General features: G+C 42.3%; 5 protein-coding genes and 1 long non-coding RNA gene across 10 annotated transcripts; 1 reads left to right on the top strand and 5 right to left on the bottom strand.

Annotated features, from left to right (window-relative positions):
* Positions 1 to 6428: 6428 nt before the first annotated feature.
* On the bottom strand, positions 6429 to 8675 carry LOC145428446 (uncharacterized). The gene is made up of 3 exons (XR_013908743.1): positions 8544 to 8675; positions 8380 to 8414; positions 6429 to 6618 (listed from the first exon to the last, which is right to left on the bottom strand). It is a non-coding gene; the product is annotated as an uncharacterized LOC145428446 (long non-coding RNA).
* Positions 8676 to 25248: 16573 nt separating this feature from the next.
* vps13c (vacuolar protein sorting 13 homolog C) lies at positions 25249 to 77758 on the bottom strand. Of its 5 annotated transcripts, XM_080300659.1 has the most exons (89): positions 77505 to 77758; positions 76104 to 76147; positions 75667 to 75709; positions 75068 to 75163; positions 74720 to 74752; positions 73614 to 73715; positions 73045 to 73107; positions 72495 to 72569; positions 71014 to 71123; positions 70879 to 70938; positions 70738 to 70797; positions 70486 to 70566; positions 70051 to 70108; positions 69783 to 69910; positions 69601 to 69707; positions 69335 to 69509; positions 68905 to 68967; positions 68685 to 68823; positions 68506 to 68606; positions 67992 to 68134; positions 67669 to 67861; positions 67343 to 67457; positions 66759 to 66895; positions 66254 to 66386; positions 65927 to 66044; positions 65700 to 65832; positions 65363 to 65435; positions 65145 to 65245; positions 64874 to 65027; positions 64673 to 64749; positions 63925 to 63984; positions 63506 to 63656; positions 63312 to 63428; positions 63114 to 63217; positions 62144 to 62311; positions 60509 to 60544; positions 58677 to 58981; positions 58255 to 58399; positions 58068 to 58176; positions 57385 to 57518; positions 57035 to 57191; positions 56834 to 56913; positions 56661 to 56720; positions 56066 to 56222; positions 55868 to 55987; positions 55684 to 55787; positions 55360 to 55527; positions 54758 to 55062; positions 54018 to 54165; positions 53793 to 53813; positions 53434 to 53572; positions 53011 to 53129; positions 52723 to 52889; positions 52229 to 52482; positions 51810 to 52036; positions 51410 to 51502; positions 51053 to 51286; positions 50837 to 50968; positions 50474 to 50563; positions 49962 to 50117; positions 49575 to 49839; positions 49323 to 49483; positions 49109 to 49230; positions 48495 to 48792; positions 47943 to 48335; positions 47559 to 47663; positions 47239 to 47388; positions 46999 to 47124; positions 46780 to 46913; positions 46369 to 46495; positions 44941 to 45176; positions 43531 to 43672; positions 43276 to 43416; positions 43113 to 43194; positions 42940 to 43009; positions 42651 to 42762; positions 42453 to 42566; positions 42166 to 42296; positions 41953 to 42034; positions 35627 to 35740; positions 35399 to 35474; positions 35127 to 35290; positions 35001 to 35046; positions 34409 to 34532; positions 31347 to 31461; positions 29154 to 29245; positions 28941 to 29064; positions 28719 to 28802; positions 25249 to 26326 (listed from the first exon to the last, which is right to left on the bottom strand). In XM_080300659.1, exons 1-89 carry the CDS (start codon positions 77602 to 77604, stop codon positions 26225 to 26227), a joined length of 11307 nt encoding a protein of 3768 aa, XP_080156785.1. In that variant the 5' UTR covers positions 77605 to 77758; the 3' UTR covers positions 25249 to 26224. The 5 variants fall into 5 exon arrangements, with proteins under 5 accessions (XP_080156785.1, XP_080156790.1, XP_080156795.1 ...); XM_080300664.1 differs by lacking the exon at positions 74720 to 74752; XM_080300669.1 differs by lacking the exons at positions 53793 to 53813; positions 74720 to 74752.
* A 6571-nt stretch (positions 77759 to 84329) lies between these two features.
* On the top strand, positions 84330 to 85369 carry agrp (agouti related neuropeptide). The gene is made up of 3 exons (XM_026172871.2): positions 84330 to 84543; positions 84862 to 84959; positions 85064 to 85369. Exons 1-3 carry the CDS (start codon positions 84405 to 84407, stop codon positions 85253 to 85255), a joined length of 429 nt encoding a protein of 142 aa, XP_026028656.1. The 5' UTR covers positions 84330 to 84404; the 3' UTR covers positions 85256 to 85369.
* A 2198-nt stretch (positions 85370 to 87567) lies between these two features.
* Positions 87568 to 89618, bottom strand: LOC113019389 (chymotrypsinogen A-like). The gene is made up of 7 exons (XM_026163427.2): positions 89510 to 89618; positions 88938 to 89041; positions 88771 to 88850; positions 88509 to 88587; positions 88243 to 88423; positions 87880 to 88013; positions 87568 to 87797 (listed from the first exon to the last, which is right to left on the bottom strand). Exons 1-7 carry the CDS (start codon positions 89559 to 89561, stop codon positions 87636 to 87638), a joined length of 792 nt encoding a protein of 263 aa, XP_026019212.2. The 5' UTR covers positions 89562 to 89618; the 3' UTR covers positions 87568 to 87635.
* Positions 89619 to 95445: 5827 nt separating this feature from the next.
* On the bottom strand, positions 95446 to 97370 carry LOC145428461 (chymotrypsinogen A-like). Its single transcript, XM_080300682.1, has 7 exons — positions 97222 to 97370; positions 96985 to 97088; positions 96818 to 96897; positions 96556 to 96634; positions 96290 to 96470; positions 95927 to 96060; positions 95446 to 95679 (listed from the first exon to the last, which is right to left on the bottom strand). The coding sequence occupies exons 1-7, from the start codon at positions 97271 to 97273 to the stop codon at positions 95518 to 95520; spliced, it is 792 nt and encodes a 263-aa protein (XP_080156808.1). The 5' UTR covers positions 97274 to 97370; the 3' UTR covers positions 95446 to 95517.
* A 5227-nt stretch (positions 97371 to 102597) lies between these two features.
* On the bottom strand, positions 102598 to 104866 carry LOC113025333 (chymotrypsin B-like). Its single transcript, XM_026172995.2, is given in 7 exon segments — positions 102598 to 102876; positions 103004 to 103137; positions 103378 to 103558; positions 103640 to 103721; positions 104121 to 104200; positions 104287 to 104390; positions 104676 to 104866. Coding segments are annotated over 7 exon segments (804 nt in total). The 5' UTR covers positions 104737 to 104866; the 3' UTR covers positions 102598 to 102714.
* Between the last annotated feature and the right edge of the window lie 14566 nt (positions 104867 to 119432).

Below are 119432 nucleotides of genomic sequence, written 5' to 3' on the forward strand. Positions count from 1 at the left end.
TGATTTACAACCTGAATAGGTGATAAAGCGATAGATCTTTCAGCCCAATTCTACGTTTTACCTAATCCATCATATAAAATGTAATCAAATGATAAAAGTCTCTTTTTAAAATTTGTTTTATTAGTTTTAATCTTTTAACTTTATGCATCAAGCAAAAATGACATTATATGCAACATTCTGACTGGAAGAAATTTGTTTAACATTTAAACCTATTTTCTGCACATTCCAGCACATAAAATAAAATATTTTTTTGTGTTTACACTCAGTCTTTCAAATAGATGCAAGTAAAACACAGCAGAAAATAAAGTCAAAGACTCAGCGGTCCTGTTGCTCTATTTTCACCTGTTTACCCTGGTGCAGGTGTGCCGCAGCGGTCAGTGGAAGAATCCACGAGTTTCTCTGTGAGTTTCCCATTACGTGGTAGCGCACTCGGTGCTTGCTCGGAAGTTTAGGGGTTTTTTCTTTGTAAAGAGAAGTTTTCTTCCCACACAGTGAGCAGCGGACACTAATGTTTTTATCACTTTTTACGGAATCAAACTCAAAGTAAGGTCAGTACTTCCACGCTTTAAACGCTGCACGCTCATACTCTCTCCTGCACTCGATATATGATCCATTGTTGATCTGCACACAGCTGTTGTCACGAACGTCGCACTCGCTTCTGTCACTGTCATGAGACATTCACAAAAGAATCACGGTTTTAGTAACGCAGTAACGCAACCTGCTTTCGGGAAAGTAACGGTAATCTGATTACCTTTTTGCAATAGTAATCCCTTACTTTACTCGTTACCTGAAAAAAGTAATCGGATTACGCGTTACTGCCCATCTCTGGTGCCAATACAGAGGGTGAAACTGATGTGCTGCTCAGAGAGAGTTTATGGTGCCATCCATTCAATCATCCATCTTCCTCTGATCATCGGGGCTTTGGTACGATTGGAGCCTATGCCAGCTGTCCTTAGCTGAGAAGCTGGGTCCACACTGGTTTCCATTGCAAACTGGTTCCATAAACTATACAGGTACAACAGACAGGTTCCAGATAATTAGTGGGAAGTAAGTCTAACTGTCAATGAAATGAGGTTTATTGTTGTTTGCGTTTAAGTTTTTCATTGAAATGTTCTGATCAGCAGTTCCAGCTTCAGCTCCATTGTAGGTGCAAACAACATCAACATCTGCAGAAGGTTTGGCATAAGTTAAATGTACTTTAACAAACGTAAAAAATAAAACATGTAAATGTGACTTTTTTTACCTGTTCAACTTATGTCTGTCCACTAATTAAGGTGGGCTAATTATTCTTATTGTTGTATGTCCGTAAGCTTAAATGGGATTCACAGGATGCTCTGAGCAATTGTTTTCCAGGTCAATACCATAGCTTTCTTTGGGTATCTTCCAGTTACCCAGTACCTGAAATGAATTAAATGGAGCAGGACAAATAACCAGTTATTGTACTGGACCCCCAGTAATTCATTCCTCTCACGCTACTATATGTAATTACTTGTTTTTCGTGATAAAAGTAGGAGGAAACTGCCCTCAGACTTGCACATAAGCAGCTCCACTGTTCTCTCTGTGGCACCACACAAATAGCAAATAGAGTTATAGTGTGAGAATAGCACAGCATGAATTAAGGGCAACATTAAATTGTACCAAATCTGTCATCCCATCTTCCTGGCAGAAGCTCTGCATTTATTTATATATTTAGTGTGATGTATGATTAGAGCTGCAGTTAATAGACCTGCTCTTAGCATCTATTCTGAGCTTTTACTTTGTTTTCCACTTAACTCCATCTTCAGTCAGAACACAGCCGGACAACATCCAGATCCGCTGGACCTGCTTTAACAGTCTTTAATGCGATTGGTTTCGCAGCTTCTTTGTAACTGAACGGAGAACAGAGAGGTGTGTTTGTGTTGGTATGCAGCAGATGTGAGCAGAGATGGAAAACAGAAAAAAACTTGACAAACCACAGAATGGAAAACTAAACAAGAACACGTGGACACACACACACACACACACACACACACACACACTTGGATCGTGTGTTTTAGGTGAGAAACACAGTCACTGTTTTGCAGGATAGGTGTCAGCGCCTGTTGGTTTCTCAACTGAAGAAACAAAACACTTAAAAGCAAAGAGACCAAAGACCACAATAACTAGCAGACCAACAACAAAGCAACCACACCAAAAATTTTTAATTAAATTTAAAAAAAAGCCACAATATAAGAGCAACAAAGCAGTGCCAACCACCACGGCCACTGCAGACCTCTTCCCCTTTCTCTCTTGCACAGATCTAAACTCTGATATATTTGTTTATTCAATGGATGCACAAATAAAACTCAAGCTGAAGTTCATCTGCAGACTGAACAGCCCAGCGTGCTGCTCCTCAACCTGCACGGGAATCAAACCAGCACCTTAACGCCACAAGGACAACTCGGCATCTGAAATGTGCACTTTACATTTCAGCTCCTCATTTAGCTGTCAGCAGGCTGAATGTGTTGCTGTAGGGCACTGTGGCAGTAAATACAAGCGTTTACAGCTGTTTGCATAAGATGGACTAAGTGTGTTTGTCTTCAAAGAGAATAAAATTGGAAATGGATGAGAGCACTGTTAACATTCTTGAAGTTTCTGTAAACACCTGACCCTGAAGGCAGCACCATGTCAGCTTCATTTTTTCAAAACTCACTTCGAGAGTCTCAAAGCTGGAAAAGTGTAGTCGCTGTTTCTTGACTGTTTGCTGTGTTTGTGAGGACCCAGCAGATACTTGTGAGTCCAAGTTGAGGGAAGACAGTGAAACAGTTAGGCAGTGAAATTATTTCCAGATAAGCCCTTTAATACTTTCAGAAAGCTGCTCATACAATCATCTGTCAATTCACTTTGTATACGACACGAAAAGTGCCTTAATCCTGCATTCTATGTTGTGGCCAGCAGGGGGCGAGTACTCAAATTCAAATTTTATTTGTCACGTACACAGTCATACACAGTACGATATGTAGTGAAATGCTTGGACAACTGCTCGTGACCTAAAGAAAACAAAAAAAGGAAAAGGCTATGAATAAGATAGGAAATAAATATGAAAAATTAAAAAGGGTAAATTTAACTAGGAAGGAATAAAATATAAATTAAGGTTAAAAATGAAATAACTGTACAACACAAATTAGAATGAAGGGTAAATTTAACTGGGAAGAATAAGATAAAATATATAAATTAAAGTTGAAAATAAAATAACTGTACAACAAAATACACAATACACAATATAGAACTATATAAGAATGTATGAAGAAATCTAAATCTAAATAAATATATACACAATAACAGCAGCTGTACAAGTATTAACTGGAAATGAAGAATATAGTGACCAGTGTTGTGCAAAACCAAAGTCCAGAAAGTCCAGTGTGTGTGTAAGAACCATATGTGTGGGTCAGTACTGTGTGGTGGTGTGATTGAGAGACCGTATCGCCTGCGGGAAGAAGCTCCTCCTCAGTCTCTCTGTGTTGGTCTTCAGGGAGCGGAATCGCTTTCCTGACCTCAACAGAGAGAACAGTCTGTTGTTGGGATGGCTGAGGTCCTTCACGATCTTCCTGGCCTTGGTCCAGCACCGCCTGCTGTAGATTGAGTGCAGGTCAGGGAGCTCGGAGCGGATGGTGCGCTCAGCTGACCGCACAACCCTCTGTAGAGCTCGTCTGTCCTGCATGGTGCTGTTCCCGAACCAGGTTGAGATGTTTCCCGTCAGGATGCTCTCTATGGTGCACGAGTAAAAGTTCCTGAGCACCTTGGAGGGCAGTTGGAAGTCTCTCAAGCGTCTGAGGTGGTAGAGACGCTGTCGGGCCTTTTTCACCACGGTGTTGATGTGACAGGACCATGACAGGTCCTGCGTGATGTGAACTCCGAGGTATTTGAAGCTGTCCACTCTCTCCACTGGGCACTTGTTGATGACGGGGGTCTGGTAGTTCCTCTCCTGCTTAGTGCTGAAGTCCACTATCAGCTCCTTTGTCTTACTGACGTTTAGAAGGAGGTTGTTCCTCTGGCACCAGTTCTCCAGATTCCTAATCTCCTTCAGGTAGGCCGTCTCGTTGTTATCAGAGATCAGGCCCACCACGACGGTGTCGTCAGCAAACTTGATGATGGTGGTGGAGCTGGTAGTGGCCACACAGTCATATGTGTACAAAGAGTACAGCAGGGGGCTCAGAACACACCCCTGGGGGGCTCCAGTGCTGAGAGTGGTGGAGGCTGAGACATGTCCGCCCATCCTTACTGCCTGTGGTCTGCCAGTTAGGAAGTTGGAGATCCACTGACACATAGATGAGCTGAGTCCCAGATGCTCCAGCTTGGTGGTGAGTGTGGAGGGAATTATGGTGTTAAATGCAGAGCTGTAGTCTATGAAGAGCATTTTAACATAATTCCCCCTTCTAGTGTCCAAGTGAGTGAGTGATGTGTGGAGGAGATGAGAGATGGCATCGTCTGTGGAACGATTTGGACGGTAAGCGAACTGTAGTGGGTCCAGTGTGTCTGGTAGTGAAGAAATGATGAAGTCTCTGACCAGGCGTTCAAAGCACTTCATCACTACTGAGGTGAGGGCTACAGGGCGATAGTCATTGAGAGAAGCAGGGTGGGGTTTCTTCGGGACAGGAACAATGATGGACTCTTTGAAGCATGTGGGGATCACCGACTGAGATAAAGAGATGTTGAATATCTCAGTGAACACAGGAGCTCTGAATGCAAAACGAGGTCCCGTTATCAAAAGTTTATGAGAAAATGACCCTGCATTGGTTTAATTTATGACCTCAGGAAACACTGCCCTGCTGAGTTTATGGTCTCAGTCACTAGTTTTATGTCTTATTTAATGCCACTTAAATTTCTTTTGCTAAATTATGACCTTATTTTGCATAAAAATCATCAGTAACGGTCAGGACAAGCGTTCAGTGTGCTCCGCTTCTCAGTCAGAGCCAATTGAAAAGTGGATCTGAGCAGTATAACAAAAGAAGAGCAGAAGAAGATCCCAGTATCGTGTTTCTCTGCGTTCTAATGCCCGGGAAAACCAACATGTTGACAAGGCGATGCATCAGTGTCTACTTAAAATTATGTTACACTGAGACAGACACTTTGGTATTTAGTTAATGGTTTGAGAAATCTCTGTGGCTATGAAAAAATGAAACTAATGTTGGTTATACTTAAATAAACCCAATGTTTCTCTTGCTGTGCTGACACAGAGACACATCGTTATCAAACCTCATTAATGCCTCAGCAATCACTGAAAGAAACTGAACTTTAAATGTCAGAAAACATGCTGCTCTGCTTGGTGAAGCTTGTTTTAGACCGAGTGAAGAAAGCAGAGTTTGACCGAGAAATACATTCATTAGGATTTGAAAAGATTCTTGAGCTGTACCATCTTGTTTTCCGGGGGTCCTGGAATGAAAAGCATTCAAGCTGCTTTTAAAATAAAGAGAACTTTCTTTCTGTGTCTGCAGCCTCAGCGTGACTCATTTTGTTAACCTCCTGGCTTTCAGACAGACTGGATGATGATCCTGCGCTCTCTCACCTATCACCTGTCCTGCAGGCAATCACCTGGCAGTCAGTGCTTGGGGTCAAGCCATAAACCAGCCAGTTATCAGCCGTCATCATCTTCACTGTGGCCACAATAAAGAAATAAACAAAGAAGAAAATGCCTACAGACAAAACCCTGGGCAGTGGCGACTCCATTGCCTGGAACAATAAAGTTTCCTGTAATAGTGCAGTTGTAAAACCAGAAAACCTCCTGAGGTGTTCTACTATTGACCTCTATGAGTCAGGTCAAAGGTCATAGAAAAAAAGAGTGTAAGACATGCTTTAGCGAGACGTCTGCCGGTGATAAATCTTTTTTTCTTCTCACTGTTTGTCTTAAAAAAAGAAGAAATGAAGGAAATGTCATTACATTAATTTCCACCCTTCACAGTGCAAACATCTACAGTGTGTTTGATCTGACCTTTCACAGTGTTTCTTCTTCACATGTGTTTACATTGTTGACTGTATATAATAACTAATGGTCTGGCTAAACAACAGGACCATTAGTGTTTGGCTTTTTTTTGTGAAATGTCAGCTTTAGCATGTTGTTTCAATATTTGGGTGAGAAGCTCGCTAAACAAACTGTACAAATGCCTGATAATCAATGCTGAGTAACAAACTACTGGCTATTTGTTGGTCCAGCTGTCAGTCAAAGAATCATCACAATATAACTCAAAGCTTTAATAACATTTACATGAGAGCATTATATTAAAATGACGCTGTGCAGCTATTATGAACTGGTAAATTACCTCTACCAGGCTGTAAAGTCAGACATTTTAACATGGGAGTCTACGGGGACTGACTCACTGGAAACAGCCTAAAGTGGCCGCTCAACAAACTGCACTTTTTTTTGCACCACTTTGTTGCCTTCAGCCGGCTTATTGGAACGCAAACAACAATCGTTATCATTTCATGAAATACGTTTTATTTTTATTTTTTAAATTGAGAATAGACGGTGGAGAGAAGGCAGGAAAGCTGAGCGTGAGAGAGAGGGGGAGGAAAGGATCCAGTAACTGGCCTCGGGGTGGATCTGAACCTCTGCAATGTCCTTACTGCTCGACTCGAGCTATACCGGCGCCACAGATGTTGTTACTGAGAAATCAGGAGAAAAGAGGTTTTCAGCTTATCAAAATAAAAGCATCAGAAACCAATTCAGCTCAAAGTCCCATTAACAATGAGTTGGTTATGATGTGTAGAGCAACACTGTGACTACTATAAATGAACTTTAACACGTGAAGCAGGGCTTCCTGTGGATCCAGAATCACTAAAAGTGACATACACGGATCCATCTTCCACCCGTGTAGACGACCGATGTGCTTTTAGCTGTGCGAGAGTGAATTATCAGAACTGATTTTCTTTACATGAGGACAGTTTCTGAATTGATTTTTCAGCTCAGCGTGTATCATCTAAACACCTTTGGTATGCAGCGCGAATCCAGCTCTCCGTCCTCTGCTTCAGATTGATCGTTGACTGATATCAATCATGGCTTTCTGGAATGCTTGGGAATGTTGGGGAATGTGCGGCAGTGGAAAGTGGGTCAGGAATTCCAAGCTTCGCTGCTTTGCCAGAAACACGACCACCACAAATTAACCAAATTTCAACAGCGGAGGTGGAAACATTTGTGTGTGACTGACAGATTTCAGCAGGAGGAGGAGTGAAGTGGGGGGCACTGACAAAGAGGAACGTGAACATACTCAGCTGCAGTGAGGACAGAAACCACCAAACAGCTGTTGGCACATACATACTGTACATACACAATGTACATACTCTTTCTCATGTGTGCTCTTCTCCAAAAACATTCCTTAGCTGACAAAGAGCTCTTTCTAAAGTCATGTTTTAGGATTTGGTGTGCAGGAATTTCACTGTCATATAAAAAAACCCAAACATTTTCACAGGACTCTATGCAGTCGTGTGAAAAATTAACAACATCCTTTTTGCTTCCAGAGGTATTAAGTGGAATTAAGAGGCAGATGCTGCTGGTCAGATGCACTTGTTTAACTGATGATCGGCAGGTGAGCATCTCTATAAATGCAGAAGTGGATGTACCAGAAATTCACCCCGAGGTCAGACGAGGCAGCTCAGAGAAACTGCATATCAGACTCTACAGGCGTCAGTTCGCATTTTAAACGTTAAAGTTAATGTCAGCGCGGTTGGAGAAAGACTTGTTCAGAGTGGTTGCCACGACAAAACCTCTTCTGTCTAAAAAGAAGTGCAGCGTTGCATCTGAAAAAAACTCTTCTGGAACAACATCCTTTGGATAGACGAAACTAACTTAGAGATGCGCAGCACCATGCTTGGATGATATCTGCACTAATGCCACATACCAACTGTCAGCACGGTGGTGGAAGGGTGAAGAGTTGGGGTTGTTTCACAGCCACAGGACCTGAACACCCTGCAGTCACTGAGTGAACCATGGACTCCTTTGTATACCAAAGTGTTTAACTTGAATAAAAAGCTCTGGCAGGATCCTAACAGGACTATGTATAAGTCAATGCCTGCACACCTCAATGACCTGAAGCTACATGTTAAAGAACAGTGGGCCAAAATCCCTCCACAACGATGTAAAAGACTGACAAAGTCATACAGTAAACCATTACTTGAAATTACTGTTGCTAAAGGCGGTTTTACAAACTACTCAATCATGGGGTTTACTTTTTCATATGACTGTAAGTATTCTACTTGTGTTATGAGCAGTAATTTCCTAGTACTAATTAAACTAAATAATTTTCTGTCGTCCTGCAAGTATATTTATCCATCAAAATTAAGTCTGTTGACCAGTTTTGGAGATATTCAAAGAGACGGCCTAACTCTGGATATGTGATGGGCTGGTAACCTGTCCAGGGTCTAACTCACCTTTTACATGACAGCTGGAATCGACTGCAGTCCCCCTGCAAGCACAAATTGGACAAGCTGTTAGAAAAGCGGATGGAGGCATGTCTATATAATAGAACTACATGGCTTTGACTTGCAGTGCTCAAAGTGCTAAAAGATTAACAAATTAAAGAAATAATACTTACTGAGCAGTAAGATTTCTTCCCAGAAATTATTACTCAATTCCTAAAAAGAAATGCCTGATGGACAACGTTAGCCAGCTGCACACTTCTTTTTGTTGGCGGATGTAGTCAGTAAGATCTCTGCGTTTCAAAAACTCACACCAAGCAACTGACACAGAACTCATCGAAGTAGATAAACAGCTCTGCAGACCAGAGCACATATCTGATTTTAGGGTGAACTGTTCAGTAAAACAGATGATCTGCTTTGAATTTAAGCACAATGACCTTGAAAGCTGAGATGAAACTTGAGCTCTTGTTTATCTGTCTCTTTGTACGTCTCCTTCTGGTTTCTAAGGCTGGTTTCCGCAGTTTAAACTGAATTTTCTAAGACTGTCATCATCCTGCTTTCTGCCCTATTTCAGTTTTTTTTCTTTCTGTTATTTGACTTATTAGCTATGCAGTGAAAAGTGAATCAGTCAGCTTGTTTCCTGTTTAATTAAGAATCAGACGTGTGTTTGTCTTCATCAGTATCAGGATCAGCGAGCGTGTTAATCTGACACCAGAAACAGGCACCAGTCCGTCCAGGAGAACAGCTGACTACCTGATGAGGCAAACACCAATCAGAAGCTCTTTGTTGTTTTTAACTGAAGTGTTCAGCAAACCGACGAGTCTCCGCTCTGTCTGATCTCCCTTAAATTCGGTGCCAATGTTTGGAGGTGTTTATGAAGTTTGCTGTGAGCTGCAGGTTTCTGTGAATGTGCAGGATGTTTCTAAGAGGCTGATTCAGTTCAAGCTGAATCAACCTCTTAACCGAAATAGCTGCATATTTAGTCTGAGTCTGCTGCAGGGCTGCTAATCTAAACTGAGCTAACAGTGCTGGGGGTGGAGAACATACCTGGGGCCCCAGTTAACCCTCACCCTGCTTTTTCCACTCAGCTCTGCACCTCCACCCCCACCCTCTGCTTTCCCTTTGTTTATTTTACTTCCTTCAGGATCTTTTCTTTTCAGCAGCTGCAGAGGTTAAGATGGAAGAATCAATGCAGAAACAGAGCAGCGGAGATTCTGAACCAAGCAGATGATTCTCCTCCTCCTCGTCATTAGCATCATATTCATCAGTCCAGAAAAGATCCAGGGAACATTAATCACCTTCAGTTTGTGGAAAAGAAACTATGTAGGCTTCATGTTCTGGTTATTGCATCCAGATCAGACCTCAACCACAAACCAAACCACAAAACCAAACCACCACATCACCAAACTAAACTTTTCAGACCTCATCACACATTGTGTTTGTCATTTAGAAAGAAGAAGCCCTAAAACCCATAGAGTCCCAGCAGAAAGCTTTCTCTTCTGTGGCAGACTTTGAAATACAGAAATGTCACAGACTTGGTTCACCCAGCAGCCCAGAGTCTAGAAAAACACTTTCTGTGCTGGCTGTGAAAGATCACAACCTCCTCACTCCAACGTATGATTGAACATCACGTTTTCTGATGTGTTGTAACAGCTTTAACTAACTTAATACTTTTATTAACTCTCTAGTAAGGAATGAAGCCATGGGCAACAAATATTCTCTCATAATTCACACAGATGTGACAAACTGTGTGACTTTAAAAACATTATTTATATTGAATAAAATTAGGAAAAGAATGTAAAGAAATAGCAGCGTTACAGTTATGTCAGTAATTGGAGGCCATGTGCTAGCTTATCAGCCCCTCACCCAGGCCTGGCTTCAGAGCGGGACCAAAGTGTCCCTATTCTGACGTTTCTAGGTAGATATTTTCATCAAAGGCTTTTTTGCCTTGGGAGACCCGACCAGGATTGAAAACAAACTATCTCGTGGGATCACTCAGGCCCACAAACCGCTCCACTGATAAGATCATGGATGCAAACAGTACTGAGCTTCCTTTGACGGGTGCCTGGGTTCTCTTGATAACATTCAATCAAGAAGAGGCACTGGGGAAGATCCTGGAGAGGGTCGGATAGTTGGAAGCATTGGCATCTTAACTTAGAATGCTGCCCCAGTGGTGGGTGGACAGATCTATGTTCCTTACGTTACTTCTAGTCAGTATCCGGTCGTTCAGTCTGACGTCACTAGCCGTGTCTGGGTCTAAACTCCGCTGCAGGTCCATATATCAAACGATCACTGTGGCATTACTGAGAGTTGAAAAACTGTCTAAAGTCTTTTATCTTTAATAAAATGATCAGCGTTCTGCTCTACCAGGTGTAACAATTGAGTTTAACATCCAGGCATCCATGAAAACGGAATTTATGACATTTAACGGAGTTAGAAGTTAGCAGGGAGTTAGCTCGCTAGCTTCTATCTAAATACAATATAGCATGTCCTGACTGCGGGGTTTTGGAAACAAATTAAAATGTACAGCTCTGTTATCACTTCCAGCATAAATGAAGACAGAAAACTAAACAGCAGTGACGTTTGTAGGGTTACTGAAGTTGGGCTAGCTGGTATATAATGATGTGCTACGTAACCGCTAGCGACACAGCTATGTTAGCATAATATAAACAAGCTAACTTTTTTTCCACTCGATAAAAGTTAACGTGAGTGTTCTCGGTGGTCAGGAACAAATGTAATCGCATGGCAGGATGCTGTAAAAGGACCAAACTTCAGCCAGGAGAACAACTGAGATAATCCATCCACAGTACGAGGTTAGTCATTCATATACTGCTGCATGGGATGGGCTGTAGTTACATCCTAAGGTTTTAAAAACTGAGCTTAAATAAATGATTAGCGGTAATAAAAGCCGAGGGAGGTCAACAGGGATCACTGACTGTTTTAGGAGCTTTTTGAGATTAAATAGAAGGAAATACAAAACATTAAACATGTTAACAACACAAAAGCCATATTAAACGCAGACTACTTTAGACCCGGAAGTAGGATTCGTCGCGTCATCACTGAACAACCGGATAGCACAGAATATTATAATAGAAGTGGCTTCAGCGCCTGAAGGTTATTCAACAGAAACAAGCGACAGTGGAGCATACGGCAACCTTTTTACTAGACGTCAGTAGAGTGCAGATTGCAGGCAACTGAATTTGGTTTTCTTGTCCCTCCATATTCAAGTGCATAATCCTAGCTACGGTGGCCGCTGTAGGACAAACAACTTTGGCTGCCGTTCATCTGTTGCCTCTGTTTACCTCAGCTGTGAAAGGAGTCAAAGATGAGTCAAAGATGACGACAATACTCAAGCGAGTTGTTGAGGATATCAGCTTTTCTGTTGGTAAGTGCTGCTGTTATTGCCGCAGTGTTGGGGAAACTGTCTTTGAAGTGGATCTAACATTGTTGGACTGACACTGAGCGAATAAATGATGTGATGTGAGAATGTATTCAAACTTCATCGGAGGCAAAGTGTGATTTTTAGGACGTTCAAGCCTAACATTAGCTGGAATAATATTAGCTTATAACCAGCAGTCATTGTTTAAAGATGGGAGGGTCACATGTGTAATCTGCTGACAACAAGTAATTGGGATACAATCAGGAATAAATAAGAATGTTTATGCACGCTTTCATGTGTTAGAGCCTTGACTTTGGTTCAGGAGATAAGGCTGAGGTGTGGAGGAAGAAGATGACATTTTATCCTGATACCAGTGGCGCTGTCTCTTTCCTATGTGTTTCTGGTTCTTTAGTAAGTGCGACCCCTTCTCTTCTCATATCTATAGTCTGAAGGTGCAGACACACGGCACATGAATGCCTACGAGTTCTGTTCTCCTCTGGCTTTGGTGTACGACCATTGCAGCTGATCTTGCAGAATGGCAACGTCCAGCTCAACCATCTGAAGATGGCAGCTTCCAGAAACTGGGAGTCTGTCCAATTTATTTTTAATGAATTAATTATAAACTAATGAGATTGCATCCGTTGGTCTCAAAAAATGACTGACTGTTCCTTTAGAGAATTAACTGTGACATCATGGCTACACTTACGTGCAAGAAGTAAAAATACATTTCCTGTAGGAAGCACAAATTGGAAGTGAGGAGGTGTTTTCATGGTGAGCATCAATCAAACTGCAACATTATACCAGACAATATCGTGTTTCCTGCAAACGCCAAACAAAGCATGGAGGAAAAGATCAGAATCCATTAATATTGTTATCAGCCTTGTTCTAATATTACTTCTCCGCTTGTACATACAGGAACTCGCTCAAGCTGATAAATCTGCCTTTGAGCACGTTCAGTCCAACTAATTAAGACATCTGAGTTATGCAAACAAAAGCAGAGAAAACTGAGCAGAAGAAATTGGGCTGCAGGGACCCCCCTAATATATTTTATGCAAACAGTTATTAACAATATTATTAACACTGACTAAACTAATTCAGTCCAGCTCGAACATGCTGGGCTCAGCAGGCCACAGTTTCTGATGGCGTAGAAATCGAACATCCTCCTCTGCTCAGCCTCAGGCAGCTGGAAGTCATTACCTCCCCCAACCCACCCTCCCTTCCTCATGCTCCCTCCCACCACCCTCACCCTCACGCAGCCAACAGTGTTTTTACCACATTATAAATCCATTCAGGACTCTGCCAGCGGACTCTGAGCCAACTGTGCCGACCCTCACAACAACAGTTTGCGGTCATTTCGAACAACGCAGACATGAGCAGCCAACCTGCTCTGCCATCTGCATGCGGATAACACGGACGCACATGATTAGACAATTTTTACATGTGCGATTTAAGCCTGCAACATGTTTAGCTGCTGACAACAAACAATGTCACTGACCAATCAGGAGCACTGCTGGGAGCCTGAATGTTTAAACTCCAGTGTGAGGAGGACAGAGGAGGCAAACATTTCGAAATGATGATTCACCAGAATTATGATTTAATTCACAGAATTCTGGGAGGCTGTGACTTCCTGCCAAATGCTCACAGTTTTACTGTGTTATTACAGTAATTACATGTATTTTTACCTGCTGCTATAAACACAGAGGAAGGTGGAAAATTATAGGCAGAAAAACTAAAGAACAGAGAGAGAATCTGAAAACCTGAGCTTTTGTTTTTAATGCAGCCAGGTATCACTATCATTTGCATCCAGAGTTTTTCACGGCCTGTAGAGCACACGACCCCCTCCGTCCTCCAGGTCTGTGAGACGTCAGCAGTTTGTGGAGCAAACCAGCGTACAAAATCATTTCCAGGCTTGTTTGTGATCCTGAATGTGTGTCAGGATCTGATTTAATGAGTCAAACCTCCAGCAGAGAACAAACACCGTGACTCACTGGTGTTCAAACTGGCTCCTGTTAGAAGTTTATACACCAGTAAATCCAGTAACACATTAAAGAAAGCTGCAGTCAGACCATCTGCAGGATGAACGGCTGCTGTTACACAGGCATTAAAACGGGTTAAGACCAGTTTGTACATCAAATGAAAGCACGCTGACAGACCTGAAACAAGTGAAGAGCTTCAAAAGAAAATCATCAGTTTCTGCAGCAAGCGCAAAGCCTGGAATTAAATCCTGATATTTCCTCCAGCTATCATCAAACCTCAGTTCCTGTTTCAGGAAAAATGCACGCAGGAAGTTTGGCAAATCAAAATGGCCTTTGTGCCTTGGCCTTGACTGTCTGATGGGAATGCTTTTTTTCAAGGAGATACATTTTTTAAAAGAATTTATCATCACTGGAACAGTCGGGTAAAGCTGAGGCTTTACAGCAAAGAGGTTAAAAAGGGGCAGGAACTGAACTTGCATATGTAGAAATAGTATTTCCCAATGCATTTACACAATTATGTGCAAAATATTATTCTCCTATCGCCTCCAAAGTCTGATACAAGAATGACTGAACGAACTGTGGATGCATTTGATCAGCAGCAGAAAATTCCTCTGATCCTTTTTTGTATTAAACAGCAGCTGTGAGGCTGTAAATGTTCTCAATAAAACTGAAAATTACCTGAAATATCAGAATACTTTATTGATCCCTGGGGGATAAAACAGCAAGCTGCTGTTCAGCAAGAAAACCCTGCAAACATGTTGTGTTTGACAAGTTTCCTTCTTCAGTCTCAACACTTTATGATAAAAATTGGCAACAAACGGTAAATTCATTGTTAGTGAAACAAACACAGACTCTTTATGTTGTTATTAAACACTGAAATGCAAAAAAATATATAATTCTAATAAAACCACTAAGTAAGACATGAACACATGGAGAATATCCAAAATAAAAGACCCTCTCCAGAGTACATGTGTAAGTTGGAAAAGACAGAACAAAAGTGCACTGAAGACACAACGTGAAAGACACGCGTCATCATCATCATCATCGCTGCTCGTTCCGTGATGCTGAGGTCCAGCCAATCGGGAGGCAGTACTCGCTCATAAGTTGTTGTATTTTAATCCAAACTATTTTAGTGCCTAAAGGTGGTAAAAGTAAACGAGGACACCAACGTCCACAGTGTTGAACTCCATCTGCCAACCTCTACGTGCTTTAAAACAGATATTATAAACATCACGTGGACATTATGTGGATATTACTCTAAAGTTGGATCTGGTTTACACAATTAATGATCACTTCATTATTTAATTACAGTACATAACCAGTAACTAAAGGTTAATTAACTATCAATTTACCATTTATTAATTATATTTTAGTGTTACCGCCATGTATTCTCAAGCTACTAATTGTGTTACCTTCACGGACGCAACAAAAAATCTGAATTCTAGAAGTGCCGAAGTTTAAACGCCTGATGGGAAACTGTGAGTCAGCCTCAGACCTGAACAGTTGAAGAAGGAAAAACAAACCCCTGCAGATGTTTGAGTTAAAGGAAGGTTAAAGTAAACAGGAAGCTCTTCATTTCTAAAGTTTGATTACAGTGAACGCAGTGCTGCTGTAAACACAGCCAGGATGCACCTAGTCAAGTGAACGTCTGTCTGTCTGTCTGTCACTGATGCATTTAAAGAAAACGTTTCAGCATCCAGCACATTTTTTTAATATCTGGAAATCAGTTTTACTGACTGGAAACAGCAGCTTGTGTGCTAATCTAAATTTATCTAGTCTGATGAGGGCAAACCTTCAGCAACACTTGTAATATTTTAAACAACTTTGTTTCAACAGTGCATGTTGGCTTCTGTACTTTATCTCAGATTATAACCCAGGAATTTGAATTTTTGTTCTGGACTTATTTTTGAAAGTTTAAGAGAATGATGTGAGGTTCCCAAATATGTTATTGTCTATGTTATCATGAGCTTTGGGTTTGAGCTTCTGTTCTTTATGTTCTAGTTTCTGAACATGCCATTTCCAGTGCCTCTGAGCTTGTATTAATAATTCTTGATTTCTGCTCTGTTCATTGTCTGTCATAGTCTCATGTCCATGTCTGTTTCCTGTTCTAGTGGCTAGCCCATGTGTCACTGCCTGGGTCTCTGCGTTTGTTACTTCCTGTTTTATTTTGATAGTCTTCCATCCTGTTCAGTTTTGCTTCCCCTGTCTCATTAGTCAGTTTCAGCTGTGTATGTAGTCTATTCCCTCGTTATCCTCTGTGTATGGTGATGGTTGCATGTGATCACACAACTGAATTACTCTGGTACCTGGTTGGTGCTCCAGTCCTTCCTGACTTAAGTAAAAGGATGCTAAGGATGGAGCTGGTTTAAGCGCAGAGGCCAACAAAATGGACTTAACCACACAGGGGGAACGGGGTTTCTTCTTGTGTCATGTTTAGTTACTGTCTCTGTGCTTTTTGTCTTTAAATAGTTCGTTCAGTTACTATATAAGCTGAGCTGTCTCTTATTGTGGAGGTCAGTTTGTTGAGTTATGATATCTTGTAAAATATTGTTGTTTTTGGAGTAGAATTATGTCTGGTTGCCCACTTAGTTCTTAAAATAGCTTGCTTCCATTATTTTGAGGTTTTGTAGTAACTTCTTCTTTTCGGGGGTTTAATAAAACCCATTTTTAGAAGATGACACCTGTGCTTGTATGTTTTTGGCTGCTTGGTCCCTGATAGTATTTATTTCCTCAGTCTCCCTCTCGTCGTTGTCATGTCAACCAATCATGCTCTGTGGTTTCCCTGTTAAATCCAGAATTCAAAATCCTGCTCCTCACATACAAGGTCTTAAATAATCAGGCCCCATCTTATCTTAATGACCTTGTAGTACCATATCACCCTATTAGAGCACTTCGCTCTCACTCTGCAGGCCTACTTGTTGTTCCTAGAGTATTTGAAAGTAGAATGGGAGGCAGAGCCTTCAGTTTTCAGGCCCCTCTTCTGTGGAACCAGCTTCCAGTTTGGATTCGGGAGACAGACACTATCTCTACTTTCAAGATCAGGCTTCAAACTTTCCTCTTTGCTAAAGCATATAGTTAGCCCATATGGAAAAGATATATATAAATCTTATAAAGTTTGTATCTGTCTTGTGTGAAACTTGTATGAAAAGCATACAAGAGTGAAAACAGACATAAGATCCCTTGAAGAATTATATAATGAAACTTGTATGTTTTGGATACTTACTAAAACAATATATTAAAGTAATGAGAAAGTGGCCACTTTCATGAGTAAAATCATATAAGTTTTTACTATTTCTTTTCCATATAGTTAGTGCTGGACCAGCTGACCCTGAATCCTCCCTTAGTTATGCTGCAATAGGTGTAGGCTGCTGGGGGATTCCCATGATGCACTGGGTGTTTCTTCTTCACTCACTATGTGTTAATAGACCTCTCTGCATTGAATCATACTAGTTATTAATCTCTGGGTCTTTTCCACAGCATGCCTTTTATTCTGTCTTCCTTCTCTCTCCCCAGCCTATGTTGGCAGATGCCTCCCCCCCCGATCCAGCAGAAAAAAAGACTCTTTAATGATTCTGATGGTGTAACTCGGTCCCGTCTTCCAAAGCTGGTTATGCAGAGCAGGCCCAGCCTCCAGTGTCTCTTGGCTTCCTTACACCACTGCTGGCTGAGCCAGCTGTCTGCCATGTGCAGCACCCAACACAGAGTTCACCGCTCCATTGTCTGATCCTGCTCCACCCAATCCAGCAGGCCCCTGTCTCCGTTACCGGCCACCTGCAAAGCCGCCCTCGGTTGTCTGTCTGCTCATCTGGCCACGTCATAGGCCTCCAAAGCTCCACCGTCTCCGTCGGCTGGCCTCCAGAACTGCTCCTTCTGCGCCGCTGGCCACGTAGCCGGCCTCCAGAACGTCTCTGTCTTTGCCGCCAGCCTCTGAGTTTTGCCCTGAGGCCCGGTCGACCTCCTGAACTGTTGTTTTTTGGTTTCGGGCTCTGTTTTTTCCCTCCACTCCTCTGTATTCTGAGCAGCTGTTTTTGGTCTGTTCCCCATGAACTCATTTCTCCTTCACGTGTTCATATTTATAGCAGCTGGATAAAAACGGGTTCCACCTGACCTTCACTCACAGCAAACTCTTTGTGTAAAACAAAAAAAGCAAACTCGATAAAACCACAAGAGTCGTCACGCGATGATAACCTGCAGAGACGCAATGACTCTTCACTTCCTTTCTCAGCTGTTGTGGGAACAGGAAGTTGTCAAACTGTTGTCATAGAAACCATAAATCAGAGCATTTTTCTATAGAGACAGGATGAATGAGGAGATATTGGCCGACCGAGGTCCCGAAGTCACATTTGTCGGTCAGAGTTATTCTGAGAGGAGAGGCGCGCTTTTGTCCATCGCTAATAAATGATCAATAATAAATAGCTGAGTGTGACTCTGTGAACTTCACTCATCACAAACAATTTTAATGCTTTATCCTGTCACCTCGGATTGGACATTGGATTGGATGTCACCTGATGATCCTGAGATTGCACTGATGTACATTTATGAAGGCTTCATGAAAATTAATCGTCATGCTAAAAAATGAAGCCATTGCCAGTCAGACTCTTTCCAGACTGTATTTTATGGTGAATCCAAATCTGACTGTCCTTTCTTACATTCATAATTCCATACATTGTGAAAAAGTCCCAGACATCACAGGTTGTAATGCAGCCCTAAACCATTACAGTTGGCTGTAGACACTCACTGTCGTACCTGACCTGCTCTGTGCAGCTCTGACACTCATCTACCTTCACTACCTCTGCTCTTTGCATCCTCACTGTTACTCCAGTCTTTCATACTATACAACAGTAGGCATTCTCAACATTCAAACACCCATCCCAAATTAGCCTGATTAGCACACGTCATGGAGTACTATGTTTATTTTCATTTTCTTTGGTTAATTAACCAGAGGCAGTTGTTGTTAAGCCGGGCAGGATCGATCCAATATGGAAATCTCTTTCTTTGTCATCTGCATGTTTCATTTGGCAAAGTGTACCTCAGGCTTTTCCTGTTTCTCTTCATTAAGAATGGATGCCTGACAGTCACTTTTCCACTGAGACATTTCTGTATCAGATCTTTGCTTTCTTACAGACACAACTTTTAGTTATTGTTCATCAGGGGTGATCGTGGCTCAAGAGTTGGCAGTTCGTCTTGTAACCGGAAGGTTGCTGGTTCGAGCCCCGGCTCGGACAGTCTCGGTCGCTGTGTCCTTGGGCAAGACACTTCACCTCCTGCCTACTGGTGTTGGCCAGAGGGGCCGATGGCGCGATATGGCAGCCTCGCTTCTGTCAGTCTACCCCAGGGCAGCTGTGGCTACAACTATAGCTTGCCTCCACCGGAGTGTGAGAGTGAATGAATAGTGGAATTGTAAAGCGCTATATAAATGCAATCCATTATTATTAGCTGCAGACATTTTTTTAGGCCTGCCACTTCGTTTGTCGTCCACCTGTCCAATGTCCTCAAATGTTTTAAAGATATGGCACACATGATGGTGAGATTTTGGCTAATAGCTCTTTGGGAATACTCTTACTGAAGGATCCCGTCCATTTTTGACATCACACACATCCAAGGCTAGAAAAAAACTGTCTGAAACTGAGCATTTAGAGCAGTGTGGTCTGAGTCATGTCTAACATGAACATCCACCAATGCAACAGTAAAGATATGACAAAAAATAAGGACAAATATTATTGATCCCATTTAAAAGAGAACTACATATGAAAACACCCATAGAGGCAAAACCTGTGATTCTTCTCAGATTCAGTCAGAACTTAGACACGTGAAATGTGGCTGCTTACAACCAGTTTGACTTCCAGTTCCAGAGTGGGTAATCATCTCTGATGAACCCCCTGAGAAAGCAGAAACATCTGACTCAGAGTGGAGCGCAGTGGAGCCCCAGTGGTCTGCTTCAGTCTCCTTCAGCTGAGCTCAGGTCTGTTTCTGCTCTCTGATGAATAATTTCCAGATGTTTCCATTGTCTCAGCAGCAGATCTCAGATCAGATTACTGAGAGGAACCTACCCATGATGCACCGGGAACTCCTCCTACGCTGTCTGTCTTCAGGTTTTCAGTTTGATGTAAACTGACTCTGGGTCAGTTTAAGGTGCAGACCCATGACTCACACTTCAGCTTAAAAATGGACCAATCAGCTCACAGCTCTGTTTTAAAAATATAAACGAGTCAGCAGAAACATCAGCATCTGGAAATCATCTTCAGCCATTTTTTTAGCCTACTGCCATGACAACAACCTGCAGCGACAACCTTACGCAGTGTGTGTGTGGTTGTGTGTGTGTGTGTCTGTAAACAGCTGTTGCACACATCAGTCAAAATGTTTCTTTTTCTCCTCTCTGTGTCGTAGCCGGAGATAAATCTTTAAAGTGGAACATTATTGTGGTGTAAACTCGACTGGACCTCCCTCAGTGCTCAAAGTGAAACTGATCCAGGTTCAGTCGTCAGAGAGAGAGATCAGTCTCTGCTGCCTCCTGCTGGTCTGAAAGAAAAGGTTTAAAAGATCATCTCAGTTCACCAAATGATTTTTTGACCCAATAAAAGGTTTTTCATATTTAAATTGTTGTTCAACTGAAAAATAATTAACGTAACCATGGAAATCCAGGAGTAACCTCGACACGCTAACCCTAAATCCTGCTTCACGATGCAGACCTGCAGCTTCTGTTCATTTACTCAGCGTTTTGTCTTTTTCTGTATCCATCAGTTTGAACTCAGTGTGTTAAGCTTTTCTAAGTTCAGCTACAATGGGACTAATCTCATGCTTGTAGCCTGCTGATGGTTAATCTCTTGAAAGGGTGCACACACACACACACACACACACACACACACACACACACACACACACACACACACACACACACACACACACACACACACACACACACACACACACACACACACACGTGCTGCTAAAGATTTGTCTGGAAACACAATATATGACCCTTGAAGAATAAACAACATTTTTAGGGATTTCTATGAAACTTTATATTCACCAAAAATAAACCCATCTAAAATGAAATTCATCAGTTTCTTGACAACATAACTCTTCCAAAATTACTAGACAGTCAAGCAATGGCACTGGATTCGCCACTGACGCCAGGTGAACTCCAGGAAGTGCTGATAAGTATGCCTAATAATAAGGCTCCTGGTCCAGACGGCTTCCCTGCAGAATTCTACAAAGAATTCTGGACAATTTTGGCACCAGTATTCCACAGCATGTTGCAGGAAATCGAGGAAAAGGGCAGACTACCACCAAATATGAATTCTGCCAACATTAGTCTCCTGCTAAAACCAGACAAAGACCCTTTATTTCCCTCAAGCTATCGTCCAATATCCCTTATAAATGCAGACCTCAAAATAATCTGCAAAGCTCTCTCAAAGAGACTGGAGAAAATGACCCCCCTCTTAATTCATCCTGACCGAACTGGTTTCATAAAAGGCAGGCACTCATCAACAAATACAGGTAGATTACTTAATTTAATAGACTACTCATACGATAAAAACATCGAAACCATAATATTATCTCTAGATGCAGAAAAAGCGTTTGACAGAGTTAACTGGAAATTTTTATTTGCAACTTTACACAAATTTGGTTTTGGAAACTCTTTCATAAACTGGATAAGAATATTATACAATTCCCCAACAGCTCGTATCAGAACAAATGACCAGACATCCTCCAGCTTCTGTCTCCTGAGGGGCACCAGACAGGGATGCCCACTCTCCCCCTCACTGTTTGCAATTTTTATCGAACCACTAGCAGCAGCATTTAGACAGGCTACAACAATTAAGGGCATCAAATGTAAGAACATAGAACATAAAATCAGTCTCTATGCGGATGATGTGTTACTTTTTCTCCAAAACTCACAAACCAACCTTTCTGAGGTAATTACTCTAATAAACTGGTTTTCAAGAGTTTCAGATTATTCAGTTAACTGGTCAATTTCTACATTTCTTCCAATTAACTGCTCCTTCCATAATTCCTCTTCTGCCCCACTGCAATCTGGAAATATTAAATATTTAGGTATTAATGTTTCTCCTAAGCTTTCAGACCTAACTAAATTAAACCACATCCCACTTCTAAAGAAAGTAGAAGGCGATCTGACTAGATGGAAATCTTTACCCATATCACTCATGGGAAGGGTCGCCACTATAAAAATGATGGTCTTACCAAAAATAAATTACTTATTTCTAATGATCCCGAACAAACCATCACAAGATTGGTTCAGATCTCTGAATTCATATATTTCTAAATTCCTTTGGAAAGATAAACCCAGCTTAAAAACGCTTCAAAGAACCAAGGATAAAGGAGGATTAGATCTGCCTAATTTTCAACAATACTTCTCAGGCTTCAGTACATCTCAGGATGGTTAAAACATACCTTCTTAGATAAGCCCTGGCTAGATGTTGAACAGGCACTATGCAAGGATCTAGAGATCTCAGACCTACCATTTATCAGCTCAAACATCAAAAGACATGAATGCTTTAAAAGTATCAACATCAGCTTTTCTCTAACAGCATGGTGGGAGTTTCTAAAAATAACGGAGTCTTCATTAATCCCATGCAAACGTACACCTATCTGGAATAACCCTGACATATTACAAAACAATAATATGATTAATTTTCCAGAATGGAGTGGTAAAGGAATTAAATACTTAGAACATATATTAGAAGGAACAGACTTTATTCCATTTGACAGACTAGTTACACAATATGGGATCAACAAGAAAAGATTTTTAGAATATCAACAAATTAAATCCATAGTAAAAAAGCAGTTTAACCTCAGTCAAGTTGAATTGCAAACACCACCAAGCGCGGTACATTGTCTTACTCTTGAATCCCCTAAATTATTGTCTAAAATATACAGAACACTTTCTAAAATAGATGAATCAATATCCCTTCCTATTGCAAAGTGGGAAGCAGATTTGTCAGTCAGCTTAGACCAAAACTTCTGGTCTCAGATTTGCTTAAAAACCTTTAAATTGATTAGAAATCCCAGTCTGCAATTAATACAATACAATACAATATAAAATACTACATAGAGATACAGGTCATCGGATGTTCCAGATGGGCTTTACATCTTCCAACAACTGCTCACACTGTCAAGGCAATACACCAGACAATTACATCCACGCTCTTTGGTTCTGTCCACCAGTGCAGAAGTTTTGGCCGAGATATGTAAAGACTAGGGGTGCAACGATACACAAAATTCACGGTTCGATATTTTTTCGATACAAAAAAAATTGTTCATGCCTTTTTAATTTGTCATTTATTAAAATTATAAATATATATTATAACTCAAAAGTACAGTTTTTAAATTTAATGTTGCTGAAACAACAAAGTAATAATAAAAAAAATCCATCTGCTCGAGAAATCACTCATCTTTGGAAAAGAGAGTTTATTACAGAGAAATGGCTCTTTCCAAAATAAAAGATACACTATACGCTTCTTCTGGGCTATATTCTCAGCAGCATATTAAACATATCAGGTCCCCATAAGGAGAATCCTGTGCTAACGGCTGTCTAAATGACTCGGGTAAAGTTTGTAGCATGCGTGCTTGTTGTTTTTGTCTGCTTCCACTTGTCTTTGCACTAGGATGATGTCTAAATGTGCAGTCATATTCGTTGTGTTCCCACTAGTGTTGTCAGCGTTAATCTGAAATGACGTTAATGCCACCACACGGCAAATCTACGTTAACGAGCTACCCCGGGACAACACGTTAACGAGCTAACTGTCTCGCTCCCTTGTCCTGTGCTCGGTGAATCTGCGTTTGACTACTCCGCCTAGGCTGCACTGACGAGCGCAGATCCACTGAGCGCTCAACACAGAGAGCATCGTCAGAAGAAAAGTTGATATAATAAATTAAAAACTTTGTATTGTTCGATACATATGTGTACCGAACCGAAAGCACTGTATTGAACGGTTCAATATCGATACAAGTATCGTTGCACCCCTAGTAAAGACTTATCAAAGTGTCTGAAATGTAAAATTCCAACCTCCCCTTTAGTGTGCTTGTTGGGCAAATTGGATGATGTCACTACAGAAACTAATACAGTCCACATGGTTTTTACTGCCCTATGCATCGCCAAGAAAACGGTCCTCATCAACTGGAAAAATAAAAATCTTAATTCTAGCCAATATAGAAACCTAATAATAGATCACATTAGTCTCAAGACAGCTTCTGCCACCACATTACATCAATCTCTCTGGGCTCCTTTGATCGGCTACATCACTTAGCGGGGGTGGGGGGTCGTGGTTTGGTCCCGCCTTCGCCATTGTGGTTGTTGTGGAGGTGTCCCACATCAACCTTGACGCTTAGGGCGTCTGGAGAATCCCTAGGGACGTTATCCCTGGAGGGCTTAACCCAGGGGTTGCGGTCATAACCTGGTTAGTGGCTCTGGTTGCTCTTAGAGAGTGTTCTCCTCGTGGCTGTGTGCAGCAGTGGCGTCGGGTGGGCTCCCCCAGGTCCTGTCGGGCTGGGTGGTCCTGCTGCTGTAGGCCCCGGTCTGGATGGGCCTGGGCTTCCTTGCCTTGGTGGGTGCCGAAGGACGGGGGTGCCTACTGGGGTCAGCGGGAGAGCTGGCCCCAGGGAGGGGCATCTCCTTCTTTTCCTCCCCATCCCCGGCTGCCTCCCTCTTCCCGCTCCAACACACCCACCCACACAAGTAGGGCCTTGGGGTGCGGGTGTGTCACCAGGGTGCAGGGGAGGCATTCCCCCTCTGGCTTCTGCTCCGTGGCTGCTGGGTGACCCCTCGTCTGGGGCTCTCCTCAGCTCTTCCCAGGCGGGTGGCACGGATGCCCCTCCGGTGGTCCTCCTTGAGCCATGCACTCCTCCATGCCTGCTTCATGACGACCCTGAACCCTGGATTGGCAAAAGAAAATTGACGGACCGCTAATCTCATTGGGAAGCTGAGTGCAGATTAGTTTTTGCTTTAGGATTAAATCTTGCTTTTGTTTGTAATTCTTTACAGGTCACAGACTAATATTTGAATCTCAGTCTGTGATGCACCAAGTTAGGACTCATTCTCTCAGATTTGATGAAATATTTTGATAATGAAAATAGTACTTCTCTTTTATGACCTCCTTGTAATTTTAACCAAAGCTTTCACCACCAGGGGGCAGCATGTAATCTGCAGGTGTGTCCAGATGATTTTGGATTGGTGCTGGTGTTATTTTAACTTTTAGTATCCTTTTACCTCTTGCCCCATTGTTACGACTGTTAATAAGAACACCAGGTTAAATAATGAAGAATGCAATTATCATATTTTTTCAGTGTTATTTATTGAGTTGATAAGTTAGATCTGAACTCTTGTAAAGCAATAGAAGGAGGTCAGTCTTTTACTCTGACAATAGTGAACTTAAAGTATATAGTGAACTTTAATCTGATGTCAAATAAAAGTTGAGGGCTGTCATTACATCCCAGAAGCTGCTGTGATATCGCTGATTTCTCACTCATAAAAATCCCCCCAAAAAACAACAATATCCACCAGAAGTAGTTCAATGTCATCTTTATAGAAAATTGTTCAGGTTACAGGTCAGTGTATTTTGTTTTCCTTTCCAATAGAAAAAAGAGCTCCTTCTGCCCAACATCAGCACAGAGACAAATACAGACTTTTGGTTACAGCAAAAAAAACCAATAAAAATAAAGTGAAACGATTTCCTCGTTTCACTCAGCAGGTCTGAAACGATGTAAACACATTCATCTGGTCTTTGAGGAAAAAACACGTTTCATTACGCTGTTTAAACAGACAAAGATCTGCAGGTCAAACTGGAATAGTTAACATTGACTGTATGTTTAAAACAGTGGGATTATTTCATGATAAACTGATGAGATCTTTGTGTTTATTTAACTGGACATGAACAACAGCATTCATATTAGCAATTAGATCAAATAGTCTTTTAGTGCAATGTGTTTTTATGGATTCATCATGGGCGTGAAGTGTTGCAGCTAGCCAATGACACCTCCCCCCAAACAAAACACAACTTAAACTAAAAACAATTAAATACAAATTAAGGTAATAAAACAAAATAACCAACCAGCATATATAGATATAGATATTTGGATGGAATTAAATATTTCTCATAATATTGTGACTTCATTTCTTCCTTCACTGTTCTCATTCAATAGTTTCACAGGTCAACTTTCTTACTCTTCAGAAACACAAAGCTGAGCTTCAAACCGGAACTACAGAAACCAACGTGTGACATCACAGCAGCTGTGTCCAGCTTTTTTGTGTCAAGCAACAAAAAAGAAAACTACAATCCCATAATTCTTTCATTTGATAAGTAAGAGCTTCCCACTGTTAGCATGTTAGCATGATGAAAAAAACCTAAATGTCTGACTGGACATTTTAACTGAACACATGTATGTGCCGGCATAAATCCGTTTACATTTCTTAAAGCAACAGAAACCTTCCTGCAAGCTTTCCAAATATTTACTGTGAATCAGCTGCAGACAGGAAGTGACCTCACTGCTTGTTGCCCAGTTTCAGGAAGCGCTGTGACTTCTGTCTTGCCATGCGATGCTGCCGCTGTGCCATCTGAGCATCAAATATGGCGGTGTGCAGCTTCTGCAGGGAACAAGAGGAACCAGGTTGGGGAGGGTTACATCACGAAACAACACACATCCACACCGAGGCTTTCATTCATACCCAGGTTTCCACCCATACAGACGCTTCACCCATACTGAGGCATCCATTCTGTGATTTTTATTTAAATGCACTAAATTCACCTCAGATTAACAAAAAAACAACTCAACAAATAATGTGAGTATACAGGCCCTTTCCAAAAAATTTGAATATCATGGAAAAGTTTATTTATTTCCATAATTCCTTTCATGACTTTCATAGATTATAGATTCAGGGCCCACAACTTAAATAATTTGAAGTACTGTTGTTTATTTGTACATAATAAACCCACGAACTCATCTACTAAACTCAAAGCACCTGCACAGGTTTTCCCAAGTGTCATTAAATTGTTTCACTTTGACCCAATTGCCTCAGTTAGGTTCAATATGGGGACGACTTCAGACTTGACAACAGGCCAGAAGAGCATCATTGGAACCCTCCATAGGATGGGTAAGCCACAAAGGTTCATAGCTAAGGAGCTGCTTGACTGGCCAGCCTACTCGCCGGACCTAAACCCCATTGAGAATCTGTGGGGTATCAAGAGGAAAATGAGGTCCACCAGAACAAAACAAAGAAGAGCCGTCAGCAAGCATCAAGAACACCTGGGCTTCCATAACTGCCAGGCAACACCACAGGCCGATTGCATCAAGGCCACGGCGCATCGAAGCAGTGATTCCGGCGACGGGATTCCCAACCAAGTATTGAAGATTAACATATCATTTTGAAAATACCACATTTTGACTGATTTGATCCTAATTTTTTCTTTTTTTCCTGCAAAAACTGAGAAGTAAATGGTGATGTCTTCACAGTATTCTAATTTTTTGAAATCCTGTTTTCGTGGGTTTATTATGTACAAATGAACAACTAAGTACTTGAAATCGTTTAAGTCGTGGGCCCTGAATCTATAATCTATGAAAGTTTAAAGTTTTGAATGAAATTATGGAAATAAATAAACTTTTCCATGATATTCAAATTTTTTGGACAGGGCCTGTACGTTAGCAACCCCCCACAGTGAGTGGGGTTAGTTGTCGAGAGGTTTGTGGTAACTTTGTAGCATGACAAAGTAAGCAGAACTTTTTGCAAAATGCAGAAGTGAGTTAGGATTATTATGTAGCACACAGACGAAAGCAGGGTTAATGTGCAACACAGAGGCGAGCGTGGTTAGTTTGTAGCACGTAAAGAGGAAGCAGTGTAATTTGCAATGCCTCAGGTTTGCTCACGCAGACATAAACAGTCTTTGTTTTGGTGATTATTACTGTTTGTTTCACGCTGTTATTGGGGCCAAACTGAGCTCATTAATACTGTTATGTGCTGCACACGTCACACCTGCCTTAGGTAAACACCATAACTGTCCTTATTTACTCCATTAAGTGCGAGTTCGTCAATAAATAGTTAAAACCTCCTCCTGTCTCCTGCTTTCTGTGCGTCTCTGATGGAATTTGGTTCCGTCCTCCTTACAATTTGAAATCCCACCAGAAGCTGTTCAAAAGTGGAGCGTTTAATCTGGACCTGGTCTTTTATTTTGAAAATTGACATGAATGCTAATGCTGCTCTTGTGCCGGACTTCTAGCTCTCACCTACTGTGTAGCTTGATGCAGCTTCGATAAATAATCGACCCAAGAGGTTTACAATGAACAGTGTTCAGGCTTTCCTTAGCCTGCTTTCAGTTCAAGTTAATAATGTTACGGCTGCGTGCGCTCTCCAAAATTATGACTGCACAGGAGAGCTCTGAAACTTTAAACCAGATACATTTAAATATTAAAGCTTGCTGTCCCACAGCCTGATACAGGAGATGAGGAAATCACTTTAGTTTGTCTGCAGATCAGAGTGAGACTAAATTGACTGATTTAGCAGGTATGTGTGTGTGTTGTGTTCTAAGAGCTGCATGTTAAACAGTGTGAAAGAGACTTAACAGCACATTAGAATTAAATGTAAAAAAAAAAAAAAGAATCTTCAAATGGATACATGAAAATTTCACTAACAATGTGCTGTTGCAGATAAATCTGCTGGTTTTACAGCTCTGCAGGGAACCAATGTGAAACATTTTCCTCCAGCAAACAGTCTGTAATGCACTTAAACCAGCTACGACAAAAGAACAACAGAAAGTGGACTCTGAATATAACCTCGTCCCAACCAGGTCATGTATTCAGCATGAGTTACCATGGTTACACTGACTTTAAACTTGACACAGCACACTTTGCCATTACTCTTGCTTTGTAGTCCTCCACATGCTACTGTAAACGAAGTTGAGCAGGAAGCTGCTATCAGCTTTGGTCCATATTGAAGTCAGAATGTGCTGCAGCCTCACAGACCCACACACACACACACACAGTACCTGAGCAGTGTTAGGGTCGTTGAGCTGAACGCTCCTCACAAACTCTTGACCATCTCTCTTTGAAAACGACAGCTTCTGCTGCTCCTGAGACACAAGACATTGAAATGTAACATGGTTACAGGATGTGACCTCACACCTAATCTTAATTGTTACCTTCCTGATTAAACAGCAGACAAATGTGGCCGATGAATTCGAGTTTTATTCAGAGGTTTATTTTGGTACCTTGCTGTAAATCTTCAGCTCACTTCCCACCACAGCCGGCGGTCGACAGATGTTCTCATACAAACATTCCCACTCTTTGTTGAAATGACCCACAAATTCTATCTCCTTAACACACAAAACCCTCCTGCAGAAAAACAACAATGACACCGTAAGCAACGACACATGCTGACAAGCAGCAACGAAAAAACACAATAAAATAACAACAGGTTTTACCTGTTGGTGACGATGATGTTGGTCTTTCTGTGTCCAGGATACAGACAGTGATCTCTGAACACTTCACCCTCCAGCTGTTTGATCTCTGATCGCTGGAAACACAAAGACTCCCAGGTTTTATTTACCGACCACCTGCGGTTTGAATCTGAACATTATACATGAACATAAGGTGACCCCGTCGTTCAGTAAAACCATACAGGGTCCACACTGATGCACCAAGAGGTGGATTTTACCATGCGGTGTAGCTCGTTGCTGGATGACTTCTAGTTGAAACAAGGACATTTAACAGTATGAAAGAATCGGCTATATATAAAAGGAGGAAGCAAGCTGACATGTTTGATTGTTTTGGAGATTCTGAAGGTTCAGGTTTGGCATTTTTGTTGCTGGCATCTATTTTTATTTGCGACAGGACTTCATAGCGAAGGGAAGGATCTGTCTCAGAAAAAAAAAAAAAAGATTAACCAAATCAAAGATAGACCTGTCCTAAAATATATCCTGCTTTTTCATAAAAGGAACATAATCTTGCATTAAGGACATCCTGAAACCAACAAACGAGACCTTAATCTCACAGGAAAGTATTTATTCAGACTTATATGAGGTGAGAAGTAGAGCATCTTTCTGAAACACTTGCAGTCCAACTATACGACTATTTGTAATAATCCTTTAAAAACACCGTTCTCCTTGGAGAACCCCAAACTTTTTGTGCAGATGCCAGATGGAGGAAATTCTGAAAGCATGACACCAATGCTTCGATTAACAGCAGAAATGTTAATAAGCGTGAAAAGTGATCCCGTTTTGTGGAATAAACCATAACTAATTAACCAGTGAAGCAAACCCACCACCAGAAGAAGAGAGAGGAAACTGTGGACGTATCAGAGGAGCTATACACACACTTCTATATGGCCGAGGATGCTAACATGTTGCCAAGCACACTAAAAGACGTATACGCAAACCAAACACGCCCTCTGAGAGAAATCTGACCTACTTCAAAAGAAGGATCGGAACCAGAGTGTGTGATAGCGTGATTCTGTGAAAGCACGTGTTAGTGAGTCGTTACTCTTCTAACCACATGCTGACAGTAAAGGCGACAGCCCCGCCCCCTCCCACCAAGCCCTGCATTTGGAAAAAGAAAGGTGTGAGTAAGAATTTTTATTAAACACAAATCTTACAGACAGCGACACGCTCTCAGCTGACAAACACTCAGAGGTGACGTTAGTGCAGACACAACAGAGGTCATGCAGACTGAGTCGTACAAAGAGTACATCATCACAAAGACACAAATATTAAACAGCAAGTGTTCATATACAAGTTCAGAATGAATTTAAAGCTGACGCTACAGAACGATACAAAAATATCGGTAAGCTCTACACGGACATGTATCTCAGCTTTATAGCAAAATAATTTCACCACCTGCTAGTCTTGTCTGAATAAACAATATGTAATAAATGGCTATAAACAAAAAGGGTCATTTAAAAACTATTGTTTATAAACAGAAATAAAAAACTAAAAGCAGAAATGTTTTGTGTAGAAAAAGTAATAAACTGAGAGCTGAGTGTAGAAATGTTTGAGGTATGAGAAGAGAGATTAGTTTTGGCATGCATAGAAACCTGAATCATCTCAATATCCAGAATCAATGTGGATATAACAATAATATAGACTATTATAGAATATTATAGGATGAGGAATTGAACCATAAACATTTTATTAGTCATAGACAGGATTATAGTCTTTCAAAGCACTTGATTGATAAGTTGATCCGCCCAAACGAACACGATTATTCCTCCTCAGGCTGCATGTGGCACCAACACAAGAAGAAAAACAAAAAAGAAAGAAAAAAAAGGGGTTAGAAGCACAGACACACAATATATTAGCAGCTCCAGAATAAAGTTTTTCTGGTGTGTTTTCCAGCAGCTGAGATCTGATTCCTCATATCTCGTTTCTCCTGCTTTCTGATGTCTGCCTGATTGCTGGGTGTAGACTGTGTTCACAGTGAATGTGTGTTTTGGCTCAGCTTGTTTTTAATTCATAAATATCCGGAGTGTGTGTTCAGAGCTGCTGCTGTTTTGGATTTTTATCTGCTGATTGGTTTTGGGGCAGAACTGTTTTTGTTTTTAACAGCAGAAGACCACACCTGCTTCCTCTCAGCAAGCAACATCGGGTCATTATGGAGCAAAACGGTCAAAGCGATCGAACCTGGAAAAGGTCGAATCCCTGCGACTCGGTCAGGTCATACGGCCTGATGATCCCATCCTCCCTGATCAGACGCACCGGCCGTAGCTTGGTCACTTCCTCTGTCGCCTCGGCCGCCCTGAAATCACAACACACGCGGGAAAACAGAGACGCACTTGAAAAATTATTCTAGTGCTACAGAAACTGAAACAGACTCATTTCTGTGCCTTCCTGCTGAAGCTTAATAACTTCATATGGTGGAAGTGAAGTTGAAGCATCATCAGTCGGCATGCTGACTAGTCGTTTCTACAAAATGAGCCCTGAGAGTTGGATCTGCTACAACCCCGTTTCCAAAAATGTTGGTGCACTGTGCAAAATGTACAGCAAAACAGAACAGTCATCTGCAAACCATTTAAAGTCTGTATTTAACTGAAAATATCTTAAAGGTAAGAGATCAAATATTGAAACAAACATTTTTCTCAGTTCTTGAAAGCTAAATGGACGCGTTTAATGTTAACTCTGTCCCCGTAGTGACGAATTATGTCACTATTAATAAAGCTAGGGCTTGTTTCCAGATTGTTCCAAGAGCTGCTGCACGGGCAGAGACCTCACCCTCGTCTGATGCACACCAGGTCAATTTGAAACCTGCCATAGACTTTGAGGCGGTAAAGAGTCACTCATTCTTCTACCAACACTTGCTGTGCTTTTGGAAGCCAAACAATTTTCTATTTCACTTATTCAGCAGAGCCTCCTGTGTGTATATTTCCAGTGGCTGTTTATGAACAGAGAATTATGGATTCTGTGGATCTTCTAATGTTGTTAAATTCATTCTTTAAGAAGTACTTTTTCTCTAAATTGTAGAAACTACTGCATCTATCTGTCATTTTGTACCACTGATTACACTCAGTGTTGTCTTTTTTGATCCATTTTCAGTCAAATAAAGATTTTAAATGTTTTCCTTTAACTTCATATTTGTCCTAACCTTTTTGGAAACGAGGTTGCAGTTCAACCCTGAAGCGCATTCAGAGTGAAGCAGGTTCATTTCTAATGCGCACGATGCTGCGAGAAGCTTCCGTCAGGTGCGATATCTCACCTTTGGTGACCTCTACAGTGACAGCGTGAAACGGTAACATTCAACAGGTTATCATGAACCGACTGACGTGTCACAGGACAGATGTGTCCTCCATACGGAGGAGGGGGAGGAGGATGAAGGTTGATAAGGTTCCTGGGAAATGTTTTGGGCATTTCAAAGTATTTCTTTCTACTTAAATGTGTGGACAAAAGACTAGTTAAAGACAAAACGCAAAGGTCACTGCTGATGTACACAGAGTTGTTCTACCTTTATCCCAAATATCTCTGTCCTGATAGAAGAGCATATAGAAGACAGATGTTGATATCCAAATAGGGGAATGTCTTTAGTAAGAATGATTTGCATCCCTCCGGTAGAGCGCTGGCCCAGAACCTTCATGAGACACTTGATATTATTATTTGTCACCTGCTTCCTAGTATCTATAATTACTGCCACGTATATTTTAAATCTGAACCATCGCCTAACATGTTCAGAATGTACTATGTAGATGGAAATAATCAACTAGTATTTAAAAATATTTAGCAGTACTTTGAACTTTGCAGTGCAGTTTTCTCTTTGATGCAGCTCAAAGCTGTTTTTAGTGCGAGCGTCACCTCAAACAAACCAACACCGTGGCTGTTAGTGTTTCTTTACACAATCAGTATGAACCAAGGTGCCAAACTCAGGCTGGAAGAACCATGTGACCATTCAGTCAGCCAATCCCTGAGGAGAGACCAGGTGATGCTTTGAGATTCACTGGCAGGTGGGACAACAGAGGTTACTGCAGACTTTAAAGTACTCAGTGGTGAGATTAAGGTAAGTGTATACAGAAACTCATCTGTCCTCGGTTATATACCTGCAGAAACGTCAGCAGGACGTGAACACAGTGTTTCCCATAGATTAGCAGAGATGGGTTTGTCCACACGGCCTCTTAATGAATCAATAAATGTATCTACACATATTTTATGAGTGACAAATAAATAACTGATCAGCTGCCTCTCATCCTGTCGATTAACTCTAAATCCATCATCGTGTTGCCGCAATGCTGGACAGCCAAACCCACAGGGAGGTCGGCAATTTAGAATCACCCTAAGCCCAATAACTGCATGTCTGCACGACTGGAGGACCCATGCAGACAGCCCAGACAGTGGATTCAAACCTGGGACCTGAAAATAGGGATGAGGGTGTGAAATAGACTGTGGAGGGACGAAGACAGAACAAATGCTAAAAAGAGTCGCCACACTGGCTGGTTGTTGACACAGGGTGACCTGCTAAGGTTAAGTCTACGTGTGGGAAACAACGGAAGGGAAACTGCGAGGACCAAGCAGACAAATGTTTTCAATTTTCACGATGTAAATGCATGAAGCACTTCGGATCTCTTTACAAGCAGGACCTGTGACTCTCCTCGGGGGTGTGGCTTTCTGAATCACAATGCTGCCACGAGCTGGTGGGTTTAAGAAAGGGGAAGGGGCAGCAGAGGCAGACTGATGGTGGGTGACATGATGAGCATGAATCAGTTTAAACTCTTGACACGATGCAGCGACTTACCGTCCATCTGCCGCAACAGTCAACATGCAAACGTCAAAGTGCTGCAGGTTAAAGCTCGACCCCCTCGCTACTGCTTCATCAGGTCTGATCAGGTTTTATCTGGTGCAACAATGAATGCTACCCAAACATTTAAAAAGGGGAAAACTAGTCCTGAACCTCTGTAACAGATCTACAGTTCAGCTCTCAGGCAGCGATTAAAGAGTTCGGCTTTAACATGCTTCATGTGAAATACTCACACACCAAAACAGCAAGAAACCAATGAACAAAACTCCCGGCAACAACGACACGAGACAGAAAACAAAAGCAGAAATTAGTGAGCAGACAAACAACACATTAAGAAGCACACAGAAAACACAGGAAGTTCTTCAGTCTGCAAAATACTGGAGACAAAGTACGAATAAACAGAGTCACTGACAGACTGAAGAGTGAAAATAAAAACTGGACACGGACGAAAGCTTGAAGCAAATACCTCTGGATGCCCTGGAAGGTGCTGCTGGCCATGTCCACGATGCCGCCTGTCGGCCGAGCCACCACCCCCACCAGACCTTTACCGATCCCCTTAAAGAAACCCGCTGCTCCCTCCTTCTTCGCTCCTACAGAGAAAGACAGAGTAACTGCTCTGATCCTCTGCAGCTCCAGAGTCTACATTTGCAGTTTTGGGTTTTCTTGCATTTCTCTGACAGAAAGGGGATCTAATCTAATTCAGGTTAGTCTGGGTGTTGAATTTCATCATCACTCACAGTAGTGTACTGCACTCTGCTGCAAAGAACATGTTTCTGTTTTCCTTCAGATGGAGACTCTACAGGTGAATATGGTCAAAATGTAACTAGTAAACGTCACTATGCGAAAGCTCAAAGTTCGTATCTGCTGTAGATTTGCACCAATTTGCATATATTTACAAAAGACATATGGGCACACTGGATAAAGCTGGGTTCAACATTCATGGTAACATTTTGTCTGTCTCCATCAAGCAAAGTCTCTCTGCTCTCTTCTTTTTCCCTTCACCCCCAAACTGAGTGTTTGCAGCAGCAGTGTGGGTTTCACGGCAGAGGAGCACGTACCCTCCACAGGTTTGGTGACGATGCCGGTTACTCCGCCCACGACTCCCTGCAGAAACAAGAACTGTTACTGAACTGCATCGGGCTCACATCAGGACACACAAACCTCTGAACTCTGTCACTCTGTACCTTCAGCAGTCCTTTTCCTCCTTTAGCCAGACTTTCTCCAAAGTCTTTGGGTGGTCGGTTCATCTCCTCACGTCGCTTCTGTTGGTACTCTTTATCCATAGTGATGGCTGCCAGACCTTTACCAACCGATCCCGTGATCTTGGAAACCATGCCTGCGGCGCCACCTGCACGAGGAATCAGCTCGCTAATAATACTGATCGCAGTGGTCATCATCTGTCCTGGTTGGCATTAAATCAGTCACTGCGCATCCATCATGCCTCTGGCTTTCTTACCGACTGTGTGGCCCAACAGGCTGCGGACACCGATCACAAAACCTTCAGCAAACTCCTCCGGACCCTGAACGGCTCCCTGACAAACACAAACCACTTTTATTTCATCTGGATTCTCCTGCCTGTCAGTTTCTCAGCTCATGATCCAAAAATAAGACTGACATCAGAATCTTTCCTGGTAACTATCAGAAAAAAGTCGATTACGTCGTCGTGTAGTTCAGGATGAGTTACCTGGAAGGGCTCGTAGAAGAAGGCCTCCACCCCCTCAGACAGACCTCGGATCAGTCCAAATGGATTTCCCAGCACGTCCAGACCCAGAACCAGAACATACATCTGCTTCAGGAACTGCAGGCAGAGAAAGACACCAGGTTTTCTTTCTTGAGATTTTAAAATACGACCAATGGTGCCCCCCAGCCTCGTTGTAGATACACCTATGGCATCAATTTGAAAATCCTACGTTGCTTCGTTCTCAAGTTATCGCATTCCCAAAGTTAGATGCCCGTCAACCTTTTACAGCTGAGGGGTAAAAACACAGATTATCTGCCTTTTGCTTCTGCAGAGACGCTTTCAGAATTTAACACAGGTTTAATACTAATGTCCACGTGATCAAATTTGTTAAATGTTCATCATCATCATCATCATCATTTATTTATTTATATAGCACTTTAAAAACACACCTGGTAGACCAAAGTGCTGTACAATACTAATATGCACATAGTAATAAAACCAGACAGGGGTGCAACGATACACAAAATTCACGGTTCGGTTCGATACTTTGGTGTCACGGTTCGATATTTTTTCGATACAGAAAAAATGTTCATGCCTTTTTAATTTGTCATTTATTAAAATTATAAATATATATTTTAACTCAAAAGTACAGTTTTTAAATTTAATGTTGCTGAAACAAAAGTAATTTAAAAAAAAAAATCTATCTCAGGGCTCTCAAAATTTCAAAATCCCTGGTAGCCCTTCGGGCAGGGACTCTTCAGTTTTTGGTAGCCCAAAATAAATGTAAGTAGTCCGAATAAAAAAAGAGAGCAATTTTTTGATTGATGTTTTGTTTCCTGTTTTGTTTCCTTTACAATATTATACATTAAAGTATAATATTGTAAAGGAAACAAAACATTAATCAAAAAATTGTTGAAAAACAAATTACAACATTGTATAAAAATTACAATCATCAACTCAAATATTTGGTTCTAATTGAACAGAAATTTCTATGAACTTGTAAGAACTGTGTAGGACATGAATCAGTCTGTGTCAGATCCTGAATTTGAAATTTCCACTGAAGTCAGGGGTAAGAGACAAGTGGAACCAAGATCGAGGCCATTTGCTTTTTGAAGTTTGCAAAGACTGCTACATTGTGCCAGTGGTAGTTCACTCTTTGCAACATAGTAGCTGTTTTAAACTGACTTTCAGGTTTATTTTTAGTATGTTATTTGCAATTGGTGTTTGTTCTGGGAAAGATAATGCAGACTGAGCAATAATGCATGGGTTCTAATGGGGGCCTTTCTTAAAATGACTGGTCCCAGTAACAAAGGCGCTTGTCGACTCAGAAATCGAGAGAAAACCAACAACACACCCGGCAGAACATTATGTTATTTACACGGGTGCACATCCGCATGTGCGCATTCACTGTCAAAATAAAAGACGCACACCAGATAAGTTGCAACGCGCGTTTGCGTCCATATAAAAAGCAGTATTTTTGTCCTAGAGTGGGATTTTCACGGCACATTCCGCACCACATCTCTGTGCGTTCATCATTTGTTTGAAGCCAGCTCACCTCCTGCAACCACTTTTCCGAGAATACGTGCTTCTTTTGTGGTTCGGATTCCTTCTGACATTTGTTTGGAGGTGGAGGAACACCAAAGTAATTGCTCAAAGGAGCTTCTTCGACATCTTTAAGAGTTTTAAACAAATGTCTGTCCTCCTCCAGAAAATCTTATGTACGCAAACACGCGTTGCAACTTCATATCTTGTGCACGTTTTTTTTTTTTTTTTTGACAGTGAATGCGCACCTGCGGACCACTTATGTGCAGCCCTGGTTATTTAGCTCGTCATATTGCAGCCACAGAAATTCTTTTGTCCATGAAACCATAAAGCTGCACTTTCTTTTTGCCTCATAGTCTGATTTGTCATAACTTTTCCGTTTTGTGGTGAACTTTTCTTTGGCTGTCACTTCTTCACCCTGACCTGTCTTATTTGGCTCAGCAGAACTAAAATATATATCCTGCTGCTTTTACACACGCACACATAACGGTCAACGATTCTCTGCGCGATCAACCTCCCATATGTTTAAGCTTGCTGCGGGAGAGTTCACTTGTCATGTTTGCATAGTAAGCTAACAATAAGACGATGTCAGAGGAATTGGTGCGCAAATTATCATCACTCACAGATCAGTGCTGTCGCTCTCTATACACAGTTCGCGCAATTGCAAAGTGAAAGCAAAAAACAAGCGCAAATTCAAACGCGATTTCAATATGTCACATATTGACAGTGGCTCACCGATGCCAATGACATAATTACCCAGCTACATTTCCGAAAGAATGCAAAAGCATTGACATATATTTTTCCTTCCTACAACAGCCCGACGGGCAGGGAAGAGATAGATTTTGGTAGCCCGACTGGAAAAATCGCTAGCCCCAGGACGTCGGGCTAGTGATATTGCAAGCCCTGTATCTGATTGAGGAATCACTCATCTTTGGAAAAGAGAGTTTATTACAGAGAAATGGCTCTTTCCAAAATAAAAGCTATACTATACGCTTCTTCTGGGCTATATTCTCAGCAGCATATTGTAGCGGGTCAGGGCTGTTTGTACAGTTATGTTTTGTTTATGTTGCCATAGTGACAGGTGACGCCCTCTCGCTGCGACGGTGTGTCCTTCCGGGGTCAGAGGGCGCCCTTTGTGTTGGTGTTGTTGTTGTTGCTGTGCGGCTGCCGCGCTGAGCAGTTAGCTAGCGGCAGTGTTCTTCTGCAGATGTCAATAAACGGCTGTGCTCCCTGGCTAGCTAACGGGAAGCAAGACCAAACGACACCTCCGTCTCCTCCTTGTCTGAGCTCGCCACAATATTAAACATATCAGGTCCCCATAAGGAGAATCCTGTGCTAACGGCTGTCTAAATGACTCGGGTAAAGTTTGTAGCATGCTTGTTGTTTTTGTCTGCTTCCACTTGTCTTTGCACTAGGATGATGTCGGCGTAAACGTGCAGTCATATTCGTTGTGTTCCCACTAGTGCTGTCAGCGTTAATCTCGTTGAAATGACATTAACGCCACAACACGGCAAATCTCTGTTAACGAGCTACCCCTGATCGCCTGTGCGTGGGGCTAGACGGCCAACACGTTAACGAGCTAACTGCGCTAACACACTAGTTCCCACCCATGTAATTGAGCATTGCGTGGCACATCCAACATACTGTTTTACTTTTGTCTATGACGCGCTTACCTTCAGGGTCATATGTCACATGAAAACCAAAATAATTCCAAACGCCAGATCTGAATGAGGGTGGGGGAGATTCAATTTGCCATGTTGCAAGGAGAGCTTAACTTCTGTCTCGCTAGCTTGCCCTGCGCTCTTCCTTCTGACGATGCTGTCTGTGTTGAGCGCTCAGTGAATCTGCGTTCGACTACTCCGCCTAGGCTGCACTGTGGAGCGCAGATCCACTGAGCGCTCCACACAGACAGCTCAGACAAGGAGGAGACGGAGGTGTCATTTGGTCTTGCTTCCCGTGAGCTAGCCAGGGAGCTGCTCAGCGCGGCAACCGCACAGCAACAACAACAACACCACACAGGGCGCCCTCTGACCCCGGAAGGACACACCGTCGCAGCGAGAGGGCGTCACCTGTCACTATGGCAACATAAACAAAACATAACTGTACAAACAGAACCCCGAACAGCCCTGACCCGCTACATAGCCCCCACCTAAGGGGTCAGTCGTCCCCGACGACCCCATTACCCCACACAAAGTCCTGCAAATGTCCAGGTGCCTTCTTTTGGCGCACCGGCCGGTCATGACCGGCGGGGGAAAAGTCACTCGGGTCAGAACATGGGGTGCCACCATCATCCCACTTCTGACACCAATGTGGCGAGCTCAGACAAGGAGGAGACAGAGGTGTCGTTTGGTCTTGCTTCCCGTGAGCTAGCCAGGGAGCACAGCCGTTTATTGACATCTGCAGAAGAACACTGCCGCTAGCTAACTGCTCAGCGCGGCAACCGCACAGCAACAACAACAACACACAGGGCGCCCTCTGACCCCGGAAGGACACACCGTCGCAGCGAGAGGGCGTCACCCGTCACTATGGCAACATAAACAAAACATAACTGTACAAACAGCCCTGACCCGCTACAATATGCTGCTGAGAATATAGCCCAGAAGAAGCGTATAGTATAGCTTTTATTTTGGAAAGAGCCATTTCTCTATAATAAACTCTCTTTTCCAAAGATGAGTGATTCCTCAATCAGATACAGGGCTCGCAAAATCGCTAGCCCCGGGATGTCGGGCTAGCGATTTTGCAACCCCAGTCAGGCTACCAAAATCTATCTCTGCCCTGCCCGTCCGGCTATTGTAGGAAGGAAAAATATATGTCAATGCTTTTGCATTCTTTCGGAAATGTAGCTGGGTAATTATGTCATTGGCATCGGTGAGCCACTGTCAATATGTGACATATTGAAATCGCGTTTGAATTTGCGCTTGTTTTTTGCTTTCACTTTGCAATCGCGCGAACTGTGTATAGAGAGCGACAGCACTGATCTGTGAGTGATGATAATTTGTGCACCAATTCCTCTGACATCGTCTTATTAATCGTTAGCTTACTATGCAAACATGACAAGTGAAATCTCCCGCAGCTTAAACATGTGAGAGGTTGATCGCGCAGAGAATCGCTGAGCTTATGTGAGTGCGTGTGTAAAAGCAGCAGGATATATATTTTAGTTCTGCTGAGCCAAATAAGACAGGTCAGGGTGACGAAGTGACAGCCAAAGAAAAGCTTACCACCAGCCACCGTACAAATCAGACTATAAGGCAAAAAGAAAGTGCAGCTTTATGGTTTCATGGACAAAAGAATTTCTGTGGCTGCAATATGACGAGCTATATAACCAGGGCTGCACATAAGTGGTCCGCAGGTGCGCATTCGCTGTCAAAAAAAAAAGAAAAAAAAAAAAAAAAAACGTGCACAAGATATGAAGTTGCAACGCGTGTTTGCATACATAAGATTTTCTGGAGGAGGACAGACATTTGTTTAAAACTCTTAAAGATGTCGAAGAAGCTCCTTTGAGCAATTACTGTGATGTTCCTCCACCTCCAAACAAATGTCAGAAGGAATCCGAACCACAAAAGAAGCACGTATTCTCGGAAAAGTGGTTGCAGGAGGTGAGCTGGCTTCAAACAAATGATGAACGCACAGAGATGTGGTGCGGAATGTGCCGTGAAAATCCCACTCTAGGACAAAAACACTGCTTTTTATATGGACGCAAACGCGCGTTGCAACTTCTTATTTGGTGCGTGTCTTTTATTTTGACAGTGAATGCGCACATGCGGATGTGCACCCGTGTAAATAACAATGTTCTGCCGGGTGTGTTGTTGGTTTTCTCTCGATTTCTGAGTCGACAAGTGCCTTTGTTACTGGGACCAGTCATTTTAAGAAAGGCCCCCATTAGAACCCATGAGAAATGCAAGAAATGCATTATTGCTCAGTCTGCATTATCTTTCCCAGAACAAACACCAATTGCAAATAACATACTAAAAATAAACCTGAAAATCTGTTTAGAACAGCTACTATATTGCAAAGAGTGAACGACCACTGGCACAATGTAGCAGTCTTTGCAAACTTCAAAAAGCAAATGGCCTCGATCTTGGTTCCACTTGTCTCTTACCCCTGACTTCAGTGGAAATTTCAAATTCAGGATCTGACACAGACTGATTCATGTCCTACACAGTTCTTACAAGTTCATAGAAATTTCTGTTCAATTAGAACCAAATATTTGAGTTGATGATTGTAATTTTTATACAATGTTGTAATTTGTTTTTCAACAATTTTTTGATTAATGTTTTGTTTCCTTTACAATATTATACTTTAATTTATAATATTGTAAAGGAAACAAAACAGGAAACAAAACATCAATCAAAAAATTGCTCTCTTTTTTTATTCGGACTACTTACATTTATTTTGGGCTACCAAAAACTGAAGAGTCCCTGCCCGAAGGGCTACCAGGGATTTTGAAATTTTGAGAGCCCTGAGATAGATTATTTTTTTAAATTACTTTTGTTTCAGCAACATTAAATTTAAAAACTGTACTTTTGAGTTAAAATATATATTTATAATTTTAATAAATGACAAATTAAAAAGGCATGAACATTTTTTCTGTATCGAAAAAATATCGAACCGTGACACCAAAGTATCGAACCGAACCGTGAATTTTGTGTATCGTTGCACCCCTGAGGGAGGGAGGGAGGGAGGGAGGGGGAGAGAGAGAGAGAGAGATATATATATATATATATATATATATATATATATATATATATATATATATATATATATATATATGGAGGCTGTAACTTTACCTGTTCAGTATAGTGTCGAGCCGCCACCCACGTCAGCTTCTCTTTACTGTAAAACTGGTGCTTCACCTCGAAGAAAGCCAGTCTGTGGGACACAAACATGACGAATGTCAAACAGAAAGTTTTACTGTGACAGACGCAGCAAACAGCCGTCCCCTACTTTACGGCCCTCAGCGCATCTCTCTAATGCCGCCGCAGCAGCGGCGAGAGTCTCACTTGAAGATGATGTCGTCGACGTCGGTCAGCGTGGCCCCGATGCTTTTCAGCAGCAGGTTCAGAGACTGAATGGCTTCCGTCTCCTCAACCAAGTCATCACCGCTGGAGCCCAGAGACAGACTGAGATGGAGCTGAAACAAACACACGAACACCAAGATGAAAACACAACCTTGACCCAGTGACGACACTGGGCTTATTTTGAATCCAAACATTCATCTGGTTGACTTAACGATTTAAGCCGTTTTTAAATATAAGTGAAAAGGAGAGCTCAGACTGTGCGTCTTCACCTTGATGGGTGAGATGTGGAAGTATTCGAAGTAGCTGAGACCAGATGCGTCAGTCCGCGACGCCTCCATCAGCTCGGCCTGCAGGCCCTGCAGATCTTGCTCTATCAGCCCAGACTGAAACACAGACACACCTCAAACGCATGAACCCTCTGTGTGTGGTTCATGTTGGCACTTTTCACATGTTAGAAGCAGCTCTACCTTCTCGCTGTCGGCCTGGGGGTCTGCAGCAGGAGTGAACAGAGCCAAAATGGCTCCCAGGAAACCCTGATCGATCTTTACTGCCATCTCCTGGACCAAAGCCATGAAATACCTGGAGAACACAGACAAGCTCAAGACAAGCTGACAATCTTTTCCTTAATCCCATCTCTGTGCTTACCTCTCAAAAACAAGTAAGTGTGGCTTTTTCCACACACGAAGGATTTGGACTTCAGCAGGGTTGTGGTTTTAAACACCCTGCAGGTCTTTAGGTGAACTGGTTCTTACTCACTTGAACTGCATGACGTTGCTGTGCTGGTTGAACCTGGTGATGATGGACACGTCAATGAAGGGCTTTGGCTCTGTGGAGACAGAGAGCGGAGTTAAAGACGCTCGGCTCACCGTGAGAACGGTCAGATCAAGAGTTTGATCGAAGCTATGAAGAAGTTAATAAAAAGACTCCACCTGTGTCCAGAGCGATGGACTTTGGAGGAAGAACTGGATTGAAGACGATGGGGAAGATGGCACCTGGAAGCTGATTGTCCACCTGGACACAGAATGATGCCAGTCATACAAGAGTGTGTATTTCTGTGCAGGTGTGTATGCATCGTGGTGTGTGAGTGTTTACCTGCAGCCAGTGCAGCTGAGCTCTCAAGCTGCGCTGATGCACCGACTGCTTGAACTCCACTTGGATCCCAGACAGGAAGTTCCTCCTCACTTGGCAGGAAAACGGCTGACGCATCATCATGGTGGCCCCACTGAGGTTCACCTGAGAGCCAGTGACATCACAGCTTCCCTCTCAGCTCAGTGGACAATTGAAATTTAAATTGTGTGTGTATTTTTTGGGGGGTGGGCGTGTTTCAGGTGCACGTTGACCTCTCACCTCCAGGTTCTCCAGTCTGATCCAGCCGCCGGCGGACTTCCCACTCAGCTGATTCTGGTAGGCTTTCTCCAGCAGGCTGATGTTCTTGTTATTGAACGGCTTCCAGCGATTCTTTGGCTTCATTTCCCAAACAACACCTGAGCTGTGATACAAACACACATGTAACGCTGTAACACGCTTGTGATTATGTGTTGATGTTGCTCCAAGCGGTGTGCTAGGAAGCAAGATTCAGTGGGTATGATCATCTCCAGTGGGAGCTGGTCTGCACAAACAGACGTGTGCAGGAGCAGCAGCTCTACTTAGAGCTCCTCTAAAGTGCAGCCTCTCTATGTGGGAAGCTCATTTCACCCACTCATATCTGTAACCTTCTTCTTTCGGTCACTACCCAGACCTCCTGACCACAGGTGAGGGTTGAATGTATATTGACTGATAAAGAAGTTCTCTTTTCACCACAACAGTCCAGTACAATGGACACATTACTGGCCTTCTCCATCTGTCAATCTCACGCTCCACTTTCCTGTCACCTATTACCAGGATTGTAAGGATATCTGAACTCCTGTGTTTGGGTCAACAGCTATCCCAGTCCAGAGGGACCAATCCACCGCTTAACATCTGCAAATAATTTAAACCCTATATAAACAGCTCTAAGGTGCAGCGGTAAAAAGAGAGCTGAACCTAAAAGTGTAGATAAAAATATACTGGCTAGTCCTGCTTGTTATTCCTACTCTCACCTATGTTCATAAGCTGTAACTGGTCACAGAAAGCAGAAGCTGACGAGAACAGGCAGCAGAATTCAGCTTCCTCCCAATGGGCGAGGAGCTCAGTTATTTAGGAGAGGCTAAAAGTAGCTATTTCTTCACCAACAGTGCTACTTTAGTCAGCTGGAGGTGGTTCAGGCAGCTGACTAGCAGGCCTCCTGGATGCCTCCAAGGTGAGGTGTGTCCAGGCATATCCAGCTGGGAGGTGACCCTGGGACAGACCCGGGACACGCTGGAGTTATTACGCCTCTCTAAGGACTCAGTAACGCTTCATTATCCCCTCAGAACAGCTGGAGGAGGCTGTGGAGAGGGAGGTCTGGGCATGCTTTCTCTGTCACCCAGATCTGGATAAATAGCAGGAAACTTGCAGCTGTTACATTGTGAATAAAACCAAAACAAAAAAGTAGAAGATTTTTTCTGCATATCTTGGTTGCATTTTGCTCCTCTGGACCTAAATGAGATGGCACTCATCTAGCCCATTTTTAAGGAAGAAGAGTCCATTTACAATCTCTTCTTTATGAGAACACAGACTGATTTTAAGATAAAAATGTGTTAGTCAAGAAAGCAAATAGCTAATCTCACACTGTAGACGAAGCCTGGAAATGTGACCTTGCTTTGCTGTAAACTGCTCTGGTAATGTGATAGTGTTTACCTGGTGATGCCAATGTACGCGATCTCCTGCCGCTTGCTGTTGTTGATCAGCGACAATCCAAGGTTTTGCAACAAAACTTTTACTTCCTGATCGGACTGTTCAAGCTCCTCAGCCTGACGAGCCTTTGTCACCACTCCAACGTCCTCAGTAAATATCAGCACCCGCTGGCGACCGTCCAGGAAGGAAGCCCAGTGGATCTGAGACTGGCTGTCGTAGGAAAACTGACCAAAATCATCCTAAATGAACACAGACAGACTGTAAAGAAACTGATGTTTGTATCCTGGGTTTCATGAAGTTTGTGGGAAGCAAACACAAGGAGCATATTGTTATTGCTATATCCTCCAGTTTGACTGTAATAGTACCATAACTAAAGATATTCAATAGGATGTGAAAATAGCAACGGAGACGCTAAAAGTCATCAGGAATATGTGTACAGAGGGGATCTACATCAGTAAAAGAAGCCTCAGTTCCCCAGACTTCTCTACAATCAGATGTCTTGTAGCCAGAGTGGTTGCCTCCTGATGGCCAGAAAATCAAGGTAATAATTAATTAATAATTAAGGTTGTAAAAGCAACTAAATGTAAACGAAAAACAAAACATTTTGGTTACATAAAATTAAATTAAAAACTAGACTTTAAAAAAAATTTAAACCAAGAAATGATTTTGCGAACTTGGCAAATTAAAATAAAAATATTATTTTTTTCCTAGTTTGAGCTTCTATTACGTTTTTAGTTGTTTGCCGAAAAATTTATTTGCCTGATGAAGGATTGATGTATTGAGATTCTGGATGTCTGTCTTGGCTCTGACGTGTGTTCTCCAAACAATCATAATTACAACAACAAGAACAACAACAACACTGAAACTAATAAAAACGAAACTACAACTAAACATTTTCAAACAATAAAAACTAAACTGGAACGAGAAACTCAATCTGAAAATCAACTAAACTAGACTGAATTAAAAACAAAAAGCTAAAATGAAATAAACTAATTAGAAAATACAAACTCATTGTTTAGATCATAAATCTACACTAATCTTTTATATAAAGTAATTGATCATTTTTCTCAGTACAACAGCAGTGGCTGAAATAAATGGTTTTTCTGGTTCCTCAGGGTTCCAATTTTTGGTCCTTGACATTTTCAGGTTTGTTACATTAGATTTCTTCGGTCACAACAAACTGAAAAATTATTTTTCAGAGGATGAGGTTCAGCTGTTACAAAGACACAAAGGCATAGTAATATCTGGCCCTTCCACTATTAATCAATCAGAGAGTTTCTGCTGTTTTCTGTGGGAAATCTTTTGATATGCGTTTCATCAAACCTCAATAGCAACTAAACAAAGCTCGACCTCCAGAATTGTCTCACCATGACACACAACAGTGTCTTCTTACAAAAAAAATGCAGATACGAGATTGTGTGTGAGTCTGACCTTCAGCAGATCCAGCTCTCCTGAATGATCCCGGCATTCCCAACGAAGCATGCGGACTCCTGTTGGGTCGTCCCACGCAAACCGTCGAGTCTCGCTGGGTTTCAACGCATGAAAGACGGATGAGCCGCTGAAAAGAAATGGCAAGTAGCTGGGTTTCCACCAAGGTGTTTCACAAAGAGAAAATTAACTGAAATACAAATTTGTCAGGGAACTGACATGGAGTGACAACCAGAAACACAGAAAACAGGCAAAAAAAGCCTTTAAGAGCTTTTTTTGTGGCCAAAAACCTGGAGCACCTCCAAGAATGCAGAAGTTAAGACAGAGTGAACCGTGTCAGATGAAAAAGTTACAGCTTTTAAACTCTGATAGGCTATAAAATAACATATATGTAGTAGTGTGTTGACCTCTGACCTCTGTTTATAGCTGATGGTAGCCCAGGGCGTGTGGTTAACCAGCAGGGCAGGAGCTGCTCCTTCATAATAATCACTGAAGCTGATGACGGTGGAGTGATCGGAGAGGTTGACGTCCACGATGATCCCACCGCACTGAAACATACACGCATTTAAAAATCTCCAAAATGTACTAAACTGTGAGAGTTCGTCCGATGTGTCTGGTCTAATGCACACTAACCATTTCCATTTTTAGCAGGGTGCCGTTGTCCTGTTTATTGAAGAAGAAGGATTGGGAGGTGGATTCAGACCCGACAACACGGACACACAACTTTCCCGAGCCATTCTCCGGCCACAGAGGGAGACACTGCGCCACAACAATCGAATTATGAGAATTATAATAACATAAGGAGTTTGGCAGTGACAATAAGGAAGACAGGTCCCTACAGCCTGTCTGTTCTAAAACTAGAAATTCATTCACCTCGGTGGAAGAGATGTAGTGCCACTTGGTTTGGCTGCTGACTTCTCCCACTTCTAGTTCATAAGACGACTTGTTGACCAGAGTGTAGAAAGGACTCATGGTGACGATCCTGGTTAGTTTAAAACTGCTCATCTGAATACTAACACCCACCTGCACACAGAGACAAGAAGCATGAAACTAGATCAGCTCACAGCTGATGATCATTTTAATCAACCCAGGAGAAGAATGTGACACATTCAAAAGCTCCACAACCAGCCTGGTCTAATCCTCAGAAAGACAAAACAGGTTAAACAGTTTGATTAAAAGAGAAAAAGAGTTACCAAGAAGTCCATGTGGTTGGCGGGACAGCGAACGCAGCCATAACTTCCCACTGTGTCCAGAGAGAACCCGTCAGACCAGGAACTGGTGGAGACGCAAAGCTGGAGCTGATACAAAACATCAATGTGCAATAAATAAACATTTTACATATTACAGAAAATGTCTGGCTTTGTTTTTATCGTCAAAAAAATAAAAATAAAAATAAAAGAGTTAAAAAGGAAGCAGTGATCAGAAAATAGAGGTCTGACCAGATCTAAATATACAGGAATAAAAAAAACGTACCTGGAAGCTTATAAAGCATACAGGCTCGGATTGTGAAAACTTTGAACGACTTGTTTAAAGTCTAAAGAAGAAAGGCTGGACATGTGTGTCCAGGTGTTTCTCACCTTGCACTTGCTGAACATGTTTTTCTTCTTGAAGGAGAACAGGATGATGTCTCTGTAGTCGGCCGGGTGCTTGACGGAGATGTCCTCGGCTTTGTACTGGAGCACTCGAGACGTTTTGTTGATGATCCAGTACGGACTGAAGAGCGACAGCAGCAGGCGGCGGCTCGCCGTCCTCGTCGCATGGACATTAATGTCCACAGTCATGTTTATGTCCGAGTCGCAGGTGAGACATATGACCAGGAACTCGGGCATTTCCTTTTCAATCCGAATGTGTCCGTGCCAGTCGCGTCCTTGATACCTCATCAGCACCAGCGACACGATCTCGCCTGAGACACGAGCGTTCAGGAGGTCTGACGTGCTGCCTTCACGGAGCTCGCAGCTGTCTACTGAGCTCTGGGGATGCAACACGCCAGGTCCGATCAGGTTATTTTAGATCAGGTTAGTTTTCATTGGCTTATAAAATAATAAAACATTTCTAACAAACAGATGTGAATATCTGCAAAGACTCTTTATTATTGCATTGCTAAACCTTGATGGAGCTGTTAGGGTTACCTCCATCATGTAGCGAATGGTGTATGGCAGCAGGTTGCGTAGGGTAGCCATAGGATGGAGATGGATGACATAGGCGGGGTCCCAGTCCTCCTCTCCACAGCTGGTGATGTGTCGCAGGTCATCGGGGACGGCCAAAGTGCTGACCATGAGCGGCAGCAGGCTGCTTTCGGATGCGGGACACTGAAGCATCGACCCCACCTCTGAGCTACAGTGCACCTGCTCCTTCCAGGATATGCAGGTGGAAGATGGCGCGTACTGACCTGTCAGCTCTCCTGCTGGCTGCAAAAACAGCTGAGATCTGGAGGAAAGAGGAAGTAAAGACTCTCACCACCTCCGGAAGTTATGACGAGGCACCTGGAGCTGCTCAGATCCACAGGAACTCACAACAGCACCCAGAGAGTTTCAGGGACAAGATTGCACTTAAAGTGTCACAAATTCAGTTTGGAAAAAAGGATCTGCAACCAGAAGCTCGCCCATGTTGGCAAACCCTAAATTTGTAGATGTTCAGAGCAGCAGAGGATGTCTTTTATTGAGACAATCATCAAATCCACAAAGACTATGACTATACTAACAAACAGTCTCTCGAACACCTGAAGAAGGTGGTGTGATTCTACCTGTAAGTTTCTAAGGTGACATGAAACTCCGTCTTGGGTTCGGCCTGTCCAATAACCTGCAGAGCTCTGGTTTGTGGAGAGTACTTGAGGATGGTGAATGGCACTGAGAAGTGATTCTTTATCTAAAAACACAAACAAAAGTTGCCTCTAAATAAACCTGTCCTGCTTTTCTAATCACAATATCGGCTTTATTTAGAGCGTCTGTGGTTCAGACCTGCAGCGGCGAGCGAACCGTGATGACCTTGTTGCCTTCGTTGGCGTCAATCTGCAACAGCACAGATATGGCCTCCTGCAGATTCGGGCCGCGGATGTTGTAGAGGCGTCGACCCGGTTTGTCCACAGGGATGTTGGCGATCTCGCTGTATCCTGAGGGCACTGTATGGGGAGAGAAATAACACATCTCCAATCGCAAGCTTAGCATAAGACAACACGCAGCACCAACAGAGAACGAGTGGGAACGTCTGACCGATGGTGAGGTTGAACAGGCAGCTCTCTTGCCGCTGGAGAGCTGAAAGTTTGCCTCTGGATGTTGGTTCGAACATTGAGTGCTCCAGTTCCATGTTCTGATCCACCGGCAACTCGTGGAGCTTTCCCTGCCCCGCAGATCCCACCAGTCTCAAGTTAGCACTGTGCTCCACAATGAAGGGAATTCCCAGAGAGTTTCTAATAGTGAATGGCGACTTCTCCTTCAGAGAGTAATCAAAGGTGGAAGTCGTTCCCTCCGAGAACGCCTGATCAAAACACAGCAAAGGAAAAGGGCACTCAGTGATTCAACGAATTAACACTTTTTCAAAAAGTCAATTAGAAGTGATATTATAGCATCAGTCAGACACAAACTGAAGCTGTTCTGTACCTTGGCGAGGTTTTGGAAAACGTTGAGGCAGCACTTGGAGATGGTGACATTCATGGTGTCTTTGGAGCAGATGTTAACGACAGTGCGAGGTTCAGGAAGGAATATGAAGTCATCTCCGTGAACAGGGCTTTTGTCATGGATTGGGTTGTTCTTCATCTGCAGGAGCAAAAACAGCATCACTAAGTTCATCAGCCTCATTCCACCTTTAAATGGCAGATTACAGACGTGCCGTTAAACTCTTACACCTGTAATATTAAGGTCTGTCTATTCCAAGAAAAAAAAAGAAAAAAGAAAAAGAAAGGGTGGGGGGGGGGGGGGGGGGGTTGGAAATGAGCCACTTGGATGTTTTATATGAGGAACACAAAAATGTCTTTGACATAAAACTATTCACAGACAAAACACTTCAGGGAATTGCTTTGCTGTGGGACATTCACTGGAGTGGGACATTGTGTAGCTGTCATAATAATCACACAAAGTTCATTAAGAGCAAGCTTCGCTGCTAGCAGCTTTACCTCGAACTCCAGGTTCCACCTTCGTCTGCCGCCGTCGACTCGTTCCAGCAGAGGCTCCCACACCGCGTGGGTCTCATTAAAGTAATTCACCTGGGAACAGATGACACACTTGGTTTTTTTTCACTGAGCACAGCAGCTGCGATAACTCAGCTGTCAGAGAGATTTTTGTCTTTCTGGAATATATCAGCCTATCCCTTCCAGTGGCGTCAACACCTTCGGTGGTAGGATGAACACATGAATAATGTTCTTAAATACTCCTCAGCTAAAACTAAAGTTAGGAAAAAAAAACCAAACTAAAGTTAGGAGCCTTGAATATATGACACGAGTTTCAGGATCAGGTCTGAATCCAGGTTGAGTTCTTACTTCAAGCGTCATATCAGCTCTCAGCTGTGGCAGCGAAGACCAGTTTTTGGCTGAACCATTGAAGGAGGACTCGGCCAGCAGCAGAGGGACTGTTCGATGACCCAAACCGGACTCCAGAGTCACCTGTACAACCTGAGGGCCAACAACAGCTCGTCAAAAAGAAGCAAACCTTCTTTAAAGTTTTACAATGAATGTTCTGCGAGGACGCTGTGGTACCTTGACTTCGACGCCAAAGCTCTCCCCTTCATTTCGTCCGTCCGGTTCTCTGAAGCTCTCGGTGACCTCGGTGGCCTGGTCCACTCCCAGGAACCAGTAGTTACAGTTGTAGATGTTCATGACCGACCACAGGTCACTGACATCGGGCTTCGATGCCTCGCACTGTTGATCCTTCTGCTTTGCCGTCATGGCGGCTGTTATCGTTGTCACTGTGTTGAGGATGAACGGTGAAATCTGCAGATGAAAGACACACTGGTGATGAGTTCACTGACAGTCGGGAAATCACCGCGAGTCCAGAGAAGCAACACAGAGTCTCCAACATCTGTCAGTGTGATTTCTAAATCCATAAATAAATACCTTAATTATGATTTCCTCCACTGTCACGGAGCCCCTCAGTGGCTGATTGGGGTGAGCTTTGGTTTCCAAGGTGACCGAACAAGGTCTCAGTACCTTTTGGATAGAGCCAGACTGATACCTTTAATCACGTTTGTTCATCTCTCATTACTTACAAGACCACTAACACATCACATTTTCTTCCCCTACAGTAAGACACTTTTTCAGTTAATCTGTTACCCGACTCATATTTTTAAGGGTAATGCAGTAAAAATGGTTTTACTCCCAGTCGTTTACTACCCAAAACGCTGTGGGTTTAAATGTGTCTGACATATCAAAAAACACAAAGCAGAACTGATATAACAGTGAGTGAAAGGTTCTCTCTGAAGAATCTACAGACTGCAAAAAACAAGCACACTCTTACGGTGGTGACAGCCTTGTCCTCTTTGTTTTGGATGAAGGGGCAGGCGAGGACCTTCAGCTCCCTCAGGCTGGCTCTCATGTTCTGTGTGCCGTCCTCCTCGGCCTGTAGCGTGAAGTCGCACTGAAATGAGGCCACGAGAGCTGGGGCGTCGGCCTTCATCAGGTTGGCCACGAACACCACCTCTGGGTCCACCACCACTGCTCGAAGTCGAGTCTTCACTGTGGAGGCTGCAGAGAGAAAACAGTCTTGTGATGGTTTTTCTTTTTTTGTTTCCGTTCTCGCTTTGTGATTCTGAATGGTCGTCTTTAGCTTGACTGAGAAGCTCTGAATACTTGGAAACATCAATTTTACAGTTTTATACAGTAGATATACTCAATCCCCCCCGCCTCTCCGGTTGGGGTCTGGTGTCCCGATCTTACCAGTCTTGGGGTCGGCTCGTGGTTCAGTGGTCTGTCTCAGCTGCAGTCTGTCGCTCGGTGCAGAGGTGGCGGGCGGAGCCGAACTCTGCGGCAGAGCCTGCAGGAAGAAATCTCCGACGGCCATCAGAAACTCCACGCTTGCACAGAGATAGAGCTTCTGCAGAATGGCCACCACCTCCCGTTCTGCTGCGCTCTGCCGGTACGTCACGTCGATCGTGACCCCTGAGCTCTCTTCGTCTCTCTGCCTCACCATCCTGCAGCAAGTTAACACAATGTGTGATCACTGACCGAAAACTCTCATCTAAACCACTTTGGTAGCAAAAAACTAAACTGCTTTCCATATGGATCATATTCACTGTGCAGTGTGATCTGACTGTTTCTTCTTCTTCTCTGAAAAACAACTACAGACTATTTGATGAAGAACTCCATCAGTGATTGATCACGTCATCAACAAAACAGTCAGACAGACAGAAAGCAGAGATCATTTGACTTACCGCGAGGTGACCCTCTCCATGCCGGTCCTCAGGTCGTCCAGTGTGCAGGCAGTCAGCACCGTGCTCACCTCCATGCTGCCATTATTTAGGATCTTCCCTGAAGTTTTTAGCAAGTGTAGGGCAAATTCTCCCAGTCTGAGGTCCTGCTGGTTCTGGAGATCTGAGGACTGGGAACAGGGACAACAGTCAGGAAGAATAACTAACACTTACTTGCTTACTCCAACCACTGGACGAATAGCGTCCCCCAGATATCAGTTTCTTTTCACGTCCTTGTTGTTTCTAACTGACCTGTTTGGGGTCGAGGTACAGAACCAGACCAAGAGACTCGATGTTGAAGTTAAACTTGACAGTCTCCAAAGTTTCATCGTCCTCTTCACTGTGGCTCACAGTCATCTTTCCAGAACCACCTGAGCAATCAGGACAAAGATCACATCAACAAAACGGCAAGAAAGCTTAAAGTGGATCTATTACACTCATTAACAATATTTTTATTCTTGGACTTTCGAGCAGCCTAGCTTGATTTAGGGTTCAAAATAATCCTGGTCTATCTTATATCAGATACATGTCAGCGCTTTGAGTACTCCGGGAGAGTAGAGAAGCGCTATATAAGAATCAGTCCATTTACCATGTCATCAGTCAGACACAGAAACCAGACAAATATCAGGGTTCAACTCTGGATGAGTGAAGATCTGAACATAAACTCAATCGGACCTGTCGGGGTGGCTCCAGCTGCTCGGACCTGCAGACTGGTCTCCTGCCGGGCTGCGGCGGGCTCCGGGCTTCCGGCCTCTCCCAGATTCTCCATCAGGATCCTGAGCACCACCTTCAGGTCGTCTTGACTGAGCTTGACCTGCACAGACGCATCAGTCACTACTCAGTCTGTCTACAGCTGTGACTAGAATGAGGCTACGGCTAAAGGCTGCTAGCCTAGCCTAAACCTGCGTCCTTATTGGAGGTGTCTACGCAGACTACAGACCACAACAAACAAACTGCATCCAGCTTCCAAGTAAAAGACGAGACCAGCAACAATATAACTCTACAGAGAGGCCTGTCCTCAGGGGAAACTGTACCTTTGGTGGTTTACTTGTCGACTGGTTGTAAAAACAAGAATAAAATCATTAGTGGAATTTCTGACACATTTTATTCTATTGAGGAAGATTATTACATACGTCTTAAAACACCAACCATACTGTACAGCTACTCTGTTTTTATATCGTCTTGTAATCTGGGAAAGATTTTTGGTTACAAGTTTAATAATGTAACAAGCATACATGTTAACTTCCTCTTCCTCCTACCTTCATAGGTTTCAGATCTCCATCGATCTCCACAGCAGCCATCTTCTTGTACCAGGAAGCTGCCAGGTTTCTCTTGATGTTCAGGTGCAGGTTGACCGGTTCAAGCAGCTCTCTGCTAGGTTGGTTTGAGTCAGGCTCTAAGCAGGTCCTGGGCCACAACAGGAAAGACTCAATGTGCTTACAGGAGAAACGAATCAAAGTCTGCATATAAAAACAAAAGCTTCCCCTTCAAAGCTTTCTGCTTCTGCACCTTTTTTTCAAGCATGACCACAATATCCTTGGAATTCCTGATCTGACTACTTGCACATGCAGTTTCATCCTTTTTCTCAGATTGACCAGCAAATTTCACTGTTTTAACACAAAGGAGAGGCGCCAAGATTCAGGTGGCCAGATTGGGTCTTCCTTCCTGCACGTCTGTGGAGGTTCTCAGTCATTAAAGGTCACGGTAGTCTTAGGAGCTTAAAAAGACATTGAAACCTCTCGCGTCTTATCCAAGAGGTTTCCTGCAGCTTTAAAACTTTTAAAAACTGAAGAAGCTTCTTGGTGAAACAGACTTAAAGAAGTCCAGTTGCATCTTTTTACGCTCCTGAGACTTCCTTTAAGGTCCTATTCTAAGAACATCATTACTGACATTAAGGATTTCAGTCTTCAGGTTCTTTCATTTCACTTTGTAAAATCTTAATCAACACCATTAACATTTCTGACTGTGGATCAAGTCTGTGAGGCTTTGTTTCACTGACCTGGAGAGTTTCACCTTCGTCAGCTGGACGTCCATATTGTCGATGACGGCTGGCAGCGGACATCCTGTGACATCCAGCAGAGAGAAGCTGTTCCCAACAGTAATCAGACCCAGGTCCACCTCCAGAGCGTTGTTGGAGGTGGAGGACTGTGGTATGATGATGACTGGGGCCTTAAGGTTGATGTCCATGGACAGACGGAAGCTCTTCTGGGCGAAGTCACGTACGCTGGACGCGGCCTTCTCCGCTGCCTGAGCCGTCGCGGCGCTCAGAGCTTCTTTAGCGGTCTGGAAGTTGTTGGTGAAATTCTGCAAGAAAATTTAAAAAAAAAAAAAAAAAAGACAGTTTTCTTCAGTCCAGTAGTGACTATTTCATGCACTCTTAGGTGTTTTAAAAACCACTGGATCCAGGTTTCTTTTTGCATTTCTTCTCATTGGCAAAAATTAAAAAGAATAAAAGAAAACTCACAACATTAATACTGAGAAAGAAAAACAAATCAAACTGGGAGGAGGGAACACAAATAACAAACCAGTGCAGGTTTAGCTGCTCGGGTCAAACTAAAAACAGTTCTACAAACTAACTTTCAATCATCACGTGTGACTCACCAGCAGGGACATGAAGAACCTGTGCAGGTAAACCACCTGGATGCAGCCCACGTTTAACTTCACTTTGCCGTCAGTTTTGGAGGTGTCGGCGTAGCCCGCGCCCTCTGTGGCGTTAGGGGTCAGACTCACGCTGAAGCTGAACACCTCGTTACCCACGATGGAGATGGCCTGAAGCATAGTCGGAGGGAAACCGTTAGCTCACACAAGAACACAAACACAAGAGGGCAGGACGATCTAAAGCAGTCCCGGGGTATCAGGGTCTGAAGACGTTATCAGTTTTGACACAATGGAGTGAAGCATTCTTATATAAGACAACTTACTGACCTTCTTGTGGAAGCTTTTGGGATCAACGTTTAGAACAATGAAGTCTCGCATGCCGCCTGATATATGAGTCTGAGGTCCTTGCATCAGCAGCGAGCCATTAATACCTGAGGTACACAGCAGGCGTGTTACATCAGGTTTGGTAGTGAAAACTCACAGAAAACAAAATTCAGCTCCGATTCAGTACCTTGGATCTTGATGTCGGCCATGTTGCACAACTGGTCGCACACTAGGACGTTGAAGGCCCCGAGATCCATGACCACCTTCAGGTCTGTGACCTGAGAGTCTACAGGTGACACCAGGGCAGCTGCAGGAGAAAAATAACACATGACGCTGAGTTTTAAGTCAGACGCACATTGTGTGTGTGGGTGTGTGTGGTACTGACTGGACTTCGCAGAAACCGTCTTATCCTCCGTCTTTGGTCGGACTTCTTTCTCTGGAGACGGAACGCCGCCGCCAGATGACAACGCCGTCGACAGGAAGTTAATGGCTGACAGCAGAGCTTCGGTGTGAAGCATGACGTCGAGTGAGGTGAAAGTCACCTACGACCCAAGAGGAAAGCTGATGCATTTTAGTGGTTCTCAAAAATGTGCAACACCTCGGATGTGTGACAGATCTTAGTCCCGTGGTGCCACGTTCATCACTGGTATTTTATTAAGTTACTTTTCCCCTGTTCTACCTCTCGTCACAAATACAGGTTTTGTTGTTAGACAGCGTAGAGAGACGTTCATAGAAAGAACAGGCTCAAATCTATCAGAACAGGATGACGTGACGTGGAGCATTTTTTGTGTCTGTGTTGTAAATTTGAGTAAAACTTGGGTGATGCAGTGTGAAAATGATTTCTAAATCAGACAAATCCACCTGGTAACACTAGATCTGTGCAAACAGGGCTAAAGCCAAGCTTGCATTTCCTTCAACACGACCATGAGATGTGCAGAGATGATGCTGTACTGATCTGCAGGTGATGAACTATGACTCACATTGATCAGCTGCTCGGTGTTTTTGTAGACGGTGGAGAAGTTTGGTCCGGCACGGTCGGCCTGATGAAACAAACAGGCTGATTAAAAACTGCTGAATCTCAAACCGTCGACCCCACACGTAGTTCTCGCCTCCACCTCCCGTGCATGAACAGGTAATCACATGGTGACCTCACCTTACAATACTCCACTTTGAGCAGTTCAGCTCCAGACTCGACTGAAGAGCTGATGAGGCACAGCGGCTCCCCACTTGAGTCTAAACCAGAAGAGACCAAAGCTGTCACATCATCAACATGTTCGACCGCACATGCACAACCAAAGAAACCAGTACAGACACACTTGTGTCAGTAAACCCTGGTGTGCTGTAACGCTCTGACCTTTGAACTCGAGGCACTTCAGGGCAATTTTTCGGATGTATGTTGCTGCACTCATGTCGTATTTTCTGACTTTTGTGTTAATGCCCATGTGGGCGACGTGAAAGACCAGGAAAGGGGACTCCTTCTGTTCCTTTGGCTTTTTCAGAGTCAGAAGCACCTTAAGAGAAGTAGCAGAAAACACATTTAGATGACAGCAGAGCGCCAACATGTTGGAGCAACAATGAATGCAAAATTTTGTATCTCTTCAGATACAGAATGATCTTTCAGACTCTCTAAAGTCTCCACAGACTGATGTTCTCTTGAAACAGAGGAAAAGTGAGTCAGACTCTGAGCTCTGGCAGATTTCGTACCTCTTCCACTTCAAAGTTGAGGAGAACGCTGATGGTGTTTTCATTCTGAATTCCATTGGTTGCGGCCACAGCACCATTAGATGCTGGTGGTAATGACACCACATCTACCAGCTGCTCTGCAAGCTCTGCTTTCTCTGTGGAAGCAAAGCGGTGATTAAAACACACACGTGTGTTCAGATCTTCTTTTTCATGTCTCACTAACTGAAGTAGCGATCAAGTTCTTACATAAGAACCGTGCGTCATGGCCACTCAAACTCAAACTTTGCTGTGAAAGCGACCCGACTTTAACACTAGTGATAAATGAACTTTTACTGAAATGCTCTGAGGGAGGATGCTCATGCCATCGTGTGTGCAGTTTCAATGCCCAGAAAAAGTAAATACTGGTCTCCACCCACCACCACCTGCCCACCAGATTTGGGTCCCTGCAGCTCTGCCCTTTTGCTGAATGAACCAGACACCATTTTATTGTACAGATGAAAGAAGGCAGTACTAGATATTTGTTTAATTTGCAAGTCATAGAACATAACATGGTTAAAACTTGCTCCTGGGTTCTTCACAGTACTGGAGTAAGGATCTGGTTAAGTCCAAAGATAATCACTTCAGCTGTGTCTGAATTTACAAGCTGATAATGACTTTTCTCCAACTTATTTCATTTCCCATCATGTGCTGTGAGAGTGAATCACCTTGGGCCACCTGTCTCTTCACATCCATGCTGTGCTCTTTGTTCCCCTCTCCAATGTTCTCTACTAGAATCTTCATCAGTACACCAAGATCTTCCTCACCCAGACTCATCTGATGGATACACAATAAAGGTTTAAGTCTCACTCTGCAGAGTCTGAATCCTGGTTCAGGAAAACAAGAGAGACCTACATTTAGGGACCGGAGCACTCCCTGGACCTGGACTCCGGGAATCTTAGAGAACCAGGAAGCTGCCAGGTTTCGGGTGACAAGCAGCTCTAAGTTGATTGGCTGAAGGATCTCGATGTCGGGCAGAGAGTCTCGCTTCAGTGTGGTTCTGAAAGCACAGTGGAATCTGTTTTTATCTGCTGGACCTTCGTCATGTTTCAGTGCAGCTAAGAGGAGAAACATTTCCCATCAACTGGTGTGTACGAAGACGCCAAGCGATGAAGAGAACTGGATGCAATCAGTGCATTGGTACCATTTCTAAGTCCCAGTGAGGTCTAAACAACCTGAGTTTAGCTGGATTTAAACCAACAAACACAATTAAGCAAAAGCAGAACTGTTTCCAGCCCTGCTCACAGTCAGTGTATTCACATTTCTTATGTTGTTACCTGGACAGTTTCAGCTGCGTCAGCTGGACATCCATCTTCTCCACCACAGCTGGCAGAGGGAAACCCTCCACCGGCTGCAGAGAGAAGCTGTTTCCCACCGTGATCAGACCCAGATCCACCACCACAGCATTACAGGAGGTGGAGGACTGGGGGATGATGATGAGTGGGGCCTTCAGCTTGATGTCCATGGACAAACGGAAACTCTTCTGGGCGAAGTCTCGAACACTCGACGCAGCCTTCTCCGCTGCCTGAGCCGTCGCGGCGCTCAGAGCTTCTTTAGCGGTCTGGAAGTTGTCGACGAACATCTGAAGAACAAAAGCAATCAGGTGTGAGATGACAGACTTGAGTAGACTTAGAGAGACGCCATGAAGGAGCAAGTCAGAGGGCCAATGTGAGGAGTTCACTGTGTGCACAGGTTCATTTCTGTTTCACAAACCTTCACAGGGATATGAACCTCATGCTGATGGCAGGCTTTAAAGTCGCTGCGCTTACACACCAGCTGGCACTTGAAATCAGGAGTTGGAACCGAGACGTGGAAACTACATTAGTTACGTTTTTTGAACATTTTTAATATCGTAAATATCGAGCTGTGTGTAGAAGTTAAAAGGTTCATATCACGACTGACGTATGAAACAAGAATGAAAGTCAAACCCGCTTTAAGGAGACGTCACACAGGCAAAGGTCATGTGACTGACGGGGGGGTGGCAGTGAGGGTGTGGGGGGGGATAATGAGGGCAGCTGAGTGATTTGCATAGCACATATGGAGGACGTGAGCTCTGATTACTGTCAGATGCTGTGCATGAAAAGCATTCCTTCTTCTGTCATCTCTCCCTGTGTCCGTGCTCACTCTGCCGAACATTCAAACCAGTTGTTTTAACCATCTCCTGGTCTCAGACGGGTGGCGCTCAGGGTTTTGAGTGACTTCCTGTCTCATGTGCTTTGTTTCAGTAACAGTTTGGTGGAAACACGCTCATTGAGGATGATTCTGCTGGACTGTCGGCTATCCTACAAATTTGTAACTGCCTGGATTTCTATGTCACGCAGGTGGGGTTTACTTTTATACTGCAGAAATCAGATTGTTGACACACCCTAAAGACATCCATTAAATTGCACTGACAACGAATATAAACGCACAATATGAGAACTACACCGTACGTCTGCCCTCTTGGCCTGGTTGCTCTTGGAAAAGAGATTTTACCTGGATAAACAAAAGGGTAATGAAATAATAAAAATTAAAAGTAGCGTTTTAGAAAAATGAAAGTGAAGCAAGCCCTACAAGCCAACAGCTATTTTGCAACATTGGGTTGAGCTCAGGCTTTGTAAAAAGACTGAAATGTGTTTCCTGCTTCTTAAACATATGAATAGTTTTCCTTATTTACTTCTTTTGATATTTTAATTTATAAAAATAAACTGGTTCCAAATAGATGATGCATTATAGTCCGTTAATCATCATTCTGTTGATGAGTTGAGGACAATGTGTCATGGGAGGTCAGACGTATTCATATTTTCTAAAGTTATGAAATGAGAAATAAATACAGATGTGATGAGAAGCTGATCAAAGAAAGCATGAGCAGAGAGTATATTTAAAGTTGTCTTTTTGTCACTTCCCTTCTCCCTCAAAGTTAAACCTCGTCATATCGCGCCATTCAGATTAACCCGAGTCTACGACCAACGAGTAGAAGGTAGAGACGGGGGTTAATCCGCTCACAGAGACAGGGTCCCTCTGGGACGTTAAACCTGATGATATTTAAGCTGGTGGTGCAGCGGTGTTGTCGAGTGAAGCTAAAGCAGAAGGTTTTGTGCAGTTCAGAGGTGCATGCTGGATGCTGTACCTCGTCACCAGATGTATACTGAAAGCTAAAAGAAGCCTGCAAGAACAAAACACATCAACAAGACAAGAAAGATGAGAGACAAAGAACTGCAGAGAAAGGTCATGCAACAGGGAACAAGACATCTCTGATTTGACTCTACAGCTACAAACACATCAGAGAAGTTCAGAGTTTAAACTAAAGCTGATTCCCGACGACTGTCCTGCAGACATTACAGTGACAGCTGCAGCCAAAAGCAACTGAACATATAGAGTACAATACAGTTTCATTTCACAGTGACATGGAGCCAATTTCTGTCCATCCCTACTCACACTCACTCATTTCACAGAGGTCAACCACACGGAATGAAATTTGAAATTAACTTATCAAAAGGTTGGAATGGGTTTATAAACCACCATTAAGGAGCAGCAGCGGTTGTGTTCTGGTACGGAGGAGACTTCAAACACTTACAGAGGGACGTTTAACGGAATAATCTCACAATAAATAAAATCACTTGCATGTATATGAAAAAACTCATTGCTAATTATCTCCTGTTCTTCAGAATGAAAAGGCAAAGCAGAGAATTTTGGAAATTCTGCAAAGAGCTTGAATAGGAAACAGAAGGTTTTTTTTTCTAGCAAGTGAAGCACATAATCCTGATACAGCCGTCTGATAGTGGCATAAACTCTCATGAATGTCTCAGTTCCTGGTAGAATTCAACAAAGGAAAAGTAATCGAGTTTAAAAGAGGCAAAAAAGTACTTTAAGCACTAAGTATAAGTACTTAATTGATATCCTAGAGGGCAACTCCAGGCCTCGAGGGCCGGTGTCCTGCAGGTTTTAGATCTCACCCTGGGTCAACACACCTGAATCACAGGATTAGTTCGTTACCAGGCCTCTGGAGAACTTCAAGACATGTTGAGGAGGCCATTTAGCCATTTGAATCAGCTGTGATGGATCAAGGACACATCTAAAACCTGCAGGATACCGGCCACGCTGATCACAGAGTGGCTGAGTGTAGAAGGCCGGAGCCGATTAGATTTGGGCCACAGTGTGTCACAGATAATATAACATAGGTTGATTAGGAAGCATGTCAGACTGTTCACGGTATCCTGCTATGTGCTGCAGACGTCACCTGAAACTGCAGATGTGTGAGCGTGGACTGCTGGATCATAGAGGACATTGGCCACACACAGACAAGGCAAAGACTAGTTCTGTAGTTAGTGACTGTGTTAAGTTGAAGAGCACAGAAACAAAAGCAACACACTCACAACAAATGAAGGAAATTAATACTTCGATATAGGAATCTGAGAAGCCAAATGAAAGAAAGAGCCCACATCACATTTAAACACCGAAATGTGTGTTTAAAAATGAAATGTGTTCAAGACTAGAAGTGTGTGTGTGTGTGTGTGTGTGTGTGTGTGTGTGTGTGTGTGTGTGTGTGTGTGTGTGTGTGTGTGTGTGTGTCCATCACATGTGTTTGTGTATTTATACATTAACCTATAAGCACCATCACAATCAGGAGGGCAACCGTAACCAGGAGCCCAACGGCCTCCACACAGAGACAACAGTCATCTGGCCTTTTAGGGGTCGCCTGTGTGGAGGTCAGGGCTGAGTGTGAATGTGCATTTAATGTGTAGAGAAATATGACGCTCCTTACCAGCAGAGACATGAGGAACTTGTGCAGGTAGACGATATGGATGCAGCCCAGGCGCAGGGTGACCTTCCCGTCCACCTTCGACATGTCGCCGTAGCCGTCGCCCTCGGTTGCCCCGGGAAACAGAGAGAGTTTGAAGCTGAACACTTCCTCACCCACGATGGACACTGCCTGCAGGGTGAAGAAAAGACCACAGCGGCACTTTCCATGACTCGAGACAGAGTACAGAACTTATCCTAGTACTAAAAGATCCCAGCTGACTTTTTACAGAAAAACAAAGACACTTAAGTGCACACAAACTTCTAAAGTAGCTTCTTTGTCTGGACTCAAGGCAGAAAGCAGATCTGATCATATATTGTGGCACGTGTACTGTTAGCATGACAGATGCTCAGGCTTCAGACTGCTTGAAAACCTCTGCTTTAGACAGCTAATATTCACTCCTGGGTCTGTACGACATCAGTGAGAATGGATCTCTCTGTTATGGTTGTCTCAGGGAACCAGCTGTGGCTGACAGAACAGCAGCCGGATCCACATGCTGATGCTGTTAAAGCCTTCCTGCTTATGAGAGGCAGAAAGCTGGCCTTAAAGGAAGGGCAGTTAAGCAGCTTGTTATAGGCTCATAAAAGGATACAGGATTTTAAAGTGCGAGTAATAAAAAACAACCTTAGTGGATTTCAAGAATGAAAATATAGAGCTGGAAATGAGTAATCCACTTGAAATCAATGTTAAACATCCTACTTAATGATCTGAGAAGTCTGTCTTTCTACCGCCTTTAGAATAGAATACAATAGAATGCCTTTTATTGTCACTATACACATGTACAATGAGATACAGAGCATCTCCTACTCAGAGCAGACCTGTGGGAAAGCAAGGTGCTCAGTTTTACAGCGCTACATAAATAGTATACAAAAATATCACATGTACAAATACACTGTGGAAACAAAGTATTCCAGCAAGTTTTCCTGCTGCGGACCTTTCTGTGGATGGTATTGGGGTTGACGTCTGTGACCACGATGTCTCGCAGCCGTGCGAACACCTCCGTCTCCTTCGGCTGCACCAACACAGACGCGTCGATTCCTGCAGAGAGGTCACATGACCACAATTTATGCTTGATCGTGTGCCGTCAGCGTGCCCGTGCTTTTATCTCTCACTTCAGCTCAAGTGTTCGCACCTTGGACTCTGATGTCAGCGATGCTACGGCGGTCATCACACACCTCCACATGGAAACAACCCAACATGGCGACCAACTTGAAATTGAATATTCCTGCATCCTTAGCTCCTTTAGATACTGCAGAGAACGAGAATCATATCCTGTCACATGAAGATCATTCAAGACACACCTGTAACCAGATGGTTAAGCCTCACCTGTCCGGCTCTTTCCAGTCTTCTCCACCTGCTTTTTGACATCTTTGTCTTTGTCTCCGCTGAACTGTGATGGCATGGCGTTGTTCAGGTAATTGATGGTTGAGAGTAGCGCTTTAGTGTGAAGGAGGAAGTCCAGAGAGGAAAACTCCACCTGAAACAGCAGTAGAGAGACACCTGAGAGGAAGCATGGCATCATGAACCGACTGACTGCGAGCCACTATTTGTTTCAGAGATAAAACATCCAGACCCACACTTTTTAAAGCGCTTCTTGGACAGGAAATAATCCCTGAATGACCAACAAATGTCGAGTCACATGTTTGTGTTGTTTGTATTAAGAACAAAAAAAAAAAAAAAGTCATAAACTGAATGACTAAATGCTGATTTTAACAGTGGAATAAAAGAACCGCTCGCCCACTCACCTTCAGCGTCTGCTCAGTGTTTTCAAACAGTGTCTGGAAGTTGGGACCGGCGGGGTCGGCCTGCGGCAGCACAGAGACACAAAAACACGTTCAGCGGGTTCATGTTTCTGTTTGCTGGATAAAAGGCCGATTCTGACTATGTTACCGGACTGATAGCGCCAGGCAAAACGATCTGAACTGTGGTGTTCTGAGCCATTTTTGGCCACATCAACACAATCTTCAGTCACACCACGACCCCACTTACTACATGATTGTGACCTGTCCCAAATCTGTGTCTATTATGTGTAAACAGACCTCTCTGCATTCAGTCATACTTGTTATTAATCTCTGTCTCTCTTCCACAGCATGTCTTTATCCTGTCTCCCTTCTCTCTCTCCAACCAATCACAGCAGATGGCCCCGCCCCTCCCTGAGTCTGGTTCTGCCGGAGGTTTCTTCCTGTTAAAAGGGAGTTTTTCCTTCCCACTGTCGCCAAAGTGCTTGCTCATAGGGGGTTCAATTCAATTCAATTTTATTTATATAGCGCCAAATCACAACAGTCGCCTCAAGGTGCTTTATATCATACAGTAGATCCTACAATAATACATACAGAGAAAAAACCCAACAATGAAATGAGCCCCTATGGCAGTGTAAGTGTGTCCATGTCCTAAAATGAGTGAAATATCTGAGGAGCAGGATCACCAGCAGTGAGATCCAGTACTACATGTAGACCAAACAGGTGAGTCTGCTGGTGGTGTGTTTAATCTTACCTTGATGAACTCCACCTTCAGCAGGTTGGTGCCCTGCTCCGAGGAGCTGATCAGGTGGAGAGGCTGTTTTGTACCACCTGAAACAACAAAAACACATTTAAAAAAAGAACAAAAATATCACGACTACAAATGGAGACTATGAACAGGTACACAACACAAAAGAATTCGTTTAAATTATGATGTTAATAGCATCTGTGCTACCTGGCAGGTCGCAGTAGTCGAGCATGACTCGTTGCAGATACGAGGTGACGCTCAGGTCGAAGCTTCGTTTCTTCCCTTCGGCTCCCAGGTGACAGATACTGAAGGACAGGAAAGTCTTTTCCTGTTCCACCTGCCGGGTCAGCTCCACCAGCACCTGAACACATCGCACGCTGCTCGGTCACACGTTCTCATTTAACACTAGGACACCGCACCCCACCCCCTCCTCATGGGTCGCATGATGACCTGACACGAGAGCCAAACATTCACACACCTCTTTGACTTCAAACTTGAAGTGAACATCAGTGAGATCCTCCACAGTCGAGCGCTGATGATCCTCATCTGTTGATTTCTCACTGGTGTCTTCATCCGAATCTGAACACAAATTACGCACTACAGCATCAGTCACAGCCCACAGCGTCGTACAGCGTAGCTTTAAAGCTTTTAATTTGTTAAAAAACAATAGTCAGTCGAAATGCACCAAGCACTTACCCGTTTCCATGGTGTCGAGGAGGGTGGGGGGAAGGTCAAGTGCTCGCGGTCTCACCTCCACCAACGGCAAGACCTACAACAAGAATCGCCCAAACACGGTCAGCTAAACATCGAAGTGCAGGTAACTCTCACTCCCCAAAGTTCTCTCTGCAATCCCTCTAACATCCCTCAGTCCTCACCCTTGACCTCCCCATCACTCCCCAAACTTTCACCTGTCTCTACCACCCCCCAAATGTTTTTGCTCTGAAGCTTCCATCATCACTCACTCCTCCAATCCCAATATATCCTTTCTATATTAGTGCTTAGCTGCAAGACGAACGGTCTGTACCAAACGTACCTTTAGTGTTGGGGTGGATGGCGAGGAGTCCACGTTGGGTAGAGGGATGCCGTCGACCAGCTCGAGGACACTGTGGATCTTCTGGTCTGAGATCTTAACGTGTAGCAAAGGCAGCTCGCCCGATACCTTAAACCTGAAACGCCAGAAACGATTTGGATAAGGTGCACAGGTGAGTGCAGACGAGTCAGCAGAGAATTTGAACGCCTGTTCACCGGTGGGAATCATACCTGGGCATCCTGGCATCCTTTTCCACCATGCACTTGGCCAAACTGAGAGTGAGATCCATCGGCTGGAGGATGTGTTGGAATGAAGAACCCTGCTGCCGTGCTACCTTCCAAGCCTCACCTGGAATCAGGTTACGACAAATTAACTAAAAATGATAACAGATGTAATCTGAGGAAACACAGTTCACCTACTGGCCACTTTGTTAGGTACACCTGTTCTACTGCTCGTTAACATAAATATGGTGAATGAGCTGGTGCTTATATGCCTTATATGTATTCAATACTTGCACTTTTGTGTATGTGTAGCTCTGTTGTTGTGCGCTGATGTACCTGACTTGCTGTAAAGCACTTGAACTCGGCTCAGCGTCACGCTGTATCTGTCATAGGCTCGATCCATGATTTCCTCCAGAGACGAGAAGGAGGAAGTGGACGACCGGATGCCGCTTTGCTCAACACTGTTTAACTACAGACCAACAAATACACACTGGTGTTAAGTGACAGGCTGTAGTGCAGGCCTGTAAACACTCACGCTGTTGTCTTATCTGTTGCACTACGAGCTGTAAGGTCAAACCACAAAACATTTATGAGGCCAGTTCTATAAAAAGGCAAAACCCAGGCACACCAGGAATTTAGGAAAACAACTGTAAAATATCCAGAACTTAAAACTGTACTGTAACGGAAATTTTTACGAGACACAGCTGACTTTCTTAAGGTCAGTATGTGTATTTATTATTTTTATAGTTAGAGAATATTAAAGAAACTGGTTATCATCATGAAAATATTATAAAAAAGGTATTTTCATCTTAAAAGCAGGGGTAAAACTAAAAGGACTGACCTGAAAGCAGCCAAAGTCCACGATAATGAGGTCCGCCGTGCTGCTGTAGAAGCCCGACTTTGGCAACAGCAGATAGGACGGTTTCAACTCAATCCTCAGGTCCAGGACCTTTCTAGTCTCAATCATGTGAGACAAACCTGCAGAGACATGAATCCCTTAAAGTCCTAAGACCCGAACTCTTCCACGGCATGCATTTTTAATTTCTCTTTGATATTTGGGCTGATTGGGACCCGATGAATGTAAAAACAAAGAATTACTAGGTTGGGTTTTTTTCCTGATTTGTGTTTCTAAGAAAAATAAGAGCCACATATGAGGATATTCGTTTAGAATTTCGATAGAACAGTAGCAGCATAACATCCTCGTAAGTGGATATCAGGCCCTTGTAGAGCAAAATTGAGTATTTTGGTCTAAATAACCCAAAATGTGATGTCCACATATGTGGACGCCAGGTCCTAGGAGGTTAAAGTCCTGGTATGGACCCAACAGTCCTGATCATCATAGGACTACATAACCTGTTCAGCCGTGAGGACAATGGACCCCTGCTCCACCGTAACTGCTGGTTTGAACAGAAAATAGTTACTGACCTGTGGCAGTTTTCTCTTTGATCTCCTCCAGTTTGGAGAGTGTGGCCGTGGTCAGGACCTCCAGATCCACACCTTTCTCTGTCTTAAAGAAGTCGACGATACTGTTGACTGTCAGCTGAAGGATGAAAACACAGAGAGAGACAGGAATCATAAGAAACAACCATTTTTGACTTCCCAGAGACACTTAAATGGGTTAAAGAAGAAGAAGAAGAAGACACAGACACCAGTAAGACTAACAGAAACTAAATGAACGCAACATACGAAAGACAAGCAGCTTTCATTTACTGTGAAAGGTGGTTTATGGCAAACGTGATCAGAACGATTACCGCATCATAGATGATCTCCACAGGCTGAGACTCGACTCTGAGCAGCTGGTCACCAGTGCTTTCCTCGGGGTTCAACTCGAACAAAACGCTGAGCAGAGACGAGGACGAGTCGCCCATTGAGGCGATGAGTGAGGGCGTCGCCCCCTGCTGCTGCAAACCAGTAACATACCAGTGCTGCAAGGTCGTCTCCACCCTGCAGCAGAGCAGGGTCAATACAAATACCAGTCAGACTGACATGGATATGTGGACCTTCCACCAAAAGTAGCACTAGAATATTTCAGCAGGTTGATTTATTTCATGTGTGTAAAATAAAAACCCCTGACCTGATGGCCTGAGCTCCGGGCCTCTGAGAGATTTTCGTCTTGAGGTCGATCATCTGGACCTTGAGGATCTCTGGTACATTGGGTTCCTCTCTGACCGTGACCGAAGTCCTCAGTAGCTGGAAATTGACGATCACAGCTACATACTGAAACAGACAAGTTCACGCCAGCTCAGTGTTACCAAAAAGTCTGGGTCCTGCTTCAAGTAGAGTCGGGTATTTTCAAATCTGCGCTTCATTTGACATTTGTGGGCGTGTAAATGATGAAAAACAAAATGTCTATAATTAGTCAGCTGCTGAGTGAGGACGCTGCAGCATGATTGTAGAAGCATGAAATGCTTCTTTGCATAGACACCTCACACGGTTAATCCGAGTGTCAGATTTTTACAACCGGATAATTAAAACTGAGTGTTTACTTGGATATAGTTTGCTCTGATGAGGGTGCTAAAGGCAACAATGGGAAACTTGAACTTATCATCTACAAAGCCCACGAGCATGCAGATAGCAGGTGTGTTTACCTTTCTGGGTAAAGCCAGATTGTGAGAGCTGCCACTGTACCCGATGGCTGTGTACAGCTTTTCCTTCTCCTCTGCGGTCATGATTTGGTCGAGTCCTGAACCTGAACAACGGCAGACACGCTTTCAGCCGCCAGTTTGGACAGAGCGAGGTTTTTAAGGGGAATCTGAATATCACTTACTCTCCGGCTCTTTGCTCTCCTCTGGCGCCTGCTCCTCCTTTTTAGCCTTCCTCCCAAATAAGCTGCTGAAGAAACCTCCTCCCTGCTTTTGTCCTGCCGCCGCCTTCTTTGCTGCCACCTTCTGTCCTGATCTGATCACCTGCAGGGGGGGGGAAGACGAGCATATGGCGTATAGCTAGCCTGAACTCTCCTCTGGTCTAATTTCAGTCACTGTGTTTACCTCCATGTGCGCCTGTTGTCGGCCCAGAGTGATGTTGAAAACATCCAGAACTTTCTCGAGATCCTGGAGGAGCAAACAGCAGGGAAACAGCAGCAGCAAAGTTCAGCTTCTTTATGAGCTCTTATTGGCAGCTAAAATCCTCATAATTAGGATTCATTAGTTACATTCAGTAACTAAGGCAAAAAAGCAGAAATCAAACACATGACTGGAATTTTCGTTCATTTTAAAGTGATCTTAAGTTACTTCATCTTCGTCATCTTCAGCAGAGTGGTGGAAGATTACAGAGTGCTTTGTGTAATTGGTGGAGATAAAATTCCCACTTGATACTGTTAGCTCTGACTCACCACCACAGCTACATGTGAGCGACTGTGGTTTCTGTTGGGTGTGCGCTCTGTTTAAGCTTGGCGCTGCTGTACAGAGACACCTTTACCTGGACTTGTTGCTCAGTTTCCTGGCTCACTTTGCCCTGGCTCAGCAGTTTGGTCTTGTAGGCGTTCTTGTAAGCCTTCAGGTTCTCCCGATGACGTTTAATGTTAGACCAGGACCACGTGTGTGAAAGAGGGTGGATGTGGACCTCTGTCACGCTGTTGACGCCGTACTTCCACCTGAGAGAGGCAGAGGAAGCAAATATTTGTGAGTTTCTGAGTCGATTTTGTTCCCTGATCATCTCCGAATTGTAAACTTTACAAAACAGACCAGAGTTTGACGTTTCCTTTCACTGGGACGTCCGGCCTGAACTTCCTGTAGGGCGCGTTCTTCACCATGCAGTCGATGGACTCCAGCAGCTCCACCATGGTGAGGTACTGTACAGGAATCCGAGGGGAATGTTTAGAGAACAGTCTCACCTGTCTTTGCCTCCCATCTTGGTCTCATATTACCTGTGGTTTGGTCATCTCGATGGCAATGCTCTGGACCTCCAGCTGAAGATCTGCCTTCGGACTCTTCAGCTCCAGCTCAGCGCTCGGGTTGATGCATATTTTAGCCGAAGCGAAGATTGGTTTGAAAACTTCAGGGAGAAAAATATTTATGGGTGAAATTTGTGTGGATTTCACTGAGTGTAAGACGGTAAATACAGAAATGCAACAGAACAGGGAGGCTGAACTATGTGAATGCTGTTCCTCCTTTTAAAAGAAGCGTTGAACTCACTGTACTGATAGTGAGGAAGCTCCTGGTCCTTAGTGCAAATCCCAGATTTTAGCTGGCCCTGCACGAGAGGAGGAGACAGACGATGAGCGTGAATGTTTCCTCTGACAACAGAATTAGGGTCACTCGGCTGACAGGTACGTACATTTGTGGCTCTCATCTTGCAAACTGTTGAAATTAATGCAACTTACAGTGTCTCCCTTTATGGCTGTAACCAACATAGGGATCACTGGATGACTCCATGAAATGATGACGATTACCTCATTATTTGCTCAAATTAAATTAAAGGTTTAGGACTAAGCAACAGCTTTATAGCTGTAGTTAACATTTACATGCCTTTTCACTTATCATTAGTTTTATTTTTACTTTTTATTCTTGTTATATTTTTATTGTTAATTAAGAATCAGCTCAAATCAGGTGACTCTGTTCCCAACTCACCACGATGTCCTCCCACGATCCTTTGTAAAAGATCGGACTGTTGACGTTCCAGTAGGCGCAGAGAGACTTCAGACTCCCGAGCTGCGGTAAACATGTAAACAGCAGCAATCAAAATCATGGATCGATCCACATCACATGACCGATGAGCTATTCTGCATCCTTCACACAGGTGACGTGCAATTTAAGCTTTAAGCTTACAAACACCAGATAACAAGGAACACAGAATTAGAGGGCAAGCAGAGCATCTGTCACCTTATAGATGATCTTTGCTGCCTCGTTCAGGATGCACTCTTTCCAGGTCGCATCAGTGGTCTAAAAAAACCCAAAGAAAACACAGCGATGTACCAACAGCAACTGCACAGGTAGCTGGAAGTGTGTATGCGTATATGTTACCTTAAGGCTGAGCTCTGACAGCGTCACTCCCATAGACAGGGGGCGCTGTGGATCCGACAGCTAAAACAAAACAGAGCAGACATGAGCTGACTCACCTTAACGAGTATCCGGATTTGAACCTGGATCAGTACTTACATCATCTTCGTAGCGCAAGTGGATGCTGCTGATGTTCACCTGCAGGTTTTTAATCACCTGAGTGGCCATTTTCTCCGCAAACGTGTCCTTCTTTTCTTCCTTGGGTTTGTCTGAAACAATAAACAGTATAAAGCAAGTCTTACTTACTTGGATTCATACCATTTTTACTTCACGCTGGATACAGATGGTTTGTTTCTGTTCATTCATAAAAAGATTCTGAGCTTTAAAAGGCAGGTCCAAGAAACCAATATGTAACAGAGATCCTGAAATATCAAATCAGCTTGAACTGATGCTACCTGTCTTGTGATTTCACACTGACCTCTTCACAGATCAGATTTTCACTACCATATAGAAATGGCCAAAATAATAAACAGTAAAACTGCAATCTTTCTAGAATATTTATAAGTGGTATCAGTCAAAACTATTGTTTCAGTTCGTTTAGTGTAATATTTTGAGGACCAACAGGCTTTGTGTTGATCATAGTGACCAGGTGGGTGGAGGCTGGTGGTACCACCTGGCATATTAAATAACACTGAACACCTTTACCAGAATTTAAATGTGAAAACACACTGCATAACCATCGAAATATCCAAATGGACTAGACTGCAAAGAGACCCTGTCACACAGGCCTAACGAGCTGTTGGTGACCTCATGGAGCCACTACAAAGATGAGGTTTTTCACTCACTATGTGGCTAGCATTACACATTTTCTCCTAGCAACCAGTGGTTTCCGGGTGGGTCTCTAGGCATGTGTGATTGGGGCCTTACAGGAAAAATGTCTAAACAAAAATAAATAATTTCACTGAACTACTATGAAGAACTGTTTGCAGTACTGAGTTCATTCAGCTTAAAAACAGGACTGTAGTGACTCAGACACACCTGTGAGGTAAGGTAGAGGAGACAGCAGTGCAGTTTAACAGAGCAGCTAGCAAAAGCTCAAAGATCAGAGAGAAAGAAGGAGCAGAGAAGTCACAGGAAGAGTCAAGTATTCACAAATTAGGAATTAGGTCATCCACAGTGCGCTCTATTCATGTCCAGCTCATCACTTAACAACCTAACAGCCTAAAAAGGGATGCTGCACGGCAGTCTGCCTAACTCCTGCCAGAAGAGAGACTCCCAGTGTGTAAGAGAAGTGGCTTCAGAAACCTTATTTAAACGGGAAGGTAATTCTGTATTGGCACTGTATTATTTAAGATCTTATATGTATATTATTAACCTGACATGAACACTGGTGTCTCTCGTAAGCCCGATACTCTACATGAACCACTTTATAAAAATGCTCCCGGGTCCTTGAATGATAAAAGTCTGCTTCATTAATGGTATAAGTCAAAGGATAATCACTCTCTGTTACAACTTATGAGACCATCTTTCCAGAACAACAGAATCTCCCAGCTGAGTAACATCGTTCTGAATGGTTGATCCAAACAAAAGGACCACGCGCCTGTTTTAAAGCACAAACTCAGTGAAAATGTGAAACTCACCTTCTTTGTGGTCATGTCGTTTCAGCTTCTTCAAGGCTTTTTTGTGCTTTTTGTGTTTTTTACGTCCTTTTGGGACTTTGGCAGCGTTAAAGGAAGAGACGGCAGTTAGTGTGAGAAAAGCCCGAAAGCACACAGACTGCAGGAAGCAGCAGCAGAAGACTCACACATTCAACACTAAAACCAAACTGCTGAACATGTGCGAGCCCGAGAGCACAGATGGGGGGCAGAGATACAAACTAGCACCTCTTACATTTCTTGACGTAATCAGAGTGAGCTCTGAGATAATGTGTGTTTATTAACTAAAGGCAAACGGCTAATTAATGGAGCAATATGGCCAAAAAAAACAAACAAAGAATGATTCAAATTCAAATCCCTGAACATCTGAAGCTTTTTTTTTTTTTAACTGGAATTTTATTGGACTGAAGAGCTGTGAAATGCAGCCTTACCTTCTGATGCCAGCATGCACCTACACACGTGTGTGACGCCGACCTGTGTGTCTGTGTGCGTTAACCTTTATGTTTCATTGTGTGTGCCGCACTGTGCGCTTTACCCTTGACTGGCTCCTTGTAAACCACGCTCTCCAGACTGAACAGCAGATCTCCGGTTTGAGATGCTGACAGCCAACGCAGCATGAACGGGACAAACAGGATGTTAATACATTCATCCATTCACCTGTGCAGGACATGATTCACACACTGCGGCGGTCTGGTTTGGACACTTCTGACCTGAAACCTCACAGTGGAAACCTAATGGTGAAGCTCTGACACTTAACACACACATCTGGGTAGAATCTGCACATACGGGATGAGAATTATTTGGTAGCTTAAGCTGTTTAGTTTGCAAACCTGCAAAAAAAAATCTGAGTTCAGTGCTGCAAAATGTTTTTTTAAAAATACCCTGAAAAAATATCTAGGACTAAACTGAGACTCTGGTTTCTTCGCAGAAACACCAAGTGGAGGAACTAAAACTGTGCCTGTTTGTGTGGTGGGAAAAATGTGAACTGGAGGAAGCGAAAGTTAAAACCACAGGAAAATTTAGCAGAGCAAAGATGGCAAATGAAGCAGGAAACAGAAAAATCCACAGGTATCCACAGGTGTCACTGAGGTCAGACTGACTCACCCCTGCGTGCGGCCATCTGCAGCGCATCCTCGATGCGTTGCAGTTCCCTCTGCTTGGCCTCCTGCTGGTAACGCTCCTCCTTCGCTGCATCATACTTTAATGCTGAGAAAAACAACCAAAACAAAGCCAGAGTTAGTTTTAACCTCCACCAGCGTCGACCTGGTGCCTGCTCTGAACTGTCTCCTCCTACTGGATAAAGAGCCAGTTTGTCCCTGCCGTCCCTCACGGGACCTCTCCGTGTAGTTGGAGCTCCCTGTGGAGTTTCACCACAAACAAACTAAAGTTCAGTTTACATTCAGCATGTCAGGAGTTACTGTGTATCTTACAAATGTGTTCAAGGTGTTGTCATCTTTATAAAGCATTTACTGGCATGCTGCTGTGTATCTCGCTTTGTTGCGCAAACATTGTCTTTGCATATCATCTCTGGTTCTGTTTTTCTTGCGCACAGAGATACAGACTGACAGCAAAACTGCTCCTTTGGGTTACTTGAAGTCAAAACAGGATCACATGAAAAAACTGTTACAATCAGTCTTTAAGTAAGAGCCGCTTATAGAAAAGAAACAAAACATATTACACTTGTAATATGACTTCTTTCTCTCACCCCAACCAGTTGCAGCAGATGGCCCCGCCCCTCCCTGAGCCTGGTTAAAAGGGAGTTTTTCTTCCTACTGGACACAAACCTTTTCCAGATCCCCATATATCCCTTTGAAACATCCCAGGATTAGTTTTCAGAAATCCCTACATCAAGATTAAGGAAGAACCCCAGACGGGAAACCAGATACCTCTACACAAAACCACCGAGACGGTTAATCAGAGCTGCACGATAAGTTTACTGGAAATTGCTGTTTTTTGTTTTTACCTGAAAGGTTTTTCTACACACCTTAAATCCAAATTCAACACAAAGCTGTAGCAGTTTCACAGTAAAAGCTCTCCACTAATCTAACAGCATAGAGGCTTTTACTTTGAAGGAATTTAAAAACGGATTACAAGTTAAACCGCTGTTATCATACACTTATTTGTTTTTTGACATCGTGCAGCCCTGACAGGAAGCCCAGAGAACGGATCGGACCTAAACCCGAACCTCCACCTCTGAACTGGTAGCTTACCGTTATAAGGACTCGTTTTCAGCTGAGATCCAGCTGGAACACACACATAAAAGCTGAGAAAACACTCCTTTATCAAAAGCAACACACTGTTAGTAAACTAGCCACACCTCCATGATGCCATCTGTTAGAAAAGCCTGAAAAAAAACCCCTCTCTCCTGTGTGTGTGTGTGTGTGTGTGTGTGTGTGTGTGTGTGTGTATATAGGAGTTATCATAAGCTGTATACAACTGATTACCAGCTCAAAAGAAAATGTATCGTCCACCTTCTGAGTTCAACTTCCTGTTTCTTCTTCTACTTCATGTGACACTTGCCTGGAAAGATGCTTATCTGCAAATTCAGCATAACTTACTGGCTCCAGGGACAACCAGAAGGTAAAGACCCTCCAATGTGGCAACCACAGCATCATTGTAGAGGTTCTTCCAGGGGATTTTCAAAGTCAGCTTCCCTGAAACACAAACACAGATTCTTTCTGATTATCAAAAGGAAAATGTTCAACATCCCAACCCTTACAGAAGTCTTCTAGATGCTGGTGATTGGTCCAGCTTTTGGTGTGTTTGTGTTTATGCTGGCTATCTGCACTCGTGCACGTAGGGATATCACTTCCAGCTGATCATCATCAGATTAAACAGGAAGGAGCTGAGTAAGCTTAGATTTTTAATTGCTCTCTTAAACCTTCAGCAGCTTGCTAAACAGGTTTGGTAGCATTAACTAAGAATTTACCACCCTACCATTATGTTTACATATGATCACTTGAGGCTACTGCCGAAAAAAAAAGAAGCATTGCTGTGTCAAAATGCTAACGTCGAGGTTTTGAGGGTGTGTGTGCGTGTGCGGGGGTAGATACATATTTGGTCTATGGGGATGGCTGACTTGTGATGTGAAGCAATAAAGCACACAAAGAGCTTCAAAAAAGATGGCATGAGGTGAATAACAACCATCAGAACTCACCGATCTGTCCGGCCTTCACTTTGAAGGGAACATCAAACTCACTCTGAAACACAAATGCACACACTATTAGCACCATGGCCTGTGGAAAGGGATGACGAGCCAGGGGTCCAGGCTTAAACTCTGCCATTTTGAGTATTCTCACTCAAAACACACTCCAAACTACTAAAGCATCTCAGAGCAAACAGGAAGTGAGAATTTTGCAGCCTACAGGTTATGTGGTTAGCCTGTGTTTACAACACATATGATTTAACAAGCTAGCAATCTTCTGTAACCATGAGGAGGCCACAGTTATCACACCATCACAACACCATGTGACAACCAAGCAGAGTACAAAGGCCAAAAACAGACTCCTTTACATTAAAAGCTCAGGCCACTCTATAAAATCATCACACTAAACCACAGGCTGCACGTGTCAGTGTGTGAGGTTTGGGACTTACCAGAGCATTTTCTTTAACTCGCAGGTTCTCAAGGACAACATTTCCTGTAAGAAATCAGAAGAAGAATCAGAGTCAGCATATCTGATTGTGTGTTTACAAAAAGAATCATATGTTTCACACGTATCCCTTTAAATGCTTCATTTGGCAAAATTAAGGTAAAACTTTAAACTCATTCTGATACAAATACTCGGGTGTATCAGCCTGATTTTGCTACAGCAGTTTTATCGATAAACCTGCCCAGGATCCACCTGGATGTGAAATCCTTCAGGTGATTTTCCATAAGCATCTAAGCCAGTATTTGATTAGTGGAGAGAAGCTTCCTTCTCATGTGTGCCAGCAGCATGTTTACAGATATGAGGAAACATTAGGAAGCAGGAATGTAGCCAGACAGGCGGCAGCACATTGCCCACATGTTACACTTCTGCCATGTTCACATATTACTGACATGTAATGTCCTGGAGTTTTTACTGAAACTGGTTTGAACATGTACACAAAGGCTAACTAACTTGAGGATGTTTGCTTGTTATATTGCACAAGTAACAGACATTAAAAGGTTAATGAGTCCCAGTTAACTTCCTCATGAAAGACTATTCAATTAAATTTCCAGCCGTGGCTTTGCTGTAACATCATTTTAATATGTTTAAGTGAAAGCATTTAATCAGTCTGTGTAGCAGTGACAAAAATAACCATGCTGATGATAATGGCTTAACCGCAGACGTGCTGCAGTGTGTGTGTGTGTCTGATAAGCTGCAGGTTAACTGAATTAACTGAATGCACCTTCTGTGTGTCACTTTAACTTCAGCGCCACTTCACGCTGACTGATCTGGTATCTGGATGAGGCCCAAACACCAGGACATGTGCAGCGGGCTGAGGGTCCGCTTTCAGTTACTGGACCCGAATGTGGGCTGCAAAGTTCAGTCCCCCTCCAGCGCCTGACCTCGTTGTAATATCCGGTAATTCAATAACAACGAGTCGCTGTGAAAGCTGGACGTGAAAACACTCAAATGTCCGTGTTTATTCTCCCGCTGTGAGTCACTCTTTAGTTCGGCGAACATTTAACAAACTTAAAGCATCCCCAGTCAGCAAAAAATAATATTCAACCACAGCACTCAGTAGCTTCCCCTTCTACTTCGCTGTATATTAAGTGGAGGTGTAGCCCAAACACCAGACGAAGCTTTAACGAAAGTTAAAATTTCACCAGAACACATACTAAATTACAGCTTAAATTGATGCCGATATTATCAATAAACTCTATCGCTTTACAGTATGTGTTCAGACACTTTAATTATACTTGTCAAGTTGTGCAAAAAGACGCAAGCACTAAATTTAGAAATTTTCGAACGGAGTCTGGCTCGGATGCGTGTACAACAGAGACAGTTCCTAGCTAGCTGCAGAACCCACCTCCCCAGATCCCGATCTTGAGCTGAGACTTGTCGAGATTCTCCACGTAGTCTCCGATGAACCTATTGAGCAGGTCGCTGACCAGAGACTCGAAAACCATGACCGAAAGCTCCGGGATGGACCCAAATACAGGGTCACCGTCAGCTTTCCCCTGATTTCCGGATCAGCTGATGACAGATATTCAAGTCTGACAGCTTCCGAGCTCGACTGCTCTGCCTGGTCGATTAGCTCCGTCTGTGTGAGAAACCAGTGCGTGTGTGAGAAGGAGAGCATCGATCAATCAGTCAGGTGAGAGTGAGTCAGAGCTGGAGGGGTGTGTGTGATTTCTCCTCGACCTGGTTTGTGAAAGAAAAGATTCTTTGTGTTTCAAGTCTCCGAGGACGCACTGTGTGTAATATCAGCACTCGGGTCCCCAATTACAGTGACTGTAGTAATGCAATGCTCATAAAAACTTTCTTGAACAAGAATAATATTTTTAAAGCAAGACACCCCAACAGTGTGTTAGCAGCACAGAGCCACTGCTGTCATTGTGCACAGCGCTGCACAGTTGATAAGATCGGTGGAGAGAATATAGTGATACGGATCACTGATTTTCTGACAGCGGTGAACCGAAAGTGTCCAAACCACAAACAATAAAATGAAACTTAAGTGCATCTGCAGAATAAACAGTTAACAGGTTCAGGCTCTGGGACTCAGACTGATGTTTAAAAGAAACTATAAATATCCACCTAATTATGTTACAATAAAAACAATAATATTTTTGATTATTTTTTTTAACTGAATGATTTGCAAATATGTATAGATTTATAGCCCCGAAATAACCAACGCTGTGCCTTGATGATAGAGGGAGATGGATACTGTGAGGTCAAAAGTGAATTGAACTAATCAGACAAAACAGAAAACAGCTCGGCCCTCCTGCCTGCGATGCTAAAGTTGATTTGAATGCTTGGTCTGGAAGCTTATTTCTAAAATGCTTTTGGTGCATAGACTGTATATAAAAGTTGGACGTGATCAAGTTAAAGTGAAATCTCGGGCTGAGCATTTTCACGGTTACCCTGTTGGGATTTTGAAATGGGACACCACATGCCCATAAAATATATGTAGCAACTTGTCCATTAGTGGCATAATGTGCTTCACCTTATTACTTTTTAAACACCATTATTCTAAAGTAAGCATCAGATTACATTCAGTAAGTGAGCAAAAGTAGCAACTGAGACTATCATTTCATCAAAAAAGTGTTTAGTGAAGTCACAAATCAAGCGTGACTGGATCATATCTTCTTTGCAGTTTGACTTCTTTTTGAAGCCACTCCCTGCTGGCCATTGGAAAGAGTGCAGGCTGAAGCTGAAGCTGTGTCTATCCTTTATATACAGTCTATGATGTGGCTGGATTTAGGCTGCACCACAGCAAGCAATTTGCTCTCCACACATCAGTTTGTTGCTGACAGTTGGACACTAGCAGACATCCATGGCTCTGGTTGCCTAGGTAACCCTTTAGCGTATTTACCACCAGGTCATATATCTATCAAGGTATGCTGCATAGTCTTTTACTGGTAGTCTTTTCAATTGAAGCATTAAAATGTTATCTTTGGAACCGCGCACTTTGAGCTGTCTGCAGTTTTTTCAGCCTTAGTCGCTTAAACTTGCCAGATGTGGTTTATTTTCTACATCTGTTCACAGTTGTGAAGCACTTTATTAACACACGCAAAGCCTTTTTATTCACACAGGCTAAAGTCAGCAGGTGTTGATTTGTCCTGCTCTGTGTTTTCCCCGCATTGTAAACCTGCACATCTCCATTTTCTGTGTTAAGCACATTGAGTGTATATGTAATGAAATGTGCTATAAAAATAAAATCGTCATCATTTGTCAGTGTAATGTTTGTCTGCACCTTAACATGAAACACCTGCTAGATGATACGTGACACACTGGTGGAAAATAGAACCTACGGCAAAAGGAGAACTCTGCAAATACACGGAGGTCCATAAGTTTTTGGACAATTACATAGTTCTTGTCATTTGTCTTGTGAATTTTCTTTTTTTGATATAGTTAGGGTTGGATCCGGCGACCCTGAGACCTTACTTAGTTTTACTGTGTGGAATTAAAGAAATTATTTTACAGCTACAATATATCCTGCAGCATTAATATTGCATTAACAATATAATCTACAGCATTGACATTGCATTAAGATGGTTATTAAACCTGCTGGCTTTACATTAACCTTTTATTACAGGGGCAGCCATAATAATTGTATACGCACATTTTGTGGTTATTAAAGAGTTAAAGCTCAGTCAATTAAGGAAAGGTCATAAACCTCGTTCGGCGCGATGTCCGGGCGATCTATTGTGTAAGTGACTTGGAGCTATAGAAGGTTAAAACTGCATACACGCTTACAAAACATATAGTACATATAATCTAGAAACAGGCCTGAAACTATTCAGCAACCTGTGGCGTTTGAGTCAAAGGAGCTTGCAAAGAAAAGCGTCTGGACTTCTTTAAGTTGCTTGAAGACGTTTCACCTCTCATCCGAGAAGATTCTTCAGTTCGCTTAGTAACAGGTGACAGAAGATGTGTCAAAAAGAAGACAAGTCCCTGGGGACCTTGAGGGCCTGGATTCATCGCCATATTTGGACGAAGATGCTAGGGAGGGGAACTTCGGTGCCTGCATTTATCTCTTAAAATTGATCGTTGTCTGTAAAAAATGCAAATAATGTTCTTAAGATGCAAAAACGCGAGAAGGGGTGTCAAACCCTGACATTATAAAAGCAATTGCTTGTGTATTTTTGGGTGGAGATCTATGCTGATTGTATGCAATATCCATCTCCCTGTGTTCAATAAAATCATTGTTTGACCAGACTCTTCGGGACCAGTGTTGTTTTGTTTTCCTCCTCAATATCTTCGAGTTCGGGACAACTGCAATAGGTGTAGACTGCTACTGAGTGTTTCTTCTTCACTCTATATGGGTTTATACACCTCTCTGCATTTAATCATTGGTTATTATTAATCTCCGGCTCTTTTCCACAGTGTGTTTTTGTCCCGTCTCCTTCCCCTCACCCCCAGCCTCCCTGAGTCTGGTTTTGCCAGAGGTTTCTTCCCGTTAAAAGGGAGTTTTTTCCCCACTGTCGCCAAAGTGCTTGCTGATAACAGGTCATCTGATTGTTGGCGTTTTCTCTGTATTATTGAGGCAACTTTGTTGTGATTTGGCACTATGTAAATAAAATTTAACTTGGCCTCTATTTTGCCACAGCAAATTTTAAATAAACCAAGACATGATTGAAGTTCAGTTTTAATTCAAGAATCTATTTCATGAAATGTTTAGTAATTTGTTACACCCCAGCCCAGGGAACCGGCGTGCGACATAAGGAAAATAAAAATAAGGAAAAATGCCCCCACACTCCCTGCTCTCAAGGAGGACGAACCAACAAAAAACAGCTACCACGGATTTCACAACAGCCAGTCAGTTTATTGAGTCCCAAAAGGTAGCAGGCATCAGGGTGAGCATAGCCAAAACAACAAACAGAAACTCTAGAAATGAAATGCAGCTGGCTTACCTTCACAGAAAACCCCAAACGAAAATCACAGGTGTCTTACCTGCCTCCCTAACCAAAAACAGGAGAAAAGATTGCCAAAGAAAAATGGCTTCTCACCCCTACAGCTACCGAGTTAAAACAGTATCGACAACTATTTACATCTATATACAACAAACTATTTACAACACAGGGGGAGATCACAAACATGACAAACTGAAACACAGGGCTTAAATACATAGAGGGAGCAATCAGGGAATGGACAACAGGAGGGAAACACAGCTGGGGCAAATCAGAACTGACGAGACAAGGAAGCGTAACCTGAACACACTGAGATAAGACAGACCTTCAAAGTAAAACAGGAAACACATAACAGTCACGCCTAAAACAAAACACTGACAACATCGAATCGTAACAAATTACAGTCACTTTTATACACGGATACATGTCATTGACCTGTATATATTCAAGATTCAAGAAGTTTATTGTCACATACACCGTAAAACACAAATGTTAAGCTGCAATGAAATTCTTACTTTGCGAGTTCCCTTTAACACAACTAAATAAACAACTAACTAAAAAAAACATAAAAAAAACTCTAAGCATAAAAAATAATAGAATAAAGCGAGTGCTATGGACACTCGCTTTATTACTTGCACCTATTTAGAAGTGCAAGTAGTTATGCAACACTGTCACAGTGTTAACATAATCAGATTATGCAAATATTAAAATTGTTTAAATTGTATGTAGTTGTATTATGATCACATGAAAGAAACAGAACCCACACATGACTGTGGTAAGAGTTCAGGCTGAAACAGGAAGTATGTGAAGACAAACATGTTTATTAAGTCCATTTCCTGCTGATGGGCTGTAATCAGTTGATTCTGAGCGCAGATGCTATGTGCAACTGCAGCTGTGTCCGATCTCATTTGTACTGAGTGCGGCGATGATGTCAACAGTGTGTCACTATTCAGAGAATTGGCAGCATGTTGGCAGACAGAGGATGAGGAGGAGGAAGTCTAACCAAAGCAGCAGATTGACAATAATAGAAGAAACATGAAGGAAGCAGCTGATCTAATGTTCTCCATTAAAGCACCCTGAGAGGATTATTACTGAGTGTACCGAGCTCTAATGAGCACTCAGATCATAACTGACAGCACAGAGGCAAACACGACTACTTTTACTGATTAAGGAACAAAATAAAGGCACATTGAATAAATTTACAATTTACTTTTTTTATCCACATAGTTAATTTTTTTTTTTTTTATTTGAACTCACGCAGGCTTATCGAATCAATCGGTCCTGTTTCCTAGATCAGTTCATTTACCACTCTGGGCTGGTAAGAAAAAAGAAGACCAAATTCAGTTAAACCACTATGTGAAAACATTTCAGGCTGGACAAGAACCTAGCCTGCCTTTATATCCTCCTCTGTCATCTATTCTGCAAACAAAGGTACCAAATATCTCAAAAAGAACGACAAAAAAGAACCAAAAAAATCACACCAGGGAAGAGTTTGAGCAGGGAGATCCGTACTGGGTCATCTGCCCAACGCTGAGGACCTTAGGTCTTCTCAGAGTCGAGGTGGAGCACAAATCTACTCCAACTGGGAGAAGAAGGTTTCCTGAACACACGCTTCTAAAACTGGTTCTGCAGACCTGAAGTGTCACATCTGCTGCTGCTTCTGCAGGATTACTGTGTTTCAGTAACACAGTGATTCTGTGTTCATGTGTTGCTCTCTCTGACCTCGCTCTTCCTTTTCCTTGCTGCAGATATCTCTGGCTCCAGGGCTTATCTGTCGTATCTGCGGTTACTAGCCTCTGCTTTTTTGTTTGTTTTGCCTTTCTGTTGTCTCCTTGTCTTTTTCACATTCCCCACAACTGGTTTTATTAAAGATTTCTTCTTATTAAAAGGGAGTTTTTACCTTTACCCAGGCAGTATCTGGGTTTCCCTCTGTAAAACAGCCCGCTGCCAGTCTTTCTATCTTACAAGACTAAGTACCCTGAGGTGATATTTGCTCTGATTTTGTACTAGAAAATAAAGAAAAAGATAAAATAAATAGTTTCCACATAGAAGAATATTGTGTTTTCTATTAGACACTCAACTGTCTGTCCAGTTTTTGATATATTCCTCATTTGTTTTTGTCGTATATAGATGAAAATGGACAGAAGTGACCTTTACGACATAATCACCATACTAATAGATGCCCCAACCCCCTGCTATACAGTCTCACGTATAGTTTAAATTAGCCTTAGAGCTTCCATCATGCTCCATTTGATGTATCTCTGCAAGGTCGCGGGATGATGCACATGCACAGCGGGTGCCATTCCATACCAAACCTGTGGGTCATGTGACCTTCTTCCTGTCCAGGGGTCTTTAAATTGCCCCTCGTCATCTCAGAGAGTCACAGTGAAGAGTCACAGCAACAGGTGAGTCACATCTCCGTCTGGTTCTCTTCTGATTCAGTTTATGTAGGAAGTAAATAAGATTTTATTTATGATTAAAACTGAAGTTTTATTTAAGCCTTCTGGTGTATTAGTGACAATAACAGGAATATTATGCTGTAAAAGAGATTTTTCCAGGGATACAATTTTGTTATCTTGGGAGCTGACACAGTTATCTTTTTATTATTACAGTTGTGTTTTTGATAATTTAAAAAATAAGTTTAATAAAAAGTCAAATTCAGCAGTGTAAAATTATTTTAATAAAACAAAGTGGAACTATGCAGCCTAGTACTAAATGTCCTTTGCACCACTAATGAAACCCAGCAGGAATGATTTTGTTTTTAGCTGCTGACGAGCTTCACTGTGGATGTAAATGACAACGTGCTTAATGAGAATCTCTCCTTGCTTTATGCATGACTTGTTTTCATCATACAGGAAAGTGATTAAAACCAGTGCTGTGGGTTATTGCTAAGGAAGAAAGGGAGATGTAATTTAATATTTTACGGAACAATATTTAATTTGTTTTCCTCCAAGGTTTGCAATCTGCTCAGTGTGGAAATTTCAACAGATTTGGTTATGCATAAGAATAATACTCTGCTGGTTCTAATCTGAAAAAAGAAACACTTGGTGCTGAAATTTATAACTAACATACTCAAACTTATGTGCTGAAAATAAAGAGAAATTCACAAACCAGCAGGTTAGTTTATTTCACGTGGGATCAGATCATATCTGTTATCAAACTTACTCCAACAAGCTCCAAATCCAAAACTTGTTTGGTAGAAAATTTCACACATGTTAGTTGTCTTTGTATCAACTAATGAAGGTTTTTGAATGTCTGTGTCTGTTTTCCTCCTTCAGAGACTCTTGTTGGAGAAACTGAGGATTGTGGGAGTTGTGGTGCAGGTTTTTCTTCTTCTTTTGTCTGCCAGCAGCAGGATGTTTGGCACTGTGCTGCTCTGCTGTTGGTCCTTCGGTCTGCTGCCGCTCGCCTCCTCGCTGGTTCATGGAAACTTACCGCTCGATGAAGGTCCTGTCGCTGGACGTCGCACTGAAACCTCCTTCCTATCTGAAATCGGTCAGTAACATCTCTTCATTCAGAGAGCTCAAACCACTGTCTCTCCAACACACCACGGTTGGCAGGATTAATCCGTTTAACAGTGGAAGCATGAATATTTATAGATAGAAAAAGTAGACCTCTGAACATGTAGTTTTCTATTTTGTCCCTATTTTTTTTGTTTTACATCACATCTAGTAAGCCCAATCTTTTACATTTGACTGCAGTTATTTTGAAGTATTTTGAAATTGATTTTTCACATTCAGCAGATTAAACACAATGGATTACGGTAAGCAAAAAAAATGCAAAATACATTCTGCTGTGTTTTCTGATTTGCAGAAAGAAGTCAAGTACCTGACCGCATGCACGAGCCTGCCCTCCTCCCTGTGGACTCTGTAGAAGATCATTTTTTGATGGATACAGGCTCCTATGATGAGGTGCAGCATTTAAACCAGCAGTTTACTCTTTACCTCGTGACTCCCTGTTAACAGGTTTACCTTAACAAAGTGAATTCATCTGCTTGCTGCGTTTATGTTTGCAGGACACGTCTGCAGCCTTACAGCTGCAGGGTCGGGCCATGCGTTCACCTCGTCGCTGCATCCCTCACCAGCAGTCCTGTTTGGGCTACCCGCTTCCCTGTTGTGATCCCTGTGACACCTGCTACTGCCGCTTCTTCAACGCCATCTGCTACTGCCGCCGAGTTGGCCACGTGTGCCCCCCAAGACGCACCTGATAACAAGCTGCTGTGATGAGGAGCGAAGGCAGAGACTCATACAGCAAATATGATCTGTGATCTTTTTGTTTTGTGTCGCATTAAATGTGCTGTAATAAATAACTGATGAGGACAGTGTGTGTAATCATATCAGTGTAACCTGAAGATGTGAAAACACATCTCTATATACAGTGGGGCAAAAAAGTATTTAGTCAGCCACCGATTGTGCAAGTTCCCCCACTTAAAATGATGACAGAGGTCAGTAATTTGCACCAGAGGTACACTTCAACTGTGAGAGACAGAATGTGAAAAAAAAATCCATGAATCCACATGGTAGGATTTGTAAAGAATTTATTGGTAAATCAGGGTGGAAAATAAGTATTTGGTCAATAACAAAAATACAACTCAATACTTTGTAACATAACCTTTGTTGGCAATAACAGAGGTCAAACGTTTACTATAGGTCTTTACCAGGTTTGCACACACAGTAGCTGGTATTTTGGCCCATTCCTCCATGCAGATCTTCTCGAGAGCAGTGATGTTTTGGGGCTGTCGCCGAGCAACACGGACTTTCAACTCCCGCCACAGATTTTCTATGGGGTTGAGGTCTGGAGACTGGCTAGGCCACTCCAGGACTTCCAAATGCTTCTTACGGAGCCACTCCTTTGTTGCCCGGGCGGTGTGTTTTGGATCATTGTCATGTTGGAAGACCCAGCCTCGTTTCATCTTCAAAGTTCTCACTGATGGAAGGAGGTTTTGGCTCAAAATCTCACGATACATGGCCCCATTCATTCTGTCCTTAACACGGATCAGTCGTCCTGTCCCCTTGGCAGAAAAACAGCCCCATAGCATGATGTTTCCACCCCCATGCTTCACAGTAGGTATGGTGTTCTTGGGATGCAACTCAGTATTCTTCTTCCTCCAAACACGACGAGTTGAGTTTATACCAAAAAGTTCTACTTTGGTTTCATCTGACCACATGACATTCTCCCAATCCTCTGCTGTATCATCCATGTGCTCTCTGGCAAACTTCAGACGGGCCTGGACATGCACTGGCTTCAGCAGCGGAACACGTCTGGCACTGCGGGATTTGATTCCCTGCCGTTGTAGTGTGTTACTGATGGTGACCTTTGTTACTTTGGTCCCAGCTCTCTGCAGGTCATTCACCAGGTCCCCCCGTGTGGTTCTGGGATCTTTGCTCACCGTTCTCATGATCATTTTGACCCCACGGGATGAGATCTTGCGTGGAGCCCCAGATCGAGGGAGATCATCAGTGGTCTTGTATGTCTTCCATTTTCTGATGATTGCTCCCACAGTTGATTTTTTCACACCAAGCTGCTTGCCTATTGTAGATTCACTCTTCCCAGTCTGGTGCAGCTCTACAATACTTTTCCTGGTGTCCTTCGAAAGCTCTTTGGTCTTGGCCATGGCGGCGTTTGGAGTCTGACTGTTTGAGGCTGTGGACAGGTGTCTTTTATACAGATGATGAGTTCAAACAGGTGCCATTCATACAGGTAACGAGTGGGGGACAGAAAAGCGTCTTACAGAAGACATTACAGGTCTGTGAGAGCCAGAGATTTTCCATGTTTGAGGTGACCAAATACTTATTTTCCACCCTAATTTACGAATAAATTCTTTACAAATCCTACCATGTGAATTCATGGATTTTTTTTTCACATTCTGTCTCTCACAGTTGAAGTGTACCTCTGGTGCAAATTACTGACCTCTGTCATCATTTTAAGTGGGGGAACTTGCACAATCGGTGGCTGACTAAATACTTTTTTGCCCCACTGTATCTATCTATATATGTATATAGATAGATATATATATTATATATGTGTGTGTGTGTAGATGCATATGAATTACTGAATGAAGAAAGACAAAGAAATCTATGTGTGGATTGTGCTTTAATCTTGTAAGGAAGTCAAAAAGTGATGCCCACAATCATAACTCTTAACTATATCTCATTCATATTAACGTGTGTTTCTTTATCAATTAAGGAGCATAAAATATTTGGTTTTTTACCATAAAAAATAGTTTTTATTCACTGCTTCTAGTATTTATGTATAGCTAGGCCAACCTGATCCTGGTGCTGCTAAACACCAGGCAAGTCCAACGTAATAAAACTTTTCTGGAGTTCACCACACTTCATTCACCGAATGCTCGATGTCTTAAAATGAATTTCTACAGAAGAGTTTATGTTGGGTCATTTGTCCATTTTTGTCAATGAATACATTAATAATGTTTCTTTAATAGTTGTGATAATTTGTCTGGTCACATAATAAAAACATGAAGATGAATATTAAGGAGAAAAAGACACGTTCTCGAGCAGGTCATTTTCATTGTTTCTGTGTTTTATTGAGGACTATCTTGGTGCTGAAACCTCTCATATGTGACATGCTCAGTTGGCAGCGATGGTCTGGTCGATCCAGGCACGCAGCTTGGTGACACGGGCATAGACTCCAGGAGTGGAGGTAGAGCAAGTTGAGCTTCCCCAGGACACAATACCAACCAGAGTCCAGGCTCCAGATTTCTCACAGACCAGAGGACCACCAGAGTCACCCTGAGAAATAACACATGGATTTTTAACACAATATAAGAAGCTCAGGATCAGTGCTTCTGTAATTGATGGAGGTCCCACTCACCATGCAGGAGGAGGCTCCGGAGGCTCCAGCGCAGATCATTACATCAGTGACTTGGCTGCCCCAGTAAGACTGGCAGTTAGTGTTGGTCAGCAGGGGCAGGGCAGCCTGCTGCAGACGGGGTGGTGTGTTGGCAGCTGCAACACACACACAAACACATCAGACATTAGAGACTTTTTTATCATGCTCTATCATTCCTCGTGTTTTAGCACAACTGTTAAAGCTCCACCTGGTGGTCTCATTACAGTCCAAACCCACTTACGGTATATGTGATTGTTTGGAATGAATCCCTATCTAATAATTGTTTAACCGATCAGTGTCTACGAGGACATAATAACAAAGAATAACAGGTGGGTGAGCTCTTACCGTTGTAGCGGGTCAGACCCCAGCCAGTGGTCACACACTTCAAGCCTCCGGGGAAGTTGTCGGAAGTCTCGGCCACACAAACTGGGGAAACACGTGTGCCCAGTTGGGCAGGGGTGGCCAGCTTGATGAGTGTGATGTCGTTGTTGATGGTGTAACTGTTGTAGTTGGGGTGCCTGAACACCTGTTGGGAAGTGACATCGTTATGAGCGGCCAACAAACCCTGACATGTAGCTATGCGATGAAAGCTGATGCAGTGTTTCACCCACCTTGCCGGGAGCCAGGGTCTGGATGTTCTCGGCACTGGAGGAACGGTCGTGCTCTCCGAGGATCACACGGTCGGAGGTCCTGCACAGAAAAGAACAGAAGCATGTGGGCATTTCTGAGATCACCAAATTACCTGAAAACTGTTTTTACTTAGTTTTATTCTACCCCAGATACACAGCAATGCCCTCTAAACAAGGATTCTCCTCATCAAACATGACTCTACGTCTTAATTGGAGTTTTCAGTCAAAACCAGCTTAAAGTTACCTGATGGTGCAGTGAGCAGCTGTCACCACCCAGTTCTCATTGATGAGAGAACCACCACAGAAATGGAAGCCGGTGTAGTCCTGTTACAGCAAAATGAACATCAACGGTTAGACATTTCCATCTGATTGTGTGGTGAGCTGTGACAGCGTCTTTGTTTCTTCATTTACCTGGAGGGACACCTGCCAGGGCCAGGAGTGAGGCACTGCCTCCTCACCGTTCACAATGCGGGCGTAACCGGTGATGACAGGACGGATGGCGGGAACTCCGCACCCTGGTGACATCAGAACATCAGGATTATGCCATTAATGAAAATAAAATTAATGTAACTGTAACATTGGCACTAACTGTAAAATTAAACAAATGTTTCTCTCTAATGCTGATCTGCTTAAAACATAATGACACATATACGCCACACAGATCTCTCAGCTGGACCAGATTGTTTAATCCACAATCTGAGAGCTACTTTTCCACAGTTAAAGTTTTATTGTATTTTCATATCATGTTGCATTATGTGATTAAACTGATATAACGCTTTGATTTCCCCATTCTTGAACATTTTTTTTATACCATCTTCTACTTTTTCTTTCTTCGCATGTAATTCTTAACGTAAGTCAATAAACGAGTCATTAAAATGGAAAAAAAGGAGAATAAATTACAATATATCCGTCACTGCTTCGAAAAAAGACAATTTACAACATGCTTCACCCAATGAGCTATAACCTTAAAGAGTTTGTCTCACCGTAGGCGGTGCCAATGAAGGCGAGGCAGGAGAGGATCCACAGGAAGGCCATGGCTAGATCATGTCAGGGCAACCTATTGGAGGAGCTTTTATACAGCAGCAGTGTGATGTGATTGGATGGAACCAGGGTGGTTACATCTTATCTGGACAGTGGGAGTTTTAACAGGTGATGCTGACAAAGAGCTAAGTTTGATTTTCCAATGTGAGGGACCATGACATTTACACGTGCAGCTGATTCACTGTAAAGGAGTGAAAGAACTCCTTGACTGAGGCTAAAAATAAAGATTTACATCACCATTGACTAATCTTTTATTTTATATATATATATATATATATATATATATATATATATATATATATATATATATATATATATATATATATATATATATATATATATATATATATATATATATGCTGTAACTGACAGTGTGCTTAATGAAAACATCTACTGTGTGTTATTGCTAAGAAAGAAAGGGAGATGTATTTAAATATTTTACTGAACAATATTTAATTTGTTTTTTTCTCCAAGGTTTAGACTTTGAAATAATCCTTCTTTATTTAGAGTGGAAATTTCAACAGATGTTACCCACTTCAGTTATACATAAGAATAATAATCTGTTGGTTCTTATCTGAGGGAGAAAAAAAACACCTGGTGCTGAAATTTATAACTAAGATACTCAAACTTATGTGCTGAAAATAAAGAGAAATTCACAAACCAGCAGGTTAGTTTATTTCACGTGGGATCAGATCATATCTGTTATCAAACTTATTCCAACAAGCTCCAAATCCATATCTTGTTTGGTAGAAAATTTCACACATGTTAGTTGTCTTTGTATCAACTAATGAAGGTTTTTGAATGCAGAGAATGAATAAAAAATGTGACTTGGAAGTTTTGGCGTTCCCCCTCTTTCAGGTAAACTGAAGGCTGTGTCTGTTTCCTCCTTTCAGAGACTCTTGTTGGAGAAACTGAGGATTGTGGGAGTTGTGGTGCAGGTTTTTCTTCTTCTTTTGTCTGCCAGCAGCAGGATGTTTGGCACTGTGCTGCTCTGCTGTTGGTCCTTCGGTCTGCTGCCGCTCGCCTCCTCGCTGGTTCATGGAAACTTACCGCTTGACAAAGGTCCTGTCAATGTTTTGAAAAAACAATGTTGGACTCTGTAGTTTTCTCTTGTTCCATCCCCAATCAGACCTGGAGCGACATGTTTAGCCGCATGTTCTCCTTAAATTGCTGGCTTAGTGGTGTCCATAAAACGATGTGGGCTTTATAGATAATTGCAAAACTTTCTGGAGGAAACCTGGTCTTGTTAGGAAAGACAGCATCCATCACACTTTGGATGGAGCAGCTCTCATTTATAAAAATCTGGCCAAAGTTATTAAATCCCCCAAAATGTGACTATTCAGAGTTGGGACCAGGAAGCAGAGTTACAGTCTTACATGTTCTCTGCAGCCTTTCTCCTCCTGTTATCCCCCTAAAATCCCATCCCCTTAGAAACTGTGTCAGCTCCCAAACACCAAAAAGCAAACTCGAAATTTGCAAGATAAATATGAAAAATTACAAAGAAAGACTAATACAGTATCCACATCTGCACCACAGAGTAAAACAGTGAGATGTGGAATATAAAACATTAGGTCTCTCTCTTCCAAGTCTCTGGTAGTACATGACTTTTTCAGTTTTTCAGTTCAATTCAATTTTATTTATACAGCACTAAATCACAACAACAGTCGCCTCAAATTGCTTTATATTGTAAAGCAGACCCTACAATAATATACAGAGAAAAACCCAACAATCATATGACCCCCTATGAGCAAGCACTTTGGTGACAGTGGGAAGGAAAAACTCCCTTTTAACAGGAAAAAACCTCAAGGAGAACCAGGCTCAGGGAGGGGCGGGGCCATCTGCTGTGATTGGCTGGGGTGAGAGAAGGAAGACAGGATAAAGACATGCTGTGGAAGAGAGACAGAGGTTAATAACAGATATGATTCAATGCAGAGAGGTCTGTTAACACATAGTGAGTGAGAAAGGTGACTGGAAAGGAAAAACTCAATGCATCATGGGAATCCCCGGCAGCCTACATCTATTGCAGCCTGAAGGGGCCTGAAAACTGAAGGCTCTCCCTCCCATTCTACTTTTAAATACTCTAGGAACAACAAGTAGGCCTGCAGTGTGAGAGCGAAGTGCTCTAATAGGGTGATATGGTACTACAAGGTCATTACGATAAGATGGGGCCTGATTATTTAAGACCTTGTATGTGAGGAGCAGGATTTTGAATTCTGGATTTAACAGGAAGCCAAAACAGGAGAAATCTGCTCTCTCTTTCTAGTCCCTGTCAGGACTCTTGCTGCAGCATTTTGGATTAGCTGAAGGCTTTTTATTGAGCTTTTAGGACTTCCTGATAATAATGAATTACAGTCGTCTAGCCTGGAAGTAATAAATGCATGAACTAGTTTTTCAGCATCACTCTGAGACAGGATATTTCTAACTTTAGAGATGTTGCACAAATGGAAGAAAGCAGTCTTCTTTTTTTTAATTGTTTATTTTATTTTCATTTACTGAACACGGGACAGACTTGACTGGGGAAAAGAAAAGGGAGAAAGAAAGAGGGAAAGAAAAAGAGCAGGGAAGAGGAATGGTGATAAAGGGCAAAAACCAACAAAACAAACAGACAAAAAATACAGATATCAATCACCTGGATCACCTGTTGAGAAAGAAAAAAGAGAAAACAAGCAAAGAAAAAGAGAGCAATACAATAAACAACATCATGATGATATATGGGAATATAACAGTAAATACTAAATATTAGACATTATTGTGCAGCACATAAGATCGACAGTGCACAGTGTGCTTTGAGGTAGGAGCCAAAAAGGGTGTAGTTTGTGTGTGAGCACCCGTGTGTACACCTGTGAGCATGAGCGTGCTTGTATTTAAAAGGTTCCTTCATGTAATGATCTGCTAGAGGGTGTGGGGGGCCACAGCCCCGTCCTCCAGGGCATGAAGCAGGTATGGAGGAGATCCAGGCTCCAGATATCCAGAGGCCCAAAGAGCAAAGGAGACCAAGGAAGACAAGCAGCCACCGGGAGTGAGCTGGTGCGTACCTGGACGCCCATCCCCGGACACAAAGAACCACCAATGCACTGATGTCTGAGGGCGTCTGCCACTGGCAGGGGGAGTGGTGAGGGGAGATAGGCCTCCATGGAGGGCCTGAGATGTCCCCAGAGAGGTGGCGTCTGATACCCAACCTGACATATAGACACAAACAAACAGGCACACACAGATACAAACATCCATTCCCACCTTCCTGCTCTCATATGCAAGTCTTACATACTTGTTTAATATGTGCGTTGAAGGACATGTCCTGGTCAAAAATGACTCCAAGGTTCCTCACAGCGTTACTGGAGGCCAAGGTAATGCCATCCAGAGTAAGAATCTGGTTAGATACCATATTTCTAAGCTTTTCAGGGCAGAGTACAATAACCTCAGTTTGATCTGAATTAAGAAGCAGAAAGTTAGCGGCCATCCAGGTCTTTATGTCTTTAAGACATTCCTGCAGTTTAACTAATTGGTGTGTGTTATCTGGCTTCATGGACAGATAGAACTGGGTGTCATCTGCATAGCAGTGTAAATGTATGCTATGTCTTCTAATGATGCTGCCTAAGGGAAGCATGTATAATGTAAACAGAATTGGTCCTAGCACTGAACCCTGTGGAACTCCATAATTAACCTCAGTGTGTGAAGAGGACTCTCCATTTACATGAACAAACTGGAGTCTATTAGATAGATATGATACAAACCACTGCAGTGCAGTACCTGTAATACCTACAGCATGTTCTAATCGCTCTAATAGGATATTATGGTCGACAGTATCGAACGCTGCACTGAGGTCTAGCAGGACAAGCACAGAGATGAGTCCACTGTCAGAGGCCATAAGAAGATCATTTGTAACCTTCACTAAAGCTGTTTCTGTGCTGTGCTGAGCTCTGAAACCTGACTGAAACTCTTCAAATAAACCATTCCTCTGCAGATGATCTGTTAGCTGTTTGACAACTACTCTTTCAAGGATGTTTGATATGAAAGGAAGGTTGGAGATTGGCCTATAATTAGCTAAGACTGCTGGGTCTAGAGATGCTTTTTGAGTAAAGGTTTAACTACAGCCAGCTTGAAGGCCTGTGGTACATAGCTGATTATTAGAGATAGGTTGATCATATTTAAGATCGAAGCATTAATTAATGGCAGGACTTCTTTGAGCAGTTTTGTAGGAATGGGGTCTAAAAGACACGTTGATGGTTTGGAGGAAGTAATTATTGAAGTTAACTCAGAAAGTTCAATTGGAGAAAAAGAGTCTAAATGAATATCAATGGTACTAAGAGTAACTGTAGATAATATTACATCTGTGGGATGGTTATTGGTAATTTTTTCTCTAATGACTAAAATTTTATTTGTGAAGAAGTTCATGAAGTCATTACTAGTTAACGTTAAAGGGATGGTTGGCTCAACAGAGCTCTGACTGTTTGTCAGCCTGGCCACAGTGCTGAACAGAACCTGGGGTTGTTCTTATTTTCTTCAATCAGTGATGAGCCACTTAATAATTGATCAACAAATCGATGAACTCTGCCTTACAGAAACCTGGTTACAGCAGGATGATTATGTTAGTTTAAATGAATAAACCCCCCACGAGTCATACTAACTGTCATAAACCTCAAAGCACAGAGGTGGCAGCAATATTCCTGACCAGCTTATTAATCAACCAAAGACCAAGACAGACATTCAATTCATTTGAAAGTCTGATGCTCAGCCCTGTCCACCCCAGCTGGAAAACTCAGAAACCAGTCTGTGATTATCTATCGTCCACCTCGGCCTTACTCAGAGTTTCTGTCTGACTTCTCAGACTTTTCATCTGATTTAGTGCTCAGCTCAGATACAATAATCAATGTGGGTGATTTTAACATCTTCTTCTAACATATAGTATAGAAACTGAACATTTAGTGGTGTTTCCTGAAAACCCTCTCTTGTCTGAACATTTCCTGATAACGCTGGTTTTTATATAACAGTTTATATAATAAAAACCTGCTACCACCGCCGAGTTGGCCCCGTGTGCCCACCAAGAGGCACCTGATAACAAGCTGCTGTGATTAGAAGCGAAGGCAGAAACTTGCACAGCAAATACGATCTGTGATGTTTTTGTTCCGTGTTGCATTAAATGTGCTGTCATAAATAACTGATGAGGACATGTTGGAATAGGTAGGGAGGAGTTGTCTTTCCTTTCCTCACAGGGAGATGTCCACTCCTGGAGATGTAAGATGAGCCAAGGGCTGGACTACGTCGCAAATAAGGGAGAAGCCAAGTCTAAACAGTGGCTACGCCTCAACTTTTTAACCAGTCATATTAGAATTCTGTTTGTGTGTCTCATAATAAAAGTGCTTGCTGCTTGTGTGCAGTGGCCTTTCTATGTCTGGACAGAAGGAGGTCTGTGGCGCCTTGTAAAATTAACTTGAAACTTGTAATTAACTAATTACATTAACTAACTGTGTAATACATTTTGAAAACGTATACTTTGAGTTTATTTGTCTTTTCTCAAAAAGAAAAATAACCCAACAGTGTGTGTAATCTGCTCAGTGTAACCCGAAGATGTATTTATACGTGAATCACTGAATTAAGAAGGACAAAGACCATAAAAAAGTTTTGCTTTTCTCCTGAACACAAAGGGTTAGAATTATCACTACTAATGACTTAGGTGCATTTTAAACTGAGCCAGACTATTTGTTATTCGCTGCTTCCAGGATTTATGTATGGCTAGGCCAACCTGATTCTGGCACTGAGGAACACCAGACAAGTCCAACGTGACAAAACTCTTCTCGAGTTCAACACATTTCATTCACCAAATGCTCGATGTCTCAAATGAAAATGAATAACAGGAGAAAATGACACCTTCACGAGTAGGTCAGAGTTTTTCAGATTTTCTGTGTTTTATTGAGGACTAGCTTGGTGCTGAAACCTCTCATATGTGACATGCTCAGTTGGCAGCGATGGTCTGGTCGATCCAGGCACGCAGCTTGGTGACACGGGCATAGACTGCAGGAGTGGAGGTAGAGCAAGTTGAGCTTCCCCAGGACACAATACCAACCAGAGTCCAGGCTCCAGATTTCTCACAGACCAGAGGACCACCAGAGTCACCCTGAGAAATAAGAATAAATAAGACATTATAAAAAGCTAAATGGTAAATGGACTGGTTTTCTACATTATCTGAGCACTCAAAGCACTTTACACAACTTGCCTCATTCACCCATTCGGCCACACCCTTTTGTCAATGCTCTTTTGATGCATCGGAGCGCAGCTTTGTATGTTGCCGAAGGATATTTGGCATGCAGACTTTAGCAACCAGGGCTCAAATTGTAATTGTAATTGATGGAGGTCCCACTCACCATGCAGGAGGAGACTCCGGAGGCTCCAGCGCAGATCATCAGATCAGTGACTTGGCTGCCCCAGTAAGACTGGCAGTTAGTGTTGGTCAGCAGGGGCAGGGCAGCCTGCTGCAGACGGGGTGGTGTGTTGGCAGCTGCAACACACACACAAACACATCAGACATTAGAGACTTTTTTATCATGCTCTATCATTCCTCGTGTTTTAGCACAACTGTTAAAGCTCCACCTGGTGGTCTCATTACAGTCCAAACCCACTTACGGTATATGTGATTGTTTGGAATGAATCCCTATCTAATAATTGTTTAACCGATCAGTGTCTACGAGGACATAATAACAAAGAATAACAGGTGGGTGAGCTCTTACCGTTGTAGCGGGTCAGACCCCAGCCAGTGGTCACACACTTCAAGCCTCCGGGGAAGTTGTCGGAAGTCTCGGCCACACAAACTGGGGAAACACGTGTGCCCAGTTGGGCAGGGGTGGCCAGCTTGATGAGTGTGATGTCGTTGTTGATGGTGTAACTGTTGTAGTTGGGGTGCCTGAACACCTGTTGGGAAGTGACATCGTTATGAGCGGCCAACAAACCCTGACATGTAGCTATGCGATGAAAGCTGATGCAGTGTTTCACCCACCTTGCCGGGAGCCAGGGTCTGGATGTTCTCGGCACTGGAGGAACGGTCGTGCTCTCCGAGGATCACACGGTCGGAGGTCCTGCACAGAAAAGAACAGAAGCATGTGGGCATTTCTGAGATCACCACATTACCTGAAAACTGTTTTTACTTAGTTTTATTCTACCCCAGATACACAGCAATGCCCTCTAAACAAGGATTCTCCTCATCAAACATGACTCTACGTCTTAATTGGAGTTTTCAGTCAAAACCAGCTTAAAGTTACCTGATGGTGCAGTGAGCAGCTGTCACCACCCAGTTCTCATTGATGAGAGAACCACCACAGAAATGGAAGCCGGTGTAGTCCTGTTACAGCAAAATGAACATCAACGGTTAGACATTTCCATCTGATTGTGTAGTGAGCTGTGACAGCGTCTTTGTTTCTTCATTTACCTGGAGGGACACCTGCCAGGGCCAGGAGTGAGGCACTGCCTCCTCACCGTTCACAATGCGGGCGTAACCGGTGATGACAGGACGGATGGCGGGAACTCCGCACCCTGGTGACATCAGAACATCAGGATTATGCCATTAATGAAAATAAAATTAATGTAACTGTAACATTGGCACTAACTGTAAAATTAAACAACATGTTTCACCCAATGAGCTGTAACATTAGAGAGTTTGTCTCACCGTAGGCGGTGCCAATGAAGGCGAGACAGGAGAGGATCCACAGGAAGGCCATGGCTAGATCATGTCAGGGCAACCTATTGGAGGAGCTTTTATACAACAGGGATATGGTGTGATTGGATGGAACCAGGGCTGTTATAGGCAACATCTTATCAGTGGACAGTGGGAGTTTTAGCAGGTGATGCTGACAAGCTGCAAAGTTTGATTTTCCAATGTGAGGGACTAAGACTTTTACATGTGAACCATCTTGAGGTCTTCTTGAATTCTTCTCTCAGCCTTCAGTGCTTCTCCAGCTTTTCGTGTTACCTCTTTCTGATGGTGCTGTCATTCAGTATTGCTTTGTCTGTCACTACAACTGTCTTCCTCTGCTTGTCCATCACTACTATGTCTTCTTTGTTAACCATCACCTGTTTGTCTGCCTCTGTCTGGAAATCCCACAAGATCTTAGCTCGGTCATTCCCGACCACCCTAGTGGGTGTGTCCCATTTTGACCACTGGACTTTCATGCCATACTTGGCACACATGTTCCTGTATAATATGCCAGCAAGTTGATTATGGCGTTCCATGTATGCCCTGCCTGCTAGCATCTTACACCCCACTGTTACGTGCTGGGTGGTCTCAAGGCCATCCTTAAGGCCCTTCACATAGGAGTGGATGGAATGGAATGCTCTGCGCTGACCACTAGTTGGAGCAAAGGACCCAAAATTTGTGTTGCACTGGCTGCTGCACTCTGCTTGCATGCCATGTTTTTTTGCAGCCACTCTACCAGATGAGCCTGCTCCTTGTCATTACAAAACATGCATCTCTCTGACTTTATATCCTCTATGAGAGATCGTGCCATGATTAGTGCCTCCATGCTGTGTAGAATTTCAGGATGTCAGCCACTTCCTTTATCTGCTGGTGCATCCTGTGCCGGGGCCTGTCCTTCTTTCTGGGGATCCTTCAGGTAGCCATAATGGGCGTCATAGATGCTCATGGAGTGCAGTCTGCTTCTTCAGCAAGTTGGCGTGCATCAGGCCTGGTGCTTTATACTGGAGACCCTTTCTTTGATGTCTGCCCCCGTGATGGTTGCTATGGTCTGCTCTTAGACCAGCCATTATGAGCATTGACTGGCCAAGAGGTTTTAGCTTGGCTTGCTGTATAGTTGGCTAACTTCCTTCCTTCTACTTTGATATTCTCCTTCTGCTTGTCTGTAATGCAGCATTCACATCCCTCACATTGTTTTGGTAACCGACTACAGGTTTCAGGTTTCCAGCTTCGCCACAATCTGTTGGGTCAGCCGCTCTCCGTACTTGGTGCTCAATCTTGGGTGGGGATGAAAGTATCTCCCCCCTGACCTACTAGTTGTTTTGCTGTCAGTCCGTAGCTCCTGTTTTTAGCTGTTTAACGTCTGTTGTTGCCTGACATTTACTTTTTCATGGGTTACATCAAACATTAGTCAGTGATTCCTGACAAATGTTAGTAAATGAGTAAAGGAAAATTTTAAAATAGTGTTAAAATAAAATAAAACTATTTAGAAAATCTAAATCCTCATATATATTTTTTGTTCCCACTCTTGATCTTCCTCCTCTTATTTTTGTGAAACTAATACATTTTTTGATTTATTTTTAACTCAATTCCAAATGTTTGAAATCAATTAACAAAATGTAAAAAAATGAGGGCATAAACACAACCCATACATTAATAGCTAAATTATTAATATTCACAAGACTAACTGCTGCACTTTTTACTTCTATTGAATTTATTTGTGAAATTTGAAAGCAAAGCTGCATGTTTAACAAAACTGTTTTTTTTTTTTATATATAATTCACTTAAATGTAACATGTAGATTATTGCTGTTATTATTTGTAAATGCATCTGTAAGAGCTCTCAGTTGATTGATTTATTGAACTTTAATTTTTTTTTTAAATTTGGGATTGAACTAATTCAAGTGTGTTGTGTTAACATTAAAAACAAACTGAAACAATTACTTTAGTTTCACCGCACTTCTTTAGTATTTTTGTCCACTCTCATGTTTCCAGTTGGTTCCTGCTGTTATCTGGGTATTGACCTCCATTTTTCTGAAACAGGTGTGCATTTCCCAGCATTGAGTGTTTATCAGCAGCAAGTGGACTTAAACATTTTGTATGTGTTCTGACATCAACATTCTTATTATTCATTATTAGTATTTCTTAGTTAGTATTGTTAGGATCTGATCAGATGATGCAAAAAAAAAAACAAAGCAAGAAACAAAAAACAAGCAAATACACAAACATCTGCCCTAAGATGCACTAATGGGTTTTGAAGAGTTTGTGTAATCATTAACATGTTTAACCTATTTAAACAGCTCTGAGAACCTGGATAGTTTTATTGGCCTGAGTTAAAAATGAAAGAAAAAAAAGAAAAGTCATGTTTATGTGACAAATGAAATGAGTTCCAGCTCTGCAAGCTTTACGATGTCAATTGCTGTTTAGTTTTTACAATGAAAAATCGATGTGGAACACCTTTTAGCCTTTTCATGAGATGCCATTTTTTGTGTGTGTCTTGTGATGAGTATAAATAACTGAACTGGATAGATGTGAAGTGAATACTTCAGTTTGAAACATCCTTCAAAGGGAGTTTTTATCTGTTATTGAAATAAGTAAAACTGTTTGGAAAAGATGAATGTTGGTCCTCGTGTTTGTTTTCTGTCATCAAGAACAAACTGAACATCTAACTGGTAATCAGCAGAGGCGGCTAACACAGACACACTCACATTCACAACAATGGGCAATTTGAATCACCAACTGACCTAACCCCGCTGTAGCAAACTGTAGCTTATTTTGGTTTGTTGTTTGTTTTTGAAATGAAAAAATATTGTCACATCTATTCTTTATAGCCTGTAGCACATTTAAACAACAGACGCTCACCCAAAGTCCTCATTTACATTCCAGGTCTCTTAATAAACACAGAATCAATATATAAGAAAACTGTGTTGGTGTTCATTGGGCAAGATAACCCCGAGTTCGCCTCCAAAGCATCTGTCATATAAATGTTATGTAAAAAGCACCTATGTAGAAAAAAAGTGTTTGTATGAATGTGTGAATGACACATGTTGCATAAAGTGCTTTGAGTGCTCAGAGTAGAAAAGTGCTGTATAAGAAACACTCCAATATCATTTAAATACAGATTGTGGTTTTTAAATGTAATTTTTTTATTTGGCCACTTACAGTGAGTCAGAGGCAACTTAAGCATATCTACATAATTACCGCAAGAAGACACAAAAGTGGTTGAGTAATTAAAAGTGATGAACTTGAGAATTACTGCTTTGGGAACCAAATGGTAGTGTGTCGAGGTTTCTCAGACCGGCAGCAGAAGCATGCTAGTATACTGTGTGACTCCTGTTCACAGCTCTGAGTGACTGCTACTGTTTCTGATGCAGTTTGGTTTTTGGTTTTTTGGGATGTTTTTTTATTGTTGTTGTTTTGAGGGGGTTTATTTGTTCCATTGTTTATTTTGTAACAAACTGGCACAGTGGACTCTAAACCAAATATTTAAAATGCGATCAAAGTCAGACTTTCAGCTTTGTTTTACAAAAATTTACCATGAATGTTTTAAGAAACCAGCAAATAATCCCATTTTCAGAGGTATAGAATTAATGGAAAAACTGACTGACATTATGACTAAAGAAGCAGACAATATCTGAAGTGTTGAACTTGTCTTTTATAGCTTTTCACTATAATTTTAATGTAACCGTAAATATGAGATGTTAGTGCAAGGCCATCATTTTCCTGAAAATGGAAATAAAGCAATTTAAAAAGAGCAAGAACAAAATTTTAGTCGCTTGTCGTGGCAGGTGTAACACTATCAACAACTACAATCAAAATACGCCTGTGTTAACAACATGGTGTGAACTACTGTTTACATGTTTCAGTTATTAAACACAAAACTGAAGACAGAGAGACTCACAAAAAAGCAGCAGCTGACGGGAAGAAGCGCAGCATCGGTGATGTCCGTGGGTTCTACGCTTCACTCATCACAAAGGATTTTTTTATTCAAGTATTAAAAACAGTTCTTATGAAATTACTATTATCATTGGTTTGTTCAGTTAATTGTGAGGCTATTAAACTGGGGGACTACGTCTATATCTATCCACTCTTTGGTTTACTTAGGCGAAAGTATAAAATCTATGGCTCTGTTCAACAAATTATAGACTAACTGTATGTTTCCCGACAGTTTGAAGGGAGCCAAAGTTTATTAGAAATTAAATCAGGATTCTATTTTACTCTGGAGCTTAAATTTTATTTATACAGCACCAAATCACAACAACAGCCGTCTAAGGCGTTTTATATAGTCAGGTAGACCTTACAATGATACTTACAGAGAAAAACCCAACAATTATATGACCTTTGGTGACGGTGGGAAGGAAAAACTCCCTTTTAACAGGAAGAAACCTCCGGCAGATCCAGGCTCAGGGAGGGGCGGCCAGCTGCTGTGACTTACAACCCTCAGTAAGAGGTGGAAGCAGGGCTGAGTATACTTGCGTCTCCTTTAGAGTACCTGGCCTTCTTGGTGCTTGGAAGGTGCCCATCCAGACTCCATTACGGACATCGGGGGAGCATGCTTGGGACAAGCGTAGTCTGAACCCAAGTGATGTTCTATTACTCAGCTCCTGTGTTAATAACTCTTATTGATAAGGAAAACCATGTTCATGCTGCAGGTTGATTTTGTAATCAAACTATCAAATGTCTTGGACACTCAGCTAGAGAAAGGGACTGTGCTGTCAGCTGATCACCACCTAATGGTGACATGGAGCAGGCGCCAAGTTTTATTTTGCAGGCATTTTAATCTGTAATAAATATGTGAAACTGTAAACAAATACTTTGATTCCTTTGGAAAAGTCTGTGCATCTCTGGAAACTAAAGGTGAGCGCATTGTTGCTTTTCTTTGTAATGTTTTTTGTTGTTGTTGTTTGTGTGTTGTTTTTAAATGTGCTTATAAATAAATCAATTGATGTAAATATGAAAAGATGCTGATGTTCAGTCTTGTTCACATGTTTAACATACTACAGTTTATTAATAGTGGGGTTTTTCTCATGTTATTTCTTTTTAGGCCATTTACAAAAACACTTTCTTGTACAATGTCTTTGTTAAAGAGTGAAACAACTTACAAAGAAGACACACAAACATACGCAAGAAACACACACATGCACAGCCCTAATCTGCTTTTAAGACTGATGTAGCTAATTTTGTGGAAAAGTAATCAAGCTGACATGCTCACATGCTGTATGGTGTGGGCGTCTGAGAGAAGGGCGCCATGCTGTGCTGCCCTTTTAAGAAGTGATGAAATATGCTAAAGCAAACTCAGTAAGCAAAGTAGATTCAGGCTCTGCTGAAAGAAGTCAAAGTCTAACACAGTCTCTGATTTTCAGGTTTTTTATTATCATCGATGACCTGGGTCCACACTCTGATGTCACACTTCTGGGGTCTTATGGGGTTTGTGGGTGTCCCTGGTGGAGGAGGTTTAGCTGTTTAGCTTTTAGTTGGAAGCCAGGATCTGGTCGACCCACCCACGGAGCTGGGTGACTCGGGCGTAGACAGCAGGAGTGGAGGTGGAGCAGCGGCTGCTTCCCCAAGATACGATACCAACCAGAGTCCACACGTTGTCCTTTTGACAGACCAGAGGTCCGCCAGAGTCACCCTGAGAAAGAGAGTAATGAACAACAAACAAGACCAACAGGTACGTGGAAGCGTCCAACACTAGAACGGGACAAAGCGTGTGTGAAGAAAATCTGGAATGGTTTCCAGGTGGGTGGGCGGGTCCTTACCATGCAGGAAGTGGCACCAGCTCCACCGGCACGGATCATGACGTCAGAGATGTTGCTGCCCCAGTGTTTCTTGCACTCCGCGTTGGACAGCAGAGGCAGGGCGGCCTGCTGTAGGTTATTGGGAGTACTGGGAGCTGTGGGACAGTAACCATGGAACATTTTTGTCATAAATGCCTGTCACACTGATAATACACATAGTTTGTCTGATAATATTTCTGATGGAGAAATACGTGAACCACAACTTTTCCAACTTGACAATTTGAGCAGAATTAACTGTTAGCAGAACGTTTTTGTTGGCTAAAGAAAGAAACTGCAATAAACTGCACTGAGGGTTAAACTCAGACTGCCCTCTCCTCCTGTGCAAAACATCTCACTGTTGTAACGAGTCAGATCCCAGCCGGTAGTGACGCATTTCATGCCAGCAGCGAAGCTGTCGGTAGTGTCGGCAAGGCAGACGGGAGACACGTTGGTGCCCAGGCGAGCAGGGCTGGCCAGCTTGATCAGGGTGATATCATTGTTGATGGTTTGGGGGTTCCAGCTGGGGTGAGTGAAGACCTGTGAGAAGTATGGAGGGAGGGGTTAGATATGGGAAAAGTGCATGCTCTGAAAGCTCGTTGGTTGATGATTGGTTCTCACCTTGGCGGGCTTCAGCACCTGGATGTTTTCAGTGGAGCCATAACCCTTATTGTGCTCTCCAACAATCACATTATGGTAGGTCCTAGCAGTAGGATAGGAATGCAACTTTTAAATGTCAAAACACACAATGAAAAAGTGTTATTATTCAGTCCACAGACACGCTATCCTCATACCACAAATACCTGTTGAAAGGGAATTTATCCATAGCAGTCCAACACAAAAGCAACGTTGTCTGTCTGTCAGACAAAAAGTCTACAATAATCAGCTGTTTTAGGAATTTAATAAGCCAACTGTAAACCTCGAGCTGTTTTTATGGGTTTGTATGTTTGTGCAGAACTGAGTCACACAAAGGAAGTCGCACTGTCGGTTTGAATAGATGCATGATATTTGTCTGACTCGTTTTTTAAACTTTTGCATCTTAAGCAGCAACCAGCCGCAGACAGATGTGTGAGCTGATGTGCTGAGGTTTTCTCGTGCTGACCTGACGTTACAGTGAGCAGCAGTCACCACCCACTGCTCGCTGATCAGAGATCCTCCACAGAAGTGGAAGCCGTTGGTTTGCTGTGAGGAAAACAAGAGCAAACTGAGATAATGAAGAAGAAGAAGGAGAAGAAGCTGCTTGCGATTGCTGAGGTCAGCTGACTCACCTGCAGAGACACCTGTCAGGGCCAGGAGTGAGGCACTGCCTCCTCACCGTTGACAATGCGGGCATAGCCAGTGACCCGGGGAGGGATGGCAGGGGTGCCACAGCCTGAGGTTTTGACACAAAGAGAACAAACCAGCAGAGTCACACTGACCGTTTGAAGTACTTCAATATCTAACTGCACAGTAATCTTTGCAACTGAGAGCTGATCATCTCACATGCAGTTACTGTGGCCCGCCTAAACTAATAATCAACTTTTTATTAAAAAAATAAGTTTCACAGATCTTCTAATTCATGCAGCAGTTACACATTTAACTTTTAAAAAGTAATAAAAGTGCAGAAAACTTGAGTCAAACTCAAACTTTGAAAGAAAACTGAACCTGGCACTCTCACCGTAGGCAGCGCTGACAAAGGCGAGGCAGGAGACGATCCAGAGGAAGGCCATGGTGGTCATGGCGATGAAGGGTCAAGCTGCTGTTTTATCCCTGCAGCGTGTTGGACCGTAGCCAATCAGAAGTGTCTTACAGTTTCCTCCTCAAGTTATCAGAGCTCAGGCGATCGTGGGATTCTCACGACCCTGACGAGCAGCTCTGTGATTGGCTGAAAAACGTAAAAAACCAAAATGTTGACGACTGTTTTACTCGGGAACATCTATAGGTGCTCATGTAGTTTTATCAAAACCCAAGTTTGTTAAATTAAGCAGATGGAAAATTCAAGAAAACGATGAGAAACGAGGCTGAAAACAGGTTTAATTTCCTGCTGTTTAAATACAAACAATGTACTGCAATCAAACCAAGTATATGGAGTGTATATATGTTTAATCAAAACCAGATTATATACAGAAACGAGTCATATTCAGCAGTATCTTAACTGCATTTTAACTTGTCTTCATAGTATATAGTTATCTTTATTTGCTTTGCTTTGTGTTTTCCATCATGTTTCTGTATTTATCTCCTGTTTAAAATGCATACGTGCTCGCTCTGCGGTAATCTACCGCTGCTTATAAATGTAATCTCGGAATAAACGCGTCTCGATATGACATATTGTTTTTCTATTAGTGGAGCTTCAGTTTAGAGCTGGAACAACGCAGCTCAGTGTGAATGAATCAGCTTTTGATTTGAGTGTGTCGTGCTTGCTAAATCCACTTGGAGTAACAGATGAAATAAATAGAATTTCTATTGAATAACAGAGCACCAGATATTTGTGGTCTAATAAAACTATTAGGCACCCATCACTTTATTTATTGGGAAACAAAATGATTCATGTTTCTGTGAATCAGATACTACACAACATTTTTTTTTGTATAAATTAAATGATAAAACCCTTTTTGTACCTTGATTAAGAGTGCAGTATTTATTTATTAGTCTCTTTTCCCCTGTCATGTCTATGTTATTCTACTAACACTGTTAATGCTTTGTTTAACCTTAAGGCTTAACCTTTTAATGGAGAATTGCAGGGATTAAAACATCATTTTTATGATGCTAAACAAGATAAATTCAATTATTTTAACCTTCAAATCACCACAAGTGGACATTTATGACTCAGCTGTATGTTAAAATGTGCTGTTGTGATCATTTAATGGGAAAATGCTCCCTGTCAGTTTCAGTTTTCACAGGTATTATATTTTATTATATTAGTGTAGCTAAAATTACAGGGAGTATCATAGGGTTTGTTTGTTGATTGATTTGCTTTGAATTTGTTTAACTATTTTAAAATTTGTCATTATTTCCACAGTTATGGTTTAATAAAGTGTGAAGTAACAAACTATGCAGAAAGAGTGGGACTAATTGTTGTTCATCAAACTTTTACCTGGTCACATATTCATATTATAAATACTAGCCAAAGGTAATGAATAATTTACTCAAACTTGCCATAGGTTTTATCATGTTTTCACTAGTGATACATATAATATTTGTTTTGTAAGAAGTAACTGACACAGACTGTTTAAATAAATGTAAATGTGTTTGAACAATTTGGTTTTTACCTCTTTTTTTTGCATAAATAAAATAAACTCCCCTCCTTTAGTTCATTAAAATATCTGGGTTGCTTAATGGTTGAGCAAACAGTCTATTTCCACCAGGCTGACGGTGCACGCTGCATATTTAGACAGTACAGTCGGGCAGCTGTGACTCTGACATGTTGCTTTCGTGAGATTATTAATAAGATGTGAACCAAGAAAAGTAACACATTTAAAATTAGCATTAAAAATATGAACATTTTAACTGCCAAAAGTTTCTGTTGTTTCAAGTTTTTCTAACACAAAAATGTGAATCACTTTCATACGATAAAATAGAACTTTATTAATCCCGAGGGATTAATAAAGTTCTATCTTATCTTATCTTATCATACAGTATCTCAACTGACTGGCTTTGGTTTAAAATTCACTTGATTCAGTTCTGTTTATCTGGACCACAGTGTTTATTTGGATCTCTTTTTTTAATTCTGCCTGGGCTATTAAAGTGCTTCACCTCAGAATATCAGGATCCAGATCCAGCCTCTGCTGGTCCTGAAAGTGTTGCTGTGAAACGCTCGATTGTCAGCACCTGAAGATTGGGAAACCTTGTTTCCATGCACCAGGTTAATGATTGGTCAGAGTGAGGCAGGTGGAGGAAGATCACTCATTGGTTCATCTAATCTCAAAGGCTCTATGACAAACATTTTTCTCAGCTTTTTGTACTTTTTGTACTTTTGCCGAGGACTGCTGTATCACTTCTCCTGAAATCCACCACGATAACTGCAGTAAGACTTCTCTGACACCAGGGGGCAACACGGAGTCAACAAAGACTTCAGCCACGTTGGATCCTGCGCGCTGCGTGTGAGTCTTTTAAACTTTCTTAATGAATTTGTAATAAATGATGAACATTAACATTTTTTCCTTTTGTTGTTGCTCCAGAAAAAATGTCACTGCAGTTAAAATCTTTTCTTTTTCAAATAAAACCTGTCCCATAACCAATTATTGTTTTTATAAATGTATAAAAACAATAATTTATAATTTATAATGTATAATTAATTAAAATAATTAATGAAAGCAAAGAAAGAGACACACACACACACACACACACACACACACACACAGAGAGACATAGAGAGAGAGACACACACACACACACACACACACACACACACACACACACACACACACACACACACACACACACACACACACACAGAGAGAGAGAGAGAGAGAGAGAGAGAGAGAGAGAGAGAGAGAGAGAGAGAGTCTGATTAAATCTCCTGAAACGTTTTCTAAGAAGTTCACATGCAGCAAATTCAGGAACTTCAAGATTAATTAAAACTTTAACAAAACAAAGTCAAAAGTTAATGATTAGTCTGGTTGTCCTCTAATTTAAGTCCCATTTTTCCTCTTTAAGGCCTTTGAGGTGATTTCATGTCAGTCAGAATAGCGTTTTAAGGGCATTTATGTCCTGATTCCTTTTTTTTTTTTAGAGCTTATGACTCCTGGGTTCTCAGTTAAGAGTTTTCTTATTGGATAATGTGCTGAGTTTCAGGTAATGTTTATTTTCTATTATTTTTCTGCTTTGGGTCTTTTAGTTTTGTGTCTTGTTATCTTTGTTAGGCTGCGTATCTCATGTTAAATCTCCTTTAGTGTAGGTTTCATGTTTTGTTACTTCAGATCTTATTTTGCCAGTTTCTCATCTTGTGTGCCCTCGGTTCAAACTCAGGGCTTTCTTGACTGAGAAAAACAGAAGCTATAGATTCAGGAAAGCCAGACAAAAAAAACCTTGGGGCTGGTTTATCTAATCTCTGTTTGGAGGATCCCTGCCTTTAAACTCCTGCAGGAAAAACTGAGCAGCAACCTCTGGATCTGAGAAATTAAGCCAAGTCAGAAATGTTAGTAACTGCAGTTCCTCCAGGGCCTACTTGAAGCTGCCTGCCGTCAGTCTCTCATAGATTCACTTGTCTACAGGAGGAATAGAGACTTTTACAGCGTGGTTCAAAACACTAAGTTTTATTGAACTTCTAAAATTGAAATAGGGGTTACATTAAGGTCAATTTAATGGTGACACACCCCCTCTGTGGCACAGCATTTTTGCACCTTGTTCCAAATATTAAGACATTCTATTGTACAAAAGCCAGCACCACTTACAGGGCACTTTCCTAAAGACTGGCTTTTATTCAGTGGCTGCAAAGAAACCAGAGAAGTGACAGCCAACCTTTTGCTGCCAACTCTTTCCCCAAATGGAAGAGAATGAAAAAAAAAAACTCTAATAAATAACACATTCTTTAAAAATCTGCATGAGACATGATAATGAGACTCCTACAATGGCTTAAAATTGTTAGAATTGTCAAGTGTGACTCAGAAGAGATGTGCCTCTCTTAGGGTGAACGGGTGTACTGAGCTCAAAAGAAGCAGCGCAAGTAACAGTTAACAGCAGTTTTAAAGGTCAGAAATGGGGGATAAATAAATGTAAGACCATAACCGTAAGCTTTAGCTTTTTTCTGTGCTTGTTATATTTTCCAGATAGGTTGGGAAAGTTGCACACAAATATATTAGCTTTCATTGGCTGAATGCAAAACTTGTAGCTTGCAAACTCTGCTGTGTTTTTTATTTGGATATATCAGCGTTTCAGATCACCGTCAGCTTATTCTGAACTGTTCCCATTAACACAGGCCGCCTGCTGGGCTTCACCTTAATCAACCTCTCCATGATGTGTGGGCTGAAAATGTGTTTTGCAGTGTTTTTAATGCAGGCCACATTATTTATCTGATCAATTATATAAACTGGTGTTCTAGTTTTGATGACTGAAACTCACTAAAACTGAGTGAAACAGCTGACAGCAAACTAAAACCGTCGTGATACTTCACACTCTGAGTTTGTCAGCAGCTGCTTGTCAACACCCACATTACTCTTTCAGTAATCTCATTTATTCTAGCTAGAATTTCCGTTGTTTCTGGAAATTTGTAGAAATTAATTTGAGAGAAGGCGGCTCAGTGAGCTGAAAAATGACATCGGCAGTTCGTCGGAAGTAAAAGCAAATGAGGAGAGTTCAAAGCACCGACTCAGCACTTTGTCTTGTTCATAGAAAATTGAATTTTGGGCTCACTGGTGATCTGACACGATGACTCTTGTCAGTAAACACAAAGTGGCACCAAACTTTACTGCAGACAGTTAAAAGATTTATTCTGTTCTCTGTTAGAACCAAAGTGAACCACAGGTGTGGGGTTTGAATGTGTTGGAGCATTTCTGGGTAGAGTCGGCACGTTCGCCTTGTGCCTACTTGCATCGTTAGATGAGTTGGTCATTTCAAATTGGCTTTAATATGAATGCAAAACATGAATGTCACTCCCTGTCCAGGGTGTACTCTGATTTTATTCCTCCAAACCATCTGGGACAGGCTCCAGGCCCTCTGTAACCACCCTGAATTGAATGAGTATAAGAAAAATGGATGGATAGAGCAGTCTAAATGTTTTTCAACTTTGAATAAGGCACTGTATAGTATAATTTGATTCAATTAAACTATATAGATAGCACCAAATCACAGCTACAGTCACCTCAAGGCACTTTATATTTTTTTAAAATACAGAGAAAAACCCAACAATCAGGTGATACCCTATGAGCAAACACTTGGCGACAGTGGGAAGGAAAAACTCCCTTTTAACAGGAAGAAATCTCCTGCAAAACCAGGCACGGGGAGGGGCGGGGCCATCTGCTGCGACCGGTTGGGTGTGAAAGAAGGGAAACAGGACAAAGACACGCTGTGGAAGAGAGCCAGAGATTAATAATAACTAATTAAATTCAAAGTAGTGAATAAACACATAGTGAGTGAAGAAGAAACATCATGGGAATCCCCCAGTAGCCAAAGCCAATTGCACCATAACTATTCAGGGTCACCTGGTCCAGCCCTAACTATTATCAAAAAGGAAAGTTTGAAGCCTGATCTTGAAAGTAGAGATAGTGTCTGTCTCCTGAATCCAAACTGGAAGCTGGTTCCACAGAAGAGGGGCCTGAAAACTGAAGGCTCTGCCTCCCATTCTACTTTCAAATACTCGAGGAACAACAAGTAGGCCTGCAGAGCGAGAGCGAAGTACTCTAATAGGGTGATATGGTACTACAAGGTCATTACGATAAGATGGGGCCTGATTATTTGAAATGTTTTTTTGTTTTTTTTTATGAGAAGGATTTTAAATTTGATTCTGAGAGCCAGTGAAGAGAAACCAGTATGGGTGGAATCTGCTCTCTCTTTCTAGTCCCTGTCAGAACTCTTGCTTAAGTGTTTCAGATTAACTGGAGTCTTTTCAGGGAGTTTTAGGGCTGATGATAATGAACTACAGTAGTCCAGCCTAGAAGTAATAAATGCATGCACTAGTAACTAGTGTCATGGGAGACCACGGCAATACCATCCAGAGTAGGGCTGGGTATCGTCACTGATTTCTAGAATCGATTCGATTCCAATTCACAAGGTCCTGAATCGATTCGATCCACGATTCGATTTAATTCGATTCGATTCAATTGGATTTGAATCTGGGAAATTTTGCCTCAGTCAGAAATATTATAATTCAGATCATTACATTTACATATTTTTGTATCTATAAAAAGGAAGCTGACACTTTCGAGACTTTATCAAAGCTGTGAGCATCACAGCAGATGCCTTTGTGTCAAAGTAGCTGAAGATAAAACACAGAAAAACATGAAGCTGATTTTCCTGGCCTGGGATTTTATAAAAATATTCCACAGTACATCAAAAACGAAAGAAAACCATTAATCAGCATATGAACATTACCTCGGAAGTTACAACGGTTTTATTAGAGACACGGCATTTTGCATTTTGCATAATTTTAAAAAGTTTAAATTTGTTCAGAAGCCTGTTGAACGGCAGAAATTAGGTTTTCTTTTTGGAAGTAAGTAAAAGGAAAAAAAAGAGAGAGAGAGCTGTGCATGAAGTGTGGTGGAAGCAAAACAGCAAACGTAAGAGGGAATCCATGACGATGTTTATGTGAAGCGTAGTTTGGATCTTCTTTTGCTGCTGGTTCAGTCAGTATTGTTTGGAGAGAGATAAAACTAAAAACGGCGTGAACACAAAGCGCGGACCCGCCGAAACATCAGAATCAGCGAGCTGTCGGCTTTCAGCCCCGACCGTGTCCGTGCCGTCGGTGAGAAAGGCGACATCTCACTGATTCTGATCGGCGGGTCGGCGCTTTGTGTTTACGTCTTTGTGCAGAATCCGTGTTCCTGCTCTCATTTACTGTTTTAAATGTTTGGTGGTTGTTGAAATTTTGTGACGTTTCACCTGAGATTCTGGAATTTCAGGCAAAATACATTTATATAAAAAAATCGATTCAGGATTTTAATGAATCGATATCACGTTATCCAAGCCCGAATCGATTTTAATCGATGAATCGATTATTAAAACCCACCCCTAATCCAGAGTATCCCAGAAAGTTGATTTTGTTCATTTGGGCCTTGCATTTTCAGTGGTAGTGGCTTTGTCACCCTTCCCAGTGGCTTCTTCAGTCGAGACACAAATGAAGATGAAGATTTAACTTTCTGGGATTTCAGCACGTTTCTATGATTTTTAGAGCCGAGTACAATAACCTCAACAATCAGAGGTCATCCAGGTCTTTAGGTCTTTAAGACATTCCTGCAGTTTAGCTAATTTATGTGTCGAGTCATGGAATAATAAATCTGGGTATCATCTGCATAGCAATGAAAATTAGATTAGATTAGATTAGATTAGATAGAACTTTATTAATCCCTCGGGTGGGTTCCTCTGGGAAATTCGATTTCCAAAAAAGCATATATATATATATATATATATATACACACACACACACACACACACATATATATAAATACAGAGACAATATAAATAAAATATACGAAGGGGATAAATAGAATAAATAGGAATAAAAAATAAAAATACAAGTGAATTGCACATTTCAAGTATTGAGTCTATTGCACTGTTGACTATTTACAAAAAGTATTGCACAAAAGGTATTGCACAGTGAGGTGAAGAGGCACTACAGCTTAGTTGTTCCCTCCTTTGTCCTCCTGTTTCCCCTCCCTCTCCCCTCCAGAGAGGAGTTAAACAGTCTGATGGCGTGTGGGACAAAGGAGTTTTTAAGTCTGTTAGTTCTTGTCTTGGGGAGAAGCAACCTGTCACTGAACAGACTCTTCTGGTTGTTAATGGCCGTGTGCAGAGGATGTCTGGCATTGTCCATAATGTCCAGCAGTTTCTTTAATGTCCTTTTCTCTGCCACTGTCACCAGAGTGTCCAGCTTCATGCCGACCACAGAGCTAGCCCTCCTGATCAGTTTCTCCAGCCTGGATGAGTCCTTCTTTGCTGTGCTGCTCCCCCAGCACACCACAGCATAGAAAAGTACTCCAGCAACCACCGACTGGTAAAACATCCTCAGGAGCTTCCTGCAGATGTTAAAAGACCTCAGCCTCCTGAGGAAGTACAGTCGGCTTTGGGCTTTTTTATACAGGTGCTCTGTGTTGCATGACCAGTCCAGTTTATTGTCCACCCACAGCCCGAGGTACTTGTACTTGTTGACCACCTCCACCTCCTCCCCCTCTATCTGAACCGGCAGTGGACCTGCTCTAGACCTCCCGAAGTCCACAACCAGTTCCTTAGTCTTTGAGGTGTTGAGTTGCAGGTGGTTTGTGTGACTCCATGCGACAAAGTTCCTCACCAGACTTCTGTACTCCTCTTCCTGATCATCCCAGATACACCCCATGATGGCCGTGTCATCTGCAAACTTCTGAATATGGCATAATTCAGAGTTGTAGCAGAAGTCAGAGGTGTACAGGGTGAAGAGAAGAGGGGACAGCACAGTTCCCTGTGGTGCTCCTGTGCTGCTGACCACTGTGTCAGACGTGATCAGCAGCACAGGAGCACCACAGGGAACTGCGCCTTCTAATTATACTGCTGAAGGGAAGCATGGATAATGTAAACAGAATTGCTTATTCGCTGCTGCTTTTAAATTAAAATTGATTAGGTAGTAGAAGAGATTTAAAGAGTGTAGCTGCTTTGTGTATGCCCATCTTCAGTTAAACTGTAGTCACATGCTGACCTCCTGACATATGTGGAGCTCTTAACGATGGAAAAGTCTGTCTTTAAGCCCTAGTCTAGTAGAAATCGCTCATATTCTGAGTCCTCTCTGAAGGGGTGTGAAGCAACAGGGTGTTGGCTTTCGGCTGTCGATGGTCCTGAAAATGAAAGCATCCACTGCCTGTTTTATTAGGAAAGTTATTATTATTTATTGATTTACTCATTCACAGCTGAAAAGGTACTCCAAAGTGAGCAGAGCTTAAAAACCAAAGGTAACATCACGCTCAAATGTTGCACACTATATCTTTATTAAATGTTTCCAGGAAATACACATGGCCGGACTGCTTCTGAGAATCCTGCCTGATCAATAATGATTATATTTGAAGTGGATAACAAATGGTGGCCGGGGGCTGGGGGGGCTTGTTTAAGCTCTTCTTTGTGCAGAGATGAAAATAAAATGTCAGAGTCAATCTGTAGATTTGTTGTTGGCTTGTTTTAACCGGAGTCAAATAAACAGATGATTCAGTTCAGACGGCAGGTCATCAGGGACTCAGCCTCTGTTTCCATGGTAACTGGTCTCCAGCTCTTGATGCTGACTGTAAGCAGGGGCCTACAGCACATTACCTATATGATTCATTTTGATTTCAGCATTATAAGACCTGTGATTTGTGTTTTCCCCAGTTTGCTGCTGCAGGCGTGAAGCTGCTGCGGCTCCTCTGATTGACTTCGTGACGTGAGAACAACATCAGAGTGAAGATAATGAAAGCTGGCAGGGGAAATGGCCCAAATCAGCGGTGTTCCTGCACTCAGAAAAAAAAAAGAATTTCATGTTTTAATTCAGCAATGAAAGCTCTGAAAGTTTTACAGCATCAGAAAAGCAGAGTGTGGTAACAGAACAGCAAAAGAACAAACAAAACAAAAAAAAGATTTCATGTTTTAAACGGTAAAGACTAACAGAAGCGCCGGATTTTACTTTTATGTACCCCTCATTCTAGTAAAAACAGTCAAAGCTTGGACACATTGTGTTTGTTGGAGTCCTGGAACATGCAGCATTCAGAGACTGAACCAGTGCCGAGGCTGGTACTGGTTCCTGCTGCCATTTAAATGCTGTTGCTCTACTTCGCGCTGCCCCTTCAAAGGAGGAGACTGCTGCTGTGTTTTTGTCTCCACTGACGAATGGCGATGCCTGAAAAGACGCCTAATCTGTCAAATTTAATTTGCAAATGCAGCATATTATTAATATTCATCTGATGCTGCAGCCACCAGCATGGCTCTGTTTTATATTTCAGAAAGTCCAATCAACAACAGCTCCTGAACAGTCAGTGGTATCTAAAGAGATTTTAAAATTCTTTCTTCCTGTCTCACAGGCAGCAGGCTCTGCAGGAGCAGCGTCTCTCCAGGCCCCATCATTTGTTCTTTTGAATTAATTAATTCTTAATGCATGCAAAAATTTGGTTAATCACATTATGTTTCTTTTGAAATCCTATCCTTTCAGTTGTTGTACAGCGGCTTGAACAAGAATTTTCCTCCTTCTTGATTTATTAGTGTTTTACATATTTGTCATACTTGCATGCTTCAGATCAAACAAATTCTAACGTTAATCAAAGATAACCTGAGTAAATACAAAATGTAGGTTTGAAGAAATCTATTTCATTTATTAAGGATTTTTTTTACCAAACCTAGCTGGCCCTGTGCGAAAGTCACTGCCCCCTTATACCTAATAAGTGGTTGGCAACAAAAACTGCAACCAGACATGTGTGATAACTGGCACTGAGTCTTACACATTGCTGGTGAGGAATTTTGGCCCACTCTTCCTTGTAAATTGTTTAAATCCAGCCACACTGGAGGGATTTCAAGTATGAACGGCCTATTTAAGGCCAAAGCATCTAAAATGGTTCGGAGTCAGACTTTGACTAGGCCTCTCCAAAATGACAGGTGGACGTGCTGGTGTGTTTTGGGTCCGATGAAAAACCCAAGTGCACTTGAGCCAGACCTTCTCTGACGTTTTGAGGAGAGAGAACAGAATTCATGATTCCATCAGCTGGAGCAAGTGTCCAGGTCCTAAAGCAGCAAAGCAGTACCAGACCATCATGCTACCACCACCAAGTTTGACTGGTGGTATTATGGGTACGTTTATGAAATGCTGGATGTGTTTTTATGTGTGATTTGAACTCAAAAGGTTCAGCTTTTGTCACATCAGTCCAAATATTTTCCAAACTTGGAGATTTTTAAGATGTTTTTTGGCAAATGTGAGACAAACCTTTGTGTTCTTTTTTGTGAACAGTGTTCTTTTTTTTTACCAGGCTCTTTCTTATTGTTGAATCATGACCTCTGACCTTAACTGAGGCAAGTGAGGGCTGCAGTATTTTAGATGCGGTTCTGAGTTTTGTGACCTCCTGAATGAGTCGTTGATTTGCTCTTGGTGTAATTTTGGGAGGCTAGCTACTCGGGAATAAGTTCATCACTGTTACAAGTTTTCAACACTTTTTGATGATCAGATTGTTCAGAATGAACAACTGGCGGTGAGGTCAGTTCCTTGACATGATCCAGGAACTGACCTCACAGCCCGTTGTTCATTCGGTGGGCTGGTTTCCGATGTTGTGCAAATGTCCTGTTTATAAGGCTGGGGAAAGCTGCGGTCAGCTGAGAACAAAGAAGTCACTTGGATGAGTGACGAAACGTTTCTGCCACTGAAAACGCTGCGTCCAGATGAACAGAATCAACCTTTGGGGTCTTCACCATGGCTCACTGGAGTCTCACAGCCTTAGAAATGGCTTCGTAACCCTTTCCAGGCTGATAGATGTCACTGACTTTCTTTCTCAGTTGTTCTCGAGCTTCTTTAGATCAAGGAATGATGTTTCTTTTTGAGATCTTTTAACCTACAAAAATCAAAAGCTCTAAGATATCAGGACATGGGTAAATTTTTTTTTCATTCACATAATATGTTCATATGTTTGCATCTAATTATTTTGCTTACTCCAAGATATCAGTGCATTTATGATATGTTTACTTTCTTCATATGTGGTTTGTTTGTTGCACAGTGGTGTGAGTTATCTTTGAGGGAGCTGAGCTCACAGCTGGCTGCTTAGTTGAACTAATTTCTGAGTTATTGCATCTTTTTCTTCTTCTTCTTCCTTTGGGGGTATTCAAAAGTAAGGACACTAGTGTCATAATAAGCTGCAGAGAGGACCCAGCAGGCTGGTTGAACAATAATACGTAAGCTTTTTATTAACTAAAAACTAGAATTCCCAGAAGGCAATAAAAACAGGAATCCTAGAAAGGTTTGACGTAACAAGGGAGAAACAAGAGTAAGATACGTCAAGAACAAGCAGATAAATGTGCACACAAATGCACAGACAAACACAGACAAACACACCACTACCACCTCTCACTCACAGTCATGTTATTAAATGTCTGATGCCATAAATCAGACAGGAAATGAACCCTGTCATTGGTAAACATGTTGTCTGATCACCTTCTGCTTTGTTGATTACGTCAGGTTTTAATCACATTTACTCTCCATGAGAGTGCTATCAGCTGCACGAAGAGAAAAATATAGTTATCAAGTGGAAAAAGCATCAGTGCATCTGCCCATCTCAGACTCCCAGTGACTGTCAGTCTGTCTGTGGCCTTCTCGGCCTTCAGCTCACTCATTACTACTGACAATACGTTTTTTAACTGGGTTGAAAATACACAATTTGATTGTTATTAAAGTTATTCCATTTCCTACAAATGTTTCCTATAATTGTATGTATCTCTGACAGATGAATAAAATTCTGTTTCCAGCAGCAGGATGGAGTGCATGGCCCTGACTCTGAATGAGCTGCACTGATGATGTGATGTTTAACAGGTCCTGCCTGAAGGTTGCAGGTTTGTTGGAAATACAAAAAAAAGAAGAAGTGTGTGTGTGTGTGTGTGTGTGTGTGTGTGTGTGTGTGTGTACACACTGGTCCTTTTTAATTACATGAACAATAATAATATTAATCATGGTGGCGCTTTCAGGCTCAGCTGGGTGAGCTGCTGCTTAAATTAATCTGTTATGCTAGCGCTGCCTCTCCCCGGTCTGTCACCTGTGACATGCGTCAACTTTATCAGGAAAGCATTACAGCTCTGCAGCAACTTCTCAAAGCTTCCACATTTTCAGTTTTAATTAGTGGAACAGCAACTCCAGGAAGTGGGATTTGCTGAATTTTAAAGCCCAGTTCATAAGTGATAGGCTCATTTAAATAAAACCAATTTTCCACTGCACACAAATGACACGTGATTTTTGATTTCATGTTACAGATTCAAGTTTATTTAGCAGTTGCTGCAAAGTCACAACAAACAGGAGAAACATTTTCACCACACATTAGAACAGTTGATTATGACTGCAGAATATTTGTATTAGCAATTTTAGTAGCATTATTCTTTAAAACTAGCTGAACAAATTATGAATGAGCTCTTTTTAGTGTCAAAGAAACATGAGGGGTACTTCCCAAAGTGGGACCTGCACAGGTCCACATGTCCTCCTGAGTCATGCTGCTCACTGCGATAGCCAAAGATATGCTAAACTACTCTGAACCGAATAATTAATCTAAGCTTGCACTGCAAGAACTAATCTGGGGTATGTGTGTCGAAGGTTTTCATTATGAAATTGTATGAATTAATGTAAGTTATAGTTGAAGCACAGAATTCAGCTGAAGCTCACAGTGACTTTACTGGGCAGGCCTATCCTTAACCATAATTCGTAACCTATGAAAACACTTAGTTATATTTAGAGTGCACACTTTTAATTAAAGGTCCTGGTCTGTTAACCTACTTTCTTATTTTGTCTTAACTTCTTTCTCTTGTTTTCTTTGCACTGGGGGGTACAGCTGCTGAGGGAGTGAAAGGAGCAGATCGGTACTGGCTGTTAAATACATGAAGTTATGAATGGATTGTACCAATTTTTGCGATATCATGGGTGGAAGAGATGATGAAACTAGTTACTTTAAATATGTTGTTCATATCATTTGACTTAGTTATTTAGATATTTTGGGTTTGATAACCATTAAGTGAAAGTAATAATTGAAAAGTAAGTTATTTTATTTCGTTTTTTGTAATCAGGTCATGTATTAGTGCGTGTCACCAATACGTGCTCAAGTTTATCTGATCAACACGTATTCAAGCTCCCATTCTTCTCTTGGATGTTAGGTGAGTTTATCTGAGCAGTTAGTTTATTACTCAGTTATATGTTAGCACTACAACGTAAGTTTTGTTTTGTTTATCTCCTTTAAAAGCTCCACCAAAACCAAAAATCTGACTTTTTTTGTTTAATTATTTTACATTTTCTGTAAAAAAATTTTTTTTAAACTACATGACTTTCCTCATGCTTGACCAGCTCAAGTAACAGTGACTGACTGATGTTGCACAACATTAAATTAAGTAAAGTTTTGTCCAAATATAATCTTATAAGCTGTATAAAAGTATAAGTACGAAAGCATAAAAAAAACCTTAATTACACAACAATATCTGTGTTCATTTAACATAAACAGCACTAGCGAGGCTGGTAAATATAAAATGGTAACTGACCCATTCAGAGCACCAGGTAGCAGAAACCAAACAGGTCCAAAAGTAATGAGGCAATGCGAGAGGAAGTGATATGTTGATTCATCAACAGGTTTTAACCTGGGTTACACGTTTATTATACTAGGAAAAAATATTAGGAACACTTTTCAATATGCAGTGAACCACCTCCTACTGCAACTTTAATGAGCATAAAAGAACAAAACTGGAATCTGTGCTGTTGTTTTGGGTTTCATTAGACTGCGTATGTGTTCTTGATAAAGTGGTTGGTTTAAAATATGGATTATTAACAGGCCACGGCTCCTACTTAGTTCTCCACAGCATCCTGAGCACAGGTGTGTTGCTCTGAAGCAGAACTGTACTTTTTCTCAGGCTTCTTGGTTCAGTAAAGACTGCAGGTTGAGAAGCACTCGTAGAAAATGTGTGATGTAATGTGTGATAATGTTATCTCACCAGATAAAACATAATCTGTGCGTGCAATGATCCACAGTTAGACTTATCAGCACGAGAGGATTTTAGTGTAACCGAGTTTAAAAGTTTAAAAGTGATCAGATATAGTCCGATTTTAGACTCACAGAAACTTTATCTTCGC

The sequence above is a fragment of the Astatotilapia calliptera genome, chromosome 1, assembly GCF_964374335.1.
Source record: "Astatotilapia calliptera chromosome 1, fAstCal68.1, whole genome shotgun sequence".
NCBI lineage: Eukaryota > Metazoa > Chordata > Actinopteri > Cichliformes > Cichlidae > Astatotilapia > Astatotilapia calliptera.

Coding starts and splice junctions, on each gene's coding strand:
- agrp (XM_026172871.2), top strand. CDS start 84,405: ATGTTTGGCACTGTGCTGCTCTGCTGTTGGTCCTTCGGTCTGCTGCCG. Junction 84,544..84,861: donor CTCCTTCCTATCTGAAATCG/GTCAGTAACATC, acceptor TCTGATTTGCAG/AAAGAAGTCAAGTACCTGAC. Junction 84,960..85,063: donor ATACAGGCTCCTATGATGAG/GTGCAGCATTTA, acceptor TTATGTTTGCAG/GACACGTCTGCAGCCTTACA.
- vps13c (XM_080300659.1), bottom strand. CDS start 77,604: ATGGTTTTCGAGTCTCTGGTCAGCGACCTGCTCAATAGGTTCATCGGA. Junction 69,708..69,782: donor TCGAGATGACCAAACCACAG/GTAATATGAGAC, acceptor ATTCCTGTACAG/TACCTCACCATGGTGGAGCT. Junction 56,914..57,034: donor GAAGTGCCTCGAGTTCAAAG/GTCAGAGCGTTA, acceptor CTTCTGGTTTAG/ACTCAAGTGGGGAGCCGCTG.
- LOC113019389 (XM_026163427.2), bottom strand. CDS start 89,561: ATGGCCTTCCTGTGGATCCTCTCCTGCCTCGCCTTCATTGGCACCGCC. Junction 88,851..88,937: donor CCTGGCAGGTGTCCCTCCAG/GTAAATGAAGAA, acceptor TTGCTGTAACAG/GACTACACCGGCTTCCATTT. Junction 88,014..88,242: donor GGGTCTGACCCGCTACAACG/GTAAGAGCTCAC, acceptor TGTGTGTTGCAG/CTGCCAACACACCACCCCGT.
- LOC145428461 (XM_080300682.1), bottom strand. CDS start 97,273: ATGGCCTTCCTGTGGATCCTCTCCTGTCTCGCCTTCATTGGCACCGCC. Junction 96,471..96,555: donor AGACCCTGGCTCCCGGCAAG/GTGGGTGAAACA, acceptor ACTTCCCAACAG/GTGTTCAGGCACCCCAACTA. Junction 95,680..95,926: donor CCGGAGTCTCCTCCTGCATG/GTGAGTGGGACC, acceptor CTTATTTCTCAG/GGTGACTCTGGTGGTCCTCT.